The sequence below is a fragment of the Petaurus breviceps genome, unplaced genomic scaffold (assembly GCF_028583685.1).
Source record: "Petaurus breviceps papuanus isolate PSGF00001 unplaced genomic scaffold, PetGlider_PUasm1.0 37, whole genome shotgun sequence".
NCBI lineage: Eukaryota > Metazoa > Chordata > Mammalia > Diprotodontia > Petauridae > Petaurus > Petaurus breviceps.
The window spans coordinates 12489210-12632890 of record NW_027186296.1 but is presented as its reverse complement, the minus strand read 5'-3'; the positions used below and the strand labels follow the sequence as shown (position 1 = coordinate 12632890).

At 42.4% G+C, this 143681-nt stretch overlaps 5 protein-coding genes and 1 long non-coding RNA gene across 10 annotated transcripts; 3 read left to right on the top strand and 3 right to left on the bottom strand.

Moving 5' to 3' along the window:
* The first annotated feature begins 12005 nt into the window (after positions 1-12005).
* On the top strand, positions 12006-16174 carry LOC138168481 (chymase-like). Its single transcript, XM_069097498.1, has 5 exons — positions 12006-12149; positions 12824-12971; positions 13735-13870; positions 15121-15375; positions 15810-16174. Exons 1-5 carry the CDS (start codon positions 12092-12094, stop codon positions 15951-15953), a joined length of 741 nt encoding a protein of 246 aa, XP_068953599.1. The 5' UTR covers positions 12006-12091; the 3' UTR covers positions 15954-16174.
* A 54702-nt stretch (positions 16175-70876) lies between these two features.
* SDR39U1 (short chain dehydrogenase/reductase family 39U member 1) lies at positions 70877-74427 on the top strand. The gene is made up of 6 exons (XM_069097964.1): positions 70877-71018; positions 71483-71589; positions 71903-71985; positions 72327-72448; positions 72967-73110; positions 73509-74427. The coding sequence occupies exons 1-6, from the start codon at positions 71003-71005 to the stop codon at positions 73919-73921; spliced, it is 885 nt and encodes a 294-aa protein (XP_068954065.1). The 5' UTR covers positions 70877-71002; the 3' UTR covers positions 73922-74427.
* LOC138168951 (uncharacterized) lies at positions 71690-72969 on the bottom strand. The gene is made up of 2 exons (XR_011170238.1): positions 72718-72969; positions 71690-72240 (listed from the first exon to the last, which is right to left on the bottom strand). It is a non-coding gene; the product is annotated as an uncharacterized lncRNA (long non-coding RNA).
* Positions 74428-75016: 589 nt separating the features above from the next.
* Positions 75017-89990, bottom strand: KHNYN (KH and NYN domain containing). Of its 2 annotated transcripts, none has more exons than XM_069097963.1 (8): positions 89400-89990; positions 88952-89168; positions 86924-88392; positions 85419-85549; positions 85211-85307; positions 78356-78463; positions 77987-78088; positions 75017-77472 (listed from the first exon to the last, which is right to left on the bottom strand). In XM_069097963.1, the coding sequence occupies exons 2-8, from the start codon at positions 89150-89152 to the stop codon at positions 77091-77093; spliced, it is 2490 nt and encodes an 829-aa protein (XP_068954064.1). In that variant the 5' UTR covers positions 89153-89168; positions 89400-89990; the 3' UTR covers positions 75017-77090. The 2 variants fall into 2 exon arrangements, with proteins under 2 accessions (XP_068954064.1, XP_068954063.1); XM_069097962.1 differs by having other exon boundaries at positions 89603-89979.
* Positions 89991-91557: 1567 nt separating this feature from the next.
* Positions 91558-95972, top strand: CBLN3 (cerebellin 3 precursor). The gene is made up of 3 exons (XM_069097965.1): positions 91558-91912; positions 92258-92377; positions 93167-95972. Exons 1-3 carry the CDS (start codon positions 91661-91663, stop codon positions 93362-93364), a joined length of 570 nt encoding a protein of 189 aa, XP_068954066.1. The 5' UTR covers positions 91558-91660; the 3' UTR covers positions 93365-95972.
* Positions 95973-96747: 775 nt separating this feature from the next.
* NYNRIN (NYN domain and retroviral integrase containing) lies at positions 96748-131651 on the bottom strand. Of its 4 annotated transcripts, none has more exons than XM_069097958.1 (8): positions 130641-131651; positions 130001-130205; positions 113427-115375; positions 111014-111144; positions 110701-110797; positions 104642-104749; positions 104122-104223; positions 96748-103256 (listed from the first exon to the last, which is right to left on the bottom strand). In XM_069097958.1, exons 2-8 carry the CDS (start codon positions 130187-130189, stop codon positions 100403-100405), a joined length of 5430 nt encoding a protein of 1809 aa, XP_068954059.1. In that variant the 5' UTR covers positions 130190-130205; positions 130641-131651; the 3' UTR covers positions 96748-100402. The 4 variants fall into 4 exon arrangements, with proteins under 4 accessions (XP_068954059.1, XP_068954060.1, XP_068954061.1 ...); XM_069097959.1 differs by having other exon boundaries at positions 130650-131651; XM_069097960.1 differs by having other exon boundaries at positions 130534-130647.
* Between the last annotated feature and the right edge of the window lie 12030 nt (positions 131652-143681).

The window sequence follows — 143681 nt, the reverse complement described above, 5'->3', positions numbered from 1 at the left end:
AGACATTGGAGGCCTCGTGCTAGGAACTGCAAGAGAGAAGCCAGTACTATTGGATTGTAGAATACATGAGGGCACTGCCCTATATCATGAGAACTCAGAAACCAAAAATGAAACAGTCCACACCGTGAGAGACCTTACTTATTGGGGTACAAAGCATGTACATGAATGAGTGTAAAACAAGGTAATCTAAGGAGGGAGAGAGAGCACAAACAATTGGGTAGTTCAGGGAAGGATTCAAGGAGGAGACAGCAAATGGGATGCTGGAATAGAAGGTATAGAGGAAGCCAAATGTTCCAAGTCCATATAACAGTAACATCAGGCAGCACTTGTGGCTTATCTTAAGGGTATGTGGTTTGAGCCCTAAACTCCATCCCAGTGAAGAAGCTGTGTACTTGAACCATCTGTACAGGCTGCACAGTAGGAGGAGAAAAAAAAAGGTTATACATAAGAAAAAGGGAAGAAGACTTGGTTCCAAAGACATGGTCTTTAGAGGGGAAATTTCCTGCTCTCTCTCCCCTCCTCCACTTTTACCCTTGGATGGTGGAAATACAAAATTAACCAATGACAAGTGATAGTAAGAACACAAGTGGGAGAGTCTTAAATCAGGCAGTGATCCTTGGGTGGGTGCTCCACTTATATCAGGCCTTTGAGCTCTTACGCCTCAATGACGGAGACTCATTCTCTCAGATGGATGTAGTGTAGTGGGTTTCTCCTCGAATGGGGCTCTTAAAGCAGAGTCAGAACAAGAGATATCATAGGAAGGATTCTCAGTGAAGTCTAGGCTGGTCTAAATGGCTTCTGAAAACGCCTAAAATCTCTGACTCTATGACTGGTCCAACGTGCATGTGGATGGGTTCATGTACATGGTCATACTTTGCCTCTCTGGAGTTCACACTGACGTCCAGAAGAGATGACCTGAAAAACATCCTTCCACAAATCCCAGGCCTAGGACCTTCCCAGGATCAGAACCTTCAATTCTATGCTGGTCTAACATTGATTTAACTTATGAAGGGAATTGAAAGATGGGAGGAAATAAGAGGCCTCTTAATGGGAAGGCACCAAGCCCTGCCCCTGGCCACCTGACCTGTTTGGGATGGGGGTACAGGTCTAAACACTGACAGTAAAAAGAAGAGCAAACAGGGCTTCTAGATACGGAGAAAAGCCAAGTGGCATTATTTTTAATCATTTCCTCCAACCCAGATCCTCATAGCCCAAGTCAAACACTAAAAGTGAATGGGAAGAGGAAGAAAAGAACAAAAGCAGGAAGAAGGAGAAGCAAGATAGGGAGGATCAGGAGCATTTGGACCCTCCACTTTCCTAATCCCCGGGGAAACCCCAACTATAAAATTTTATCAGTTCTACTGTTGGCTTTGTGACCCCATTTTCTAGTTGAACAAGTGAGCTCAGGCAGCATCATAGGAAGGTCTTGAACCATAGAGGCCTCGAACAACACTCTTATCTCCAGGATCTTTCTTGTTTCCTTTGTAAAAACGTCTTATTTCCCTTTATCAGCTCTAAGCAGCAGCAGTTTGGGGAGGTCGTGGGAAATAGGGGAAACGGTGCAATCATCTCTAAATCAGAATCAACTGTAACTCTCTTCTGGCTTGATGGAGATTTTGATGAGGAAGACATCAAATCTAAACTGCCAAAATCTCATTCACCCCTGTCCCCAAGTCATGCAGAATGTCATAGCCTCTTCTGAGGTAAATACAAGACTTCTGAACCTAGCCTGGAAAACAAAATCACCACTTACAGCAAATGTTCCAAAGAATAACTTTACTATTGATGGGAACAAGGGAGCAGATTTTGCTTCAGAAAATGTTATCATTTTTGTCCTACTTGTTAGCACAGACTTGAGACTAAATCTCTCCCTGATTCTCTAACACTGCCACCACATTAGTGCAGACCTTTGTTACCTCATGCTTAGACTATTGTAATAACCTGCTGCTTGGCCTTCCTGCCTCAAGTTTTTCCCCACTCTAGTCTACTCCCTACTCAGCTACCGAAAAGGTCTTCCTAAAGCATAGGTCTCGATAGGTCTGACTATGTCACACACACACACACACACACACACACACACACACACACACACACAAACTCCAATGACCCAACCAGATAAAAATTTAGTTCTTATCCAATTTTAATGTGTTGATGTATTAATCAAAAAAGAAATCTATAAAATATTGGTCTTTTTAGGTCAAAATATGGTCCACAAGGATCCTTATAGTATGGTTTATTGGTCCTGTTTCCTTTTAAGTTTGATACCATTGGTCTAAAATAACACTCAACAAAACAATAAATCAAGCTCTAATTTTGTGGATTTCCAAGGTTTAAATGCTCACACTGAAAATTTAACAATCTGCACAACTTGGGATCCAATGTTTTCATTTCCAGAATTTCTGCCCTGGGATACAGTTGTCCTGATTGGTCACTACCTCTCCTGGACAACTATTTCAGGCAAGCTCCAATCATGCTTCACCTCCCTTCTCTCCATCTGTCTCCTCCATAGTCCAACCATCTTTCTATTTTGTAGGTACCTTTCTTACACTGGCTCCCTGCCCACAACCTTTTATCTCCAGTTCTGGAACCATGATTAAATCAGCACCATTGTTCCTAGATAGAGTATATCAATCTGCTCCTCCATGGCCCTCACCATCCCTGGAACTTTAAGGACCAAAATGACTTCCCTTGATCACCACTTAACATACATGTTGTCTCTCCCTTTAGAATCTAAGTTCTTTGTTTACATATATGTGTATGCATATACACATATATACATATATAATGTGTGTCTGTGTGTGTGTGTGTGTCCCCAAAGCCTATCATGGTGGTTGGTACATTCCAAGGGCTTAAGAAATATTTTATCTTACAATCATTCAAGTCCCTAAGGATGCCAGAGCAAGAAATTCCCAATTATTACCCAAATTGTCTCCTCTGAGACAAATTGTTAAATCTAGGATTAGGGGCTCCTTCTTAGATTTACCCAATCTATCTCACCCTAAAATCTTCTCTTCTGTTTTCTGTTGTTAATTCCCTCAGCCACCAAGGTGATTTTCGTAAAGCATAGTTTTATGTCAGGCCCCATGCTCAACAAACTCCAATGGCTCCTTATCACCTTCAGGGTCACATGCAAAATCCTCTGTTTGGTGTTCAAAGCCCTTCATAACATAACCACACACCCATACACCCCCTTCCAGTCTCATATCTTCCATACACCCCACCACATCACCCCCATGCTTTTCAGTCCAGGGACACTGGCCTCCTGGCTGTTCCATGAACAAGGTACTCCACCTCTCATCTCTAGACATTTTTTTCTGGCTGTCCCCATGCCTATAATGCTTTCTCTCCTTACTTCTGCCTCCAGCCTCCCTGCCTTTCTTCACTCCCATTTAAAATCCCACCTTGTACAGAAAATCGTTCTGAATCCCTGTTTATGTTTGTGATTTGCCTCTTGTTTATTTCCTTTTTTTTTCCTGGCTATAGCTTATTGGTACATATTTGTTAACTTGATTTCTCTCTCATTAGAATGTGAACTCCCCAAAGGCAAGAATTATTTTTTGCCTTTCTTATTTCTAGCATTTTAGTATAGTGTCTATCACAAAGAAGGCACTTAATAAATGCTTATTGACTGACTGGCTTACCTTTCCTGCCTTAGTGAGTGGATGGAGTGCCAGGCCTAGAGTCAGGAAGACTCATCTTTTGGCTTTAGACATTTCCCTAGCTGTGTGACCCTAAACAAATCACTTAACTCAGTTTCCTCATTGGTAAGATGAGCTGGAGAAGGAAATGGCAAACAGCTGCAGTATCTTTGCCAAGAAAACCCCAAATGGCATGTCAAACAATCAAACACCACTGTAACAACTGAACAACAGAGAAAGATGGAGGAGAAGGGAATGGAAGGTCATGGAATTAGAGTCCCCGATGGGGTTACCTGTCTTCATCTGTATGTGAATGGCCCAGACACAACTCTTAGAGTCAACAAGACTTGTGTATCCAAGATTAGCCAAAGCTCCTTAGCCTCCTTCTTTCCTGTATCTTGCCTTTAATTTAATACTTGTTATCAATTGTATTACTCTTCTGAAGATTCCACTCTGGTTCCTACATGACTGGTCCACCCCAACTCCCACGATAGGCCAAAGGGAAAGCCTGGTGGCTGTTCCAGTAGTCACATAGGAGATATATCATCAAATTAGTCCCTGAACTGCAGGAGAGCATGAAAGAGAAGGAGTAGCTACTATTGTAACATACTTTAAAAGGAACCACAGGGACCTCTCTGAAACCTAGAACTCAAACTAGAGAGGAAAAGAGATGATGGGAGGGGGGAGACATACAAGGAGGTGAAAAGAAAACAGTTAATAGTTCTATCCTAAGTGCATACATAGCTCCATGCTTTGGAACAACCTTTGCAAGGCACACAAGGAACCAAAAAGCATAGGAGACAATTTCTCTGAACAGGATGTGAAAGATAACAGAAGTCAGCCAAGGCTGTGCCAAGGAATAAAACTCCAAGTAGGGAAATGTTTGAGGAGAGAAAGCATAGTGCTTGGGGGAAAAGAGTGCTGGCCTTGAAGTCAAGAGACCTGCTTTATAAGTAGTGCAAATATGGGTAAGTCACTGAGCCACCCTAAATCTCAGTTTCTTTATATCTTAAATGGAGATATCACAATTTTTTTTGAGACTGAATCTCCCTATTTCACCTATAGACAGTGGCCATTCATGGATTCAACCCTAATACCAGTTGGCATAGAAGCTTTAACCTGCTCCATTTTTCCATTATGGTCCGGGTTCACCTCTTCTTAGCAATTTGGTAGCCCTCCACTTTTGGGGTCTCACCATTCAGCATTAGCCCTGCTACAGCTCAGAACTTTGGAACACAATCTATCCACCAGCTTTAAGTTTCCTATAGCAAAGACAACAGCATTTCCACCCAAAGGAAAACATTTTGTGACCTTGAAAGGTGATAGAGGTAAAAGTTATTATTATAAGAGGGCTTGTCAGCTGGGCCCTGGTGAGTAGAACCAGACTGGAGGGAAACATACAGCCACGAAGAAATGAGGACAAAGCTTCAGGCTGGGGGTCACTGAGACAGTCACTGACACAGCACCAGCTGTACATCAGATCATCTTCATGTGTGGACACAGTAAAGAAAAGGACCTTCACTAACACACCCAGATCCCTATATAGAAGATTGATGATCTGTCTTACAGCTGCAAGATTTGATCAGAGATGGTGATGCTATCTCCCCCATCATGTTCCCCAGCCTGGCCCATACTGAAATTTGATAAGGGTATGACAACATGACAAGGTCCTCTTGAAAAACAGTCTAAAGATAATAAGCCTTGTACAATCCATCAGGAAATGAGAAAGACAAAAGGGATTGGTGGCCAAACTAACTGATTTGCTTCTAGGAGGGAAGGGATCATGGCAGTAATGAAACTTAAATGAGCTATCTTCTCTGGAAGGTCTCTATAACAGGGGAGTTGGGAAAATACAGCATAAAGGTCTTCCCTCTCCCTATTGAGGTATAGGAGACTATCTGCTCTCCACCCACCATTCATTCACCTGACTTCATTGTCAGATCATGCAGTCTTGTTCAAAGACTGCAGAGATAGGCCTTGCCTTCTTCAAACACCAGGGCCTACCTAACCTAGTTCAAGCAGTGGAACTTAACAGAGAAGGCAGACTTCCATGTTAGGCAGGACAAAACTAGACTATTTATATCATATGCCTATAACTTGTCAACCCATATAGCATCAAGAGACCCTTCCTTGTAGGAAAATCATTCTTGTACACTAGATGGTTGGCTGAGTTTATGATGACTGGAAAGATTCACTACAGAGACAATGTGTCAGCAAAAGAACAAGCTGGAATCCTATGATCTAAGTCTAAAGAGAAGAATAATACTTTATGCCTAGGGTGTTTGTAATGGTGGCTTCAGGGAGCTTTCAGTTTGGTGATGCTTTGGACATTTCAATCACATCTTATACATCCTCATGTTTATTACAATATAGTTTTTTTGTACTAGGCAAAACTGGTCTCAGAGTATGTGTCTGTAAATGAGTAATTAGTGAGGTGGGGGTATGGGAGATGAGAGAAGGGTTACCTCTTCCTGATGCTGTGGAATCAAAAAGGCCTAGCCTTTTGGTCTTAAGAGTCACCAGTGAAAAATATGAGTGCCTCTGGGGTTGTTAAACTTTATCAGCTGATATGATAGCCACAGGAAGGAAACTGAGGCACAGAAATGACTTGTCTTGGATCAAAGTGTTGCTATGAGGAAAATATAAGCCAGCAGTTGCCAGAACTAAGGATAGTGTTCAGACTCTTAAGACCAGTGTTATTTCCATTGGACCGTGATTGCCTTATTTGTGAACCCAAGCCTAGAAGTTGCAAGTATTTCAAAATTTACTTTAAGGGATGTCAAAGAAAGGTAATCAATAAGCAGTAATGACACTGATCCTTCTGTAGAACTTTGGACCCCTATTAGTGGGTGTCCATAATAAAGTAAGCATTGTCCAGGGCCACTTGAAGGAAATGTGAATGTTTAGCCTGAGGAAGAAAAGATTTAAGGACATGATAGCTATTTTCAAGATTTTGGTTCCATATAAGGAAGGCTTCCTAACAATTTAGGCAAATTTAGGCTAAATGTCAGGAATAGCTTCCTAATAATTAGAGCTATCCAAAAGTAGGAAGGGTTGCCTCAAGGACTTGTAGGTCCCGTTCCTTGGAGGTCTTCAAACAGAGGTTAGATGACCACTTGTCGGCTATGCTATACTATGGAGATTCCTTTTGTTGGTCCAGGTTGGACTAGATGGCCACTGAGTTATCTTCTGTGATTTTCTGAGTTAGAACTATCTAAAAGTGGAATCCACTGCCTCAGGAAGTAATAATCTTAATGACAATTTCATTCTGGTTCACTGATCAATCTCTTGTTAATTTCTTTAATGCAAGCTAGTTTCTCAGAACTTATTACTTCTGGGTAAACTAATAAAAATCAAGTTTCTAATTAGAAAAAGCCAAGATCAGACTAGGGACCCTGTGGTATCCCCTCCAAAGTGTAGAAATCTTTTGAGACCTTGCCAGGCCACAAATGACAAGGCTTAAAAATTCCTATACTGATAATGGCAAATTACAACTGTCCTTATCTCTATCAAAATCTGGTTTCTTCAATAGTGATAGCAGCACTTTTTGTTGTAGCAAAGAACTGGTAACAAAGTGAATGCCTATCAACTGGGAATGGCTGAATAAATTATGACATATGAATGTGATGGTATATTATTCTTCCATAAAAAAATTATGAATGGGTCCAATTTAGAGAAACCTAGGAAAACTAATATTAATTGATGTAGATTGAAGAGAGCAGAAATAAGGGAAAAGTATATACAGTGACTTCAATGATGTGAAGGAAAACAACTTGGAAAGACTGAAAAACTCTCATAAATGTAATAAATAGTCATATCACTTCAGAAGACTGATGGTGAACATGCTTCCCACCACTTGGCAGTGATGAAGGACTAGAGGTACACAATGAAACATGAATTTTCAGAGATGGGAGGTCAGGGGGAGGAGAACTATAACCTCTTGCTTACCTGGTACCAAACCTCTCTTTCCTGAGTCCCTAATCTTCCTGGCCTTGATTGCCCTATTGGTTTTGACCCACCCTTCAATCCTGGTCAAGGTTTGAGTCTCATGTCCACTACTTGAGTCCCACTGCTATTACCTTGACCCATTTAACTCCTTAATCAGTAATCCTAGCTAATAAACTTGGTTTCTGCTTAAGACACACTGCAATTGCCTGACCTTTTCTTTTTTTTTTTAATGCTTTATTAACTTCTGATTTACAGCATTCGTTTCCGCCAGATTTTGAGTTACAAATTTTCTCCCCGTTTTTCCCCCAACCATCCCCCCAAAACAGCAGTCCCACAGGATATCCCCACCTCCAATCTGCTCTCTCCCATATTTTCTCCCATCCCTGTTTCAACTTTTCCAGTGGATCTCTATGCCTTAGTGCCTGTATATCTTTTTTCTTAATTATATGTAAGATGGTATTAATAATAGTATATATATATATATATATATATATATATACACACACACACACATATATATATATTTGAATATTTGATTTTAAAACTTTCAATTCCAGATTCATTCCCTTCCCCCCCCTGCCACCCACCCCCACTGGGGGGACAAGCAGTTCAGTATAGGTTGTACATGTGTAGCTAAAGCAAAACAATAACATAGTGGATATATTGTAAAAGACTGACTATATTTCCCTCCCTCCTATCCCACCTCCCACTTGTTCTATTCTCTACTTTGATCCTGTCCCTTTTCAAAAGTGGGTGCTTCCAACTTCCCTCCCCCCCAGCCTGCCCTCCCTTCCATCATCCCCCCTCACATCCCCTTCCCCCCCTATTCTCCTGGAGGGTGAGATCCCCTATTTAGTGTGTATTTCCCTCCCTCCTCAAGCCAGATTCAATAGGAATAAGGTTGACCTATTCCCTTTTGCCTTCCTATTCTTCCCCTCCATTGTAACCATTTTCCCTTGCCTCTTCTGTATGAGATAGTTTGCCCCACTCTGTCTCTCCCCATCTCCTCTCATTATATTCCTCTCACCTCTTAATTTCACCTTTTAAGTATCATCCCTTCCTGTTAAATTGGTCCCATGCCCTCTATCTATGTATACCTGTAAACGTATATACACACATTCACATATGTATTCATATGCCTGCATAACCTCATATAAAGACATATATATTTATATTTATATTTCTAATCCCTTCAACTACTGAGAGAAGTTTCATAAGTTACAATTATTGTTTTTCCATGTAGGAATGTTAATAGTTCAAGTTTGGCCAGGTGGCTCAGAGAGCAAGAGCACCGGCTCCAGTGCCGGGATGACCCAGATCAAATCCGGGCCCAGACACTCAGCACCACACCCAGAAACAACAACCAGCCGTGTAACCCCAAACAAGCCACTCAACCCTGATTGCCTCAAAAAAAAAATAGTTCAACTTTGATAAGTTCCTTATGATTTCTTTTCCCTGTTTACCTTCTCATGCTTCTCTTGCTTCTTGTATCTGAATGTCAAATTTTCTATTCAACTCTGGTTTTTTCAGCAAGAATGCTTGAAAGTCCTGTATTCCACTGAATGACCATATTTTCCCCTGAAACATGATACTCAGTTTTGCTGGGTAGGTGACTCTTGGTTTTAATTCCACCTCTCTTGACCTCCGGAATATCACATTCCAGGCCCTTTGATCCCTCAGTGTAGAAGCTGCCAGATCCTCGGTTATCCTGATTGTGTTTCCACAATATTCAAATTGTTTCTTCCTGGCTGCTTGTAATATTCTCTCCTTAATCTGGGAATTCTGGAACCTGGCTATAATATTCCTAGGAGCTTTCTTTTTGGGGTCTTTTTCAGGAGGTGATTGGTGGATTCTTTCAACTTCTATTTTGCCCTCTTGTTCTAAAACATCAGGGCAGTTTTCTTTAAGAACTTCCTGGAGGATGCTTTCCAGGCTCTTACTTTGGTCATGGCTCTCAGGCAGTCCAATAATTTTTAAATTATCTCTCTTGGATCTATTTTCCAGGTCAGTGGTTTTTCCCATGAGATATTTCACATTGCCTTCTATTCTTTCATTTGTTTGGATCTGTTTAACAGCATCTTGATTTCTCATAAAGTCATTAGCTTCCATTTGCTCCAATCTAATTCTGAAGCAATGATTCTCCTCAGTGAGCTTTTGAGATTCTTTTTCCATCTGGCAAATTCGACTTTTTAAGGCATTCTTCTCCTCATTGCCTTTTTGAGCCTCCTTTGCCATTTGAGTCAGTCTGTTTTTTAAGGTATTATTTTCTTCAGTCAGGCTGTTGACTCTCATTTCATAATTTTCTTGCATTGTTCTCATTTCTCTTCCCAATTTTTCCTCCACTTCTCTTATCTGCTTCTTAAGGTCCTCTATGGCCTGTAACCAGCTTGTATTTTCCTTTGAAGCTTTTGGTGCAGGAGTTCTGACTTCACTGTTTTCCTCCTGTTCTATGCCTTGCTCCTTCTTATCCCCAAAATAGGAGTGTAATGTTGGAATCTTCTGTCAGCTTTGTTTCCTTTGCCTGCTCATTTTGCCACTCAATGATTTGACTTTTGGGCTTTTTGCCACAGTAGGACTCTGCCACAAGACAGGGGAGTTTTCGTCCCAAACGCTGAGATTTTCTCAGCTGTCGGAGGTATTAGATGGGTGCCCTCTCTGAGGTCTCCACACGCTCTGGCAAGCTGGACACACACCCCAGGACCTCCACCCTAGACTGCAATCCAGATCCAAGCAGGTTAAAGCAAGAGCGATTACCCCTCAGACTGGTGCTTGGTCCCCCTACACTCTGCAGGCCAGGAGCTGAAGCCGCCACGTGGGGCTGGCAGGCTGTGCTGGAGTCTCAGCGGTTTCTCGCCCCGGGGGGTAAAAGCCACGCACTCCCACTTACTGGGTCCCAAAGTCCAGACTGCACTGGCCTCTCACCTTGTCCTTCGCATCTATGTATTGATAAATCTGGAAGTGGACACAGCTGCTGCTGATCTGGAGTCCTTTTGGCTGGCGGCTGGTCAGGCTGGCCCTGGGGCTAAAGCTTTGGCGTGGTGCTGGGCTCGGCTCCCAGAGCGCTGTGCTGGATTCCTGCTGGCCTGCCGGGGTGTCCTCAGCGGGAGGTTAGCTTCTCTGTGTCATTTTGTGGGTTTTGCTGCTCCAAAGTTTGTTTAGAGTCCCCTTTTTACATGGATTGGGGAGGGTGGAAGCTGGAGCCGCGGGAAGGTCGTGCTTCTACTCCGCCATCTTGGCTCTCTCAGTTACCTTTCTAAATGGTATAATTGTAACTCAGCTTGAGGCATTGGGGTGAACCAGATCATCTCTGCCTGACCTTTTCAATTAAAAGACATGTATTTCCCCTCCCACCTCACACCTCAAATAATCTGTGCTTGCATGTGCTAAAATTTTCCTTTTTCCCCATATTCTTCCTCTGGAATGTCCCCATTGAAATGCAAGGAGGTCTCCAATGCAGGAAGGCTTCAGTGAAGATCATATGGAACACTCAGAGCTAAAGAGGCTACAGTATCCAAGTTCAGACCAAGAGTATGTGGATGTGAGGTGGGGACAAGGACAATAATTGGGTGGGGGAATTAATGGAAGATATTTCCTCCCTATGTTTCCCCATCACTGTTTCTAGACCCAACGAAACCAAAAGATACCTTCACTTAGGATCTCAGTCCATTTGCTCATTGTCTGGATTATCTTGGGTTCTCAGTGGACTTGAGTAGTATTCCTGTAGGTGGGCAAGCCCTTAGTCAGGTCTCAGTAAAGTCAAGTAAGATACAGAATAGAAAAGGGGTTAACCTAACTTCCCCCTCACCATATAAAGATTCTTAACTTCACCCTATTACCCTCTTTCCCACAATTCCAAACCATCCTTCTGTCGTGTCAGGTTTTTTCCATTCCCTTCTTCTGCCCTTTCACAGTACTCCCTCATTCCCATATGCTTCACCTTTATTCATCTCCCTTATCACTACAACTCTACTATCCTATCCTTTCTTCAACTAATCTTTTTAAATGGCAAAAAAAAGGGCCCAGTTCTTAGTGTCTACAGCAGTCTGGAAGGAGCCTCAGCCTCATCTTTAGTGAGACAGAATCCCTCACTATGATAGAATGTAAACATTATTGAGAATGTAAAAAACCTTGAAAGCAAGGATTGGTTTGTTTTGGGGGGTTTTTGGTTTAGTTATTTTTGTCAGTTTTTTGGTATAAGTAGCCCCAGCACCTGACACATAGTAGGTTCTTTAAAAATGTTTATGGATTGATTGGTCTACTCTTAGCTTGGGGACCCAGGACTCATGGGTTCCATCTGTCAATGCAGAGGAGGATTGAGAGCAAGGTTAGGAGAAACTATGACTAATCAGATAACTGGCTCAACCACAATGGAAGAAAACATGACCAGGAAGTTCCTGTGGTCAGTAAGCCCCTCCCTCTTCTTCCCCACCTCAGCTACAAATCCCAGAAGAGGGGACACGGGTAGAGCAGAAGCAGCATCTGCTCTGGGTATCCTCTCTGGGAAGATGAAGCTCTTCCTCCTGCTCCTAATGACTTTTCTTCTGTCTCATGAGACTGGAGCTGGTGAGTCTCCTGAGAAATAGGGTTGGGTCAGAGTTCCACATATAGTCCCAGCAGTGCATGTGGCAATGCCTCAGGACAGGTCCTCCTGCCTGGCAGACACTTCTGATTGGGTCCAGTCTCTTTCCAGAGAAGCCCTGGGAGATTCTCCTCATTCAAGTCTCTTCCAAGCATTAGTTTCTCCCACTCAAGAGGGTGACTTATGTGACCTGACCCTAGTCCTTGGATGGGTTCAAGCTTGGAAATCTTGTACTACACTGAAATAGAGAAGGATGTTGTAGGGGATATAAGCAATTGTGATGACGATATTTCAGAGGCACAGGCCAGGAGTTATTTCCAAAAGAGAAAAACTAAGGGTTGAGAAACAATAATGGTTGAGGGAAGGCCTAAGGAGCTTGGGCTGTCTAGGAGATGGTATTTTTTTGTTTTTGCTTTTGTGTTGTTTTATTTTTTTTTTAGTTTACCACATAAAGTTCCACAAACTTTTGAGTTTTAAATTTTCTTCCCCTCCCACCCTCCCCCTTCCCCAAGACAGTCTGATATAGGTTCTAAATATACATTAATATTAAACAGCTGATAGTTTTAATCCTGTCTCTGTGGACCTGATGTTTTGTGTCAATTGTGTGGATCTGTATATTTGGGAGTATGAGCATTTGGGGGCGGGGATTCTATTTCAGATGAGATCATTGGAGGTGAAGAATCAAAACCACATTCCCGCCCTTACATGGCATTTCTGAAAATCAAAACGAATCATTCCCAATACTACTGTGGTGGGTTCCTGATTCGGAGGGACTTTGTGATGACAGCAGCCCATTGTGCAGGAGAGTAAGTGTCTTCACCCCCTTCCCCCTCCCTGATACTCACCAGGTGAGGGATTTATTAAATCAAGGTCTGATAGTGGCCTTTCTGTCTCCTTGGGGTTGCTCACCTTGAAAGAGAAGATCCATAGTCTGAGAAAGAGCAAGAGTGAGCAAGAGTGTTCATGTTCCAAATTGAGATCTGCCCTCTCCCTTCAAGGTCCATCCACCGTTAGTAACTGTCTTGCCCTAAGTGATGAAGTTTGTACTTCAGATCTTACCACTCAAGAGTCTATCTCTCTTGCCCAGTTTCTCCTTCCCCCCTGTTTTTAGTTGCTCCCAGGGGCCTCAGCAACTGTACTTCTACGGAAAACTAGGTTTTGTCACAGGATTCCTGGGGAGCACACATTGGTGCAATGAAATTCCTCTTCATTTCATCCTTGACCCCTTTACTCTGGACTTTCTGTCCCATAAAGGTTAGATCAAGGGCAGCATGAGGCAGGACAAAACAAGCCCACTTGTCACCCTATCCTCATCTGGGTAGGCTCCAACCCTTCCAAAGGAAATTAGAGAGTTGTCTCTGCCCCTTGTAAGCACTTCAGGTCTATGTCTGGTCTAGGCCTGAGTCTAACATCCATCCCTGAGTACCCCACCCCCTCCAGCTGCCATGGAGATAAAGAGGAGAGGGTGGTGCCCTAGGAGAGTCCTTGAGTCCCATTCCTTAACATGTTTCCTTCTCAAAGGATCTTGAGCCTCTAACACCTCCCTCTCTTCCCTTGTTCCTTCAACAGTTCCATAAAAGTCATCCTTGGAGCCCATAATGTCACAAAGACAGAGAAGACTTGGCAGACCTTTAAAGTTAAGCATCAATTTCTTCACCCAGAATATAATCCCTACAGGTATATCAATGACATCATGCTACTCAAGGTAAGGATTAACAGGAAACAAAGGACTAGGAATCATTAGGTTCTGGGCCCTAGTCCCATCTTTGCCACTACCTTAGCCATGTCATCTTGGGCAAGTAACTTGAATTTTCATGCCTTCAATTCTCTTACCCATAACATGAAAAGTTGAACAAAAAGATGTCTGACGTCCAATCTTGCTTCAATATATTCCTTGTTCATGTGTTCAGAGATGGGGGAGGGCAGATGAGCCCAGTCAGTTTGCCCCAAAGAGCAGAACCATTAAAAATAGGTGGAAATTTCAGGGAGGTGGGGTGCGGATTTCAGCTGGATGTAAAAAACTTCTAACAATTGGATCTGTCTGAACATGGAAAAGTCTCCTTTGAAGGATCATAAGTTTAGACCTAGAAGACATCTCAGAGGCCATATAGGTCAACCCCTTCATTTTACCGATGAGGAGAGCATGGCTCAGAGACATTTGAGCAGCTTACCCAGGATCAGAAAGCTACTAAGAGTTAAGAGGCAAGATTTGAATCCAGGTATCCCTGGATCCAAACCCAACACTCTATCCATTAAACCATGCTTCCTCTCAAGATCAGAGCCTCCCAGAGTTCAAACCCAGGACCTCTTTCATGAAGTACTCCCAGACCAATAAATCAACAACTCAGCAAGTAATGAGTTCCCCATCACTGAAGGTCTTCAAGCAAAGGTTGGATGTCAAAGAGGATATTTCTATTTGGGGACAGGTGCACTATGATCACTGGAGTCCCTTCTAACTCTGAGACACTGTAATAACTATGTTTTGGAGTCTACATTCTATGAGAATTGTGTGGTCTAATGAGAAGCACTGAATTCACAATCAGAAAACCTAGCATCAAGTTCTAACTCCAACCACTTACTAGCTGGGTGACGATTAGCAAGTTACTTAACCTCTGTGAGCCTGTTTTCTCATATGTAAAATGGGAATAATAATATATTACCTGTCTCACAAAAATGTTATGAGAAAGGCTGAGCATGCTGCCTGGGAAATAAAAAGTGCCTAATAAATGCTTTTTACATTCATTCATTCATTCATTCATATCGCTTTGCTATATACTATAAAAATGTGAGAAATTATGAACTTTTCCTTTCCCCATTCTATGATCCTAAATCGACCTCCTTTTCTATTCCTTTCCTTTTCTCAAGAATCTGAAGCCCCTACATCTCATTGAGCCTTTGCCCTACCCCCTGTAACCTGTCCTTGGCACCAACAATCCCTTTCCTTCCTTCTTACAGCTGGAAGAGAAAGCCAAACTGACTATGGCAGTGGGGACTCTCCCCCTGCCCTCAACATTCAATTCTGTCTCACCTGGGAAAGTATGTCGAGCAACTGGCTGGGGAATGACAGGAGTAACAGCCCCCAGATCAGACACCTTACAGGAGGTGAAACTGAGACTAATGGATCCCATTAACTGCAAAGTGTATCAAGTTTTTGATGAGAAACTCCAGTTGTGTGTGGGGAACCCCAAGTCAACTAAATCAGCTTACAAGGTGAGTCCACATTTCATATTTCTCTTCTTTGGTAATCATTCACTGTCTAGGAGTCAGAATCCTCCTAAGAAAGGATGAGGTCAACACTTTCTAGGACTTGGGGTGGGTCAGGTAATTAGGTCTGTGAGAATAGAAAATATCCCCAAACCCAAGCACCATTTCCCTATTACTTGAGGGTGGAAGTTGAAGCGTGCAACCTCAGATTCAACCCCACCCCCTCCCCAGACTCAGAATTTCAAAGGGATGCTGACAAGAGGGAGGGAATGAAACCTGGGTGAGAAGATGAAGCTGGATGTGAGGCAAGGAAAGAATCAGTGATGGAGCTTATGATACTAGGAAAATTCAGGATTTCTGGACCCAACTCAGAAAGAGCGCAGTGCTGAGTGGGTTAAGGTAGGATCAACCTTTCTTGCTTATTCCCCTTTGTCTAATAGGGAGATTCTGGAGGACCCCTCATGTGTTCTGGTGTGGCCCAAGGCATTATCTCCTATGGACAATCAAATGCGACACCTCCTTCGGTCTTCACTCGAATTACCCATTACCGCCCCTGGATCAATCAAATCCTAAAATCAAATTAGCCCTGTGGCTTTGTCTCAGCCAAAGGAGTTTCCATCCTAGGGTCAAATCATCCATATTTTCTACACCCCTCACACTAGGACTCCCCCAGTATCTGCCCAGTCTCATCCCAGAGCCTAAGGTTGGGGGGGGGAAGGGGGGATCAGGGTAGGGAAGTGGAAAAGTGTTAAACTGGACATCGAACTGAAGGCTGACTATGACTTCAATAAATCTAAGCTTCCAAGCTTGTGTGTATGATTCCTCTCTAACACTCTCTTCTCCTACTATAATCCCCTGCTCCTCTCCTCTAGGTAGTCAGCATAGTAGCAAGGGGCTTCATAGCAAAGAGAGTCAGTATTCACAGTTTCTGAGGGCAAGTAAACAGTCCTCGTTGGTCTTATCTGGCTTTTCCTAATGACTGTTCATTGTATTCGATTTTAATTGGACACCACTAAGAATGTTGTCCTTATTTGGGAGGGGCGGGGAGAGAAAGAGGGTAAGATCTTCACTATGATAGGCCAGTGAGCTTCACTACAATTTCTAGCAAAATTATGGCATATATTATTTTAAAATTCATTTGTGAACATTTTGAAAGGGATGCAGGGCTTCTATTTATTTTTATTTTTTTTATAAGGAATGGTCTTCTGGGTTGAAGGAGGGGGAAGGATGTTTTTGGAAATAAAAATTAGTTTTAAAAAACCAAAAGACATAAAATGAAAAATTTTTAAGAAAAAAAATGAAAGGGAAAGTAGTCTTCCATAAGAATCAATAGTGGTTCATCAAGAATAGCTCATGCTAAACTATCATTGGTTCCCTTTTCTGAATGGGGTACTAGACTGATAGATAAGAGGAAAACCATAGACTCAGATTGCATCAAGACAGTTGACAGTGATAGGATCATAGAATTTAAAGATCATCTAGTACAACTCCCTCATTCTCTACAGAGGGGGGAAATGAGACATAGATTAAGGTTAAATAATTTGCTCAATTTAACACAGGTACTAAATGGCAAACCCAGGGTATCTGACTCTAAACTCATACTACCATAGTATCTCTTCTGATAGTCTTATGGACGAGATGACATTAATCAGTCAAATTATAATATAGTTAAATTTTATGTTAATATGTTTAGAGTTAGTTGAGTGGCTAAATCCAAAGAGTAGTTATTAATATCAACCATCAGTCTATATTGGTCTATAGTGTAGTGTCCTAGGGATCTGTTCTTTGTGTTCTCGTGTTCAACACTTTCATCAATGACTTGGATATAGGTATAAATGGCATTTCTACAAAATATGCGGATTGGAATAAAGTTGAGGATAAATACATCAAATGAAAGAATCAGGATCCAAAAGAACTCAATTGAAGAGTCTCTTACCTTTATAAGCTTGAATGATGGGCTAAATCTAATAAGATTTTTTTAAGTAAAGGTTTAGGGGAACCAGACCTGTAATTTAATCCATTTAGTGAATTTATGGTATAGAAATTCCCACCTGTCAGATTTGTGGAGAGGACCTGTTAGATTTGTGGAGAGGGAAAGACTTTATGACTAAACAAGAATTAGAGAGCATTACAGAATGCAAAATGGATAATTTTGATTACATTAAATTGAAAAGCTTCTGTACAAAGCCAATGTAACCAAGATTAAGAGGGAAGTGGGAAATTGGGAAAGAATTTTTACAACCTATATCTCTGATAAAGGACTCATTTCTAAAATATGCAGAGAATTGAGTCAAATCTATAAGAATACAAGTTATTCCCCAATTGATAAATGGTCAAAGGATATGAACAGGCAGTTTTCAGAGAAATAAACTAAAGATATCTATAAGCACATGAAGAAATGCTCTAAATCACTATTAATTAGAGAAATGCAAATCAAAACAACTCTGAGGTACCATATCTCACCAGTCAGATTGGCTAAGATGACAAAACAGGAAAATGACATGCTGGAGAGGATGTGGGCAAATTGAAACACTAATGCACTGCTGGTGAACTGATCCAGCCTTTCTGGAGAGCAATCTGGAATTGTGCCCAAAGGGCTATAAATAATTTCATACCCTTTGACCCAGCAATACCAATTCTAGGGTTATATCCCAAAGAGATCATAGAAGTTGGAGGAAGACCCATATGTACAAAAATATTTATAGCAGCTCTTTTTGTGGTAGCAAAGAATTGGAAATTAAGGGGGTGTCCATCAATTGGGGAATGGCTGAACAAGTTGTGGTATATGCATGTTATGGAATAATATTGTGCTATAAGAAACGAGGAGCAGATGGACTTCATATTTACCTGGAGAAGCTTTACGAACTGATGCTGAGTGAGAAGAGTAGAACCAGGAGAAATTTGTACACAATTACAGACACAACATATGTGTGATGACCAACTTTGATAGACTGGACTCTTCTCAGCAATGCAGTGATATAAGTCAATCCCAGAAGACTCATGATGGAGAGAGATGTCTACATCCAGAGAAAGAACTAGAAAGAACTGAGTTTGTATCCAGATTGAAGCAAGCTACCTTTTGGTAATGGGATCCATTGTGGGAGGGGGGGGGAAGGAGAGGGGGACAGAATGTGAAACTCAAGGAATTGTGGAATTCAATCTTGTAAACTAAAAGTAAACAAATTAGTTTAAAAAAAAAGAAATTCCCTATACCATTGCCAACTGGCAATTTCTCTATAACTTATAGTTTTAGATATTTTTTCTAGGGCACTGATTGTTATTTGCCCATGATCACACAGCTAATCAGAAGTAGGATTTGCACCCAAGTCTTTCTGACTCTAAAGTTGGTCTTTTATCCACTAAGTCATGCTGCCCCTCATGATTAATATATTAATATATTTACATAATATTAGTAATAGGGAAAAATCAAAAGTTTTATAATTATGTTCAAAAAATCAACTAACTGCACAGGTATAAGCTATGGGAGATAGTCTAAACAATAATTTCCATGAAAAAGATTTGGGGAGGGCAGAGTCAAAATGGTGGAGTAGAAAGAATAAAAAAAAATTCCCCTAAACATATCTACAAAATTCATCAGACTGCATCTTGATGGGGAAATGCAAGGCAATGTTACAGTGAGTCATTTATACAACCCAAGTAGCCATAGGGAGAGAAACAGAAAGGTCTGTGGACACTGGGGACAGGATCTTCCCAGGAGAACAGGGAGAGACTATTTACCAGAATAAGCAGAGGTACCAGACCCTTACCATGATACCTTGTGATAGTAATGGAATTTAAAGATCCCCATGTATTGGCTTGGTTTTTGGTTTGATTGTGTTAAAACAAAGAGCTTGTTAATCCCACTTGTGGGATGGACTTGTTGACATGAAAAGAGAGGGCTGAACTGGGAGGAGCTAGTGACGTAGATTTGGAGAGACACAGGAGAGAAGCAGAAGAACTTTTTGGAAGCAGCACCTTTGGAGGCAGAGAGAGACTGAGAGGATTGCTGAGGGCCACGTTGAATTGCCCAGGACTTTTGAGAACTGCCCCCGGAGCTGCCAAGGACTGAGGAGACATGGCTGTTATGATGGTACTTTGTCTGTTTTGATGTTTTGCCAGATTTGTCCACTGGTGAAAGACAGTCCTGTTGTTGCAGAAGTGTTAGAACCTTGCTGTTGGTTCAGAGCTACTGAGACTGTTCTGCAGACAGAGAGTGAATTCTGTCCACTAGTGAAGGACAGTGCTGCTGTTGCAGAATTCTTGGAAACTTGCTGTTGGTTCAGAAGCCCTGAAGAAGGATTTGCTTGTTATATGTTTACAGAAATCCTGGAAGAGGGTTTTGCTAATGTTTTCAGGAGTCCTAGGACTGTTCTGCAGACAGAGAATGAATTAATGAAGAGACTGGCAATGTATCTTGTGGCCTTGCTAAGCTTTGTCTCCCCAGGAACAAAGATTGCTGAGAACTTCCCTCCTGTCAAGATAAAGAAAAGACTTCCATTTGGGTATTAAGTGCTGTGCTTAAGCTTATTGTAACTCCAGGGTAGATTCAATTGTGATCCAAGGATGGGGAACTTTTGACCTTTTTGTGCTCTGTGATTGAACAAATGAGTGTACTTTACTTATGATTGGAAACTAATCTCCATTTGAGAAGAAGGGCTTTGTGATGGACTAAATGAATGTACAGCCTAGGGGTGGAGTAGTATTTAGAAGAGGGACTTTGTAATTGATTAAATGAATGTAATGTCCTGGGGTAGGGTAGTACTTGATTAAATCACACCTGAGGGTAGTACTTGGAGATTATTGAATCACACTTAGTAAATGCTGTATTTTGAATGATGTCATATTTTGATCTTCTCCGTTCTTAACTTTTGACTGAATAAAATGGAGAGCACCTATGCTGGTATTTTGAACCTTTGGAAGTTGCCTTTGCTTGGCATTACATTATGGTTCCACCCCCCAGGATCCTTGGCCTTACAATCTCATCTAAAGGCCATGCATGGATCCTGGAACAAATAGAGGCACTATGCTTTGTACTCCTTGCTGACTACGCCAGCTCCTCCCAGTTCAGCCCTCCCTTTTCACGTCAACAAGTCCATCCCACAAGTGGGATTAACAAGCTCTGGGTTTTAACACAATCAAACCAAAAACCAAGCCAATACAGGGGGATCTTTAAATTCCATTACTATTACATACCTTGATAAGGACAAGTGACAACTGGCAGTTTCAATACCCATTACCCAGTGTAGACAGACTAAGGGACCTGTTGGGGGAGGGGGTAGCATTCTCACATAGAGAGGATCTGGTTGACATACAAAGAAAAGAGAAAGTTCAGAAGCAAGAAGCAGAGGCATGTCTCTGAAACCTACAGAAAAATAAACAGGGCAAGAATTTCAGACAAAAGGGAAACCCACATTTCTGAGTCTCTGAAACTAATAGAGATTCCCAGCTGGTTGATAGTAGCTGAGCCCAGTCATGGTGTACTCAGATCCAAACCTAGGTCAGGAACTTGCAAAGCTTAGACCAAAGGGGAAGCAATCAGACTTTATTCCAGATCAGACTACTCTAGGAGCTCTGAAAACTTACAGGTCCCCAGCTCAAGCTGTCCCTGAAAACCTGGAATAACATGACATTTAATACCCCAAGAAACCAGCAACAGGACCATCCTAGACTTTCCCTGCAGAACTTCACAGAACCTGGCCCTAACCCCAAAACCAAAGTCAGAAAGTAGGTTGGTGGAATCAGAGGAAAAATAAAAAGAATCCCCACTATAAAAAACTGTAATGGATGGCAGCTAGGTAGCACAGTGAACAGAGCACCAGCCCTGCAGTCAGGAGAACCTGGGTGGCGATCCAGTCTCAGATACTTAACATGCAAAAAAAATAACCCTAGACATGTAACCTTGAGCAAACCACTTAACCCCAATTGCCCTCCAAAAAAAAAAAAGAAAAAAAAATAAGGGAGGCTAGGTGGCGAAGTGAATAGAGCACCAGCCCTGGAGTCAGGAGGACCTAAGTTTAAATTGGTCTCAGACACTTAACACAAAACTAGCTGTGTGACCTTAGGCAAGTCACTTCTGGACAAAAACATTTTTTAACTTTTTTTTTCTTTTTAAGATTTTTGTTTAACCTATTCCAGGAATTTTAGTTGAATTTTTGTTTATGTTGTGTTCTTCTTTCAGGCTTTATTTGTACATGTTTTGGAGAAATTTTCTTCTTCTGGGTTTGTGTCTTGAGTATCACTGTCACCATTATAGGGTTTTTTTTTTGCCCTCCAAAAAGCAAATGTTTTTGTCCATGAAATGACATTGCTAGAGGATATCCAAACATTTCTGATGAAAAAAAAACCAGAGATGTGTAGAAAATTTGACATTCAAAACATGGGAATTAAGAAAAAGTAAAACATTAATGAATAATGATGAAGAACTAAACAAAAACAAACCATTTACATTTCTAATATGGGGAAATGAACTGAACCCTATCATCATCAAGTGTCACAGAGAGAGTCAGACAAATCAAAGGAGTTAAAAAAAGAGGCAGACCTATGGAAATTGAAACCGAGAAACAACAGTTGCAAAACATTACACATTTGTGTTTTTCTTTTTTTTTTTTTGTTTTTCTTGCCTTCTTAGTGGGTGGGTGAGAGGATGGGGAAAGAGAGAGAATTTGGAACTTAAATAAAAAGAATTAAAAAGTCTATGTGCTTTAAAAAAAAATAAAATAAAATGTGGGAAAAAAATACCGACTTAAGTGTGGCCACCTGATCAGCTTAGACTGTGACTCAAGAGTTAGGAGGCACAGGCCAGTGTTGCTATGACTGCTGTTTCTCTGTTTCTATTTCCATGGGTTTACCCTTCATAACTCCTTTGATTTGTCTGTGTGATCTTGGGTGTGTATCTTAAACTCTCTCTGACTCAGTTGCCTCATCTATAAAATGCCGTGGCCAAAGATTTCCACTTACTTAAACACTAGCTCAGTGCTATACATCATGCCATTTGATGGCTGATTAAAGAATATTAGCACATTTTATAATAACAATTTATAAAGTTTTAGAGTCAAAAAGGGGATATCTAGGGGCAGCTAGGTAGTACAGTGAATAGAGCACCGGCCCTGGAGTCAGGAGGACCTGAGTTCAAATTCAGCCTCAGACACTTAACGCTTACTAACCATGTGACCTTGGGCAAGTCACTTAACCCCAATTGCCCTGCCCTCCCCCCTACAAAAAGCAAAATTTTAAAAAATAGGGGGACATCTAGGTGTCATGGATTCTATCATGGATAGAATGATGGGTCTGTAGTCAGGAAGACCTGAGTTTAAATCTGGTCTCAGATACTTTCTAGCTTGGGCAAGTCATTTAACCCTGTTTGCCTTAGTTTCCTCATCTCTAAAATGAGCTGGAGAAGGAAATGGAAAACCATTCCTTTATCTTTGCCAAGAAAACCCCAAATGGGGTCATCCTGAAGAGCTGGACACAACAACAAAAGAATCAAAAGAGACAAAGGAAGATAGAACCCTATACAAACACATGAATTTAGGATAAATGGACCACTGGCATCACTGAAGTCAGCACTCATGAATAAGCTATATAGATAGAGATGCACACAGTTTTTAGTAAAATTCCTTTATTCCTCAGTGTTCCTCATTCTGTACACTTGTTGGCTGTTCAGTCCTTTTCGGTCATGTCCAACTCTTTATGACCCCATTTGGGATTTTCTTGGCAAAGTTATTGGGGTAGTTTTCCATTTCTTTCCCCAGCTCATTTTACAGATGAGGAAACTGAGGCAAACAGGGTTAAGTGACTTCCCCAGGGTCACACAGCAAGTAAGTGTCTGAGGTTAGATTTGAACTCAGGAAGATAAGTCTTCCTGACTCCAGGCCCAATACTCTATCCACAGTGCCACCTAGCTGCCCCCCTATGCACTGTGCAAACACATGAAAGGGAGAGATGGAATAAAAAGTTTGGGGAGCAGAAAGTAGTCCTGTTTGATTGGAGTATAGAGTATACCAGCTGAAATAACATGGAATATCTGGAATGATGAGGTAAGAGAAACATGCAGCTCTCCACACAGGTATATTAAAAACAAGTTTGTTACTAGATAGCATTGCATACTAAAGATAACAATATAGCCAGGTTTTGGGGGGGAAGGGGGAACAATGACCATGTCCCCTGGGCTTGGCTCATATTCATTTTGAGTCCCCTAAGAAACAATAAATAAAATCCACACAGTTATGCAGGGCCTAATGTGACCAAATCTTTGAAATGGGTGTGGGATCACAAGATCTTCATGACAACATTAAACAGAGAGTTACATAGATTTTCTGACCCTAAGACAACTATGACTCCCCCTTGTAGAAATCATATTGCTTATCTCTACTAGGTTATTTTTGTGTTGAGAGTATAGTGATTGTGACTTCCACTGAAGTCCTACTCAAATACGTCCTCAGAACACAGAGATGACCTTGTGTTCTTGAAGGCTGGGCAGCAGAATGTAAGCTCTACCAAGGGGGGAAAGCCTTGAATATGGAGATAGAAATGATGCATTTCTTTTGCCGAAGAACCAAATTAGAGAGAGGTTCACTGCTACGTTGACCGCAGGTTGATGAAATTTTCATTCCCAGCAACCCTTGCAATCCACCAACCAAGTCATAAAAAAGTTCTATTCTGCAAATCATCAATCCTTTGAGTATTGAAGTAAATTCAGTGATTCCTATCTTTATTTTAAACTTCTCCTGTTGCCTTTTTGTAGTGTTTTTATTGTAGAGTCATTTCTATTCCCATTCAATTTTCTCCAAAGATCTGTCATATCTAACTTTTCTAAGATTAATTAATAATTATTATTAATTAATAATAATATAAACTTTTCTAAGATTATATTATTATTATAGTTTCTTTCCTGTTTATTTTTCAGTTGAATTTATCAAGTTCTGAGAGAGGACGGTTGAGATCCCCCCACTAGTACAGTTTTACTGTCTACTTATTCCTGTGACTCACTTAGCTTCTCCTTTAAGAATTTGAATGCTTTACCACTTGGTGCATATATGTTTAGTACTGACATACTTCATTGTCTATGACATCTTTTAGCAAGATGTAGTTTCTTTTCCTCGTCTCTAATTAGATCTATTTTGCTTTTGCTTTGTCTGAGATAAGGATTGCTACCCGTTTTTTTTTTACATCAGCTGATGCACGATATTCTGCTCTAGCCCCTTACCTTTACTCTGTGTGTGTCCTTTGCTTCAAGTGTGTTTCTTGTAAACAACATATTGTATGATTCTGGTTTTTAATCCACTCTGCTAGCCACTTACATTTTATGGGAGAGTTCATCCCATTCAAATTCACAGTTATGATTACTAACTATATATTTCCCTCTCTCCTGTTTTTCATTGCTTGTCCTTTTTCTCCTTTCACTCTTTCCCTCCTCAATAGTATTTTACTTCTGCCTACTGTCTCTCCTGATCTGCCTTCCTTGTCTGTTCCCTGCCCCCCCCCTTATTTAATCTCCTTCCTTCCTACTTCCCTGTCAGGTAAGATAGGTGTCTATATTCAACTGACTGCATATATAATTCCCTCTTTGAGTCAATTCTGATGACAGTAAGATTCAAGTGATGCCCACTACCTACCCTCCCATCTTCCTCTCCAATGTAATAGGTCTTTCATGCTTCTTCATATGAAATAATTTACCCCCATTTTACCTCTACCTTCCTTCTGTATCCATTGTACTCCTCTTTCTCATCGCTTAATTTTTTATGTCATTTCCTCAGATTCACCTTATACCTCTGTCAATGTATATATATATATATATATATATATATATATTCCTTCTAGGTACACTATTTATTAGTGACACAGTTCTTAAGAATGACAAGTATCATCTTCCCATGTAGGGATGTAAACAGTTTAGCCCTACTGAATCCCTCATGTTTCCTTTTTACCTTTTTAAACTTCTCTTGAGTCTTGATATTGGAAATCAAATTTTTTGTTCAGCTCTGGTCTTCTTATGAAAGCTTGAAATCCTTCTATTTCATTGAATGAGCTTTTTTTTTTCCCTTGAAGCATTATGCTCAATTTCAACAGATAGGTGATTCTTGGTTATAATCCTAGCTCTTTTGCCTTCCAAAATATCATGCTCCATGGCCTCCAATCCTTTAATGTTACAGCTGCTAAGTCCTATGTAATCCTGATTATAGCTTTCCAATATTTGAATTGTTTCTTTTTTTTTTTTAAAGCAATTGGGGTTAAGTAACTTGCCCAAGGTTACACAGCCAGTTATTTTGTGTAGGTGTTTAGTATCTTAGGCCAGAACCGATCCCGTGTCCTCCCAACTCTGGGGCCGGCACTCTTACTCACTGCACCAGCTAGCTGCCCCTTGAATTGTTTCTTTCTGGCCACTTACAATATTTTTCCTTGACCTGATAGTTATGAAATTTGGTTATAATGTTCTTCAGTTTTCATTTGGGGATCTCTTTCTGGAGGTGATTGGTGAATTCTTTCTATGTCTATTGCCCTCTATTGAGGCAGTTTTCCTTAATAATTTCTTGCAAGATGTCTGAGTCCTCCTTTTGATTAGGACTTTCAGGCAGTCCAATGATTCTTACATTATCTCTCCTGGAACTATTTTCCAGGTCAGTTGCTTTTCCAATGAGGTGTTTTACATTTTCTTCTATTTTTTTCATTCTTTTGATTTTGTTTGATTGATTCTTGATGTCTCAAAGAGTCATTAACTTCCACCTGCCCAATTCAAATGTTTAATGGATTATTTCGCTCAGTTAGCTTTTGTACCTCCTTTTCCATTTGGCCAATTCAACTTTTTAAGAAGTTGTTTGCTTTTTCCAAGCTTTTTCTCTTTTCATAATTCTCTTGCATCACTCTCATTTCTTTTCCTAATTTTTTTTCTACCTCTTATTTGATTTTTAAGCTCCTTTTTGAGTTCTTCCATGAATTCTTTCTGGGTTTGAGAACAATTCCCATTTTTCACTGGGGCTTTGCCCAAAGATGTTTTGACATTCTTATCCTCTTCTGAGTCTGTGTCTTGATCTTCCCTGTCACCATAATAACTTACTATGGTCAGATTCTTTTTGTTGTTGTTGTTTACTCATTTTTTCCAGCCTTTTTTGAGTTCTACTCCTGGGGTGGAAGGCTCTGATTGTTTACTTGGTGCTGCACTAGTGTTTCCTTATGGCCCACAGGGGTGTCTGATGCTGCACTGAGATGGTTGGTGAAGGTTGCCTGGTGCTACTGGAGGCTGTAGCACTCTGGCACCTTACCTGGTGCTGAGTTGGGGTCCCAGTGCTGGTGTCTGCAGTATGCTGAGATTGGTGTCTGTTTGCCCAGGGTTACACTGAAGCACATGGTAGATTCTGGATTGATATCTGCCTGGCTATGCTGGGTCACTTGGTGGGGGAAGGGGTACTGGAGATCATGTCTGCCTGTTTGCTTAGGTACTTGTGGGGCCTAGAATTGGTGTCTACCTATTTGCCCAGGGCTACAATGAAGGATGGGCTGGGACGCTGGCATCTTGCCTGTTTCCCTGGACATGCTGGGTAATCCTGGTGTTAGCATTTGCCTGCTCCACGACACTGAGGGTCAGGACCTCCTCTTGGTTTGCTGAGGTGAGATTGGCTGCTAGCTTCCTGAGATGCTTCCTGTCCTGGACTGGGTTCCCCTCTTACCAGATTGAGATAGCCCTTTCCTGCTGATCTCCCAAGTTTCTTGGGCTAGAAGATTGTTCCTTTTTGCTGATTCTGCTGTTCTGCAGGATTCATTTTGGGGTGCTATTTTATGGTTGTTTGAAGGTGAATATGGGCAAATTCCTGCTTATTCTACTATCTTGGCTCTCAGAAGTCCAATCACATGTTGCCTTTTTCTGAAAATGGTTTGAATAGCTCCTTCCTAAAAAGTGTTTAGGGGACTAAGGAGTGGAATTATTTGGTGGAAGTACTTTGATTTTATTAAGCCTTTTTAATTTTTTTATTCCAAACTTAAAGACTCCCCCTCCAGAAAGAGCATTTCCATATACAGAACACACTCACACAGAAATTATATATGATATTGTAAATCTCCATTTCACACTTGCTTGCTTTTTTCTTAAAGTATATAACAAAATTCAACGTGTTACTTTCAAAACTGCCCCCATTTGCTGTGCTTCCTTCTGAATTTCCTTCTATTCTCTTCTGTGCCCTTTAAAAAATGTTTTAATCACCCTCAGGTTTTGTCATCACTATAGCTAACTTCCATTCTCCCTCCAACTTCCCCTTCAAGGGGAGAAACGCTGTAACAAATAAGAAGAGTATATAGCAAGCCAATCCACACAGTGACCATGTCCAAAAAGTATGTCTCTTTCATCATCTCTCTGTCAGGTGGTAGACAATATGCTTTATCATAGGTCCTCTGGAGCCAGAGTTCTTAAGTCTTTCAAAGTAGTTTTATCTTCACATTGCTGCTGTTCTTGTATAAATTGTTCTCTGGGTTCCATTCACTTCACTCTGCAGTAGTTCATACTGCCTTGGACTCTCTGTAATCATCTCTTTCATCATTTCTTATGGCACAATAATACCACATTACATTCAAATATCAGAATTTGTTCAGCCATGGGTTGTATAAGAGACAACCTAAGGTTCCCCTTAGTTTGAGTTCTTTTCCTTTTTCTCCCCTTTTATTCCCATTCGGGATCAAGAAGCCTGCTTTGCTTATGAATAGTCCCTCTCCAGTTTGGGGTTTTCTTTTTACTCCTTAAGCTCCTCCCATCACTGCTTATTTCCCTCATTGTGTTCTATGTATTTTTTTTATTTTAATGACCAAAGAAATTTTTAATCACAAAGTAACAAACATCTATGCAGAAAAATTGCCTTGTCTACTGTGACATCTATGCTAACCCAGATGCTAAAGTAGAGACTACTGAAGTAGGATTTGTTTTTGTTTGGTTTGTTTTTTAAATTTAGTATTTTATTTTCCCCAATTACATGTAAAGACAATTTTTAACATTCATTTCTAAAAATTTTTGAGTTCCAAATTCTCTCTTTTCCTTCCCCCCTGCTTTGAGAAGGCAAGCAATTTGAAAAAGATTATTTTATATATATATATAATATGTTCAGTCATATTGTGAAAGAAAACAGACTGGGGTGGCCAGGTGGCTCAGTGAGTAAGAGCACCGGCCCCAGTGTCGGGATGACCTGGGAATCGAATCCGGGCTCAGATACTTAGCACCACACCCAGAAATAACTGGCCGTGTAACCTTGAGCAAGTTACTTAACCCCAATTGCTTACAAAAAAAAAAAGAAAGAAAACAGACCAAATAAAAAGAAAAAGTATGCTTTGATTTACATTCAGATTCTACCAGTTCTTTCTCTGGAGATGGATAGCATTTTTCATCATAAGTCCTTCAGAACAGTCTTGGATCACTCTACTGCTAAAATAGATAAATTATTCACAGTTGATCATAATATAATATTGCTGCTACTGTATACAACGTCCTCTTGCTAATTTCACTTTACATCAGTTCATGTAAGTCTTTCCAGGTTTTTCTAAGAGCAACCAGTTCATCATTTCTTTTTTTTTTTTTAAAGCAAGTGGGGTTAAGTAACTTGCTCAAGGTTACACAGCCAGTTATTTCTGGATGTGGTGCTAAGTATCTGAGCCCAGATTCAATCCCCAGGTCATCCCGACACTGGGGCCAGTGCTCTTACTCGCTGTGCTACCTGGCCACCCCTCATCATTTCTTAAAACACAATAGTATTTGAAGTTTGATGTATTTCTACACTTGTGTGTGTGTGTGTGTGTGTGCACATATTCAACTCTCCTCTGTCCACTTCAAATAAAATTAAAGTTCAATTTGTGCCTTCTCCCCCACTACTTCCTATGTATTTGTATTCTGTTCTCAAGCATCCCAATTATGAAAAATAACAAATTCCACTCTCTTCTTCCTCCTTTCTACATTAATGTATACCTCTCCTTTTACCCTTCTTTTGCCCTCTTAAAATCCTCAGAACATGATCAATAAATCCTAGGACCTCTTTTTTTCACCTATTTTAACTCCCTTATTACCTTTGGTTTTGAAGAGACACTTGTTTCCTCTTCCTCTATTAGAAAGTGAGCAATATATCATTATACAAATCCATCTAATCACTCAAATAAATTAACCTGTCTAGGTTTCTCTGTATTCTTGTGTTTACATTTTAAAGTCCCTACCCAGCTTTGATCTTTTCATCAGAAATGCTTTGAGGCTCTTCTAGTCCAGCAAAGATTCATTTTCCCCTGTAGGATAATACTCAGTCTTACAAGGTTATTTTTGGTTGTAAACCTCTATCTTCTTACTTTTAGGAAAGTGTCTTCCAGGATTTCCTCTCATTTAAGGTAGAAGCTGCCAGATAAGTGTGATCCTGATTGATTCCTTAGTACTTGAATTCTTCCTTCTGGGAGCTTGCAGTGTTTCCTCTTTGATATGTAAGCTTTGGATTTGGACTATGAAATTCTTGGAATTTTTCTTTGGGGAGTTTCTTTGGGGTAGTGATCTGTGGTTTCTTTATATCTTCACTTTGCCCTCTGGTTCTAATAGAGTTAGACAGTTTTCATGAATGATTTCTTGAAATACAATATGTAGGGTTTTTTGTTTTGTTTTGTCATGGTTTTCAGGAAGTCCAATAACCCTTAAAATGTCTGTCCTTGAAATGTTTTCCAGGTCAGTTGTTTTTAATATCAGCTATCTTATTTTTTTACTTTCTTCTTATATTTCTCACTATTTCATGGTGTCATTGACTGTTTTGCCAAGTCCAGTTTTTATTGAGTCTGTTACTTGGACTCAAAATTTACCACTCTTGCTTCTATTTATTCTTCCTCCAATTCTCTCCCCCAAAGCATTTAATTCATTTTTATTTTCCTTCATTTCTTATAGGAATTCAGGTAGTCCTTGTGAAAAATCTTTTTTTGAGTCTTTGTTCGCAGTTATTATGGAGTTACCCTCTCCTCCTAGGTCAAATTATTGGGTCTTTTCAGCTCTATCATGCTTTATAAATATTGATTGGCATCTTCATTAGTTACCCCTCTCTCCAACTTTAGTTCCTGAACTAGGGCTTTGTGTCAGGACCAGACTCTGTCCCCTTCTTGTTCTTTTGGGTAAGTGGGTGGAGGGCCATCACTGCTTGGTCTAGCCCTGGGTAACCTGGGTTACCTGGACTCCATCTCCTTGGGTTATGGACCCCTAGATCTTTTAAAGTGGTAGATCTCCAGGACCCAACTCTGGCGTTTCATGACATAGTCCTAGGGACTTCTGAACTCCTGAGAACCTAGGCTGCCCTGGTTGGAATGCTACCACACTGCACTACACTACTACTGCTCCCCAGGATTTCCAAGGTTTAATTTCTGTCTCTTCTTTAGAATTTTCTCCTGGGAAACCTCAACTCTCTTATTTCCAGATATAGAGCCTTACACGTTGCACATGTTGCTGGCCTATCTTTAGCATCCCTGGAATGTTACCAGCTTGTTTGTCTACACTGGTGGGCCCCTTTCACATTACCTGTGGCTTCTGTCTTTTTGTGTAGCTCTGAAGTGAAAGTCATTTACCATAGTTTCTTTGAGTTTCTTGATCATTAGTCAATCTGGTGTGAATTTCAGATTTTTGCCAGGGTAGGTATATGGGAGCTGGGCAGCCTGCCTCTCTATTGATGGTTATAGAGCCAGAAATTGTTCATTTGATTTTTAATGATGTCAGGAGGTATAATTGTCTTTTTCAGAAATTCACTTGGAAGAAATGAGATCCTTTAGCTGAGTTGGTAATAATATTGAATCCCTGGATAAAGGTCATGGGAAGACTTCAACATACCCCAATAGAAGAAGGAGGTATCCCCAAAGTAGAGGCCTCTTAAGGGGGTGAACCATGACATCATCCCTCTGATAAGGCTCCAAGGGTGGAGAGGTTTCGATTGGTGGGTTGGGGAATATTGAGTGGATTGAGTGGAAATATGGGTTAAGCACCAGTATCAATTCAGGCCATGGAACCAGTTGTATGCAAGATCTCTAGGATCTCTTACCCACCTTGATACAAATGTCCTAGACCTGTGATGGGGACCAATAACTACACTCAAGGTCTCACCATTTGTGCTGTGGATCTCCTAGATGCCATGGTTGTTTTATATGAGGAAATCTATGATGAATTAGACTTGATATTACAGCCACTGTATAAATTGCACTTTTAAAGAAATTTTAGGGTTTATTTTTTTTTATCTTGTTATCTTAGTGAGCTCCTCTTCCACTGCTTTTTATAATAGTGTTGTTTTAAGATTATTTTAGTGATGGAAGGTACCTTAGAGAATTTAAGGGAACTTTTCACCAAGAGGTGGGATATGGTAAGAGTAACCTTTTTTAACTATGCTGGACTGGTTTCTCTGTAAGGGGGAAGGAAGGCTATTCTTGTGATCATCAGTGGTTTGGCTTCCTTGCCATATGAAGCAGAAAAGTCCCATCCTATAGGGAGCTGGTGTTGGAAGTGGTAGCAAAATTCCCATTGCCTGGCAGGAACACCTTTGTGACCAAGGTAGGCCAATAACAGTGGAAAGGAGTAGTTTTGGGTATGCTGGAGTCAGATTGATCCTGCTAGCAAGAACCACTTTTTAAATTATCAGTGTGAAGATTTGCACCTCAGAAATCAGCAAATGTACAAATTGGAGCTTTATTATATTTTTGATTATCCAGATTCAAGTGGAGAAAATGTTAACAATGCAGATTAAACTTTAAAATGTGTCATGTGTACATTTTGGAAAGTTGATTGTTAAACATTTATATGTAGACAACTGGTGTAGCTGTATCATCTGAATTACTATCTTTTTTAAACATAGAAATTGCATCCTTTTTATTAGTAAAGAATTTTAATTTTACCTTATTAGTAAAGCATTTATTTCTATAAGTGTCTTATCATATTCTAACCCAGGCCTGCACAATGTATGGCCCGCAGGCCATATGCGAATGGTATGTTGTGCAGGCCTGTATTTACATCCTCTACATTTTTCTTGGGCCACCTGAAATCCTTTCACAAGTCACAGGTTGTATAGGCTTGTTCTAGCCCCTCCATTCTTGTTCAGTTGTTTTCAGTTCTGTCCAACATTTTATGACCCCATTTGGGGTTTCCTTGGCAAAGATACTGGTGTGGTTTTGACATTTCCTCTCCCCTTCATTTTGTAGATGAGGAAACTGAAGCAAACAGGGTTAAGTGACTTGCCCAGGGTCACACAACTAGTAATTTTCTGAGGCCTAACCCTTAGCCTGAATTATTGGACTGACCTGAGTTAGGCCTGGCCCAGAATAAAAGTGAGACTACTTGATCTATAATTTCCCAACAGAGTTGTATAGAGACCTATGTGGATGCACAGAAAAGCCTATAAACCTAGATTTTGTTGTTGTTGTTTTTTGGAGGGGGGAAGGTAGGGCAATTGGGGTTAAATGACTTGCCCAAGGTCACATGGCTAGTTTTTGTGTTGTGTCTGAGGTCAAATTTGAACTCAGGTCCTCCTGACTCCAGGGCCAGTGCTCTATTCACTGCGCCATCTAGCAGCCCCTCAACCTAGATTTTTAAAAGACATGTACGGAAGATGAAAGCAAAGGCAAATAGCTGAGGATTAATACAAAAGCATGGCATTGTCCTGTAATAATAGCATCTGAAACAGAATGAGCTAAGGCTGGTGAAGTATGCAAAGCAAAACAAAATGAGGTTTTAAGCTATGTTAGGGAAAATAGGATCAAAGAAGCAATTGGACTGTTGTTCATAACGTTCAAAGCAATAACAGAGAGGAAGAAAAAACAGAGCTACTCACCCAGAGGTACTGTGGTATAGTAAACAGAATGCTGAACATGGAGTCACCAAAACAATTCAGGTTCTAATCCTTCCTCAGACACTTGCTGTCTAAGCCATAGGTAAGATTGGGAGATTGGACTAATACCCTCTAAGGTCCTTTAGAGCTCTAAACATATGAACAATTGTTTTTGCTTCTCTTTTCTATACCAATGTGATGTCCCAAAACCTCCAATATACAATTAAAAAACCGAGCCAATTATACCATTTATTAAAGAGACCTGGCTCCCTTTAATGAATAGGACCTCAGATCTTCCTTACAATCTGGGATGCCTCCTGTCTCCAGGACCTTAGTTTCATAGTGTTTGATATTGTAGAAGATGCAGAGTAAAATGAAGGGTCTCATTGGTTGATAGACCTTGACCCTGACCCTTTAAGAAAATCTTCATTTCATGCTTATGGTAAATGATGGGTAGAGGATGTCCAAATTTGGGTAGAGTTGATGGTCATTCACTAGCCCATGTTGGGCAATAAAGAGCATGGTGGGCAACTCTGGTAGGCCAGAAAATGGTCATGTTTATGCAAAGCAAGGGACATCCACTAAACAAATATGAGCTCATATGCCCACTGGTCAAATGCCCATTGGCCATTTTCCTACATTGGGCTACAGAGGGAGATAAAAGTAAGCTGGGGGAATTTCCATATCACTGAATCATATCTGCCATGCTGAGCTTGGTCACTTACTTTAAAAGGGTGGAACTCCTCTAGTTAACCTCCTATGGTTAAGTGAACTTTATAACAAGCAAGGGTACTTGTAACTTGTACTTTGAAGTTCTGTGGCCTAGAATCTCTCTAGCCTTATCAAATTATACTCACATATAATCTACATAAAATATGAATTAATGAATAGACTGACTATAATCTAAATGTATATTAATAGATAAGTAAAAATAATCATTATCCCTGTGAAATCACACTCAACTGAATAATACTGATTGGAATAAAATAGGGGTGTAATAAACCATTTCTCACAGCAAGGAGAATGATCTTTGTACTTGAAAAGACAGGATAAAAATTATTAATAAAGGAGTTGATACCTAAAATAAGTAGATAGTGAGAGCATCCAGCTGCCCTTGATGAGTTCAAGTTAACAGAACGCAATGAACTGCATCCTCAGAAACTGAAAGAACAGATGAGATTGCTGAGCTGCTGTCAATGATCTTAAGAAAGGTACCATTATAAATGTCTCAATTTTCAAAAAAGGGAAGATAGTGGATTCTAAAAACTACAGTCCAGGGGCAGCTAGGTGGCGTAGTGAATACAGCACCAGCCCTGGAATCAGGAGGACCTGAGTTCAAATCCAGCCTCAGACACTTGACACACTAGCCATGTGACTTTGGGCAAGTCACTTAACCCCAATTGCCCTCAAAAAAAAAAAAAGCGAAAAAACAAAAACAAAACAAAAAACTATAGTCCAATGAGCTGAATTTTCCTGATTCCTAACAAAACTTTACAACCTATCATTAAAGAGACATTTAGTGAATATCTAAAAAAAAGAAATGGGGTGATCACATTATCCAAAGAGCCAGGATGCTTTCATCAAGAAGATCCTGTGTTGGGGCGGCCAGGTGGCACAGTGAGTAAGAGTGTCGGCCCTGGAGACCTGGGATCAGTTCCGGCCTCAAATACTTAACACCCACACAAAATAACTGGTGTGTAACCTTGAGCAAGTTACTTAACCCCAATTGCTAATAAAAAAAAAAAAAGAAGAGACTGTGTCAGATTAACTTCATTTCCATTTTTTTGACAAGGTTACTAGGCTAGTAGATCAGGGTAATTCTATAAATATTACTCACCTAGATTTTATCAAGTCTTTCATTACATTCTCATTTTACTAATAAGTTGAATGAGACTCAGAGAGCCTCAGATTGCATTCTGTTGCAACAGTGTAAATCGTGAAAATCAAGGACCCACTACTTGAACAACCCTAAGGCCAAGACTGAGACCTTCCTTGCTGAGCTCTCTTTTCTCTGGGACTTGTATCCAACGTCCTCTGGTGTATTTTGAAGTACAACTCTAATCCTGAACTAGATCAGGAGCCCAAGACTGGCTTTCATCATAATAAACCTTAAGCTCCAAACCCTCTAAACAAGGACACCCCATAAATAAGTTAAATGAGGCTCATTTGTCTGAGGTCATACAGATAGTGAATTGGTAGCCCCAGAACTCCAACCCAGGTCTTTTGACTCTCAGGTCCAATGCACAGTTCACTAAATGTTAAGAAATTGAGAAAATCTAATTGATTCTATTGATTCTGTTTTGTAATTTATTTCATTCTGTATCTCCCCAACATTTTGTATAACTGCCTAAGTCATGTTTCTTTATCTTTGAATTAAGTTCAGAAGCCCATGGGGTTTAGAAATTTAGTCTTCCTCTCTGAGTTAAGTTTAAAAGTTCTGTTTCCCTATAAATCTCTTTAATTAAAAGAAACCTGTTATCTCCACACCACTAGCTGTCCTTGTACAAGTAGAAGAAATCTGTTATCTCTACACTATTATTCTTGCAGGTGGACTAAATCAGTCAGAATTGTCTAGCTACAAGATGGAAGAAGATGTTGTTGCTTGCTCTGCATTCCCCAGTTTCAGCCAAACACCTTGTCCTCCATGCCTGTGATGTTTTCTGACTTTGTAACCAACTGTATTGTCTTCCCCATCTATGATGCTGTCTTCTATATTTTTTTTTGGATGCTCCTCCTTTTGTCTATTAAAAATTATCAGCTCTCTAGGGGAGGCCAGGTGGCTCAGCAAGTAAGAGTACTGGTTCCAGTGTCAGGATGACCTGGGGATCAAATCCGGGCTCAGATATTTAGCACCACACCCAGAAATAACTGGCCATGTAACCTTGAGCAAGTTAATTAACCCCGATTGCTTTAAAAAAAAAATTATCAGCTCTCATCGGGGGTCTGAGCCTGTTGAGGGAAGCTTAGACCCTATTTATTAGCAAATTTGCACTTTGTTAATAAATTGTGCTCAGAACTTTGCCTCAGTTTACCTTAATGTCTACTGCAACAGTGTAAATCATGAAAAATCAAGTACTCACTACCTGAACAAACCTAAGGTCAAGACCTTTCTTTGGGACTTGTATCCAATGTCCTCTGGTGTCTTTTGAAGTACAACTCTAATCCTGAACTAGACCAGGAGCCCAAGACTGACTTTTATCATAATAAACCCTGAGTTCCAAACTCTGTAAACAAGGACACCCCATAAAGCATACTCAGAGTTGTCCTTCCTTGTTCTGTCCACATGTGGCTTTGGGACCTGCTTCCAGGTACATGGTTACCCAGTACTTAAAGTACTTGGCATTTTGCTATAACACAGCAAACTCAGAGTAGTATCTTGATCCCTCTGGACCCCGTACAACAGCAAGAAGGCAGTATGCTGTATTGATTAAAAGAAAAGCCAACTCAGTCTTTTTTGTAGGCATTTTCCCATATAGCAAGTAGAGCACTTTGTTTCTAGAATCCCCAAGAGGGGAAAAGAGGTGATCGGCTATGCTCTTTCCTCAACTCCTGCCATCTCTCCCCATGAAGAATGAACTAAACTAGGAAAGTTTGTGCCTGGGTCCATGACAGCCTTTCCCATTCTGTGTTTCATTTACTGAGTTAATAACCAAGCATCAGCTTCAAGGTAGGTATATCTAGGATTAAAATGACTTTGAAGGTTCAAGGGATCCAGTGAGAGCAGTGATTGGTTGTAGCAGTAGCAGGAGCAAGCTAGAAACAGGTGAAGTTTCTGCATTGAAGAGGTCAGGCTCAGTCAAGATCATTAACTAAGCCTGGCAGTTTTACCAGCAAGTATGCAACAAGAACTGTTTGAACAATGCAGTGAGAAGATAAAACATAATATGCCCCCATTAGAATTACTGCTTTCTGTACTTATGAGGTCCAAATATTCCCCTCCCAGCAGATTGTAACAGTAATTACTGGATCTTATTTTAAGTTTGATTTGGTCAAATGAGAGCTTGTGAGGTTCGTTTTGTTTTGTTTTGTTTTTGTTGCTGTCGATTTTTCTTTTTATGTTTAGCATTTCTTTTGTGTGTCAGAAGAAATTACCTGTCCCATCTCCTTCATATTGCACATTATATACCTTTATGACCCTCACTTTTGGGGGAAACCCTAGCCACAAGTAAAATCATCCTGGAGACATCATGGTAGGAGATTTAATAAAGAGTATGAGGACAGGGAGCCTTAGCCCTACCTCATTAGAAACCAAACTCCTGAGGACTGAACCCAGTTCAGACCATATGCCTGGGTCCAGAAAAGGGAATAGGAATAGCAGTCCAGCCCTTTAAAGTCCTAATGAGTATCAAAGTCTCTCTCTGGCAATCTTCTCCCCAGACTTAACATTATTGCAAAGTTCCTCAGGTCCCTCAAAAGGACATCCAACAGTTGGCTGCTCCTGGGAAGTATGTTCACCTGAAGATCTGCATCCTATGAGTTCTTGAATTCTAGGGTATGGGGGCAGGAGATAGGCAGCTCACACACACAGATCTTCAGATGAACATACTTCCCAGGAGCAGCCAACCGTTGGGTGTCTCAGGGACCAGCCTTGGGGCATAGGAGGATGGACTGGGGTATAGTTAGCTAGGCAGGGTGGCAGCCATGAGACTCATGAGAAGGAAATGAGGGAAAAGGGCTGTTGCTAGAGAAGGACTGGGTGTCCAGAGAGGAGCAGGGAAAGAGAATGTTAAAGACTCTAACTTCTAGACCTGCTACTTTTATTGTCACAGACCCAGGGAGAGGGGGCAAAGACAGCAGTGGGAATAGTTTTTATAAATGGAATTGTATGTGCAATGGAAGGGAGGCAGGAGAAGCCCAAAACAGTCCTATTAATAATGTAGTTGAATCAGGAGAGGGGACTGTCAGACCCTAACTACCTCGGAGATTGTGGCACCCATACAGCAAGAGGGGAGGAAAGGGAAGAAAGGAGGGGAGTGATGGCAAGAGGCAGTCAAGACATGCGGCAATTGGACAGGCAGAGGGTTACATGGCAAGCTGTAAGGACTGGGTCACCTTGAAGAGAAAGTAGCACCCCATTCCATGTCTATATGCTGTAGCAAAGCCCCATTTGCCCTTAGCTAGTTATATCTGTTAGGCACTTCTGAGCTCAGATCATACAGTCTCTGTTAGTCATGTCTGAGTTCAGACCATAAAGGAATTCAACAACTATTAAGGGCATACTCTGTGCAAGGTTCTGAAGAATTAAAAACAAAAGTGAAAGTCCCCTACCATAAGGAGTTTATATTCAACTAGGGTACGTGTTGTATCCTACATGTAGTTGAGGTAACTAACTACTCAGTGCTAGACTTGCAGTCAGAAAGCCTGATTTCCTATCCTACTGCACATAACCCTGTATGACCCTGGTTTAGTCACTTAACCTCTCAGCCTCAGTTTCCTCTTCTGTAAAATGGGAATAATGTTGGTACCTACATCACAGAGTTGTTGTGAGGATCAAATTAAATTATCTTGTAAAGCACATTGTGAACCTTAAAGCACTATGTTAATTCTAGCTAATAAATGTATGCTAATCAACAAATACAAGGTCATATGAAGGAAAGAACACTTATAGGGTTTCCCTTCCCCCATTAACAATGAATGATTCCTTGTCTATCCCAGATTAACAGTAACTAGGGGGTCCCCTAGAGTTATTCTCAGCAGAATACACAGCCTCTGGAATCCTCTGTCAAGGAACTGATGCCATTTTCATAAGTAAATATGATTCCATATGCAACAAAATATTCACATCAACACCTTTTATGGCAGCAAATAACTGGAAACAAAGATGGTGGATGGTCCATTGGCTGGGGAATGGATAAACAGATTGTGGGATGTGAATGTATTTAATAGAATATGACTACACTGTAAAAAAAATTACAATATTATGAATACAGAGAAGCATAAACTGACGTATATGAACTAATTCTAAATGCAGTAAAAAAAAAAAAAGCCAAGAAAATTATATATACAATGACTATCATAATGTAAATGGAAAGAATCACTAAAAAACAATCAAAAATAAATGTTACAAAATTACAAAGAACAAGTTTGACCCCAAAGAAGAGATATGAGAAAACAACCCTGGATCCTCTCCTTTGCAGAGCGGTTGGGGGTGGGAGGGTGGGGTGGATGTTCGTCATGAAGGAGGGATTGGGTATAGAACATTGCATATATTGTCAGATTATTTTTTTCAGTGTATTCATTAGTTTTGCTTATTTGTTTTTGTCTTCCATTTAAAAAAATCTTTGTTATAAAGGATGGTTATCCAGAAAGGGACACTTGGGCAATACAAGGAGATACTTAGACAATGTAAAAACAAAAGAAAGCAATAAAAAATTTTTTTCAGAAAATAAAGATGTAGGAAACATAGGGATCTTTCCCAGCCTTAAAGGGCTATATCCCTCACCCACCCCTACATTCAAATAATGAACTTTTTTTTAAAAACTTTCACAATGTGTGATATCATAAATTTAGAGTTAGACCCCTTAAAAGCCATCTAGTTCAACAATCCCCTCATTTTACAGGAAAAACTGGGGTTGGAGAGCTTATAAATGACTTTGGTAAGTGTCACACAGGTTGAAAATGAAGGGATGGTATTTGAAAAGAAGTCCTTTGACTACAAATACACTTTCCATAGTACCATGTCACCTTTCTTTCTGTAAGTCATTTTTGTACGACGGGACTAGGAGTTAGACATCCAAGATTGTAAACATCTCTGCTTGTTAAAGCCAAGGCAGAAGTGGGGGTGAGGGACAGAGAGGAGGTTAATCTTTGGGCTCCCATTAATCCTCAAAAGAAGAAAAAAAAAACATTCTGCGGCAGTTGCTTGTCAGAAAGGAGGGAATCCTCAGAATGCTGAAAAGCTATTTCCTCTATAGCATTCTATGGCAGTTGGTAATGTGAGAGGAGGAGCCCAGATACCCAGAGAGTTTAATACCTCACACCTCCCGTGCTAGGAGAGGGGCACACCATGTTCATCCATAGCTGTCTGGGTTCTGCCTCTTTCAACCGAATGAATTCATTTACTGTCTTTGCCAAAAAAAACATAAATTCCTTTCAGGCAGAGATTATGTCATTATAGTCACATATACAGAGAGTGCCAGGCTGTCCAAAGGATAGAGTCTCCTGTTTTGGGACCTACACCCAAGTTTCAATGGACTTCTCTCTATACCTCTTTATCCTCTCCTTCCTAGGCTCCCCCTCCCCCCATACACACACAGAAGAAGAGATCTTCACTGACATGGAGGATGTGCATGAAGACCCATCAACAATATCTCTCTGTTGCCAGTCGATTCCTGAGAATTTCACAGACATAATCTTCAACTACATAGCCTGTTCCCTACATCTCTCACCACACCACATCCCAAACTGGAAAGGCCAAGAGCTTGTCTAGGGTACTGAACATTGCCAGAAAATACCCCCTCTTCTTCTTTCCCTACCCATACACTTCCTGGAGAAGAAGCAACCTAAACCTAGAATTAATGATATTGCCCATTCATATCTCCCTCCATCCTCCCTGCCAAGCCTGAATCCACATTCATGGTGGTATTGTCCATTCAAAGACAGGGAAATTGCATGGGATCTCAAGAGGAAAGGACAAATAACTGTGATGGAAAAGGAAGGGTTATTATAAGAAGGAAAATTTCTAAGAAGGGTCACAGTCCCTTGCCCTTGGGGAGGAGGAAGGTGTAAGAAGTAAAGGACTTGGACCTACTTCAGTGAGTGACCTAAGAACAGAGACAACCATGAGCAAAGAATAACATGGGGAGCAAGGAGATGGAGAAGCAATTAGGAAGAATAAATCACAGACCTCCCTAGGTGGGAGCTCAGCATTTATTTGAATCACAACTAACCCCAGACTATGTCAAACTCTACCAGGACCAGGATCCTATGAATACTATGTGGCAAATGGATATGACTGCCAGAGAGAAGATAGCATAGAATAGGAACAGAAATGTATTTTCAGGTCTCTGCCACTAAGCCACCATGTATATTTGACTTTTTCATTCTGGAGCCAAACTTGTCCTTCATAATTTTCGAGCTCCATTTTCTCTTCCCCTTTCTTTACCTTCTCTTCCAACCAGTCTACACTACCTTTCTCTGATTTTTCTCCTTATACCAAAGCTAGGCTTTTCTCCTTGACCACTGCCAAAAGACACCCAGTGCCATTGTTCTTCAATATAGTGGCCTGGAGGCTAATGATTTCTCCTTCTGCTCCAGCCAATATACAGTCTTTCTCCCAGAACCATGAAAAACATTTCTGGCCCTACACCTTCAGAACTATAAATAGCCAGTGACTTGCATTTGGGTTGTTTTTTTTTAAGAGAATATCCATTTTTCAAAAAGCCATAATAGATTTAGTCTTGTTCAGCCTGACTAGAGCCTAAAAAAGTTGAATTATAAATGTTATTGGACTATTTGAAAGACTCTTTCAACAAGTTAATTGTTCCTGAGTGAATTTAACAAAGATCTGGCCACTTGGGTGGGGTGGGGTAGAGAAACTAATGCTTTCCAGTGAATCAGTTAAGAACCCCTCATATTGGCCTAGGTAGGCTAATGATAGGTTGAGCGGGATTTGGGAAGACCTAGCATTGCCTTTAGTTGGAGACATTATGGTTTGGGAGAATAATTTAAGAGAGAATCCAAGATGTGCCAGTGGAAATAGGATACTCTACTAAAGGACATTTAGTAAGATACTACCCCTAGTCTGTGAAGAGGAGAAAGTTTGTCAAAAGGTTTCCTGAAGACACACTCAGCAAGGACCCCACTGGCTGAGATGGTATCAGTCCACAGCTTCAACCTGAAGTCAAAGGAGTGATTCTAGCGCCCAAAAAGGAAAAGACTTTTGTCAGGAACCTAAAGGATGGAAAAGATTATTTATCTAGACCTAGAGGAAGAGAAGTAAGAAAGGGGGTATTAGCAATTAATGACAGTAAGTCCAGGGGTCAGGACTAGTAATAGAGACAGCTGATTGAAAAGGGAAAGGCCCACAGGAGACTAAAGATTGCCCAATTGGGTGCCTTAGATTAGGCTGAGTATTTTGAATTTAGCATCGCTATAGTGATAATCTCTAATACTGATTAGACATGCACTTGCATGGGAGTGGGCCATGGGACATTGAGCCTAAGAGGAGTACACAATAGGACCCCGACAAGCACCACATCCTCAGCGGTGTGGAGAAAGTAGGCGTGTGGGGAAGGTGCTTCCAACTTGAGCTCAGTGTAAAGAGAATGGAAAGCCACCGAATTCAAGGAGCAGCAAGAAGAAAGCTGGGGGAGCCTTCCATTTGGGAGCTGCCCTAAGTGGAGGGTTTCTATTTTCCCAAGTGTAGAAATTGCTAGTTACTGCTCTGGCCATCCTAATTCCTTTTGACAGTTAATTCTGTGACTGAACCATCCTCCTTTCTTAGTTCAGCTTTCACAAACTATTTCCTTAATTCTTTTAATCCAAAAATGCTTCTTGGACCCTCTCCCCAACACAATTTTATGCATGTAAAAATTAAATTTTATTCCACATACTTATTCTTAGAGCATTGAGAATGTAAGAGGTCAATCCATATGAATAAATGAATGTATTTTTTTCAATTCAACAAATGTTTTTTGAGCATTTGCTATGGGCCCCAAACAGTGATACAGAGCTGTATGTCCCTTAGCAGGACCTGCCTTGGGCAAAACTGAAGGGAGGCAAGATGTATTTCTCCTTAGCTCTTCTTTGAGTGTCCTCCTCCCACCCAAGGCTTCAAGTGCCCTCATACTAACTCCTCTTCTCATAGCTAAGCTCTCCATATATAGGCCATTTCTCCACTTGAGATTCCTTATGGCACCAAACCACATCCCTTTTATTCCACTCCTGTGCTCCCCCTCCTTGAAAGCAAGCTAGGGCATTTCCCCTTATTTCCCCTGGGCAGTAGCAGTTTTTTTTTTTGTTCTTTAACATGAGAGGAATATCCCAGATACCAACCAGTCTTTTGCTCTTGATTTCTGACTAGAGACTGTCTTCAAGAAGACCCCAGATACTGACCAGTCTTCCATGGTTGATTTTCTTGATTTTTCACTAAAGTTGGATTCAAATCTCCTCAGTTCAAAAGAATGGGGTCCTCAGAGGGCCCAATCTTTTGGGAGGTGGATGGTTGTTGGGGAGCTCAGGATCTAGTCTAGAGTGGAAGTCACAAAACATGGACAAAAGATGATTTGCAGAGGGGTTCTAGACCCCAGAAGAGATCTGGTCTCCACTGATGCTCAATGTGGGAATCTCTTTAGGTGGCTGAATAGCTACTACCCATTTCCCCAGGCAATGATAGTTCAACAACTTTAAGGGAGCTCAAGTGACAGGGTCAGGATCAATCTTCCAAAGATCCTAACTCATAGACCAGCCTTCACTTCTAGTTTACCATTCACTGAAACACCAAACTTTGAAGAACTTTGAGGAATTGAACTGATTTTTTATTAAATCAATGAAGAAATAAATATAAGTCATATCCTTCCAAATACCAGTTTCTTTGCCTAAGATATGCTTGTCAGGCCTTTGGGAGTGCTGTGATAGATGAAGCTGTGACAAGATTGCTAACTTAAACCCCTCAAACTGTCAGAGTATGGGGTAGGCAGATGACAGTGGTTTAACATCATTCATGTTAAGCTGGGGACTCAGACTTCAAGGAGATAGCAGGTATGGGCCCAAACCTGATAGTTGGTTGAGACAAGGGACACAAAACAGGAAAGGGCTAGGGAAAAAAGCAACAACTCCTGAAGATGTTTGCTTCCTTTAGATGGTAAAAGAAAGGACACCTTGGGCAGCCAGAGGAAGAACTATGGAAAAGACTGGGACAGGGCACTGCCACAGTTTTTAAATATCACAACCTAGACCCAGGACCTAGGGAGAAGTGTATTCATCACTGTTCCCCTGCATATCCTCCTTCCCAGAAGACAAGGGCTTGGGAATAAATCTAGTGGCTGGTCAAAAAGAAAGATATTATAGGAAAGCAAACCTGTAGCCATCTCTGGAATTTCTGACCTGGAGCATGAAATTATAGTCAGTGGCTTCACCTGCTTTGAAGAAATTTCCCTAACTCCTACTCTGGTTCTCTTCTCGTGGGGACAGCCGTAGGCAAAGTTCTGAATCGGTGATGTTTGTTCTCAGCTCCCTACTTACATGTACTTTCAGTGACCTCCTCATTCTTCTCACTCACTCATGATGCCCACATTCCATGCACCGAGTTTGGTGTTCTTTCTATCCTCCCTGCCCTTCCAAAGGACCGAATATGCACATCTATCTGTTGAAAAGGCCTTGATAACTCATTGTCTTCAGCTCAAGATTTATTCTCATTAGAGAGACAATCTACAAGTGAAGCGTATGAACAGCTCGGTAGCCTTTACTTACTACAGCTCAGTGGGGAAGGTGGCAGAGTGGTCCACACAAAATTGAAAGCAGATGTGGGGAGCCTGGAATAGAGGCTTACCCTTCAGAGATACAGAGGAGGTTGTGGAGAGGGGAGGATTTTCTGGAATACTGGGATTCTCTCAAAAGAGTCTCCCAGGAGAAGTGCCCCCAAGGTATGTTAGGAGCCTTCCTTTATGCTAGGCAGATGCAAAGGCTGAGGGAGGGGAAGCTTGGGACCAACCACTCACTTAAGGGGTTTAAAAACTTCAATCTTTGTCTTAAGGAATTCATTCACACTCTGGTGAAAACGACTGGTTGTAGCTTAGACTATTGTTTTTCCTGAGAATATCTACATTTTAATGAGGAATAATTCTTCATCCCAAAGGAATGAAGCTCCAGACATCAGAGATAGACAATTTAGAAAGATACTCTGGAGTCAAGGAGCCCTTTTCTGCCTTGAAATTATGCCATGTAAGCAGCTGCCCACTCCACCCATGCGGAAGGTCCACTTAGGCCATAGCCTTGCAATCCTGTGGGAGAATTCAGCAAATATTCTTTTTGTTTTCCATATTGTTCCTCTCTGAATTACCACATCTGTACTCCCTATGCACCCTCACCTAATCAGCCTATCCCTGAATTATGTTAAGGATCTTCTGTCTCCAGCTTCCCTCCCCCTTCACTCTGATTTGAGTGCCTGGCTCAGAGGTACAAATAAGGCTGGGGAGAAAAGCTGCCAAAACTGGGAACTAGGGAAAGTAGATATGACTATCATAGAGTCACAGTCTCTCAAGGCACTGTCAGCAGCTGAGTCTAGAAAAGGAAAGAGGCCCCATTGGCACCCTTGTCCCTTAGGAGATTAATGGCCTCATGAGACAGCTTTGTGCCTCAAAAAGAGCCACAAGGTTTGAAGTAGGCTCCAGAAGGGAGAGGAAGAACTGATCCCCAGTGAACTCCCATTTAAGTACCCATTAGGAGAAGTGAGTAAAGGGGTACTATCATTAGACCAAACAAGCCCTGAGTGATCAGAATGATCATCTTTTGGGGGAAATTAGGAGCCTCTCAGATGCCAACTCCTTGGCTTATCATCTGATAGTGTAGTAACTCCCCATTTTGTAAACATCCCCCATCTCTCCCCATCATAGAAGAGCTGCCTAGGAAACCTGCCAACAAAGCCCAGGCAGCAAACCTGCCAAGTAATAACCTGCCCAAGCCTGCTACCTGAAGCCCATAGACCACCCCCACCCCCCGCCCCGAAATAGATTTGGGAACTTCTAGTTGGTCAATAAATTGATTCCTTCACAACAATCATTAAGCAATGCTATCCTTTGGCTTCTTCATTTTCCCTGCTTGCTCCCTTTGGTGACATTTATGTTGTGGCTTTTGTCTATGTAAACCCTGAGATAAATATGTTCAGGGCTGCCTGATTTGGGCATATGACCCCTGGCAGTCCTGGGGTTAATTATGCTCCACAATAAATTCTATTTAAAATGATTAATGGTCTCCACTCGTAATTCTCGTTGCAACAATAGTCATCAACTAAGACATCACCATGGAGGTAAGAAAGTACCTTTCCACTATTGCCATGACATGTAACGCACTAAAGTAGGAGTTTCTAGGAGAATATCCTTTCTCTGAATCCTGCAATCCTCAGCTATTAATGAGGAAAAGACAGAAATTAGTGCTACAAAAGAGAGGAACCTTACCAACCAGCCATTCCAAAGTCTCATTCTAGAATGAACTCTGGGGAAAATTCAGTAGGTTATTTCAGTGGCAATTTTTTCCTTCCTGCCCTAAGACAGGAAGGATCCAAGAATGGGTATGGGGGGAAGGGGAAGTTTATCTGGAAAGGGTTATTAGGAATCCAGAAAGACATTGAAGGGTTGGGAGGATGAGGAAAGGCCAGGAATTGGTGGCTGAACCCTCCTCATAGTGTACAAGAGGAACACCAGAGACAGATGAGGAAACCCTCTCACCCTTCCTACTGAACGTGGAATTGAGGCTGAAAGCTAACTGGTTGAGACTTGGCTGGACCCAGAGTTGGGCTTCTACTTCCCAACTCCCCCTCTCAAGATGCTAGTGTCTCAAAGGACCAGAGTTAGAAGGAAATCTAGATATATGCCCTTTCCACAGAACCATCATCGTTTCCACACTTAAAACCAGTGACAGTAAATATAACTGGGAGACAAAGGGTCAGGCAAAAAAGAGCCTCACTTTTCAGAAGACAAAATGAATTTGTACTTGGTCTACACTGTAGGCTGGGAAAACTACTTAAAAGAAAGAATGGAATCCCTTGGGGAGAGTTCTAAACCTTTTAGGAATCCAGCTCATAAACACATGGCTCCATATACTTAGGAAGGTCCTGTACTTGAAAGGGTTAAAGCCCATTCTTCCCTTCCTCCAGGGAGGCCCAAAACCTGGAAGTCTCATGATGGAGTTTACTCTGGCTATATAAACTGGCCAGTTAACTTTTTTTTTCAAATACTTCATAAAGTTTATCTCTCTATGGATCTCAGTTTTGCACAATTATCTCAGGAAAAACTCCTAGAAAAAGAATCCCAATCTCCATCCCTGTCTCTTTTCTTCCAAGTCATTTATTTAACCAGAGGCTACTTTATCTCTGGAGCTAGATCACAGCTTTCTCACCATATCTGTCTCATTTGCTTCATCTGCTCCTCAAATGAGATTATTCATAAATCCAATCACCAAGACAAAGTTAGGAACTATTCCCTGAACTTCTGGTTTCTTTCCTCCTTCCAAACCCATACTCTTGTCTACCAGTTCTTTTCTCAATTCTTATTTAACACTTAATCCTCAGCTCCAGAAAGCAATCTTGGACTGTGTTAAAATGGCTTCGTTTCTTCCATCTAAAAACAAATACACAACTCTCTGGGTCATCGTGGACCTGTCACAGACATACCTAGAGACCAAAAGAAACTGAGGAACCTGATCCCAGTCAATCCCCACCACTGATGTCTCATTCATCTCAGGACCTCCTGACCCTGACCAGACTATTTTCCCTTCCTTCTGTTTCTAGGAAGCCTAGTACAGTGGAGAAAGACTTGGTTACTTTGTGATTGGTGCTAAAGAAAGGACAAAATTGAATTGAAACACTTCTCAAAAGTCAGAAGCTGAAGTCCCAGGTACCAAGGAAGGCCAGGGTCTGGAAGCTTCCTGTGTCACATGGAATCGTCTAGCTGTCCCAACTTCTGCCTAAGACTCTGCTGTCCTAATTGGTGACACTCCACTATTTGAGGCGGGCTCCAGCCAAGCTTCACTTGTTTGTTTCCCTACTCCTCAACCATCTTCTCAACAATTACCATGCACATATACCCACTTACTCTCCTCCCTCATCTGCTTTCCATTTCCAGAACCATAATGAAATCATCTCTACCATGGCTTTAAGAAGGGTGTGTCTGCTCCGCTTTTTCCCCAGTCCCAGAAGCTTTCAGGATCAAAGAGGCCCAGCCACCCCTCCACTCTCTTTTTGTTAGGATGTAAATTCCTTGAGGTCAGGAACTAAGTATTTGCATCCCCAGGGCTTATAAGAGTATTTGTCAAAGAATGAGCACTTGGTGTTTTTTCACTCATTCATTCAAAAACCAAATTCAGCAGCTTTTGGTGAAAAATGAAGCTTTAAAATTATGTGCCTTTTAAAATAGCACTCTTGTTGATATTCTCAATTTACATATAGCCTTCTATTTTTTTAGTATATAAAAATGTCATCTCCTTGTGTGTGCATAGCTGATAAAATTAAAAAACAAAAAACAAAAAAGCTGCAGCTTAACCCTCTTCCCATCATTTGCCCATCTCTCTTCATTTAGGGATCTCAACCTCCTTCCACAGAACAGGAAATGGGTCCCTCAAGATCTAGATAAAAAATTACCCTTCCTATTCCTACCCTTTTTCTATCCTCCCCCATGGATTTCCAACTGAACCCACAGGGGAAAATCACCTACTCGTTACAAAAGAAAAAGGCACTCAGGTCCCTTCTGCCATTCCTACAAAGTAGTTTCAGTAAAGTAAGGATATGTCTTATTTACAAGGGGCTGATAAGGAATTAGAGACAGTCAAAGTATACCATATAGGAGTTGCAGTCCACTAGTTCTTCCAACCTAACTAAGTCTTTTCCCCACTCCAGCCTATCACTCAACAAAGCTACCAAAGTGATCTTCCTGAAGCCTGCAGATCTGACCATATCACCCCACCCCTACTCAATAAACAGTGGCTCCATATTGCCTCCAGTATCAAATATAAAATCTTCTGTTTGGCTTTTAAAGCCCTTTACAGCCTGGGTCCTTCCTATTCCAGCCTTTTGATACCTCGATCCTCTCTACAATTCATTTACACTCGTTTTCTTTCTGTCCCTCAAACAAGTCTCTCCTATTTTCAATCTGTGCATTTTCCCCTGGCTGTTCCCCCGTGCCTGGAATGCTCTCACTCCTCACCTCCACCTACTGGTTTCCTTAACTTCAAGTCTCAGCTAAAATCCCACCATTTGCAAAGCACCTTTCCTAGTGCCCCTTCCCGCTCCTGCCTTCCCTCTGAGATTACCTCCCAGCTAGCGGGTACCTTTCTCTGTATATGTAATCTGGCATGTCCATAGTTGTTTGCATGTTAGTTGCCCCATTAGAATTCAAACCCCTTGAGGGCAGGGACTGTTTCTGCCTTTCTTTGTACCCCTTAGTGCACTTTGTGCCTGGCACAAAGTAAGCATATAATGTGTGTTTGTTGAGTGACTGACCAATCATACAAACATTTAATTTAGCTGAGTTCAGCTATATCCCCATCAGAGGGATTTGGGGTGGAGTGGGAGTTGGGAGGAGGGAATAAATTACAAGGAGGGAATATTAAACAGAAGATACAAATCTGTTTATCTTTCCGTCTTCCCAGCTTCAGCCTATCTTCCGTAATCTGAGCATCTCACCATGCTAGTGTGATACTGATGAGGGAGGGATAGCTAAGGACAGAGATTTTGAGGTACGAAGGAAGTTGAGGGGATTCATGTCAGATAGTCATAAAATAAAAGTTAAGGCCCTTTAAAAGAAGGAATGAGGGGAACAGAGACGAAAGTGCAGATTAAGGTTTTGAAGCCAGAAGAAAAAAGCTTAGGACAGCTATTTGTGGGGATGAAAGAAGGAGTCAATAACAGAATGTAAAAGGATTATAGAGGAGTGCTGGGGTTACACAGAACTCTGTAGGGTAGAGTCAACTGGTGTAATTTCCTTACCATCTTTTCTCCAGGGACCCAGATAAAGAAACAGTAAAATTAGATTTTATGGGCTATGCAGGTTAGGAGAATGGGCAAAGACAATGGGAGGTCAAGGGGGCATTCTAGGATGCTGAAGAATGAATACTATTTAAGTGGATGACTGATAGATATAGGCTCAGACTGAGGAAGGCTGGGAGGGAGAAATTAAGTCTTGATGAGAGTGGATTGCAGCTTCAGGAGGAGGAGCATAAAAGCAATTCAAGAGGAACCAATGACCTGGCTCCTCTACAACATAAATCCTACACATTGTCTTGAAATGGAGATAGTTCCTCAACTTTAAGCATCCGACTCAGGTTCTGATCTGACTCCCCTAAACTACCAACTCCTCTTATCTTGGAATTTTCCACATAAAGTTGTCCTGGGGCTATGTGGTTACATTTGCTAGGAGAATTCTGGAGAGTGATATCTATAGACCAAACTGAAAGAGACTGCCCTCTTCCCCACTTACCGAGGAGGTAGGAACCAGGTGTTTCCAGCTTTCACTTCCCTAACACCCAGCGTCCCCAAATACCAATTCTCAAGTCTCCTAGAAAAGGGTCCATTCTCAGCTTTCAGTAAATTATTCTTTCATAAGAAACGCCTATGGGTAATTTCTTCTTTTCAGTTCCCTACACACACTTCTGCTTAGAGGTCAAGGCTTCTACCCAGTGACATTGGAATATCCTCATATCCTCAACCCTCAGGATCCTAGGTCCTGCTGGGACCTGGGTTCTTCCTTTTCTTCTCCAAATCACACTACACATGTTTTCTTTTACTACTAGTCCTATTTCCCTCACTCTAGAGGGTAGTCAGAGGTCTTCTTTTTGTTGGTTTTGCTTTTTTTCTTATGCTATTGGGGAAGGAATTGGATATACACATTTATTCTGAGGAGGGTGACGGGAGCAAGAGGGGCCCCTTCATAGGCCCCAGAGCTGAAAAGAAAATTTCTATCCCTATCCCAAGAAAAATACAAGGTCCTGCAGTTACCACAATGACAGATCCCTGCCTGGTGGAGCTCCATAGCCAGGAGTGGTTTCACAAGAGCGAAGTAAATATGTGTCTTTAACTTGTATTTTTTCATTTTACTTTTAATGTATGGACTAAAACAAAAGCATTTCCATAACATAGTACAATATGTGTCTTGAGGAAGACTGTATCTGTCCAAAAATATGCCCACTACCTCTGTAACAGCACCAGTAGATATTCATTACTTTGGTCTAAAACTAGTTATCTTTTCTATCTAGATCAGAAGGTGCAGACAAAAGACATTTTACCATCACCTCAGGACAACCCCATATGTCTTTTACTATGTGCTTTGCTGCTGTATCCTAGGGACCACTGTGCCTTTCCATCTGACTTGCAGCTGAAAGCTACTATACATGTCTCCCCCATTAGAATGTGAGCTCCTTGGGAGCAAGGATTGTCTTGCTATTGGTGCTTGGCATAGTGCTTCTTGCACTCAAGAAATTACTTTTTATTGACTCATTCATTGGTTAAAAAGCAAATAGTCCTAGGAGAGTATTTAGGGGAAAGCATTGGCAACAAGTTGAAAAAGTGAAGCCTTGCAAAGGAAGGAAACAAAATAGGTACCTAAGGATGGGAATGGGGGGTTCACTAAAAGAGGAAATGGAAGAGGGGTGAAATCAATCCCTACTTAGCAATTTTGCCTATTCCCTGCTTGTGGGGAGCCAAAGAGGCCTGGTTCAGGACTCAGATATTAAATCCTAATAGTGGACTTTAAAACAAGAATCTCTTTGAGATGCAACTTTTTGTTAAATTAGCTCCTGAATTCTTCATTATAGATTACACTTATAAGGATGTTACTTGAGTTCTGAGATCAAAAGGCTATACCCCAAGATTTTAGTTATTAAGAGCTAAAATATTTGATTCAGCACTCAGGTATCTTTGGGTGGTCAGCTCTAAACGTGATGAATTTTGAGGATTGCAGCTTTGGCTTTGAAGTTTGCTCTCAATTATATACGTTTCTGACTATGACTGCATTAGCAGGTACCTGAGGCCTAGATCAAAGGTCTTACCCTAAGACTTTAGTCTCCTAGATAACAAATCCTTATCAAATTATCTATTCTGTGCTACTTCCAGGATATGACAGACTAAGGTAATGATAAGAATACTTGAGTCCCCTTCCTTTGTCTCATTGTTCCATAAAAACCTTGTCCTGAGAATCAATAAATGGAGTTCATCTTTCTTCCTTGAACTGCCCACATGGCCTGGCCATTTCTTATTCATGATTCTCCAAATCATGCTAAGTGCTGGACACTGAGCAGCCCATGGCACCTGCTCTTATCTATATGCCACAGAAAAAGGAAAATGGTCAAAGGAAAGTTAGAGCCTATATTTTGGCTTTGGAAAGAGTTAGGAGAGGGGTAAATGAAGAAGAGGAAGAGGAAGGTATATTTCGGGTTTTATGGGGGGGTTTTGTGGAGGGGTGTTCCGGTTGGCAAAAAAGACACCACAAGAGCATTATCTCCCAGGTCAGTACCATCTTGTAAAATTATGGTATATCATCCCAAGGAAGCTTAGCCTGAAAACAGGACTTCAAGGTCAGAATAAGAAATGATAGAGAAGAATACACAGAAATTCACCCTCAGAGGATGTCAGTGGCCCCATCCCCCATAGTTAACACAGTGACAAGCACACAGGAGACAATAAATACTTTATTATAGCAAATAGAATCCCTACAAGAAAAAAAAAAGTCAGGTTTTTAGTTAGTTAAAAGGATTTACTTAGAAGAATTACAATATTGTCTCACCCTTGCCCTCACTCTCACTGAATCCTTTGGTGACATAAAAAGACATAACCTCTCTCTGTACCCTTGCCTGCTTCGATTTGATTCCCCCTAATTCCTGACCCATCCTAGCCTTAAGTTGGCATTCAGACCTCCAATCACTGTTGCTGACATGGAATAGCTGCTAGATGCCACCCAAATCCCCCCATATGGGTGGGTCTAGAAGATTAACATTCATTTATTCATTCAACATTTTTGAACACCAATCTGTAAGACACTATTAGGCACCATGGAGGAATTTTTTTAAGCACCAGGATTTGGTCTTCACAGCTAAGTTACTTAGAACATAGTGGAGAAGTTGAGACATTAACGGAGCATAGGAACCAAAGCCTCGCCAGCCCCAGTGGTCTGCAGGACAGCCTGCAATTTTGCCACATTAAAAGGATGATGAGAGCAAAGGAACAATAACCTGCTGCCTGTTTCCTCAGTCAAAGCAGAATCCAAAGATTCTGAAGGCCAGAGCTCCAGGAGGAACTGAACTGAGTATAGTAAGGAAAACTCCCAAAGAGGGTCTGCCCTGAAGAGATCCTGCCTTTCACTGATGCAGAGATACCCTGCTGTCCCTCCTCAAAAACCTCTTACCCCAGGTTACATTAATGCCTTAAAGGTCTCCACTACCCAAAGTTACAGAACGCCCTGCCTAAAGAGGAGAAGAGAGTACAGAACGAAGGGGAACAAAGGATCCCTGTTGGTTACACAGAGCAGCTATCAGCATAAAGCTGTTTCAAGCCAAGATCCCACCAGGACAATCAGAAGCATCTTTCTTGCTTATCTTTAGATTTGTGAGGTGGCTGCATTTCATGTCCTCCAGTGATCTTCCCTGAAAAGGAAGAAACCCAGACTGTAAGACATTTTGTTTCCAGGATACTGAATTCTGCCGTCTTTACTAAGCCTGTCCTAGAAATACTTCATACCCCTAAATTAGAACAATTGAGTTTGACTAGAGACAGCATATTGAAGGGCAAGAAGAATGCCATAATTTCTTTGCCTTCCAAAGGCATTATCTCTAGTCACCACAATAACACTTTGCTCCATGCATTTCTCTGCATCCTCAACTCAGATTCACTTGAGGCCTGTGAGGAAGAGGAGCAAAGCTTCTGGACTGTGGTGGGGAAGGACTCACCAGTCCCTCCCTGGTCACATCGAAGAAAACAGGGACAAAGTGTTCATTTTATTCACTTGGAAAGGTGAGATCCAGCATCTGAACACATGTTATCTTGTAATTCTAGTGTTCCATTGCCTCGATACCTCCCAGCTCTAGGAGGAGGAGGCGAAAAGAACAGAGACCTTAGCTAAAGGCTCTCAAACTATGAACCTAATGGAGGTTGTTTTCTTCTTCCCCATTCAGCTCCATTATTTCCTGTAAGTTATTTCTAACTTTAAAACCTTCTAGGCATAGAGGGAGAAAGGCTGCTCCTATCAGCCCTACCTTCTTACCTCCAGATAGAATAAACATCTGCAAACTTGCTAGCTGGATACACTCATACACTCAAGCTGCTCTATACCTGGGGTAAATTGTTGAGTGATGGACTGTCTGAACAGAAAGGGGGTAGAGGGACCTAACAGGACAATTGTTCCCCTTGAGATAAGGTACCACATGGAGCAAGTCAATGTGGAGCAGGGAACATGCCAGGGCAGAAAGAAGCCCCTGCCATGTTAATACCCTGGAACATTTACTAGCCATGAGTTCCTTTTGACTGATACTAATGCCCAAGGTCAGTTTGTAGTCTCATAACTTTTCCTGAAGCACACATAGCAAGAACAGCCATGTAAAGGGTGGCTCTACTTTGCCCCACCTTACACTATGCCTGGTAGACAGGAGTATCTGGGCATTAGCACTGTACCTCCTGTCCTGTCCTCCTGTACACTGGACAATATAAGGCCACATAGTCTTGGGGTATGGGGAGCAATTCTACCCAGATCAGATGGTGGAGACTAAAGGCATTTTCACATGACCTTATGTAGTAACCCCCCATTTTGTGAACATTCCCCATCTCTCCCCATCATAGAAGAGCTGCCTAGGAAATCTGCCAACAAAGCTCAGGCAGCAAACCTGCCAAGTAATAGCCTGCCCAAGCCTGCTACCTGAAGCCCATAGCACCCCAACCCTCCTGTTCTCGAAATAGATTTGGGAAATTTCCAGTTGGGCAACAAATTGATTCCTTGACGATAATCGTTAAGCAATGCTATCCTTTGGCTTCTGTATTTTCCCTGCTTGCTCCCCTTGGTGATATTTATGCTGTGGCTTTGTCTATATAAACCCTGAGATGTATATGCTTGGGGCTGCCTGATTTGGGTATATGACCCCTGGCAGTCCCCAGGTTAATTAATATTGTGCTCCACAAATAGATTCCATTTAAACTGATTAATGGTCTCCACTTGCAATTCTCATTACAACACTTATAACAACACTTTCTGTCCAAGGGAAAAAATCAGATTCACTATATCTGACATGCTTAGAGGGTTGTAAAACCCAGTGGAAGAAGACTCCCTCATCTACCTAAAGTATCTCCCCAAGGCCTGGCAAGATTTCCCTTTCCTAGTTCTTACAATCTCCTTTCTCCCTCTGCTCCTCTTCCCATGGCCCAGGAAGAAAAACCAGGAGGGATGGAGAGCTCCCACCATCCCGCCTTGGATTGCTGCCTAGAAGCTTGGGAGAATCACTTGTACCTTTTTTTATTTTCTAAGAGATTTGGAGAACAACACGAAAACCTGGAAGTTTTGCTTAGTGACCTCAGCAAGGAAATAAGTCTAACCTTTTTTGGGTAGGTCCTCTTGCACTGCTACTCATCCCATGCCTTTTCATACCATTCTCAACCCTTGATTGCAACCTGAGAGCTCTGGGAAGGCCAATGGGAACATGAAGGAAGATGAAGGCATGGAGATGACAGAGTGCGCTCTACTAGAAGATGCGGGTGAGAAATCAGAGAGAGACAGAGACAGAGAGATGGTGGAGAAGAGGAGGAGCTACAATAATTGGGTTTAATTAGGGATCTTCCTAGCCTTAATCTCTGAATTCAGTGAAGGGCATGTTCCTGAGGATAATTGCGATCTGAGTCCCAGTGAGGTTCAACTCAAGAGAAAGGGTGCAATCCTGCTCTATAACAAGCATACCATATAAAAGTTCCTTAAAGTAATATAGAGGTACACTCCAATAAAAATTCAGATTTTGGTGGAGTCCCATAGGACACAGTCTAAGAATCTCCCAAAATTTCTCTAAAGGGAAAAACAGGGGAGTTAAAATGACAAACACAAGCCTAACATAAGGAGAGATGGCATTTATTCAGGCATTTACAGAGGTCCCTGAAATTCCTTGTCCTCTCCAGCCTTACAGGCCCCAACTTTGACATCCTCCAAATCAGAATCCTATCCTCTAAATCCTCACGTAAAGAACTGGGCTAGGACTTCTGGGAAGAATGTCCACTTACTAACTGGAGGTATCAAATGAGATATTTGTAAATCCCTTAGCACAGTGCCTGGTACACAGCAGGCACTTAATAAATGCCTATTTCATTTCCTTACCCCAACCCACACACAACCACCATTCTATCCCCAGAGACAGAAGGGGAAGAAAGGGAAAAGAGGAATGGGAAGGAGGGTGGTTTTCAGCTGCTACTACCCTTGCAAACTGCAGTACCCTACTCCAAAACCCCAGATACTGATACCATATCAATTCCGTCAACCCCCAAAGAAATCAGTGACCAGAACACTAAAAGAAGTAAAAACTCAAACTTATCAGGCTTCTACCTTGCAGACTGACCTTTTATAAAAGCCTTGAGATTCAAACACATAGCTGGCCTGAGAAGCCAGATGTATTGACTCCCGACTTTGGCATTAAGCACCTTTAACTCTTCTTCCTATAATCTAATCCACACTAATTCCCTCCTTGCTCACTAAATATGGACCACTTTACCTCTAGACAGATCTGTCAGGGCAATGGATGGATTTCATTATGTTTTTTAACTTGGTTCTTCATTCTATCTGTGACAAAAGTAAAGTAAAGGAATCAGAGTCCCAAACAAGATTCCCAGAGTTAGTATCTATCTGAGAGAGAAAATTCCCTAATTCTTACTCTACTTAAGAGTGAAAAAAGTGGTTTCCTCCTGTTACCCTCAACAACCCTACATCATCCTTCTTTAGTTATGTTCCAAGCTTTTTTAGCTTTATCTATTCTCCTGTACTTTGTGTTTGGACCCCACCATGCTTGCTTACCCTGAAACCTCTTTCTGATTCCCAGTCAACCACCCTGTTATGGTGTTACTATTACTGCTACATATATTACTCTTACTTTGGATTCTTACAAAACTTTCTCATAGTTTTCTTTTTTTGTTTGTTAGGGCAATTTGGGGTAAGTGACTTGCCCAAAGTCACACAGCTAGTAAGTGTGTCAAATGTGTGAGGTCGGATTTGAACTCAGGTCCTCCTGACTCCAGGGCCGGTGCTCTATTCTCTGAGCCACCTAGCCACCCCTAGGAATAATTTTCATTAACCCTTCCAATCCATGACCAAGGCATAGGCAGGGAGTATAGAGCTGACTCTTCCTTTACATTCAGAAGTGACCTCCCTTTAAACCCCTGGACTGCCAAAGGCACTTCAATTCCTAAAACCTACAACCTGGATCAGAGGAAGGAACAGAGGGAGAGTGTCATGGCATTTTATATATTTACTTAATTATAGTAAAATTACGGTGTAAAGGAATTGTCTGCTTCTTCCTTTTCCTTTTCCTTTTCTTCCTCTTCCTGCCCCCATAAAGCTAGTAGGTCCTTAGGGTAATGTTGATCTTTATTTCAGAAATATAGGTACTGAGAGCCATATAGAACATGAGTTTCTCTGAGGAGACCATAAAAAGTGGGGAAATGAGAGGAACCTAATACTGAGAAATAGGATCTCTCATTGACTGGGCACACAGTCCTCTCTGAGAATCTCCCTCCTCTGTGCTCAAGATCTTCCAGAGACCTAATTAATGTCTTCTACCACATCAGCCTTTTTACCCTGAAACAAATGTCAGTATTACACCATGCCTTTTGGAAGTCTGGGTCAGTAATCCAATTAGAGAGGAAGAAAAAAAATGGCTTAGATAACATATAAAGGAAGCTATGCTACCTTCCATAGAGACTCTGTGGTCCAGAGCGTGGTCCAAAGCTCCCAACAGGGAGCTTTCAGTGTCCCTTAAATTTTAGGATACTCAGTCATAGAGCCACAATGTAAGAGGAACAGAGACAAATCTTCACATAGCCTACCAGGTATGAAGAGTCCTGAAATCTAAAAAGCAGAAAATCATTGTTCTTTAGCCCCTGCCCTTCCCCTTGGAATGGACCCCAAAGACACACCTCTCCCCTGGAGCCTTGTGCCCAAGATACAGGAGAGAGCCCCACATCTTCTTCCATAGGGACTCTTCACTGGCACAGGCTTTTCAGAACAAGAATTCACGGAAATAGTGTTTATGCTACCATCACAGAATGGTAGAAGATGGAAAAGATATTAGAGATCATCTAGTCTAATTCCCTCATTTTATAGGTGGAAGAAATGGAAGCCCAAAGAGGCCAAGATCACACAGTTGGTAGCAGAATTAAAATATGAGCCCAGGCCTTTTAACGACCCAAAGGGCCAGAGATTTCCTTCTACAGGATGGTAGCCAGACAGGCTAAATATGTCCACACAAGCTTCTCTTTGCTTCCGCTGATTCCATCTAAAAGGGGATCTACTGGAAATCCTAGCAGGAGAATCAAGGATTAAAGATGGAGAAGGTGAGAAAAGGTATTGAGAGGAAATCCAGTGGAGCGTTACAAGTGCTAGTCCTTCTGTCAATGACAGCAGGCCTTCAGAACAGCTGCTACTGCTGAGATGTAGGAAAGTAAAGTGAGAGAAGAGGATCTGATCCTTCCCCCAGAATGTCCAGATTAGTTCTTTTTCACCCATGTTCAACACAGACTCCTCCAGACCAAGAGCAGCCTAGTGCAAGATGTGAGCAGAAAAGCACAGAGCCCAGTCTTTTAGAGTCTCACCAACATGGGCAGCCCTTCCATAGGTAGAGATCACAACTTTACCTTCTCATTGGATGCAGTTTTAGTCCATTTATTTCCATGATTCCTTTCTGCAGGGATCTTCCCAACAATGTGGAAGCCTTTTTCTGATTCTTTTAGTATTTCAGGCTGTCCAACTGTTAACACTCACTCTCGATTTGTGACCCATATAATGCATACAGAAAGCCCATGTGTAGCTGTGGTCTGTACCAAGAATTTGAGAAGCCAGGAGCATAGCTAGTGGAACAGTTGAGTCATTTGTGGGTGGGGGAAGGGGGGAGTGGTAACTATATGCTTAACTTGGAAACCAGGGAGTTACTGGGAAATTTCTCCCTTTAAGATATAAAGGAGAAAAATCAAGTTTTGCCTTCCTAAGGGGCTGGTGACTAATATTATAGTTGAGATTATCTTTGGAAGCATGTTATAGAAATACAAAGAAGTTTATCTTGCATAACAATACTGGTGGCACTGAGAGGCAGAAGACTGGGGAGAGGGGACTGGATTCAGGAGAAATGAAACAGAGAGGGACCCAAATACTGAGGATAAAGCAGAATCAAAAGGAAGGTTAGAATATAGTTAAACAAGAAATTGTGGCATGAGATCTGCCCATTCACAAGTCCAGAAGGGTCTCAATCCTTGAAAGGGAAAGGAGGATGAAACTATTTGGACAGAAGCAGTTGATCTCAAGGTCCTGAAGGAATCTGAGGGTGTTATTCTTTGGGTGGGTTGGAGAGAGCCAATCTGACCATTCTTGGGGGATGCTCTCCCAACTCCAATGCCAGCTTTCCCTGATCCTCCAAAACAGAAGCAAACTCTCCCTCTTCTAATTTAACATAGCACCCTGTATCTGCCTTACTGCACTTCTACAATATACCTCCTTTTATAATTATTCAAATATATGCCATCTCTCCTCCTAGATGGAAAATTTCATCCGGAAAGGCAGGGACTGGGTCTTACTGATCTTTGTATCCTCTATACTTCCTAGTACAAAGTCTTGCTCATAGCAAGTGCTCAATAAATATTTGTTGAATGAATGAATTAGTGAATGAGGAGAAGGGCTCTCCTCCTGATTTACTAGCCCCAGCTTGAGGGCAGTGAATTTGGGCAGTCTAAATGCAAAAAGGAGTCTACTCCATCTTTTCAGAGATGACACCCATCTCCACACGTATGTTGTCTACCTCCACTTCCCAAGCATCGTAACTCTTGGGGGAAAAATGGGGGGAAAGGAAAGGAAAGTGAGAAAAATCCTGGAATTGGAGTCAAAAGAACCTGGGGTGAAATCCTGGTTCAGATATGTATTAACTACATAGCCTTGGATATATCATTTCATTCTCTGGGCTTAAGTTTTTCCATCTATATAGAGCAGGAATTCTATCTAACCCCTCACCTCATAGGCCAAGGTTGAGCCTGGGCACCCTAAACTGGATCCTAGAATTCTCGTGTATAAGCTGAAATAGACAGGCTTTAGACCATTTAGGTCTAAAAGCATCTGTAGGTATATGGCCCATGTGGAAGTTTTTGCAATATTGCATGGGATTAAAATTCTTCATTGACAGAGCAGAATCTCAGAGCTATTCTTATTGGTTAAATCTACACTATACAAACCTCTTAGTCTAAAGAAGTCACTCAGAGATTTGGGGAAGAGAAAATCACTATCTACTGTTGAAATTGAGTGAACCACACTGACTTCATCTTGTGACTCAATTCTGGGTCTAGCTCAGTTCCCTTTCTATTCAATTATGGATCTGTGTTGCAGAAAACTTTACTCAATTATGAGAATTGTGAGAAAATTTTATTGCATTGTTTGAATCTAGCCCTGCATAGCTAGGAAGCCGGACCACCTCTGCCTCCTACTTAGGAGACCCTTGACTAAGAACCTAGGTTATGCTGACCAGAAACCCAGTCAGATCTGAAGATTGATGCAAGGAGTTTTCTCACATTTATATATCTCAAGCAATCCACAATTCCTATCTGAAAACCAGCCCCATAGTAGTCAATTAGTTACTATTTCCTTGTTCCTTGATTGAATATAGATACTTGGGGGGTTGGGGAGTGGGACACCTCTTTTTCTGATTTCAAGGTATTGCACCTGTTCACTCTCCCCCTCCCAACTCTGGAAGTTCCTAATCTTTTCTCCAGTTAGAAATCAGATTACCTAATTATGTATCCTGGCCTATATCCTGATGTTTTTCTTTTAATGCATGAAAATATGTCTTCCCCTGTATTGAAGGTCCAGTGCAAAGCTAAGGAGGGGCCTGGGCCCAATTTGTTATGCAAATGCGATGCATTGCTTAACAAATCAATATGTTTGGAAGCCTGAACCTTTGTTTCCTCAGTTATTTCATATTTTGCCCATCACAGTACAAACTGTAAAAAATTTGGCACTTCCCCAGAAGTCTGGTGTTAGGTAAAACACACAATCGTCAAGATGAACAGGAGCCTTCTAGAATCTGGTTCTTATTAGGAATAGGATGCAGTTAGCAGTTAGCAGTGCCACTTACTGATTAAATATAAAATGAGTGTCAGATTAAATAATCTCTAAGGTCCCTCCAACTCTAAATCTATGACCCTATATAACAGAAACCAAAGAATTCTTCTGTCTATCTACATCAGATATACTCCTACACATATCTAGTTTCTCATTCCTCAGCTCAGCTGCTTCCAAAAAATCAAACCTCCAGGACCATAAGAAACATCAGATACTGGCCCTGGAGTCAGGAGGACCTGGGTTCAAATCCAGCCTCAGACACTTGACACTTAACTAGCTGTGTGACCTTGGGCAAGTCACTTAACCCCAACTGCCTTGCCTTGCCTCCCCCCTCCAAAACAATACATCAGAATTCAGAGGTTTCCTTTAAGCATAAATGCCTTGACCACAATCTCTAATGATGAGGAAAAAAAACAACTTTAGTCAGCTGGACTATTCAACCATGAAATGTTAAGTTATTACCCCTGAGAAGACAGACCCTCCTAAGAATCCCAGATTCCCTACTGTAGAAGACTATTTAAATGTCCAGTCTTCCAAGGCCACTAGTCACTGTTTCTTGGTAGTTGGTTCCCCAGAAAACTTCTAGACCCAAGAATGGACAAAAACCCTTTTTCCTCACATTCAACTAAGACATAAAGTTAAAAAAAAAAGGCTATTAGAGAATTAAATGGAAAGGCAAAATAAAACTCTATATATGATAATATGCATATATATGAATATAAATACATATGTGTATATTTCTATATATGCATACATACATACATGCATGCACATATATGTTTGGGATCACACAATTTAAAAAAGTATTGTGCTAGATAAATATCACTCAATGAATGGTCCCTATCCTTGTCTTGGGTCAGTAAAAAGAAAGTACTGTATAGGACTCAAGATGTCTAGACAGATACCAAATAGTTAGGCCTCCAGATGTTCAAAGTCATCTTAATTCATTTGAACAGATTCTATTCTCATCCCTGAGCCATATTTATAACCAGATTAGTGATATGGAAAATTAAAAAAAAGAAACTCACTAGCTCTAAATAAGGCTCTATATTCAGAAAAACTCATTTGAGTAAATGGGCTCAGCAAAATGTATCTACCCCCAAGGAACATGCATTGTTGATGGGTATGGTTAGTCACTAAGGGAAAGTAAAGATAGAGGGGGAAAAGGATCAACCAGGAGAGAGTAGTCACAACCGGAAGAGAAGGGAAAGTCTGGGAAGGTTATGGTTTTTGTATCTTTTGCCCAGTCTGAACTGAAGAGGTGATCTCTAAAGACTGGTAGACTTTATAGAAATTCATTGAAAAAGAAAGACTGGCTGCTGGTGTTAGAGAGTCATGAGGAATAAAAGAAAGAAGAGGAACTGTGTGTGTGTGTGTGTGTGTGTGTGTGTGTGCGCGCGTGCATGCGCGCACATTCAGAATTAGACAATGAGACATGGGAAAAGGGAGACAAAGAGACGCATGGAGAGAGAAAATGAGAGGAATGAGGGAGAAGGAAAGTAAAAGAAGAGGGAGAGAGAACTATGTTAGTCCATCCATCCCCCTCCAGAAGGAAGGAGCCACCAGCTAAGCCAGATCCCAGACAACCCCAACAACAGTTTTCACAAGTGAGTTTGTGACACCAGAATTTACATAAATCTTTGGGATTAAGAGGGACAATAGCTGACATTTCTATAACCCTGTTTGGATTAAAAAGCACTTTTTTTGGAGGGGGGAAGGCAAGGCAATTGGGGTTAAATGACTTGTCCAAGGTCACACAGCTAGTGTGTTAGGTGTGTAGGTCTGATTTGAACTCAGGTCCTCCTGACTCCAGGGTCACTGTGCCACCTAGCTGCCCCTAGAGAGCTCGTTATAGAGATGATTTCATTTAATCCTCACTACAACCTATCCAGGCAAGTATAACAGGCATTCTTTTGAAAGTGAAGAAACTCAAACTTTAAATAAGTGAAATGACTTGCCCGGGGGTCATGTGGCTAATAAATGTCCAAGGGTGTGTAACAGCAAAGCAAAAAAGTATTTAGCACCTTGCTTGAGTTCATGTGTCTTTGAGCCTTGCCCTGATTATATCAAGTCTTTGTTAAGAAACAGAACTTGTGAAACCCTGTTGCTGATGCAACAAGAAGGGGCAGAACAGGAAGGAGCTTAATGACTATATATAAGGAGAAGCCCAGGCTGGGAGAGAGCAGAACTGAGAGGGTACCTGTGGTGGCGGATTTTGAGAAGGGAACATTTGTGGTGGTGGCACTCTGTTTGTCTCTTCTATCTGTGTTGATTTTTGTTTGTGATGTGTGTTGAGTTCTCAGACCTTGTTGGTTGGTCTGTGTTGACTTCACAGGCAGATAGTGAATTGATGATGGTGCCAGCAATGTGTATGTGCAGAAGCCACTTGATACCATCAAGTGTAATCAGAGACATGAGATAAACCCGGCCACGAAGGCAGTTCAGGATAGAACTCCTTTTATTGATACAATGTGCAAGGTTTTTAATAGAGCAATGAGACAAAGAAGGTAACTATCAGTCATTATGTTTTCCATTACTGCTTTGTTTAGTTCCATGAGATCTGGAAGATCTTGAAGGCTATCATGTCCGTTCTTTATCTAGTGGTCTCGTTTCACACGGGATGGTGTTAGGGCCTCGAGTGTGAGAGACACTGCGGCAGTCACAAGATGTCAGAGGGAGTGCACGTGACCTCTGAGGGGCAGGGGCTTGGAAATATGGAGGCCGACTCTGCCGGGTCCTAAAGGCAGACATGGTGTTGAGCGCAGGGTCGCGGGGGCCGACTCTGCTGGGTTGGGAAAGGCCGACATGGCACCGAGCGTGCCCCATAAACATGGACTCCTCTTAACACATACTCCTTTGCCCTGCACTCGAGAGAGTGCACAATTGGCTCCCACATGACAGGTGACAAGGGGGCAGCCGGAGGGGGTGCACATGGCTTTCTGAGGGACAGCTTTGCCTGGGGGTTAACCAACCAGAGACAAGGGAGTTTTGGGCGCAGTGACGCGAGAGTGATACTCTGCGTGGCAGTGCGTAAAGGACTTCCAGGAAGGACGTTGCTCCTTGGTCTCTTACAACGTACTCGGGAAAGAACATGATTGGCCCTGCAAGGCGTGTCCCCACAAGGCTTATAAATTGGGGATATAGAGGAAGTGAGTTAGTTCCTGCTTAGTTCTAGTTCCTGCTTAGTTCTAGTTCCTGCTTAGTTCTAGTTCACTTAGTTCCAGTTCCGCCTGGAAGTGAGTTAGTTCCTGTGCCTGTTCCTGTGCTTGCTTGTGGTGCTGTTAAGATGTAACGGAATAAACAGCTTCGCATCATACTTTCCGTGTCCTGGGTGTTCTGTGGGGGTAAGTTCTTCTTGGAGACAAGAAGCCAGAGATGTCTGAAGACCGGGTATAAGGTAAGATAAGGCTAGAGTTGGGACCGGGACTCCAACAGGACGGGCTGTACACTCCCTTGTACTTAGTTCCCTTTGTGTCACTACTATCAGGGTAAGTAAGGATTCAGTGCATTCTGTTCCTTGCAAGTCATAGAGAGTGGTGAGCCAGCATCCAGTGACCTTTAAATCTTGTGTTGTGTTTGCCAGTCTGAGTTCCTTGAGAGCCCAGGGAGAATCTGCATCATATCTGCAAGACTGGAGGCCAAAAAGTGAGTAGCTAGACTGGAAAGAAAAGAAGTTTGTGCTCTAAGGAAGGCTGCTCCCTGGTAGCAGCTACAGTTTCTCAGGGTACCAATCGAGTTTTGGTAACCTTTTAGGCTCATTTAGAGTACACAGACAATCAGCAGCAACCTTTTCTGGGGCAGAAATGTGGGAAGTATATAAGTCAGGGGGTCACAGGAATTTCTTAAGGTCATATTTGTTCCTGTGGGAAATGTGATTCTCTGTGGTTGTCTTATCAGAATTCCCTATATTATCAGGAAATCTCTAAGATGGTGGAGGCCCCTTTAAAAATAGAATCATTTATTCTTGTTCATCCTATTATTGTCAATTAAAGAAAAAAGTCAAAAACAAACCCTATAGCTCTGTTTCCTTGGTCACAGAGCTTACTTTATTTAAGAAGAATATTTTTCCAAAACTCAACAGTACTCATGTTCATTTACTTCCATCACACCAGAAAAAGGATATGCTATATACATAACTAAAGTCAGAAGTCCTGGGTTCAAATTCCACCTATGAACCATGATGCTCATATGACCTTAGGCAAGTCACTAATTTGTCTGGGCCTCAGTTTCCCCAACTGGAAAATGAGGTTGGACTGAATGGCCTTTCCAGCTCTAGATCTATGATTCTTTGAACTATTATTCAAAACAATACAGTATAAGTACAGTAAAGAAACACAAACAAACTCCTATGTGAGAAGGAAGGAGGAATAGGTCATCAAATGGAGGGATGATAAAGGCAACAGAGATGATGTCATTTATAAGTTGGATTTTTAAGGGATGAGTAGGAATTCAATAAAACAGAGAATATATTCCAGGGATAGGGAACAGTGGGAGGAAGCAGCATAAGCAAAGTACAGGATGAGGTTAGGGACAGACAGCAAGCAGTTCAGGTTTACTGGAGCACAGAGCATAAAAAGGAAGTATTCTATATTCAACATAGTTTAATTTATACCAGAAAAAAGTAGACACCAATTTGAGGAAGGCCTTAAATGCTAGGCAAAGGAGTGTGAACTTTATTTGGTTGTCAGCAGAGAATTGCTGAGGATTGTTTAACCCAGGTGTGACATGACCAGGCCTAAATTCAGAAAAGATTAATACGGCAATGGTGTTAAAAAGAAATGATGGATTGGGGGGGGGGGGGAGTAGAATCAGGAAAACTTATTGCAATAGTCCAAGCAATTGGTAATAAAAGCCTATATACTAGGGAGGTAGCAGTGGGAATCAAGAGTAAAGGAGAGTTGTGGGACATATTGCAGAGGTAAAATCAACAAGACTTGGTAACTGATGCCATATGAGGTGTAAAAAGAAGGAAGAGGAAGGCCAGGTGGCTCAGTGAGTAAGAGCACCAGCCCCAGAGTTGGGATGACCTGGGATCGAATACAGGCTCAGACACTCAGCACCACACCCAGAAAAAACTGGCCGTGTAACCTTGAGCAAGTTACTTAACCCCAATTGCTTTAAAAAAACAAAAAAAAAAGAAATCCTTTTCGGGGGGCGGCTAGGTGGCCCAGTGAGTAAAGCGCTGGCCCAGAGTCAGGAGGTCCCGAGTTTGGTTCCGGCCTCAGACACATAACACCCACACACACACACACACACAAAAACCTAGCCATGTAACCTTGGGCAAGTTACTTAATCCCAATTGCCCTCCAAAAAGGCAAAAAAAAAAAGAGTCCAACATCAGGATTTTTAAACCATGTGAATAATGGTGCAATTGACAGAGTATTTAAGACAGACCACTGATAATCATAACATTTATATGACACTTTACATATGTTGACTCATTCTTCATACCTACAACAACCCTATAATTTTACAGGGTGCTATTATCTCTATTTTATGGATGGCAAAACTGAGGCCCTGAGTGGTTAAGTGACGTGCCCAAGGTCACACATCTGAGGCAGGATTCAAACTCAGGTCTATCTTTCACTCTATCCTCTGCACTACCTAGTTGTCACCAAAGATACTCTTCTCCAAATGGTGGGTGAGCGGTTTCTGACCAAGGATCTAAGAATTCTCAGACCTTCGTACCCTCCAATCCCAGCTTTTTCTTTGAACCAGAAAAGTCAGATTTTTGAGTCCTGAAGCTTAAGGTGGTTATTAAGGTTAAGACAAAGTTATTTGGAACCCTCAGATTTTCAGAATAAATTCGAAACACCTTGTGTTAAATCCACTGCAAATCTTTTGTCAGTAATGCTGTGACACTTGGTGAAGTAGCTCATGTTATCACCAGTCCTTTTCTAGTTATGTCTGAGTAAGTCACTCTCCAACTTATATAACCATCACCAGTGTGCTGGAATCAGCCCCATATAACCATCACTAGTGTACTGAAACCAATCCCAGAGCTGCTAAATTGTCATTGTGTTCACACCTAAGAAATCAACAAAGTTCCAGATTAGCACTTGATTTATTGTTTTGGTTTAGACTCTAGACTTAAGAAAGTGATGAGGAAAATATTATAATGCTGATTAAACTTAAAACTGTAAATTTTTTTTTGATAGCTATACATTTACCAGTTTACACCCTTTAACTCTGTTCCTGTCCTTACACTAGACAAGAGAATCTAGGCTGCTTAGGCTCTGCTACCCCCCAAGCCTAAGTAAGAAGAGGACCCCTGGCAGAGGGTTACACTGGTACTGCTACCAGATGGAGTCAAGAGCCCAGCCCAGGGCTGGAGAGTAGAATTTGCATAATGCAAATTTATGTAAAGCAAGAACCATCTGTATATAGATATACCCAATACAGATAAACTCTTATCTATCATCTCTTGTGACTGTATTCTAGCAATAAATCAATTCTGTTTTTAAAATTTGGTTTATGCTTTGTAATTGTAGGCAGTAATCTTTAAGAAGCTTAAGTCTTAAATGTTATAAATGTGTTGGTCTATAGTATGAGATAGGGGATCTTTAAAAAAAACAGGCAGCAGCAAGAGGTCTCCAACATAAACTAGAGACATTCAATCAATAAACATTTATTAGTCACGGTGTGCAAGGCATTGTGATAAACAACCTCAGCAACTAAGAGAAGCCAGTGTATTTAAATTTCAGGTAAGCCTTTCAGCTAGGGGAGTTGTGAGAGGAGGTAAGCTGCAGAAATACATAGGATTTAGAGAATTGATGGAAAATGTTGGGAGATGGAAAGTGTTGATATTTACACAGGTGTCCCAAGTTTACAACTGCAATAGGACTTTTGGGACACCCTGTTAATCAACACTTTAAAATCTGCAGAAGCTTTCACATATATTTAGTTCAGTTACTAAAGGTATTATTTCCATTTTGCACTTGGGGAAGTCAAACTCAGTGACATCCAGGGTCACACAAGAAGTGGTTGAGGCATCATTTAAACCTAGAACTCTTTGGAGTCCAAAGCTTGCTTTCCACTCTACTACACTGCCTCCCATCATAGGCACACAGGCCTTATCCTGCACTGACAGAAAGCAATCAGAGGTTAAACTCAAAACTGGGAAGCTGGCTTCCCAGGAGGACCACTCAGGAAAATTATTTGGGAAAACAAATCAAGCATTAAGGCCTAATATGTGCCAGACACTGTTCTAAGGGCTGAGGCTACAAAGAAAGGCAAAACCATGCCTTCTACCTTCAAGGAGGACACCACTCTAACAGCGAAGGTGAAGTATAACTGTACAAACAAGACATACACAGAGTAAATTGGATGTAATCTCATAGTGATGAGGTACAGGCTCTGGGAACCCCCTTGGGAACCCACTTGATGAGGCATTTGCCTGAGGCCTTTTCCTTATAGCTCAGCTCAAATATCTGCTACTAACCTTGCCTTCCTTTGCCCAGCTACTTCCCACCCTTGATCCTCCCAAAATATCTATGCCCAAATCTGTTACCCTTAAACTAGCCTAGACCTCGTTTGTCATCTCCAGGTAGCCTCCAGCTATTTCCCACCCTTAATCTCTCATTACTGGAGTCTGACCTCATTTGACTTCTCCTGAAGACCCTCCCCAAACTCCTCCTCTAGACCACCCCTAGATTCCTCCCACAACCTTTCTGTATGTAAGACCCATCTTGCCTCCATGAAGGAGGCAGGAGAACTATCTAGCTCAGACTCCCTCTATGTCAGATTATTCTGGCCCGCTTGTCCAATGCAAGCGTCATAGATACTGAGGCTCCTTAAGAGTTTACCCATTACGGCAAACCTTTAATAAACTTTGCTTTTCTTTGGCTTAGAGAAGACTTGAGTCGAATTCATTCAGTAGAACCCGGCATGTTGGTATTTTGGGGTCTCGTGCACCCCGAAACCTTAGACTTTTATGGTTCCCTGACCTCTACAATAGTTTGGAAAGCATAATTAAGAAAGATCACGAAAGACAGGGTTTTAGTTGAAACTTGAAAGAAATGGTATAAAGAACATCATTAAGGAAGGTGTGTGTGTGTATACATATATATATATATATATATATATATATATATATAATAGAAGGTATATATAAGGAAGGTATAACAAACAGTCCAGAAAGAGGAAGAGGACCTGAACTATGGTGGCAGAAGTGGGAATAAAGAGGAGGTGCCAGAGGAGGGAGATGTTCAAGAGGTAGAAACTAAGAGACTTAATTGATTAGAGATTAAGAGCAAGTGAGAATACAACAGAGATGACCACAAGGTAATGCATCTGGGTGGCTGCTGCCCTTCATGAGGAGAGAAAATAGGGAGAGGTAGAGGTGGGGGAAGGTCCTGTGTCTGAGACCTGTTGATTTTTCTGAGTAAGAACATTCAGATAAGATCTCCAGAATCCTAGAAGAAAAACGCAAGTTGACACAGATTTGAGGGTTTTCTGCACAGAGGTGATAAAATGAAGTCACAGGAGCAGAGAAGACCACCAAGGGAAGAGCATGGATAAAGAGAATGTTTCAGAGAGAACACTGGGGAAACACCATGCTTAAAGGGCAAGAGGATGGAGAAAAGGCCACTGAAAAAGAAAACTTAAAACATTAACTGGAGGGCCAAAAAAGTAACACAGCATTTCTGGGATGATATAAACTGAGATGTTGAGAAGAGCCTAGGGAGAATTCTATTCTGAGTAAACCACACCAAATTTCCTTCCTAGAGGCAGATGGCCTGACTCTTCCAGACTATACAGGTAACTTTTAGAAAGAGGGTCCCTCCTTTTGCAAATCTGATTAATATAGCCACTTGGAGAAGCACCTTCATACCGGCCAGACTGTGGAAGAGAATTGTGGACACTGGTTATCTCAAGTTTAGGAAGTAGCAAAAGTCTCATTGAGTGTTTCTTTAGACTGTGTCATACTTCAGTTGGTGATCTCAGCTCCCAAGGATTTAATTACTTAATTAATTAATTTTAATTATAAAAAATACGGTGACAATTCTCAGATCTATCCTGCCGAAACCTCTCCTTGGCCCTCCAATTTCCAATCTCTAACTGCTTTTCAGACATCTCAAACTGGATGTCCACTTGACATCTTAAACCCAACATGTGAAAAAGGGAAGGTATCATTTTGCCTTCTGAGTATTTGATGTCTAAATACTAAAGTTAAGAAAACCTACTATCCCTGCCTTAAGAATTACATACTTCAGTATCTTTGCTATTTAGCTTAAGGGCTGATTTCTAGAAGGGAAGGATCCTTAAACACTTGGTCTGAACCCCTCATTTTAGGCGATCTCGGGCCACCTAGTCCAACCCTCTCCCAGCACACCTCTCAGCCCATCAACCCAGAGCCAGGTGAGGGGGTCGATCCCACTGAAAGCCCCTCTGGCAGCACACCAGCCCACCAGGGCAGCCCCTTTTCTCCCCAGGTCCTCCCTCTCAAATTTCTAGGTCACCACCATACGCCAGAAGGCTTCTCTTCATAACAATCACGGAGATTTTACATTTTACAGAGTTGAAAACTGAGGCACAGCGCGGTCACACAGCTAGGAAGCTCTGGATGCGGGATCTGAACCCCCATCCTAGATGGGGCAGCTTCGTTTCTTTCCCAGACTCTCCCGGAGGCTTTCCTGCCCGAGAACCCCCTACTGCCTTTGGTCACACTCTCACCATCCGGTCCCTTTAAAAGACGTCGGTGCACCTGAGCCGGGTTGCGTAACCCCTGCCCCCCCCCCGGCCACACCAAGCCCCGCGGGGCTTGTAGGCGCATGAGCAGAACCAGGCGCGGAGGGGACGGGGCACTTTCGCTGTGGGGACGGCGACCTGCTGCCTGCGCAGGCGCACGGAGCGCCGGCTGCCAAAATGAGGGTGCTTATAGGTGAGTAGTGCCGCGGAGGGGGCGGGAATCCGGGGAGAAGAGTTAGGCAGAGGTTAGAAGAATTGTAAACTTTGACCCGCCGCTCTCCCACCGTGTACCCTGGCATCCTCGCGCTCGCGTCAGCCGGAGGCTGATCTTCCTTTGCCCCTGGCAGTGTCCGAGGCTGCAGAGGGGAGCAGGGGATGGGGAGGAATGGGGGGAGGGGCCCTAGCGAGGGACAGGGAAGGGGGAGGAGCTCCTGGGGGATGATGAGGGGAGGGGCCTTGGGGAAGATACGGGAGTTAGAGGGGGGACGGGCTCAGGGAAGGGGGGAGGATACTGGGGCTGGAGGTGGGGGAGGGCCCAGGGCTCGCGGGGCCTGGGAGACCGAGCGCGGGGGAGGGGAGGAGAGGGCTGGGGGCGGGAGGGGAGGGGAGGGGTGGGTTAGCTTGCCCTAGGTGAGGGCCAGGCTGTTTTCTGGGCAGGCGGCGGGACGGGCTTCATCGGGAGGGCCCTGACTCAGCTGCTGCTCTCTCGAGGACACGAGGTGACCGTGGTCTCCCGCCAGCCTGGTGCCAAGCGCATCACTTGGGTACGTGATGGAAAGCAGAACCCCCCCCCCCGAACTTTCCAGTACTCTATCCTCCTGCTCCTTCTTTGCCCCTCATCAAAAAATACAATTGTCAAAACAATCTCAGAATGAAATTTATTTTTTTTGCCTTGGTAAAGACGCCCACATTTAAAGAAATATTCCAAGGTACAATTCTGTATTTTTCTCACTTACAGTGCTGCTCTAATAGCAAGAATAAGAAGCATCCTTTACTTAAAGAATGTTGTGTCCCAAAGGACAAAACTGGTTGGGAAAAAAAAAAAACATTGGAACATATTTTGCTTTCTTTCCACAGAGTGAGCTTACCCGCTCTGGGTTGCCCCCCTTCGAAGCTGTGGTCAACTTGGCTGGGGAGAACATCCTCAATCCCTTCAGAAGGTCACTCTGAGAGCTTGGGAATGTATACTCAGTGGTGGAGGGAAGGGATTTAAGGGAGTCCTCAAAAAGCCATTTTGACTACTGTGAACTGTAGAATGGTAGTTGGGGGATTTTCAAATGAGCAGACACCCCTAACCACCTCCCACCAGGCCTCTCTCAGGCATATATCCATAAGGTTTATTGAAGGAGCTATGGGTGAAAAGGGTCAGATGGGATTCAGTCTTCAGCAAAGAAGTCTCCTGAAAACCTTTGGCCCTAGGAATGGGAAAAAAAAAAGGTCAGAACACAGAATGTAAGGAAACTTGAGATTCTTGAGATACACCTCTTTGCACTGCCTACAGGTGGACCGAGGCCTACCGGAAGGATCTACTCAGCAGCCGTCTAGACACTACCCACATATTGGCTACAGCTATTGCCAAGGCCACACAGCCCCCCCAGGCCTGGGTCTTGGTCACAGGCACAGGTATATCACAGATTTTATCTCCCTGAGGAGAAATGGGGAGGACTGCAGCTTGAGCTCAGCCCCCACCAGGAAAAATAATACCTTGGCCCCTGAAAGTGGTATAGCTTCTCTTGCCTTACTGCCATCACTGTAGGACTTTAATAACAGGAAAGTAGAAAAGGATGACATTAATTTCAGCTTCAGAAAGCCAAGACCCCTTTCCTGCCTTATTCTTCCCATCACCAAACACATGTAAAATAGGCCCAACAAAAATAACTTTTATACTTTACCTGTGGTGGTCCAAAGCAGAAGGAAAACTCCTTGGATTCCCTCCTCAGAACAAAGGGAGGTGATATACAAAGAGACTGGCTAGATCTCTGGTATCCCTTAAAGGAAGTGCCAGGAGAGATCCTAGGGGCTCAGGGAAGTGTTACAGAGCCTGTGGGTGTCAATGCAGCTATAGCCATTGAGAGTGAAAAAAGCAAATGCTAAAGTCATTTGTGAAGGTAGAAGACACAGGGGCATTCTTTCTCTGACAGCTTATTACCAACCCAGTCTGACTGCAGAGTATGATGAGGACAGCCCTGGTGGTGATTTTGACTTCTTCTCAAACCTGGTGTCAAAATGGGAAGCAGCAGCAAAGCTCCCTGGGGATGCCACACGCCAGGTGGTGGTTCGCTCCGGTGAGGGGGCTAGGGTGGTTTTGGATCTCTTTCTTGGGACTAAAGAGAATTGAGTGGGGAAAGCAAGTTAGGAAATGTAGGAATGTGCATTTAAGAAGAAAAATATATGTAAATATATAACAACTCTAGAGAATTGGACTTTGGACCAGTCTTTCAGGGCAACAGAGGTGGGAGGGCTGGTGGACCTTGAGGCCCCAGAGAGTAAGGGAGAACACCCAAATTTCCCAACCACTGGTTCTGACAAAAGCCTAAGGCTGAATGAAATGAAAGACCAAATGGGAGGTACCTAGAAAAAAAGGAGGCAGAAAGTTATCAGTCTAAGAGTCAGAATAAGAAAGCAATAGGACTACCCAGGAGGCTGTTAGGCTTGCCCTGTATAATGTTCTAATGTGTACCAGGTGCTGTGCTGGGCCGTGGGGGTGGTGCTATCAACCACATGCTGCTGCCCTTTCGTCTAGGCCTTGGTGGGCCTATTGGTTCAGGCCGACAGTTCTTTCCCTGGATTCATATTGAGGACATGTCAAGGATCCTGGTCCATGCTATGGAGAATAACCATGTTAATGGGATCCTGAATGGGGTTTCTCCAGCTTCCTCCACCACCAATGCTGAGTTTGCCAAAGCCTTGGGTGCTGCCCTGGGTCGCCCTGCTTTCCTACCTCTGCCCAGCCCTGTTGTCCAAGCAGTCTTTGGAGAGGAACGTGCTGTTATGCTGCTGGAGGGCCAGAAGGTGATACCTCGAAGGACTCTGGCCAGTGGCTATCAATATGTCTTTCCAGAGCTGGGGGCTGCCCTGAAACAGGCTGTGTCTTGAAGGGCCTTACAGGCCTTTTTTCCAATAGGGGCCATCCTGTTCAGATCTTAATCCTGTGTATATAACTAATACTTTAAACATTTTACTTAGGCTCTCAGATTCTATGTGTGTGTGTATGTACACACACATGTATTTACAAGATATTTATGATAAAATACCATTAGTGACTTCATTTTGCCCCCTATTCACCATTTTATAAAGTTAAATTTCAACTTCTTGAAAGTCATCTGATGTAGAGGTCACAAGATTTCCCCTCCCAGCTATCACACAAATTAAGGAATGTCACAAAATACCCTTCTCCCTTCAGTGTCTCCCAATCCTTTCTACCAATAAGAAACCAGGTGTTTCAATCCCTATAATCCTGGTCTTAATATTTCTACTCCCTCCAAATTGTTTATTAATTGTATAAAAGCCAATGGTCATTGTTCTTAGCTACCCAGAGTCTTGGACCCGATTTGTTTTTGCAGCTCTATATGCTGCTAAATAAATCATTTGTCTGAATGAAACCTGGTTTTTTTTATTCCACCATAACAGTTATAATAGAGTGTGTGTGTGTAAATGTACTTTTATTGGATCCTTCACTTTGCTAAACAGCTTGTCACAAATCACTACTCAGGTTATCTTGGGCCACCCCTCCATCCCCACCCCCAGCCTTTTCCCATAGAACTGCACAGCCTGAATTCATCTCATCACCTCATTTCTCCCTTAAGCTGTATATAGTGCTATACTATACAGACAATAAAGTCAACTATTTTAACCAACTTGTATTTTCTCTTTGGACTTGCCACAAGATTCCTTAAATGAGCTGCCAGCAGGCCCATTCTTTTGGCTGCACTGCCCTGCTTCAAGCTCTCCTTATTTAGATTGCTCTCAGAGAATAGAGGCCCTTCCACATAGGGTTCCAGGAGTTACACCACATAATACTTTTTTTGCCCCTTAAATTTCTTGTTTCCTTTTCCAAACACTAATGAAAACCCCCTCTTTTCCAGGGATCTTTTGGTTTGTCCTAGAAACAATGATGTCACTAGTGGGACTACCTCTCCCAGGCAAAACTCTAAGCCTCCTGGACAATTAAAAGAAAATCCATAAATGTGACAAAGTTTATAAAGTTCATTTGTATGCTTGGAAGTATACAATATATACTTCTATACATGGAAGTATACTTGCATGAGACAATCAATATCCTAATTTTATAGATGACACACCTGAAGCTTAGGTTAAGTGATGTGTCTACAGTCACAATGAGCTGGCACAGAAATCCAACATATCACAATGCCTGAACTAAAATGAGGCTAGAAAAGAAAGAACTGAAATTTACATACTGTTTATAACAAGATCCTCTCTGTAGACTGTCATTGAAAGCGCCATTATAGCCCAGCCCTTAGGGTAGTGGTAAAGACAGTTTATTTTGTAAGAGTTACAAGAACAATAAAACTTTCTTTTTTAATGTATAAAGAAAGCACTGAAGCTGCCAAGGTATCTAGACCTTAATTGGGAATGTTAGTTTGTAAGGAGCTCAAGATTTCCCAAACAGGGACACAGAAACCAAGAGCTGACCCAGGTACCTGGTGAAGCACTATGATCAATCCAGTTTCCCAGGGTCCTTAGCACCTGAGGTAGAGCCAGTCTGCCATACATGGGTCCCAAATAAGAGGGAGTTACATTCACAGGCTAAGCCTCAACAAAACACATTTAGACATTTTGCAATTTAAGGAAACATCAACCCAACTATCTGGTTCAGAAACAGCCTTAATGACCTTACAAAAAAACAAGCATGACCTGGAATTTTATTTTATGGTCCTTATCCTGCTACCAACCACACTCCAAGTATCAGCTTCCCTCCCCAAATACTAACCAAAATCTCTTTCTCCCCAGGGGACCTTTTGATAGGCATATATGATGTCACTAATGGGAGTGCCCATCCCAAGCAGAGTCCCCTTCACAGGGCTGATTCCTTAGAACCCAATAACCCTATTTTTAGTTACAGCTCCCCAAATGGAGCTGAAGCACCCATGCTAACATGGGTGAGGACTTGAGGGAACTAGAAAGGACTTGGGGGAGTCCCTAAGAAGAAAATGTGAGATAAAGAAGCCAGGAAAGGATCTCCAGGTAGGGATGGGAATAAAACATAAACCTGATTCCCAGTCTGTGTTTCTATCCTTTCTAGCCCTCCATTCCCCACAGGCATTAGTCATTTGATAACCATCTCCTCTACTCTTTTTCAGGTAAATGGATTACAATCAGGTGACCATCCTTATTGTTTATGCACATATACCACCATTACACACACAACTCACACATAATACAGGTGTGTTCCTACATGTGGATTTTAGTTGTCAAATGATAATCTGTGATCATTTCAGAGATTTTTTATTATCATTCAACTGATTGTGGCTCCCCAATACTTCCACAAATTTAGCCACAGCCACACTGTCAAGTTGTAGTTAATGGTCAATAAGGAAACAAACACCCTAGACAGAAGCTGCCTTTTTTTAATGAACCCTGAAAATATTTTTGTAAACTTAATTATCACATATAAGCCCAAATGTAACTGTAGGATACATTTGGATTGGGGGTTGTGTAAAAGGGAAAACAGTCTGGGACTTCTAACACTAAGATACCCATCTAAGATCTGCTTGGGACCCACTTAGATACCAAAGAGTTTCACCTAAAATGAAATGAACCCTGTGAAATGGCAGATAACCATACCTGGTAACTGGTAGAGCTCCTGGCCCTTACTCCTTAGCAAGTAGTTTTATTTCCATCTTACAGATTAAGAAATAAAAGTTTAGGTTTAGCCTAAAGGTAGTTGAGTACCTCTTTGTCAAGGGAACTAGACCCAGGCCTAGAACCCAAATATCCTGATCCTAGATGAGTGCAATTTTCACTACCTCCCTGCTGTGTCCACATGTAATCTCACGTAACATGAAGACTTCAGGGTTTGGAAGAACCCAGTACTCCTCCAGTGTCCCTGGGAACCAAGTTAGTGCTTCTGGCCTCCCAACCATCTGGGGCCAGGCAGGCCTGCCAAGGGGAAAAGTGGCCCCTGCTTTCTGCCGCTCCACTTTGCCCATAGTTCCCCTAGATCTCACTCTTAAGTTAGAAGCAGGACCCAACTGTCCAGATCACCAGGATGCACCTCAGCAGAAACCCCCATTCACTGAAGGGCTCAGAAGTTCAGACTAAGCATGGCTTCTGACAGCTGGTTGAGGTCCCTATTAGAGGGGTTCCGCTGTAGGATGAAGTCCACCTTGTGGTCCTGTCCCCAAAACACCTCTAACAGCTTATGCCGAAGCTGCTCAGTTTCTCTTGCCCTTCGTAAACCACTAATTCCCTCATCTTCTTCCTTTTGCTCCCGCTTCTTTGGCTGAATTTCAGATTCTGTCAGGCCCCTAGTGTGGGGTCGAGGCTGAGATCGAGGTCGAGGTCGAGGTAGAGGTCGAGGGTGGGCTCCAGATCGAACCTGAGACCGGGCCCTGGAGCTGGGTCGGGAAGGTTGGTTATGGGGAGGCCCTCGGCGACCAGCTGAGCGACCTCTCGAAGCCTGCAGCCTGGGGAAAGAGGACCAAGACACTAAAGGGTCCATAGAGAGCTGAGACCATTGCCCAAGTGCCCTTGAAGGGGGAGGAAAAGAAGGATCATCACCATGGAAGTTCTCAGAGCTGAACACTAGAGAAAAATCAGCTCAGTTATGTAGCAGAGCCTGTAAAGATAAAAACTCCTTCTGAAAAGAAGGTCCAGTGCAGAAAAGGCTCACTCGACGTCTAAGTCCTGCCATGCCCAAATACCCTGATCAAAACGCCATATTGTTTGTGGGGGCCCTGGGATATTGTCTGGCCCAGAAAACTTTGTCTCATCATTTTCTTTTTTTTCATCATTTTCTAGAAGGGTAGTTTGAATGCAAATCCCTGGCAATTCATCCAAATACCCAGACAACTGGCCCAGAAAGAGATTACAATGCCACCCAAGCAAGGTGGACTATAGCTTTCTGCAGAGACTGTGTAGGAGGAGACCACAGAGTGGCAAGAGAAAAGGAGCAAAGGAGGGGGAGGTTTAATTGGTTACCCATTTGGTTTCTTGAGGAATTCATCCAGGGTGGGGCCCTCACGCCCCAATGGATCATCTGGGACCATGAAGATGTTCCCCACAAAAGTGAAAGGCAGCAGACTAGACCAGAGATAGAAGAGATACCATCACTAAAATCATCAAGAACAGCCCCCCAAACTTGACAGCCTGCCCCAACGGATGCTTCACCAGACACTGAGGATGGGCCTAAGACCCAACAACTCATCCCACTAGAACTATTAGGAACCATTTTTGGCCCCAGCAGTCCCAACACTTTCTTATAGCCCCTACCCACCGTGGACAAACCAGACCTGCTTTTGAGGAAAGTGAGAATCCCTGTGCCCCATTCTCCAAGAAAGGCTTCCTCACCGCTCTCTGATGATTTCTGCCCATTTCACAGATTCATCTGACAAGTCTCGGAACTGGTCATTGGAAACTATGATGCCATCAGTTTCTTCTGCCAGCCTCACCACAAACCTGCCCACGTGAGGTAAAGAGTAATAGATTTGTTCATTCCTAGAACTTTTAAAAACCCCTCCCCTTCCCTCCAATTCAAATCCTGGGGAGTCCCCATAAACATCATGACCTACTCTCACTGATCAAGATTTCTGGATTGAAATGGGATTCCTCTCCTTTTGCCCCCTTCACCTCACATTAACTTATCCATCATCATTTTGATGGAATCCTAATAAAGTTGCCCCCCATGCCCAATATTCTCACTTCCTTATGGACCTCACTGAACAGCAGGTATGTCCTGATTTAACCACCTAATCTGGCTTTAACCACACCACTGCCCCCAGACCCCCCTCCCAACTCAATATCCTAACTTTCTTATATATATCTCATTCCCCCACTAGAACAGGAGGCATGCCCATGAATTCATGCCCCACTGGAACAGCAGGTATGTCCATGTGATGGGATTCCAGCCACTGCCCCCAGACCCATGAACTTATATTTCTCACAGAAACAGCAAGTGTAATCATGCACTCAACCACAACCACATGCATCTAATCTCAGACAGGACCACAATAGTCAGCCAATCAGAAAGCAGCACCACCAGGATGCCCAAGCAGGGTATGGACCCAAAAACAATCAAAAGGACTTTCCCTAAGTAGGTACCTGCACAGTAATAGCACAAGCTGTCCTTTAGGTGAACTTATGATGTAAATATTATATCATTATCATACATACATACCCCACCCCAAAATGATTTTTCTGTATGCATTGTAAATAATAGCATATGCAGCTTCACTAAGGTTAGGGCCCCTCTTCTATTATCTAATCCCTTGACAAACCCCTCCTGCCCTTTCAATATCCATATATTCTGTTATGTAATTGCATCTTTTGCCCAATAAAAATCCCTGACTTCCTCTGATAAGTTACTAGTCCCTCTTGGAACCCATCCCACTTCTGAGAGGCATCACTCCCAATAAATGTCTTTGCTTGGATTGGAGATGGTCTGAGTCTGAATTCTTTCAAGATGACTACCACAACACAAAACCACAATAAGTCTGACTATCTAAAGCTTGTGAGGTAGGAACCTGGGGACTAGGAAACACCAAAGAGTCAGTATAGAAGACAGACCCAAAGGAATATCCTCTCACAACTTTGAGGAGTTATCTTGGGTTCTCCAGACTCAAACTCCTGAGAGACCTAATATGACAAACTTAAGTCCCAGGCCTTATCTGCAATTTTCCTTTCACTCTCTTTTCCTCACCCAGCTCTTGCTTCTTCTCTCTCACTTACCAGTTATTTATTGATTCTCTTGTACCCTACTCCATGCTAGGTAGACACTGCAGAAGACAGCATTATCCTGCCCCTGACCTCATGAAGCTCCTAGCACAGCTAGGAGCCACATCATACTTACACAAGGCAGAATGGAATAATGAGAAAAAGAGGAGAATCACAAGACCTGGATTCAAATTACTCTGACATTTACTAACTGTGTGACAGCAGACATGTTACATGGCTTCTCAGAAACCAATTTACTCTTTTATAAAACAGGAATACTTAACACTATTGACTTACAGGATTGTTGTCACATTTATTTACTAATAAAGAACTACTGAAAAATAATGGGGAAATAGTGGAAAGGGCACTAGAAAAAAACAATCCAGGTGAGATCTGGGTTTGAATCTCACTTACTTAGTTATGTGTTCTTGAAGGAGTCAATGAACTCTTCCAAGCCTGTTTCCTCATCCACAAAATGGAAAGCAAAGGATCATAGATTTAGAGCCAGAAAGAACCTTAGGGCTCATCTTATCCACTTCCTTCATTTTACTGAAGAAATTGAGGCCTAGAAGGTTAAGTAACTTGCTCAAGGTCACACAGGTAATAAGTTTCAAAGGTGGGATTCAGACCTTGATCCTCTGGCTCTCAAATCCAGTGCTCCTCCCATTGATAATACTTGGCTCACAGATGTTGCAAGATCAAATGAGAGGTTCGTAAAACATTTTATAGACCATAAAGCACTATGTAATTGTCAACTACATTAGGTGTTATAGCTTATTTTACATATAATGTATATATAATATATATTATAATAAGCTCCAAGAAAGGAGGTATAATTATACCTTGTGGTGTTCAGGGAAAGTTTCATGTTTAATAGGACTGAACTGGGCTTTGAAGGATAGGTAGAATGTGGAGAGCAAAGAGGGAATGGCAAAAGTTTGGAGGCTGGAATATCCAGTGTCTAAGATATATTCTGGAGACAATCTGTAAACCAGTATAGCCAAAGCTAAAGGATTTGTGTATGAGAGTAGTAGAAGTTAAGACTGAAAATGAAAGTTTTATTCAGAAAGTGGAAGGTCTTCAATTCTAGGCTAAGGATTTGACAAACAAGTATCAAAGGGATATCAATGGCCACAAGGAAGGAAATGGAATGGGGAAGACCAATTAGGAGGTGATGGCAAAGAGGCTTGAGGTCATGAAGATTTAAATGAGAGGACAGTTAAGAATCTCCTTAGGCAATCCTGGAGATCTTCCAATATCAGCTTCTAGGCAGACTCACTGTGGATACTGGATTGGCTTAGCTCAGAACTGCCTGAACTCAAATGACCTGCCAGATTTACCTCATGTGGCCTTTAAAAAAATTCCTATAGCATTTTGTTTGTACTTCTCTTATGGAACTGATCACATCCTGCCTGGTATTGTAGTTAAATACATTTCTGTTGTTCCCTAATCATTATAAATTCTGTGAGGGCAGGGACTGTGTCTTAGGAATCAATGTCTGCCTCTACCACATCTAGCATCCATGCCCCTTTTCTCCACTCACACTGATACCACCCTAATGCAAACACTCCTCACCTCTCCCCTGGATCTCCAAAATGATCGCCCTGTCTGAGTCTTTCCCATCTCCAATTCGTCCTCAGTCACCCTCCATAATCTACTTTTTCAGGATTATTATATGTTATTCCCCTTCATGCATTCTTCACTCCAGCCAAACTAGTCTTCTCACTATTCTTCACATTCCACAATTTCCTCTCTCCATGCCTTTGCATAGGCTGTCTGTCCCTTGCCTGGCATGCACTCCCTCCCTCACCTCCATCTCTTCAAATTCAAAGCTTAACTCTACAGGTACCCCTTACAAATGGCTTCCCCCTGTTCTACCCAGCCACTAGTGTTTCTGCTTCAAAATCAGTTCGCATTTTTTTTGCATATATTTTATATAAAGGCAGCATATAAAGGTACAGTAGATAGAAAGCTGGCCTCAGATTTGGGAAACGGAGTCCAATACCTGCTTCTGTCACCCTCTGGCTCTAGGACCCTGAGCAAGTAACATAACCTCTCAGTACCCCCAGACAACTCTCTAAAATGAATAGCTTAGAAGGTAACAGGAGATCCCTACACAAATGAAATTAGAGACCTTCCCAGCCTCAGACACTTACTAGCAGAGTGACTCCTAGCAAGTCACTAAACCCTGTTTGCCTCAATTCCCTCATCTCTAAAATGGGCTGAAGAAGAAAGTGACAAACCACTCCAGTATCTTGGCCAAGAAAACCCTAAATGGGGTCACGAAGATGACAAAACAATAACAATTTACCATCATAAAAATGTCAATCTGGGAGAGTAACACCCTCAGAGTTTTGGCAAGTTAAGAAAACAATTGCTATTTACATTCATTCTAAAACATCAAAACTTAAACAAGGAGTCAAAGATGCTTGAGCTGGAGGCTATTTTGGCCACACAAAGAAAACCAGAATGACTGGAATTTAAAGGCTTAGTCAAGCAACTTCATCTGAAATACAATGTTTTGTTTTTTCTGTTTTTCTAGACTACATTTCAAGAAATCTTAAATGAAAATTGCTCAGGACAAAAAGTAAATTGCCTAAGTTCTTTCAAAATAAACAAAATTTTAAAAATTAAAAAAAAATCTAGCCCCCAAACCTTGCAGAGTTACCCACAGAAGATGATTAGGATGACCAGAAACCTTAAGACTACTGCACTGTGTTGGAGGAACTAGGAACATTTAGACTACAGAAGATTAGGAAGATCCAAGATACAGAAGGAGAGGTGAAATCTGTTCTGCTTGAAGCCCTTGAAGGGCAGAGATAGAACCAAAGGATGTAAGAAGGAGAGAAGGCCCTTTTAGGTTCAATATGAGGAAAGATTTCTATGCAAATCTGGACAGCTACCAAAAAGCATAAATACTGATTGGGTGCTTGGGATCTATGTTTGTAACATCAGTCTGTAACATCAGTTTGTAATTTGTAATATCAGTTTGTAAAATCAATTTGTAAAACCAGTGTGCAAAATCACACTCCCCCCCCCCCCCCCAGAGCATTAACTCTGCCCAGCAACAACCCATGAATTGTTTATCTCTGCTTGGAACAATAACAAGCTACACCTATGAATCCTTCACTAAACCATCTATAAACATTTTAGCTTAGGCAAATGTTATCTCCCCTTAGTAAAGTGTCCAGCTGGCCCCATGAATCCTTTAATGCCCTATCTAAAGGTTAACTCCTTAGCCAATTATACACATACTGAGGCTCCCTTAGCCTTGGTTCCCAACATCTGTCTTGTCAAACATGACACTGATGGGTGGCAGACTAGGCACTTCTCAGTCAGCCCTGGACTGCTAGCTGACTTAGTGACATTTCAGCCCAAAAGCCACACCTCCAGGTAGCCCCTCCTTGGGCTATTTCCCAGTGAATTATGGGCAATACGCCTGCCTTCGAAGTTGACATTAAAAGTGCTTGTCCCTTTAAACACTGACCACTCCTTAACTCCTCCCTAATCCCACCCTTAATCACCTAGTTAGCATAATTGACATCTGATTAATTTTCTCAACTCCTTAAAAACTATGCCTATGTCATCTTTAAGTTTGCAGGTTCCCTAAGAACTCTTGCCCGATGTACAGCCTAACAATAAACTTGCAAGTCCCATAAGGACCCTTGCCCGCTGTAAAGCGTACAATAAACTTTTACACTCCTGACTCCAAATTGGCTTGGGCTGAATTCTTTCCAGACTGAATCAAAGGCTTTCTGGTCTTAGATAAAGATCAGAGTTCCTGCAGAACCTATTGCCTTCACCCCATCAATATCACCTTGTTGACAAAGGTCCATATGGTCAAAGCTATGGTTTTTCCAGTAGCAATGTATGGTTGTAAGAACTGAATTATAAAGAAAGCTGAGTGCCCCTGAAGTTAATCTCTAAAAGTGATGCCGAAGCTTTTCAAGGGGATAACATTTGCATGATGGAGAAGACTTTTGAGAGTCTCTTCCATAGCAAGGAGATCAAATTAGTCAATACCTAAAGAAATTAATTCAGGCTATTCACTGGAAGGTCAAATGCTGAAGCTGAAATACTTTGATCACATAATGAGAAGACAGAACTCACTGGAAAGGATCCTGGCATTGGGAAAGATTGAAGGCAAAAGGAAAAGGATTTGGCAGAGGATGAGTCGGATAGTGTCATGGAAGCAATGAATATACTGGGGCAGGCTTTGAGAGATGGTAGAGGATAGAAGGGCCTGGCATGCTCTGGTTTAATGGGATCTTGGAGATCATGGGATCTCAGCCTGCTGGCAGAAACTAAACAATGAACAATAACAACAACAATTATCCTAACAATTAGTGCTATTTAAAAATGAAATGAGTTCTGGGAGATAGTGGGTTCCCCCTCAATAGGCAATCTTCTCTACTCCTTCCTTCCCCAAGCTTTGGTTGGAAGACTATTTTTCACTCAGGTATGAGTAGGAGTGGGACTACAAAGGTGATACTGAGTGGTTTGTCATTTCCTTCTCAGCTAATGTTATAGATGAGGAACTGAGACAAACAGGGTTAAGTGACTTGCCCAAAGTCACACAGCTAGTATCTGAGATCACATTTGAACTCAGAAGAGTATTTAGGGCTCCAGCTCTAGCACTTCAACCACAGCGCTATCTAGCTACCACTAAGCTTCCTTACCACTAAGAAATTCAGTGCTTCTCTCCAACTGGCAGAACATTTCTATTCACCTCACCTTTCATATGTGGACTGAACACAGAGCATATTTCTGGCCTAAGAAGGGGATCATCAGAGACCTGAAATGGGATCAGAGATGCTTGTGCTCAAGGGGCCTCAAGGAACAGAAGCCAGTCCCTACATTCCTGACAGGAACTAGATTCATCACTTATTGAATAAGAAGGACCTTAGGGGTCAGGTCATTTAGTCCAAGCCCTTAATTTTCCAAATGAGGAAACTGAGCCTTAGAGACCTAATGGTGGACCACTGATTTGATTCCTACTCCTGTCTTCTTTTTGCTATTCCTCCTGAGTTCCTAAAGCATTCCACCTAAAAAAAAAAGTACCCTCCCCAAGAAAAATTGATGGTTCTCCCCTACCCTCCAAAGACCATAGTGAAAAATATACTTTCCTGGTATTTTTGCTGAATTTCTAGAGACAGGACAGAAGCAACTCCCCTCCCCACCACCACACATACACACACACACACAGAGAAGGGAGGGGTTTGGGGGGAGAACTGGGACTGGCACAATTATAACTAAGCTCTGTGTTTTTCCCTTTCTTTGTAGCCCCCACACTTAGACCAGTCCCTGGCACATACCTTTTAATAAATTAGCTGTTGACTGTCTTCACTGCCATGGCAGAAGGGACTCTGCTACCAACTTTCCCCAACTTGGGCTGAGAATAGGTTCTTCTAACCTCCCCTCCTCCATGGTTCCCTTTGCCCTCCCTTGGTTCCCCTGTCTCCAAGGCTAAGGCTGGGGGGGGGGGGGGAGTACCTGTCATCATAGGAGGTAATCTTCTTCCCTTCCACAATTCGAGAGGGGGTGACAGAGAGCAGGCTGAGGGACTGTAGTTTAGTCAGGAAATGACGTTCTGTGGGGGAGGGATCCGGATGAGGGTGGGAAGGGATTGAATGGCCTGGTTAGTCCCTGGGTAGGGAAGGCAGGTAGTGGGTAAATAGTCTTGGGGTGAAACTCTGCTCACCTTTTACCTTGGCATCCTTCCTAAGACGGCACCGAGGCACAAAGACAGTGATCTCTCGGTGTCCCCGATCCCAGAAATACTGCACAGCTAAGGCTATGCCCCGGCAGGAGAAGAAATGCTGGAGGCCATGACTGAGAAAGCAAACAGTTGGGATTAGACTATTGTTCAACCTGAGAACAAGATTCTTCCTCTGTACCCCTACTAAAGCATCCTCCAAGAGGCTCAAAGGGGGCAATCAGAACTGTCTTTGGATATAAAGACAAGCAACCAGTGAAGTAGAAAAAAAAAACACTGGCCATAGTCAGAAGCATAGGATCTGGTCCAACCTCCTCCCCATTTTACAGATGAGGAAACTAAGGCTGAGGTTAAGTGACTTGCTCAAGGTCCCACAGGTAGAAAGTAGAAGAGCTGGCATTTGAAAGCAGGTCTTAGTGCCAAAATCAGGACTCTCTACATGCTGTCTCTTAGCCTCCTAGATCTGTGGCCAAGACATAACGCCAATGCTACCCTCCTCTACCCCCTCCTCGGTGTCTTTAGCAAGCTATTATCTTTAGAGATGATCAGAGATCAGTTTATCTGGTAACTGAGACACAGAAAGGGCAGCTTTCCCAATATCACACAGCAAATTAGTCACACTGCTGGGACTAGAACCAAAGACCTGAGTTCAAATCTCAGTCCCTTTCCTAACTACCCGAATGACTGAAAACAAGTAGCATCATGTCTCTGAGGACCGGTGCCATTTTTTCACCTACAAAATAACAATAATTGGGGTATGTTGACAAATGTTTAACAATGGGCTCTCTGGAAAAAAGACATATACCCATAACACATTTACATTTAATCTGCATTATTAGCATTTTCTGGCTTATTTTCTTAAGTCTAGACAATGAACAGCAGTCAGTGGGACAATAAGCTCTAACCTTTCAAGCTGGCTACCAGGACAGCACTGAATAATACTTTCACTACCTAATTCACCATGTTGCTTCAGGTGCTTTGCTGAAACACAAAAGAGCCAAGAACCTGGAATCAGGAAGACCTGAGTTCCAAATTTCACCTCAGATTCTTCCTAACTGGATGAACCTAGACAAGTCACTTAACCTGCCTGCCTCAGTTTCCTCCACTGTGAAATCAGGATAACTGAATAATGTATATATATATATCATAGTGGTGTTGTAAGGATCAGTAAGATAGTATATGTAGGGGCGGCTAGGTTGCATGTGAGTGAAGCAATGGCCCTGGAGTCGGGAGGACCCTTTTCAGTTCCAGCTTCAGACACTTAACACCCACACACAAAAAAAAAACCTAGCCGTGTAACCTTGGGCAAGTTACTTAACCCCAATTGCCCTCCAAAAAAGGCAAAAAAAAAAAAAAGATGGTATACCTAAAGCCCTTCACAAACCTCAAAGGACTATATAAATATTATGATCATTATTATTTTCTTTAAGCCTCCAAGCCTCAGGGAGCTTCCTAAGCAGTGCCTTCAGGCTGGAAGTCAGAGTACTTACATCATAGCTACATTGCTGCCATCGATGATAACATGTCGAAGACCTGTTGCACCAGGCACATTAGTGAGGTTCAAGGAAAATGGGGTCTTCAGGGCCTCCAGAAAGCGCTGGGTTTTGGTCACCTCACAGCTGCCCCCAATGATGCCACCTGAGCTTCCTTTTGGAGGCTCCTGCCCATTGAGTCCCACTGACTGCCCATCCCCAGGCTTTGGAGAAACAAGCCGGGTGGGCTGAGCCCCAGGTAGAAGGTTGGACCTCATTGGTGGGGAGGATTCTTCGCCGCTAAGCTGAAGGAGGGGCATTACGGGGCTCCTTCGCTGGCCGTCACACACCACTGCCTGAGGAGAATGGCCATAGGAATCTGCTGCAGCCTGCTTCACCCCCTGGAGGAAGTCAGCCTTGACAGTGTGTGGGCTTGGGAACTGATCTTGGCTCTGGGGCCCTTCTCCTTGAGACATATCATCAGGTAGCTGCTCTCTTTTTAAGCCCTTTCCTTCCAGATGCTGTACTCTGTCCTGGTCCTCCTCCCTATTATGTCCCCTTTCCCCACAATCCCTCTGCCCAAAAGGCCCATTTCTGTTCCAGTCTCTCTCCATAGTCAAGCCATCCCCATTCCAATCTTTCTCCCCAAAGAATCCATCCTTCCCCCAGTTTCTTTCTCTAGATGGACAATTTCTCTCCTCAGGGATGCCTTCCCTCCCCCAGCTCCTCTGCCCAGGTAATCCCTCCCTGGGGCTCCCTAGTCTCTCCAAGTTTCTTTGCCCAGAGAGATTCTGTGTATGCAAATCCTGTTCCCTGACCAGCTTTCCAATCCTCCTGGAATCCTCCTCTCCCATTGGCTGCAGTCTTTCCCAGTCTCTCTGTCCAGGATCAGAAGGCAGACATCTTTCCCTAGCATAATCCCCTTCCCTAATCCCTTCCTGGTCAACAGACCTGGTGCCCAATGAGACAAAGTCATCCTCCCTGATTACTCTAACCTCACTAGGAGTCGTCCTGACAGGGTCCTCCCATCCACCATTCCCAGAGAGAACTGGGCTCCTCTCTTGCCCCAGAGGAGGTTCTGGCAGCCCTTGCTCCCTACGAGCCTCTCCTACCAAGTTTAACAGCCACTCCTGGACAGACACAGGCAAACTCAGAAGAGCCCTGGATTGTTCATCCCCATAGCTCCTAACCAGGGCCTTGAAGGCCTGAGTAACGTTTTCCCTGGAACTCTCGGACATCGGCCACTGGAGACCACCTTGACTCAGTCGCCCTGACAGATCTTCCATCCTGCTCTGGGCCATAACAAAGGCTTCAATGAGGCCCCCTAGTAACAAAGAGCCTGGGGCTTGGGGCACCATGTGAGCTGAGGTACCCCAACACAGGCAGTCCAGGAAGAGACCCCCAGCTCCAAAGAAGACACAGTGCAAGGCTGCAGGATAGCTGACTTCCTCCCACACCTCTGGATTGCAAAGGCCTTTCAGGTACTCCTGGAGGAATGGAGAAGAGAGAAACAATTCTTCTAGCTGATTTCTGTTCTTCTAGTTTCTCAGCCCTCTTCTCTCTACCCACTCGTCACCCCTCCCCCACCAGTGCTTCTAGTATTGGGGCTACACACGGAGAGACAAGGAGAACAGGGAAACAAACCAAGAAATGAAACTAAAAGGAAAGGGGGAGAGGGGCGGTGAGGTTTAGGAAGGATAAGGAACCTCAGCTCTCACTCCCTACCCCAACCTCCTTTCCCAGGCTCTGTATAGAAAAGTTGAAACCTGGCAGCCTGGAAGAAATGAAACCAAAATGAAAAGACAGTAAGAGAGCCGGGAAATCCCCTGAGTGATAGGCCAGATAGAGAGAGGGAAAGGGAGAGGGAGAGGGAGAGGCCAAGGAAGTAGACAAGGAAGAGCAGCAAACAGTCCGGCAAAGAGGCTTCCTGGAAGCTTGAGGAAGGGGAGGTTCTCCAAGAGCAGGAAAGCGGGCCCTCCTATGGACCTTCTCCCTCCCCCACCCCGCCACTCCAAGTAGCCCGAGGAAAGGGAGAGGAAGTGTTACCTTGGCTCTGCCTACATTCTCTAGGGGCCCCTCCAGCTGCAACCAGATGTGGGGGCTCCCCAGGCAGGTCTTCTCAAGGACATTCAGCTGCACTCTGAAGATGCGTTCCACTTGAGGCCGCTGTTTAAGCACCACGTCCTCCGCATCCGCCAGCACTGTGAAACGGTCCGTGGTCCCCGGAGCGGCCCCCGAGGGGAGCATGGTTGCGAAGCCAGCCCTGATAGGGTGGGAAGAAGAGAGACTCAGACATGGTAGCCCCTCAGTCTAAATCCTCTCCGCTACCAGGATCGGATCCAGCTCCCCGCCACAACCTTGACCAGCTCCAACGTCATAACCCAGAACCTGAAGTCCCAAAGGGTTAGCGAACTATGCTCCCACCCATTACTCCGCCCCCTCGGTTCAGCTTTAAGCCCACCCCCAGCCTGCTCCACCACCATCCCCAGCTAACCCGAGGGACAAGACTCCCAGTTCTCGTCCTTACTGCCCCGTCGTGGGGCTCCCCCATCCAGGTGCAAAAACCTCTGCTCCTCTGTCTCTGGTTCTCTGAGTCCTCCTCTCCTCGATCTCCCCTATTACCTCCATCCCTCCCCTGGGGAGAAATGGGAATGTTGAAAGGCACTTATCCGTCTTGGCAGTGGGCTCCTGTAGTACCTAGATCTTATTCCCAAGGATCTCGGTGTCCTACAGCTCTCGAACCCGAAGGTCCCGCCCTGGAGGTAATATAGAGGGAAGAGTGATCAGGTCGCTAGTTCAATTGGACCCTTCCAGACCACAGGTTCCAGACTCTCTCTCACGTACACAACTGGTTTCCTCCTCACTTCCTGGTCAGGGGAGGAGTTTACCCAGCTCCACCCTGGGGCTGACCTAGCCCTGGGGACTTTGGGTCTCCACCCAGGCTTTTGGGGGGAGGGAGGAAGTGCGGAAGAGGCTCGCTCTATCCAGTCTATATCCCTGCCTAAGCTCTCTATCCCCCATGCACCTTCCCTCCTTCCACCTTTTACTTCTGACTTCTTCCTGACCTTGCCTTTCTCTTTATTATCTCTCTTCTTCCTTCCTACCTCAGTTTTCCATAAGTCTCCTCTCTGCCAGCCTCCCCTTGTACGTTGCTTACTCTATAAATTGGAAGTGGCATCCTAGAATTGTAATATCTGTTGATCTGAATTTTAGAGCTAACAGGGTCTTTAAAGATTATCCATACAACCCTCTTAATTTTGGAGGAGACAAAACTGAGCCCCAGAGGTTGTTACTTGGCCCAAAGTCAAGTTCTCAAAGTATGGTCCAGGGACTGTGGTGACATCGTAGGGTGATAAGGGTGGGGACCACAAGGCCAAACTATTTTTCATAATAACAGTGACATTTTAATTTCTAATACAGTAAATATCCATAGATACAGCCCACAGAAACAAAAGCTTGAAATGCCCATGGCCTCATATACTAAGCCCCTGTATGTAACAAGTTTGGAAAATTACTGAATTCTTCCTGAACTCATATGTGCTTAGCCAGGAGCCCCTCTCTTGTGAGAAACAGACTTGGCCATACTTCCTGATAAGATGTCAGAATGATCCTGAATATCTGGGTCTCACGATAAATCAGGGTAAGGACTATACAACTGTCCAGACCAAGGCCTGGCTACAACGGATGTACTTATCTACCATTGTCAGACTAACTTTACTTCCCACAAGACAACCTTATTTCCCACACCTATTTTTGCGGTTTTTGACTTTAAATATTCCCCCTTTCTCGATGGTTGGGGCAGCTCTCCCACGGTTCCTTGGGAGACTGTCGCTGGCCAGCTCAATAAACTGATGCTCAGAATTATTGGCTTGGCTTAGGTCATTTCTGTCGATCCATCTATTTCAAGCTCTTTGGGGGTCCTTAATAATTTTTAAGAGTTTAAAGGGGTCCTGAGACCAAAACATTTGAGAATCCTTGCCATGGCCCTCATTAATGGCAGAACCTGGCCTAGAACCTAGAACTTTCAAGAGAAAGATAATGGGGGGGGGGGAGCAACACAGGAAGGAGGGAGGAGGAATAGGGAATAGGGCTTATTAAAGGAGCAAGAGAATAAACAATTATACTACTAATAATATCTATATACTTAGAGTTTACATGATCCTTTGCCATGTTGTCTCATTTGTTAAGGATGAAGAGGAGAGAAAAGCAGCATTATACCAACATTAACAACTGTGTGTGTAAGAAGTTGGGGACAGAGGGAGAAGCAGCCCCATACGCACTGCTATCTCTCATCAGTTCTAGCTCCTGCCTCACTAGCTCTGACTGACTCTCCCTGGGGTCCTGGCTATGGTCCCTCCTGTCCCTCCTCCTTGTCCCTCTGTTCCTTCCTGGGGCACATTGGCTATCTGTTGTGCATTCTGCCAAAGGGGAGGGATCCATAGCAGAAGAGGCAGTGGCAGGGCACAGAGACACACAGATTGTATGGGTCCCAGGTAGAGATGAAACAAGAGATAGAAAGGTCAGATAGAAAGGAGACTGAGGCAAAGAAACAAGAGGGGCAGTTAGTATAAGACCAAAGGAGACCTTAGGGCAAAGAGGCAGAAGAAGGCAGGAAAGAAAAAGAGGATAGGAGGGAGAGGAATTGAAGGAGGGAGAAAAAGAACTACAGAAAGCAGAGAAGTACAGTGGGCTTCATCCCTACACTGCAGGGGATAAAAGTGGTCCTGAATACTGGGAAAACCAGCTAAACCTGTAATGTCTTTCCTGACACTTGTACTCCTGGCCTTCGGATCTGGGCAAGCACAGGAGGGGACAGAGCCTGTCCTATTGGAAGGAGAGTGCCTTGTGGTATGTGAACCTGGCCGGGCAACCGCAGGAGGTCCAGGTGGGGCAGCCCTGGGAGAGGCTCCTCCAGGGCGGGTGGCCTTTGCTGCTGTCCGGAGCCACCATCATGAACCAGCTGGAGAAACAGGCAATGGCACCAGTGGGGCCATCTACTTTGACCAGGTAACATTCTTCCCCCACCACATCCACCTCACTTGCTGACTCCTGAGTGGAAAGTAAAACTGGCTTCTATTCTGAGTCCCACTCAGTCTTCTACACTCCTAGAGTTCATCTCTTCTCTCTTTAAGAAAACCAGCCCCATAGTTCTTCTCCCACTTTTGTAATTTCCTACACCTTTCTCCCCTTCCCCTAAACACCCTTATTCAAGAGTCCTCCTTACCCTTCCTTACCCCATTTATCCATTCGTTCCCTCTACTCCCCACCCCTTCCTTTCCCTACTCACCACCAACTCCTCCTTCTCACGTATCCCACGCTATTTTTTTCCTACCCCAATCTCCCTTTGCCTAGGTCCTGGTGAATGAAGGCAATGGCTTTGACAGGGCCTCAGGCTCCTTTATTGCCCCTGTCCGGGGTGTCTACAGTTTCCGGTTCCATGTGGTGAAGGTATACAACCGACAGACAGTTCAGGTGAGCCTGGAGCCCTCCTTCTCCCAAAGCTCAAGGAGAGGAAGAGAGAAAGATAGTCAGAATACACCCAGCCCCATCCTGACTCATGCTGTGTTTCTCACTTTCAGTTCTGACCTCCTGTTTAGTCTCCTACACCCACTTTAAGATGGTGTCTACAGGATTCCATAGTAGTTTGAATCACCTCTATTCAGTAAGTAGCTAGCCTCTGGCCAATGAGTGGCTAGAAATCCTGCAAAGTCCAAAGGTCCACTTCTAAATGTCACATGGTGGTGGGTCAGGTCAAGGGAGATGGAATATACTTAGCCCTCCTGGCCTGGGAAATTTGGAACCCTGGCACAGGGAGCCTTAGGATCATAGAATCCTAAGATCATAGACATAGAACCTCGTCATATCTTGTTCTCAGAAAGGCTAAGATTTAGAAGGAAGGAAACAAGCATTTATTAAGGGCCTACTATGTGCCAGGCACTGTACTAAGTTTACAACAAACTCTAAAAAGTCAGTACTATTATCTCATTTTACAGTTGAGAAAACTGAGTTAGAAAGAAGTTAAGTGTCTTACCCAGAGTCATATAGCTAGTAAGTATCTGAGACTGGGTTTGAACTCAGGTCTTCCTGAGTCTAGACCCAGTGTTCTATCTACTGGATCACCTAACTGCCTCAGAAATGATGAATGACCTCATTAAAAGAGTGGCTATACCATGATCCAAAGATTTCTGAGACTATAGGGGAAGATGGGGGGGGGGTGTCCCAGGGCAAAGGGCCTAATACCCCAAATTTACCCATCCCCAGGTAAGCCTGATGCTGAATACATGGCCTGTAATCTCAGCTTTTGCCAATGACCCTGATGTGACCCGAGAGGCAGCCACTAGTGCTGTGCTCTTACCCCTGGACCCTGGGGACAGAGTGTCCCTGCGTCTACGCCGAGGGAACCTGCTTGGTGGCTGGAAGTTCTCCAGTTTCTCTGGCTTCTTGATTTTTCCTCTCTGAGGGAAAGTACCACCCTCTCCTCTTGCTACCCTCCTTACTACCCACTTCCACCTGTCCCCCCCCTCCCCCAAACACACCCTGACTTCCCTCACTTCTGTTCACCTTCCTCTTGGAACGAAGGAATGTCAAGGGGACTTTCTTCAGGGGGAGGGACTTAATCAGCCCTGGATCTCTAATATTCTTTCATTTCAACACCAGCAGTACTGTCCCTGAAGCTTGGGAGTATGACCATGTATTCTATACCCCCAAATAATAATGCAAATATAGCTAATCTTTTAGATAAGTGCTGTTAAAAGGACACTTTCTTTTTCCAAAAATTGTCATTGTACTAAAAATCCAGGACATATAGCTGACATATTCACATCCTATTCTTCTGCATGGGCACAACTTGCCAAACCCTCCATAATAAATAGTTGACTGCATGTGTAAAGTCAGTTTTGTCCTCAGCATATGCCTCCGATTTCAACCTAACTTACCCCTCTGTCCCACCCATAATGCCCCATTTTGTTCTGTATTTCCTTCTCTTCCAATTTCCATAAGCCAGGGAAAGCTAATAGCATTGTAAAGAAACTGCTACTAATTCCCTGTCTCTACTGCCCTCCCCAAAACACAAATCTCCCAGCTATATTTTGGGACAGGTGGCACAAACTGGGCTGACAGGAACCCCACAGAAACGCAGATGGTACCAACCCCAGAGTGCATGGAAACTGCTTCCTGTAGAGAGAGCCAGCTCCTTGGTGTTGCCCAACTGCTACTTGGTATTTGGTATGGCCATGGGGTTAGTCATGGTGGGGGGAGGGAGAACAAGCTGAAGCTAGAGGAGGACCCCAGGTGGGAATTCAGGCCCAGGGTATCAGAATGGAGCAGCCCCACACCAAGGACCCCAGTGACCTTCCTCAATAATCATAGCCAGCACTGATATGGCATTTCGAGGTTTGCAAAGCACTGTACATATATTATCTCACTGGATCCTTACAACTAGGCTGTGGAGTAGGTGCTATTGTCCTCATTTTAAAACCAATGAAAAAAATAAGAATAAGAGAGATTTAAGCCAGGGGTAGAGAACATGCTGCCTTGAGTCCACATGTGGCCTTCTAGGTCCTCAAGTTCTGTCCTTTGAATTCGTAAGTTTGGATTCTGCCAAATTTGAGGGCCTAGAGGGCCACATGTGACCTCAAGGCCCAGGTTCCCCACCCTGGCATTAAACGATTTGCCCAGTGGTTGCTTAGCTAGTGTCTGAGGCAATATCTGAATCTGACTTCCAATCTAGTGTGCTCTCTCTCTCTCTCTCTCTCTCTCTCTCTCTCTCTCTCTCTCTCTCCCTCTCCCTCCCCCCCCAACATCCTCATGGCTGAATAGCACCCTACTTGGTTGACTACAAGATCTATTGATCCCATTTGGGTTGACCTAAAAAGAATGGGAGAGTGGGGTGGAGGAATACAGTTCATAAGCCTTTGACTCTCTGAGAGAAGCTAGAAAACCAGGAAACAATTCTGGCAGATAAGAAGGGAGGAATTAAGGGTAATCAGATGGAAAGGATGACTCAAAAAGTCTTCTCTCTCTCCCTCCCATTTAACTCCTAACTCCTCAGGAAGGAGCTAAGAATCTTGAAATGAGACATATTAGGGAAGGAGGAGATAACCAGACACCACAGAAATCCAACCAAATGAGATAGCTTCTAAACTGAGGCCGCTCACTGCAGTAATCTGAACGAGGGCTTTATTTCTTGGGGTTCTCAGAGATTTTTAAAATGAGATTTTGTCAGTTTCTCCTACCCATTACAATTCCTACATTTGTTGGCAAAGGCCTTTCCAAATGAGTAATTGTGTGTAAATCATCTTCCCTGCTAGAGGCTTCCTGTCTGGGAGGAGGAAAAGGAGAAGATCCATGCCTAAGATTTACATGTCCCAAAGAGATTTATTGGTTAGTTTTTATAGCTGACTCAGACACTAGGTGTGTGATCCTGGGGAAGCCACGTTACCCAGTTTGCCTTGGTTTCCTCATCTGTAAAATGAGTTAGAGAAGGAAATGGCAAACCACTCCAGTATCTTTGCCAAGAAAACCCCAAATGGAGTCATGAAGAGTCCAACATGGTTGAAGAGACTCAAGGCGATGGAATCCTAATAAAACTGCCCCCAGTCCCAATATTCTAACTTCCTTATGGGCCCTACTGAACATCAGGCATGTCCTGATTTAACCACATAATCTGGCTTTGACCACATCACAGGCTCCCACACTCAATATAGTCACTACCCCTAGCTGGCCACTGCCCCCAGGTCTAATTCATATATTTGAACAGGTGTGTCCTTGTACTCAACCACAGTCACATCATCATTTACCCAAGACAGGAGCACAACACCAGTTATCCATCTTGACCAGACAGGACCATAATAGCTAGGCAATCAGAAAGCAGCATGACCAGGATATTTGACCATTGGACCATCAAAGGCACTCCTCCCCTATTACCTAATCCCTTGACAAACCTTTCCTGCCTTTTTAATATTCATAATTTCTGTTATGTAATTGCATCTTTACCCTATAAAAATCCATCTTGCTTTTACTGAAGTTGGTTCTGAGGGGCATCAGTCCTCAATAAAGGCATGTACTTGGATTAGAGGTGGTCTGACTGAATTCTTTGAAATGGTGCCTCCATGACACACCATGAAAGTGAAACAAAGGGATGTCCCAGTCTTCCAGGTCTTCTGTGTCCTGATTGGAGTGAAAAGCTCTAATTGGATTAGAGCTCCAAAGATGGCCTCCCAGGTGATATGTTAGGGGGTGTTCCCCTCATTAATTGGAGTCAACAGTTTTCCAAGGTGGCAATTGACAGGAAAGCAAGGTATTACCTCTACTTTCAGATCTATACTTTGGGATCTTTGAGCACTGTAATTGCTTGAGAAGGATGGGAAAGTATCATCCTAGATGCTACGGGACCATCCGGCAAGCAAAAGACAGTGAGAAGCAATTAAAAATGATGCAGGTAGGGAAGTAGCTAGGTGGCACAGTGAATAGAGCATCGGCCTTGGAATCTGGAGGACCTGGGTTCAAATCTGACCTCAGACACTTAACACTCATTAACCGTGTGACCTTGGGCAAGTCACTTAACCTCAATTGCCCCTCCAAAAAAAAAAGGCAAAAAAAATTATGTAGGTAAATGAATAATAAAAGTAGGAGCAATTTTGTAGATAAATGATTAATAAAAGCAGGAATAATTATGTAGGTAAATGAGTAGTAATTATTAATAAAACCTGGTGTATTCCAAGGAAGTTCTAGCTCTTAACTACTTGACCATTGCCAGGATGAAGACCTTGTATTGTTTTCTCAAATGAGAACTTAAAATCCTTCTAACAGCTTTGTTCCTTGAGTCAAATAAAACCAATCAATTAACCAAAGAGCATTTATTAAGAGGTAGGCACTGTGGTAAGCATTGGAGATAAAAAGGAAAAATACCTGCCCTCAAGGAGCTTATACTCTAATGAGGGAGAGACAACATGGATATAAATAGGTACACACATGATACATACAGAGTAGATGGAAAATTGAGATTCTACGTATGAATACTAACAAACCCTACAAGGGAAGGGGAGGCAAGGTAAACTCCTAACACAAAAGAATCCCCTAGAATGGGGGGGGGAGGCCTCAATTAGTAATTTAGCTACATTTAATTATGTATGCATGTATAACAAAATCTTTAGCAAGCAGTATCAATCGATTTACATTCCCAGAGGAAGGATAGCACTTGCAGTTACAAAAATTTTAAGAATCCATCTTTAGAAGGGTCACAGCAAATATGAACCACACATTATGCAATGAATTACACTGTAATTTAACAGACCCTGTAACATCTCAGAAGACAGTCTCAGATCTAGCCCCATCTCAGAAGACAGTCTCAGATCTAGCCCTGGCTCCAAAATCTCATGAATTATATGACTTTACTTAGGCCAGTCATTTCACATCTCAATTTTCTTCAGTTGCAAAATAAGGAGTTTAGGTCCCTTCTAATCCTAACATTCTAGGCAGAGCACTTTAATGTATTATGGACACATGAGTCATGAACAATGATTGGAAAAGTTGGAAAAGACCTTAGAGGTCATCCTGATTATACAGGTAAGGAAACTGAGGCACCCCCCACCCCTCCTCCATGAGTAAATGTGCCCAAGGGTACCCAGACAGTATGTATAGGAGCCAGGAATTATATATACCCAATCCCTCTCTGACTCAAAACCATGAGTTCTAGTCTCTAGCAAGATACTGTTTCTTCTTTCCTCCCCCATCTGCAGAGGTGAAATGGTCTTTCTCATTTTATCCCCTTAAGCTGAAGCAATTCAATTATAAACTTGCCTTTTCTCCTCCTTCACTTCTTCCCTCAACTCCAAGGGTGATATCACAAGGGGAGGGAAGAGGAGGGGCAAACTTCAGTCTGATCTTGCAAATTCGTTTGGCTGAAAACCAAAGTGGTAGGTATTCTCCAGAGAGAACCTGGTGGGACAAAGGGAGATCCTTAAAAGCCCAAGCAGGAAAGGAAATTATTGCCTCTCTTATTGTCCTGCTTTCCCTCCTACATGTTCTACAAACCGTGCATTTGATATTTTCATGCTGAATTACATGAAGGATGACGTGATATACAGATTCAGATAAAGTCACTTGAAAAGTTGAGGTGTTATTCATACCAGTTGTTTGCTGAACTCTGACCCTTGCTTCTCTGACCTAGAGACAGGGGTGTGTGTATGTATGTTTACTGACTAACTAGTTTGCTCTGAGGGCAGGTGTAATGTTGGGCACCTTGGTGGGATTGTGGATAGAATGCCAAGCCTGAAGTCAGGAAGACTCATCTTCCTGAGTTCAAATCTGGCCTCAGACACTTACTGTGTGACCCTAGGCAAGTCACTTAACCCTGTTTGCCTCAGTTTCCTCATCTCTAAAATGAGCTGGAGAAGGAAATGGCAAACTACTCCAGTGCCTTTGCTAAGAAAACCCCAAGTGGGGTCAAGAAGAGTCATTCATGACTGAATAACAAAAGATATAACAAGTGGTAGTTACCATGGGTCACTTTGGGAGGGTTGGGGTAAGATACCTGTGTGGTTTTGTGAGATTGTTCAACGGCCTGAACACACACACAGAGGAATCTCTCCAAACAGTTCCCTCCTATTTCAGATCTCAACTGATGGAAGAAGGGTAGGGCCACTGGGTCATCAAGAGAAAGGGCAAGGAACAGCAAAGATGGGAGAAGACAATGACAGTGAGAATTGAGCCTGATCTAAGGAAATAATTTTCTCCAACAGGTACAGTAAGAGGAGGTAAAAAGTTTAAACCATTGCTAAAAAGTGTGTAGCTGCCTTTGTTTCTACCCTAAATCATTCATCCCTCAACCCACAGGAACAGGGGAGAAATCAAACTCAAAATCAAGTGATTCTGCCACATCCAGTTATGTAACTTTGGATGTATTAATAAATTTCAATTTCCTTTCTATAAAAATGAGGGGTGGGTGCATGAATATCTTTCACCTCTAAAGTCAGTAAGTCTGGTCCACAATCCCATTTGAGTCTTTCCCCCTGCCTCAATACCAGCCTGATTTCTATCCAAAAGACCACATAAACTCACTTCCAATTTGAGCTATTTATTTGCAAATTAAATTAAAATTCACTCCCACCCCCAATTACTATAAGGAGAAATAAGGAAATGATTGGCTCATAGATGGGGTCCAAGTACAAAAGGAATGAATTTCACTTCCCAAGACATATAAAGTTCCTTTCAGGGCACAATGTGGGTCAAAGTAGGGTAATGTGGTAAGGAGGAAGGGGGGCCCTAAGAGTGGGCCCAATTTTCCCATTACATGGAAGACATACATAAGATCCCATCTACGATATGATTTAGGGCAAAGCTGGGTTACTTGGGTGGAAAAGTGTAAGGGTTTGATGAATGAGACCAATTTTCATATTACATAAAAAGCACATGCATAAGGTTCCATCCACAGATGTATAATGAAAAGCTATTTCATAAACAGTGTGTGAGAGAGAGCGTGTGTATGTGTGTGTGTGTGTGTGTAGGGGCTGGTGCAGGGTGCCAGTGTTCTTGTTATCAGAGCAACACAGGACTCAACTTTACAACCCCTTTGGAACAAAGAATTGAGTTTCCTGGGCAAGTCAAGACAACTTCTTCTGGCTCAGTGATCCCATCAAGGTTTCTAGAGTGCAGAAACTGTCATAGGATGGGGTTTGGGGAGTTGGAGTAAAATGAGGTGGCCAGAGTCCCTTAGAACTCCTACCTATTCTTCTATGCCTCAGGACTCCACCCAGAGATTTCCATTAACGGCCCTTGAGCAGTCAGAATACTTTTTTTGGGGGGAGGAGGGAGGAGGGAGGAGGGAATACATTCTGTCCCAAAAGCCATCAGTGACTGGGTGAAAATCTAGACCCAGCTCAAATGATTTCTAAGGAGGATCCCTTTGGATCCAGCACCATCAAAAACCTCAACATTAACATGCTGAGTAAAACAGGAGACAGTCTTGACTGGGTCACTGATTGAGCCTAAGTGTGGCCTGAGAGAGGTGAGCATGTGGCTTATCAAACAAGCCTACACCCTGTCTGGGTTCACTGCTCTCTCTCAGCCCATTAGGTTTTAAGACCTCCTGGAAAAGCCAGTGCTAGATGATACCACAATGAAATAGCTAAAGGAAGGAACCCCTGCTGAGACTTCTCTCCCTGGGAGAAGATTGGCTTGGTCAGCTTCCCATTCAGATGTCCTGGGACAAGTTAAGACTAGTTAGGGATGAGATTCTGGGCTGATTCCTGAAAGGGAAGAATAGGCTGACTGAGCCAAACCTAGAAACAGATACTGTATAAACAAACTACCCTGGGCAAAGTTGTGAGGGGAACTGATGGAGAAAGTCCTTTGCAGCATCTCTGAACACTCTCAAGTCGGGAAGATTTCCCCAGGAGATTAGTTCTTAGCTGAAGCTCGGGAGAAGCTGTGTATGAGCAGTGAAGGGGAGAGATAAGGTTCCTTCTCCGTACCCCAAAACAGGGGGGTCATAGTGGCTTACTCCAATTGTTCTAATATCACCGAGGGCAAGGGAGCGCCACCCTGAGGATACAACTTCATCAAGTTAGTGGGGTATGTGACTCCCAGCTTCCCTGGAGTTGGATAACCCCAGACCCTGTACAGAGACAGACTCAGCCTGTCTACAATATAATAGGGTCCAACCCAGCGAACTGAGCCAGGTTTGGGGAAGTTCAATAGCAGGACTTGGTCTCCCACATTCCACTCCTTCCCCTGAACTTCCTGCTGGAAGTAGCTTCTCTGAGCTAGGATGGACTGGTCCCCAGAGGCCAGAGCTACCCGAACTTGACTTTCTAGAATGTTACTTTTCAGCTGCTGTAAGAACACATCCATCTTCAGCCCTTCAACATGGGCCCCGCTGAGCTCCCACCACAAAGATTCAGCCAGTCTCATCTCACCCCCTGTCACAACTGCAAAAGGTGTGGGTCCAGACTCCAGGGCTCTAAAGGCCATATGCAGAAGGGGCAGGCAACTGGCCCAGTTCTTCCCGTGAAGGATGATAAACTCCTTCAACAAATTCTTAAAGGCCTGGTTTGAGTTTCTATCCCTCAGTTCAGCAGGCTGGATATCCCCAGAGATACTACCCAGCTTGGCTCCCAGCACCAAGCCACAGCTCATCAGGACATGCCTGGCAAACTGAGATCCCTGGGCTGCCTCCAGCCTCACCGGTAACCCCCAGCGGGAAAACACCTGCTGTAGCAGCACCTGGGCCACCGCCATCTGCGTGAAGGACTTGAGGGGGAAAGCTTCTGTCCAGGAGGAGTAGGAGTCGGCCACAATGAGCACGTGCCTGTGGCCCTCCTCACTGGCAGGCACGGGCCCAATCACATCAATCTGGAGATTAGACCAGGGCACTGCTGATGTGGAGCTCCACTGGGTGCGCATACACTTGGATTCCTTGCTCAGGTTGTTTATTGAGGCACAGAACAAGCAACATTTGCAGTAGGCCCTCACCTGCCCATGCATCTTAGGCCACCAGCCTAACATCCTCACCCTCCTGAGGGTTTCCTCTGGGTCAGCGTGGGCACCAGGAGGGACATCATGCACAGAGTAAATCAGATCCTTCCGGATTTGCTCTGGGACAATCCAGACCTTGGGTCTCTTCATCTCTCCATACATGAGCAGGTTGCACTCCTTAACAAAACTGATTCCAGGTTCAAAAGGCTTGAGGGGTGAATGTCCGGGCAGCTTGTGCCCAGCCTGCAGCTGGCAAATGGCTTCTAACAAAACAGCATCATTCTCCTGCAGCACCTGAAGATTCGGCCCATTGCCCAAGGGACTGGCTGCCACTCCAACAGAAGGCATGATATGCCTTGGCAACTTCCACAGTGGTCCTGACCCTTGGGCACCCTGCTTGGCTAAGGCTTCCACTGTCACACTAAACAGGGCGCCCTTGTAGGAGGCTTTGAAGAGGAAGGGCAAGGTGGGGAGGCTAGAGGCCAGGGAAGTGATATAGGACAGCAGGGCTGGATGAGGCAATGGGGCCCCATCAGAGGACAGAAAACCACGGGAGTGCCAGAGAGGAAGAAGATCTATAAGGATGTTAAAGAGCCAGCTACAATTAACCAGAAATACCAGAGGGATGCAGGAATGAACAAATCGCTCTAGGCCACAAGCCACAGCCGCCAGGTGGGCATAGGTTGGTGTATGAGGTGAACAAGAGAAAGAGAGGGACAGGGGGGGACTGTCAGGGGACAGGACATACAACCCAAAGCCTGCACACCACTCAGTATCCTGGTAAAAACAATACCCCGATGTATAAATACATACAAAGGAGGACAAGTCAGAAAAAGGTGGCAGTATTTGGAAAAACTGAGGCAATGAATCAGGTGTGGGTATTGGGAGGCCACTGTCACCCAGAGGCCCTGGGAGGAAAGATGTGCCCAAGGTTCTCCTGTCTTTATCCTGTACCAGGAGGGACCATCGGGCCAGCCATGTGTCAGAAGTCTCTAGACTCTCCCTCTGCTCAGGGTCTGGGCTGTCCCCCAAGGTATAGGAGGCTTCCAGAACAACTGGAACAGATCCAAGGGAGGGAGCAAAACGCCTCACAGCCCAGGCCAGGGCACAGAGGCCACCACCTCTGCTCAGGGCAGCCTTGCCCTCCTGGGGGAGGAGGGGTTTAGAGGTGTAAGCGATGGGACGCCTCAGCCCTGCCCGCTCCTGCGTCAGGACGGCAGCCAAGGTCTTCTCACTCACTGCTACCTCCAGGCGGTAGGGCAACTGAGGATCAGGGGGCACCAAGGAGAGGGCTGACACCAGAGCCTGCTTCAGGGCCAGGAATGCCTGAGAGTGCTCGGGCGTCCACTGCCACTGTGTCTTCTTCTTGAGGAGGCCGTGAAGCGGAGCAACAAGTGAGGAATAGCGGGGGATCACATCTTTGTGGCATCCCATAAACCCCACAAAGAAGGAGAGAGCAGAGAAGCTGGTTGGTACAGTCAGTTGAGCCAAGTGGTCAAGGACCCTTTGGCACGTGGGTTGCCCTGCCCCACCCCAAGGGATATCAAGTTGGGAGGAGCCTTTCCAGGGAGTGAGAGAGGTCTCTGAGGTGTTGTCCTGGAGGCTAAAATATCGGAGGATATCATCTGAAAGGAAGGGGCACTCTTCTCGGAAAACCGTGGAGAGGCAAGTGTCTAGAGGGTCTTCCTCCTCGGCCATCAGTTTCTCTACACCCTCTGTCAGCTTCTTCACCTTTCCCTTCTGCTGAGGTCCAGAGCAGCCCCTCTTTAGATGCTTCTTACCTTGAAGCCCCTTGGCCTTTATTGGGAGAAAGGAGGCTCTGGCAGGAGGCTTTGTCTCCCAGACCTTCAGAAAATTGCTGACGGCCAACTCCAACCTGCAGAGAGAGAGAGGAGTGGGAGAGGCAGGATGAGGGGAACGGGAAAGAGAAAGAAGAAGAATAATCACCACCCAGAAGAGTCATCCTTAGGAAAATGATAAAAAAAAAAAACCACACAGCAATACTTTTATTTCGTCCTCAAGTATGACCAAGACCTAATAGAGTAAGTAGCTGCCTGCGTCATATAATCTGAGAATCACCAAGCTCCTGCCCCTAAAATACTCTGATATCTCTCATAATGACTGAAATCTCACCTTCAGAAATATATTCCTTTGGGTGCTGTAGACTTTAAATGATAATGCTCTAGGGGCATCTAGGTGGCGCAGTGAATAGAGCACCAGCCCTGAAGCCAGGACCTGAGTTCAAATGCAGCCTCAGATGCTTAACACAAAAAAATTAGTCAGGCAACCTTGGGCAAATCACTTAACCCCAATTGCCCTACCTTCCCCCCTCCAAAAAGCAAAAAAATAAAAATAAAATAAAAGAATAAATTATAACACTCTGGGAAGGATTATACCTTAACTTCACTATCAATTGGTTTGGTTAATTATTATTAACTGTTACATAATATGTAATATTATAATTAACTATTAGTTAATAATTTGGCAGGTATTAATTGACAACCAGCTGGGAACAGAGTTTTTCAGGAATAAGACAATAATTCAGGGAGTGGTATGGAGAAGATAAGAAGAGGTTACAAGAGAATATACTTGGCACTTTAAGGTTTAGATAAATGGATAGTCATTCCCTTATTCTGACACACGGGGGCAGAATCTACTTGATTTATTCATTAAAGGAGTTTGAAAGACTCAGTGGCAGAAAGAGGAAGAGAAGAGTTGTCCAGGGGAGAGGAATCAGTTACCCATCTGTTCTCCTCAGGAATGTGTCCAGGGTGGGGCCATCCCGCCCCAGTGGGTCGTCCGGAACCATGAAGATGTTCCCCACAAAAGTGAAAGGCAGCAGACTAGGCCAGAGAAAGAGGGAGGACAAGTCACATGAGTATCCCTTTCCATACTCCCTAAAAGGGAGGAGAGGAAGGGAATAAGCTTTTACTAAGTGCCTATTATAAGCCGAACTCTTTTACAAAGATTATCTCACTTGATTCTAGGGGAACAAGGAGTCAGCCCAAACCTTACCCAGGATCCCCAGCCCTGCCTAAGTTTGTCTTAAGTGTTTTGCCAGATCCTCCTCTCACCAGGGTTGATAAGATACAGGTCCTCCACTCCCTAGAGGGTCTTTTTCCCCTTCTCCCCTAACTCCCCCTTTCTCCTTCCCTCTCCCAAATCTTCACAGACACTAAAACAGAGCCTGTGTGTCTGGCAGGAAGGAAAAGCCCCCAAATCTGACCACAGAGTCAAGTCTCCCTGGGGCACCACTCTTACCGTTCTCTAATGATCCCTAGCCATTTCTTTGATTCGTCCACCAAATCCCGGAACTGATCGTTGGTGACAATGACCCCATCTGTCTCCTCTGATAGCTTCACCATAAACCTGCCCAGGGTTGGGGTGGAGAGAAACCAAGTTATTAATTGGAATCAGGCCACTTCCTCAATATCAGGCTGCTAGAGTTCACTGTAAAGGACCTACAAAGATCCCAATGAGGACGTACTAAGGTCCTGTTGGGGACATACTAAGGAGATGCTCCAACAATCTCACACTGAGGCATGCTGGAGAAAAAATAACTGCCATTTCTATTACACTTAAAAACCCACCAAGTGCTTTTCTTATGCTATAGGGACTGTTAAACAAAGAACGCCTAGATTCATTTCAACGTCTAGTTTGTGGTTTTTATGACCTTTCTTATAACGTGTATAAGGCTATGTTTGCTACTTAGAATTTTGTAACTACACACTAATACTTTGTTGGTGGAGCCTGTGATAGATGAAATATGAAATAATTGAGAGAACAAAAGTTTGGTCTTCTAAGCATATAAATTTATTGAGCAATGCACGCTAACAAATTGGGACCTGGTATCCTCAGCTTGGCACCAGACCCCAAATACAGGGAAAGACAGATTTTTATACATTAAAAGAAAACAATTAATAGGATATAAACCAGGATACAAAAAGAGGTAACCTCATTTCTAATTGGAGAAAAGATAAGGAACTTCCCAAGTTGGGATGAGGAGAATGAACAGGTGCAATTCCCTGAAATCAGAAAAAGAAGTGTCCCGTTCCCCTTTCCTTTCCCCTCACAAGTGTCTGTATTCAGAGGAACAAGGAAATAGTAACTGACTGACCCCTGCAGGGCCAGTTTTCAGATAAAACATATGGGTTGCTTAATATGTATAATTGTTAGAAAACTCCTTGCGTCAATCTTTGGACCCGACTGGGTTTCTGGTCAGCATAACCTAGGTCTTTAGTTAAGGGTCTCTAAGCAACAGGTAGAGATGGTTCAGCTTGCCAGCCATGCAGGGCTAAGTTCAAACAATGCAATCAGGTTTTTTCCACAAGACAGAAATTGAATGGAATTCAATAATTAAATAGAAAGGGAACTGAGCTAGATCCAGAATTAAGTCACAAGATGGAGTCAGTGTGGTTCATTCAACTCCCACAATTCCCACAAGCTGTGACTTGCTCCAATTATTCTTGGAAATAGTTTGGAATGAGACTAAGAAAGTGACTTCCATGTCTATAACACTGACCCGGAGATCTCCCTGCTAGGCAGACACTCCAAGGAGGTGAATGATAAAAAGAAAAGTCCTATACATACCAATATTTATAGCAGTGCCTTCAGTAGAAACAAAGTAAAAATAATTTGCATAGCATACATAATGTTTTACATAAGGATGCCCATGGACAGAGAAATAGCTAAATATTCATATCCCAAGGGAAAGAAGCTAGACGCGTCATCAGAGAGCCCTAGTTCTTCCTTTGAGAGAAGGACCCAAGCCTACCATCTTGGAAAAGGCCATGCAAATTAGAGGCAGAACTCCTAAAAGACTCATTCCCATATTAACTGGTTACTAGCCCATATACCTATGAAGTTTTAGTGACATTACTTTCTTTTGCTTTCATCCCTAAAACCAGTAGAAAAGATCTCCCCCTCCCAATTTTCTAAGTCAAGCCCATAGTGCCTGAGATCATAGACAAGACCCTCCACATCCCTACTGATCACCAACATGTACTGCCCTACTAACTGGCATCTTGGAAGTTCCAAAAAGGAGGAAATACTTCTAACATAATTCAGAGATAGGATTTTGCCTGAACAAAAGGGGAAAGCTGAGAAACCATCTTAGTAGCTGCCATACAATCTACAAAAGAGATTGGGAGGACTAAACAGTGCCCCCATCTACAACTGGCTATGATGGATGGATGGATGGATAGATAGATAGATAGATAGATAGATAGATAGATAGATAGATAGATAGAGAGAGAGAGAGAGAGAGAGAGAGAGAGAGAGAGATAGATAGATAGATAGATAGATAGATAGATAGAGAGATAGAGAGATAGAGATAGACATAGACAGAAAGACAGCCATCTTGGGAGGGAGGGGGGAAAATTAGAACTCAAAATCTTATAAAAGTGAAGGTTGAAAACTAAAAACAAATAAATAAATTTAAAAAAAATAATGCTCAAATATTAATTAAAGAGGCCAGTGGCATTCTTGAATGCCAAAGATCCTCATAATGGTGGGCTCACAACTCATATATACCTTTGGAAAAGTGGGTGTTCATGAGGGTAGCAATCAACTCCAATTAGTTAACAATTATTGAGAAAATGAATATTATAATGAGATGTGGGTTCATTCTAATGAGGACCTTGGATAACTCAAGTCTTGATCAAAGAGATTTGTCAATATGCATATCAAAGTGGTAATCCATTTCTACCCCAGACCTGTCTGACCAAACATAATGAACAAGAATTCACCAATTCTCTCAGCCTGGTTAGGTAAATTTTTCCCAAGATTTCCTAAAATGGTTCTGGATTCTGGATAAGGAAGAGGAAAATGGAAAAAACCTTGGTTCTGGTTCAATATTTTTCATTAAATACAAGAGAGAAATAATCTGTTTTGATCCTAATCCTTCCTATCTCTTTCAAGACTATTCTCCATCCCTTTCTCTGACTTAAATATATTCATTATATCATTTTAATGATTTTTTCCCCACAAATAAACTCATCTTTCCTATCCTGTTAAGAAAAAAAATCAACCTCTCCCTCAACCATCCCTCACAATAGTTAATGCTATCATGCTACTTCATGCTTTGCTTCCACTGCTAAATTTTTTTATTTTTATTCTGAACTTAACACCAAATAAAATGAGTATTTCCAGTACAGAGTAGAAAATAAAAAGAGACTTGTCCAAGAAACTGCAGGTCTCTATTAAATATAGTTGATTTTTCTTTTAAAATAATATACTAATTATATGTACTTTAATGATATAACAAATTCAAACTGTAGCGTTCAAAGTCGTCCTGACAGTTTGATTCTTTCTGGCCGTTCTTCTGTCTCTTTTGTGCATTTTCCTTTAAGATATCTCAATGACTCTTTCTTTTTGTTTCCCTATACTTAGCCTCTCCACTTCTACACTACCTCCCCCCCACATCCTTGTTATAAGATTAGGCCTAGTAGTCTTAAGATCACCATGACAATCTATTCACGAAAAAATGCAGGCAGGCAATTATATTTTTTAAGGTTAGTGCGGCTATGTATCCACAAATAATATATTTCCAACCATTGCTTGCTTTTCTCCCTGCATCTATGTACCCCAAAAATCCCCTATGTATCCCAAACCCTGACATTCAAAATGGTCAGCTTCAAGTGGCCACCAAAATCAGAGTATAAGGATCCCACTCTCAGAGGGACACTTGGGAGCATGCTTTTCAAAATGATCTGTGTGTTTCCCAATGCAGTACCGCCCTAATGTGAGTTATAGTCTCTGTTCATGTATATGAGTTGTATATTGGGTTCCCTTTCTCCCTCTCCCTCTCCCCCATTTCCCCATTACTTGCCAATGAAGCTTGGCATTGAACTGACTTCCATTGTTTAACATGTAATTCTCAGCCTTCAAACACATTAAGTGGTTGTTTTCCTCAAAGTCTCTGGATGACCCATGGACCTCCCTCTAGACATAAACTGGGTACCCAGACAAGGACTGAATCTTTTGATAGCTGTACCTAAGCTGGGGGAGCATGACACTATGATCCCAGCTATACAAAGCAAGGACCAAGAGAAGAACTGTACGTCTTCTTCAGGAGGGACTCCCTAATCCAGTGGACTGATACAAAACACTCCTCCATTGGGAAAATAAGAAAAAAAAAGTCCTTGTATAACAAACATCACTGCCAAATTCTTTGACAAAGCCATCTACACTGATTGCCTCCATTTCCCTCATCAACTGCCCACTGCTCAAACTCTTATAACCTAGCTTCTGTTCCCATCATTCTACTAGAACTATTCCCTTAAAAGTTACTAGCAACCTCCTACTCAATAAATTCAATGTTCTTTTCTAAGCTCTCATCTTCCTTCAATTCTTTGAGAGTGATGACTTTCTGGAAATATTCTGCTCCTCTAGTTTCTGACATTCATGCTTCTGTATCTCCTCCCACCTCTCTGACCACTTCTTCTCTGGCTCCTTTTCCTCTTGCTTGCTCCCCTCTCATGGACAATGCTCTATCACTGGTCATCTCTTCCTCCTCCCTCCGCCTCCACCCCAGGCCCTTGGTTATCTAACCCACTTTTACAGTTTTAACCATTGCTTCTCTTTGAAGATAATTCCCAGATCTAGTATCTTCCTTGATGTATCCATCCCTGACTTCTCTCCCCAGCTTTACATCTCATTTCCAGCTGCCTACAAGATATTCCACTGACATCTCAAGTGTAGCAACCATCTTTTCTCATAAGTATACTCCTCTTTGGAGAAGGAATGGCAAACCACTCTACCTGTGCCAAGAAAACCACAAATGAGGTCATGAAGAGTCAGACATGACTGAAACAACTGAACAACAACCAAAGTGTTCCTCTTCCTCTTTTCAATGGCATCGCCATTCTCCCAATCAACCATACTTACATTCTTGGAGTTATTTTTCACCCTGTCTTAGTCTTTCTCTCATCTAAGGAATATCTCATCAGTTACCAAGTGCTATTAATTTCATCTCTTTGCATTGCCAGAGCCTGGTACTACGACTAGCATGTAAAAGGCCTCTAACCAATACTTATTGATTGATTGATCTTTGCTGTATATTTCAAATCCATTTCTTTCTTACTATCCCTATTGCTACAACCCTAGCAAAGGGCCTCTTTCCTTTTACCTGAGCTATTATAATAACCTCCATATACATTTCTCCACTGCTCATCTTTCCTCCTCTAATCTATCTACATAACTACTTACTGCCAGATTAATATTCCTAGTATGCCACCCTAATTACATCATTTGTTTGTGTGGAAACTTTCAGTGATTCTTTGTTGCCTATAGAATAAAACCCAAACCTTTAGGCCAGCTTTTAAGTTGACTGCAATCTACCTTTCCAGATTTATCCTTCTTACTTCATCCTCACTCTTCCCACCCACCCCTGTCCCCATCACATACTCCATTCCTCAGACAACCATGGACTACTCTGCTGTCCCATATATACTTCCCATCCTACTTTTGTCCACTTTGGCTAATCGTACCTGGACTCTCCCTCCCCACTTCCAACCATTCTCCAAGATTTGTTACAGATACTACTTCTTTTATGAAGTCTTCCCTAATCAGTATCTCCTCTTCCCCCCAACAAAATTTTTTTCATTTAATCTCACAGCACTTTTTCCTCTTATTAAGCATTTACTGTGCTCTAACTTTCATTAGACTTGTCAGATTTTAAACTCCTTGAAGGTAGGCATCCTGAATCTCCTCCCTGATTCTTAGCACTGGGGCTCTGCACAGAAGAGGACCTTAATGAATATTTTCTGAATAAATGAACAAATGGAAAAGATCTACTCTGCCTCTAAAGATTCTACAGTCAGTCTTTGGTTTCAGACACATAATGAAATTCCCTTTGCAAACCCTCTCCCACCTCCCTTTCCCTTCACTAGTTTTCCCTCAGAGAAGACTACCCTCAAATTCTATCTTCCAGAGACACTATACTATCCTCAGGTTCTCTTTTCTTTTTCTCAGAGTTGTCTGGGTACCAAATGCAAACTCAGACCCTACCCCCAACCCAACTGCCCTTAGATCCTTCTCCAAAGAGGCTCAAGAACTGAAAATGGTCCCTCTTTCAATAATACTAAAGCAGTATAGAAATGTGAGTAACTAAAACTTACAAAGTATTTTTCTCACAAAGATCTTGGGAGGTAGGTGGCTCAATATTTGTCATCCCCCTTTTACAGATGAGAAAACTGAGCCCCCATGGAGTGATTCACTGAAAGTTCTCACAGGGATTAAGTTTCTGAGCTAGAATTCAAACTCTTAAGTCTAAAACTTTATTATGTACCACATTGCCTTGTGTGGAAAGAATGTGTTACCTGTCATCATAGGAGGTGACCCTCTTGCCATCCACGAATCGGGAAGGGGTGATGGAGAGCAGGCTGAGAGAATGCAGCTTCGTCAAGTAGTGACCCTCTGGGGGAAGGGAGAGGGGGTGGTGGGGTCAATGCCAGATGAAAGAGGCAAGGGGGGAATGGGGGTGAGAAGGTAAAAGCTGGGGTAAGGAAAGTAGAAGACGAGGCAAACGAATGAGGAGGTGGATGCAGTTTAAGGTCAGGCAAGGGAGAGAGGCCACAAGAAAGGAAAAGGATGAGAACTAACAGAAATACAAAGTCTGCGCTTGCCCCTCACCTCTCACCCTACTGTTCTTCCTCAGCCTCCAATTGGGTACAAAAACGGTGATCTCTCGATGCCCTCTGTCCCAGAAATATTGTACAGCTAGAGCAATACCCCTGCAGGAAAAGAAGTGCTGGAGGCCATGGCTAGGGGAAGAAGAAAGAAAGAGCGGTCAGGGAAGGAAAGAAGGAAAAAGGGCCATCATATCCTTAGAGCATAAGTCACAGGGGACAAGACAAAGCAGACACCTATGCTGGCCCTTGGGGATGTCCCCATAACACCCACCCACACCTCCCCCCAGAGCCACCCCAAGGTTATAGCAAATCAGGGCAATTTCGATCTGGAACACCACCTGCCAGACCACCAATTCATCACCCTCATGTTAAGGAGTCCTTAGAAATCACTAAAAAGGAACTTATCTCCAAAGGTCTGGACCTGGTTTCCTAACACCCATGTCCGCTTCCTTCCATCATGATAATAATAATAATGGCACACTTACAAAGCACTAAATTAGGTCTGCAAAGTCTTTTTCTCATTATCCTATAGAGCAAGTATTGTTTTCCTCATTTTACAGAGGGGGAAACACAGTCAGAAATGTTCTGTGATATCTAAATAAATGTTAGCCTCAGGATTTGAACCCAGGCCCGGTCTGACTCCAAGTCCAGTAGTCTCTACCACATGCTTATCTTATTTATTGAGCATCTATTGGATGTAAGGCATTATGCTGGATTATGTGGAATACACACACACACAAATATACATATAGATATACATTCACATACAGATATTATATATGTATATTTTGGGGGGAGGTAATCAGAGTTAAGTGACTTGCCCAGAGTCACATAGCTAGTAAGTGTCTGAGCTCACATTTGAATTCAGCTGCCTGTGTTCCTATACATATAGGATATATAATATATGTGTATATACATATATTACTCTGCTCGCAAGGGGCTCACAGTCTAGTGAAGAAGATCAAATTAATTACATGAAGAGCTACGACACAAGGCAATCATGACAAGTGAGTAGAACAGACAAAAATTACTATGGATTCAAAGGAGGGTATCACTTTCTGAGAGCTGGGGTGGTCAGGGAAGGCTTCACAATAAAGATGAAAATGGAACTATGTCTTAAAGTATCAGGACCTAGCCTGGCATTTGAGGCCCCCCACAATCTAGTCACAGCCTCCCTCTCCAGACATCTTACTCAATCCCCTTTGTGCTACACTCCAGTCAAATTTTGTCTCGCTCTTTCCCACCTCAGTAAGTACTTTTGCTCACCCTATTCCCTACACCTAGAATGCCCTCCCTCCAGCTCCATCCATTGAAATCGTACTTTTCATTCAAAGTCCAAAACCATACTGTCTAATGAAAAAATGTGGACTTTGGAATCAAAGGATCTGGATTCAAATTTTACCTCTGACTGTGTAGGCAAGTCAACTGAATTTTTTGGACCTGAGTTTCATCATCTATAAAATGAACAGACTGGATTAGTGGATCTATAAGGTCCCTTCCAGGTGGCCTAGGTGGCACAGTGGATAGAGCACTGGGCTCAGAATCAGGAAGAGCCATCTTAAAGAGTTCAACTTGGGCCCCAGATACTTATTAGCTGTGTGACTCTGGACAAGTCACTTACCCTCAATTTCCTCAACTATAAAGTAGAGATAATCATAGTGCCTGCTTTTTTTGTTAGGATTCAATGAGATAATATTTGTAAAGCACTTAGCACAATGCCCAACTCATAGTAAGTGCTTAATAAATGCTTATTTTCTTCCTTCCTACTCATGATATCTATTAGACAGCTAGGTAGACCAGTGGAATAGAGTGCTGGGCCTAGGGCCAGGCAGACCTGAGTACAAATCCATCCTCACACTTCCTAGCTGTGTGACCCAGGCTAGTCACTTAACCTCTGTTTGTTTTAATCCACTGGAAAAAAGAAATGGCAAACTACTCTAGTATCTTTGCCAAGAAATCTCTATGGTCAGTATGGTCCATGGGGTCATGAAGAATCAGACACAACTGAACAATTTACAATAATCACACACTATTTTGTACCTTACTTATGTGTGCACTTCTTATCACGTCTACTAAATTGTAAGTTCTATGAGGGTAAGAAAGATGCATTATTTATTTCTGTATCCCTAATGCTGAGCATAGTACCTTACTCATAGCAAACATTGTGCCCTATGTTTAACAGATATTTGTTGAAGGGATGAATGAAAAGCACTTGGTTCAGTTGGGAAGAAAGGATATTTCAGACAAGGGGAAGTCGCTCCCTTGCTTTCCATACTTGGCAGCTTCTTTCCCCTTACAAGGTCACCTTTGATATTACAACTAAATCCCATCTTGTTAAACATATTGAGAAGGGGTCCTACACCTTGATACCTGGCTCTCATAAATGCTTGCCCTGGGGCCCCCTTGTTACTCACACCATCGCCACGTTGCTGCCATCAATGATGATATGACGAAGCCCTGGCTTCCCAGGGATGTTTTCAAGGCTCAAGGTGAAAGGCATACTCAGGGCCTCATGAAAACGTTGGAAGCTGGTCACCAAGTTATTCACTTGTGGATGGACAAATGGCACATGCTGGTCACTGCTCACAGTCTTGGGGCATTTGCTCTTCTTCCGTTTCTCCCTGAAAACTGGGCCACTGGCAAAGCAGTGTATTGGCTGGCAGTTTGCCTGTCTCTGCCTCTCAGGTTCCCCGAAGTACTTCAGCAGTGAGACAGGGACAGGGCCAAAGGGCTGGCCACAAGACACGTCCCGAAGGATATCGGTTAAGATCTCTGCCCTGGCAAGGGACATCTCTGGGAAAGGGGTCACCAGCTCTTGTACTGGTCCTTGCTCCCCCAAGGTAGTGACCAGCCTTGGTTCATGAAGCCAAGTAGGAAGTAACCCTGGTTCCCAATCACCAATGAGAGTTCCTCTCTGCAGGCTCCCTGAACAGACATCATAGCCTCCAGGTGTCAGGGTCACTGGTCTCTGGCACATTTGGGGGGTTGATTTCAGCACCTGCCACCATCCTGGGTTACAGGATGGGGACACCAAGATGGGGTCCCTAAGGAGAGGTCTATTCTTCCAATCTAGTCTCACAGGGATAGGACTTTGTGCTTGCACCTTGTATTTGAAGGGAGTTGCTTGCCTCAGTGGATTGTGGGGTAAGTTGCGCCCCCAGTCTAGGCCCCAGGGCAAAGGGGATGAGTGCCCATCCTGTACCCTCCAGAAGGTTGAATGCCCTACAGCACAATGCTGAGGTCCTAGCCACAGAGGTCTGCAAGGACTACCTTGCCCCCAGGTTCCAGGGAAACTCACATTCTTCCAGGAAGCAAATGGGATTGTGGCCTGGGACTTAAAGGCAGCCTTTGCCTCAAGATTATGGAACTGTTTCTGTGCTAACCCTACCTCCCTGATTTGGGCAGAGCGCAGTTTTGTATAACTCTCAGAAGAGAAACTTACCCTGGGTTGTTCTTGCCCTTCATCTGAGTTCCTCCCATGAGGGTCTTCCTTCCTCTTGGAAGTACTATCCCCCCAGCGAATACGGGACTCTGAGGAAGGTTTATGGGAACCTTGTGCCTTCGAAGCACTAGCACCATTCGGAGGCCCCGTAAGGGTAAGTGGGCTCAATCCGTCTCCCAAGACCTGCCTTATCAAGCCAAGCATCTCTTCCCTAAAGGAAGGGGAATTGACTGGCCGTTTATTCCCCCTGCAATTAGGAATCAGATTAGGGATCTCCCTATAGACACGTCTGCCCCGGTTCCGTCCTTCTAGTTCTAGGACCGTCATGCCCTCTCTAATTACATGACTCTTTCTATCTTCTGTCCGGCTGACCTTTCCAGGTTCTCCGCGTGACCCACAGTATTGGCCACGCTGGAGTGCCCTGAGCTCCAGAAGGGGCTTGGCTGATATCTTCCCAGGCCGAGGCCTGGAAGAGCCATCCGGAAGAGGTTCAAGAGGGCCCATCCATTCTGCATTTCCCCCATCCTTTACAGCTTCCTGCACCAGCCTCAAGAGCTCCTCCTGGACAGCAAGAGGCAGACGAAGCAGGGCCCCAGAGTGCTCATCCTCCCGACCCACCAGTAGGGCCCGGAAAGCCCTATTCACTTCAGCCTCTGGGACTCCTCGGGACTTAGGGGGTGGGATGGGGTCACGCCCCAGCCACTTTGCCAGTCCCTCTACCCGGTTCTGGGCCATGAAGAAGGCTTCAGCCAGGCCCCCCAACAACACGGAGCCTGGGGCTTGGGGCACCATGTGGGCTGAGGTACCCCAGCATAGACAATCCAGGAAAAGGCTGCAGGCTCCAAGGAAGACACAATGCAAGGCTGGTGGGTAGTTGACTTCTTCCCATAGCTCTGGGCTACATAAGCCTTTCACATATTCCTGGTGAAAGAAACATAGTAAAATTAAGACTTCTCTTTCTCAAGGGAAAAACATTAACTGATAACCACCCACCAATCAGACTTTGCCCATTGTACCACAGTCAAAATACAGGTAGAAAAAGAAGGTTCATCTAAAGTAAGGGTTTGTAACTCAAGATCTGTAAACGTTTTTCTTAATATTTGGATAACCATCTTGATATAACTGATTTTCTTTGTAATCCTGTTTAATTTCTTTTTATGCATTTAAAAACATTACTCTGAGAAGCTTCATCAGACTGCCAAAGGGGTTCACATGCAAAATAAGGTTAGGAAGCCCTGATTTAGAGGTACCCAAGACCCTAGAAGGTCTGAGCTGGAAAAGGACCTCAGAAGTCAGCTAGGCCAAGCCAGACCAGGACACTGGCATCTCTCCCCACTCAGTTAAAAGGTTGGTGAGAAAGTGACTTGGCATTAAGAAATCCCAGAGGAGCGGCTAGGTGGCACAGTGAGTAGAGCACCAGCCCTGGAGTAAGGAGGACCTGAGTTCAAATCCAGTCTCAGACACTTAACACAAAAACTAGCCATGTGACCTTGGGCAAGTCACTTAACCCCAACTGCCCTCCAAAAAGCAAAAAAAGAAAGGAATCCCAGAGAGGAAATTCCCTCTCCCAATTTAAATCAGCACATATCTGCCTATTTATAGCTTCAGAAAGTTCCTTGGAGAACTGAGAGATTAAGTGATTTGCCCAAGATTACAAAGTCAGTACATATCAGATTTAGGACTTGAACACAGGTCTCTAAGACTGAGATGGTGGCACAGTGGAGAGAGCATTGGGCCTGAAGTCAGGAAGACCTGAATTCAAGTCTGGCTTCAGACACTAACTAGCTGTGTGATCCTGGGCAAGTCATTTAACTTCTGTTTGCCTCAGCTTACTCAACTAAGATAGTAACAGTGTCTATCTCACAAAGTTACTGTGAGGATCAGATGAGATAATATCTATAAAAGTGCTTGGTACATAGCAGGAACTATATAAATAATATTCCCTTCCCCCTTTCCTTCTCTAACCATTAAGAAATTCTGCTTCCCAGGACTCATAATAAAACTGAAAATAACTGACTTTATATAGTATGTTAAAGTCTGCAAGGCATTTCCATACATCATCTTGGATGTATGCTGTTCAACTGTTTCAGTCACGTCTGACTCTTTATGGCCCCATTTGGGGGTTTCTTGGCAAGGATACTGGAGTGCTTTGCCATTTCCTTCTCCAGCTCATTTTACAGATAAGGAACTAGGGCAAACAGAGTTAAGTGATTTGCCCAGTGTCACACAGCTAGTAAGTGTCTGAGGGCTAGATTTGAACTCAGGAAGATGAGTCTTCCTAATGCCAGAGCCGGCACTCTATCCATTGTACCACATACCACATAGCTGCCCCTGTTGGATGTATAGGAGCTTCCCAACAGCCCATAAGGTGAGGTGCTTCAGGTATCATCCCCAACTTTACAGATGACAAAACTTTAGCTCAGAAGTTAAGTATTGTCTAAGGGTACAAAAGTATTGTGTACCGAAGACAGGATTAGAATCCATATCTTTCCCAACTCGAACTCCAGAACATCCAGTTTGGGTGAGTTTGGGGGAAAGAGTGGGGGAAGCGGAAGAAGTGTGGAATCTTGACCCAAGAATTAGGGAACTCCTAGTGAGGAAACTCCCTCTACCAATGCAGATTGCCCCCTGCTCCACAATTTATATTCTTTTTTTTTTTTAAAGCAATTGGGATTAAGTAACTTGCTCAAGGTTACACGGCCAGTTATTTTTGTGTGGGTGCCAAGTATCTGAGGCCGGAACCGATCCCGGGTCTCCCGATGCCGGGGCTGACACTCTTACTCACTGCACCACCTGGCCGCCCCTCACAATTTATATTCTTACAGTTGCCTTAAGTCACTGAGTGCTTAAGGGACCTAAGCGACCTAGATTCACAAAGCCAGGATGTATCAAAACTTGTACTCTGGGCTTCTTGACTTGGAAATAAGTCTTCTATCAACTACTATCCACTTCTCATACTGGTAACATGGATGATGACGGTGATGGTGATGGTGATGATGACAACAGCTCTAATTTATGTAGCACTTTTTTTTTTAACCGATCCTGTGATTTCACTTACATAAGGAATTCCTAATGAAGAAACCCCAAGAACCACCCTACAAAGTCTAGTCTTAGTGTCTGAGGGCACTGAAAGATTAAATGTCTTCCCAAAGACACCCAGCCAGTATGTGTCAGAGGTGGATTATGAACTCAGGTCTTCCTAACTCCAAGGCCAGATCTCCATCTAATATGCCATGTTAAAAAGTCTGTCTTATTAGATCATCATAAAACTATTCACTTCATAGAAAATCCACAAATGCTGATACTCTTGTGTATTTACACTATAATGAATTCCTATAAGAATTCCTATAAGTCACTAGAAGAATTCCTTCTACCAAGAAAGACCAAAACCACACCAGGGCTTAGCCAGTAAAATTCTCATCCATGTTTTTCCATAAATCCTCCTACCCAGCACAGGAGACCTTTCCCTTGTGGTATGGTTATCTTAGGGTTGCTGGTGTCTTATTTGGGCTGTCCACCCATTACCTCTCATTTCTACTATACAAAAGGTCCACATCCTTGTTACTCTCTCCTGGTAGAAAGCTAAAGGACAGAGAGCACAAAGTTTTGAAACATCTATTCTTTTTGGATGTGGCAAATGCAGAAATTTGTTTTGCTTGGCTATATGTGTTTGCAACAAGGGTTTTGTTTTTTTCCTCAGTTCTCAGTGTTGGGGAGGAGAAAAAGGAGGATTTACAAGGGAAGGAGAGAAGGTAGATTTTTGCTGACTGAAAAAAATAGAATATAATTTTTTTTTAAGTCCATCTCCTTGTCTAGTCACACAGGTCCTCAATGACAAAGACAGTATAAAAATAATAATAACTATCATTTATATAGCACTTTAAGACTTACAAATTGCTTTGAAGTTATCTCATTTGGTCTTCACTACAACTGTAGGAAGTAGGACCTATTATTATCCCCATTTTATAGAATAGGAAATTAAGGCTAAAATGCATAAATGACTTGCAAAGGGTAACAGCTAGCAAGTTTCTGAGGCCAGATTTGGTTTTAAGACCTTCTCAACTCCAGGTCCAGTGTTCTATCCTCTGTACCATCCTCCTGCCTGCAGTATACTATAGTGGAAACACTCCTGTCTCTGCAGTCAGAAAAGTAGGATTCATATTCCATCTCTGACAATTACTAGCAATGTGACCTTGGGCTGAAGTCATATGAACACTCAAACTTCAGTTTCCTTAGGTATAAAATAATGGATTTGGAATGACCATAAACTAGGGTTACTCACCTCCTAACAGAGAGGCAATGGACTCAAGAGTGTAGAATGAGACCTATATAGGGTGTGCCAAAAGTCTTAGGGCAGCAACTTTAAGCAATTAAAGTAGCTCTAAGCTACTCTAAGACTTCTGGGACACCCCCTATTGTTTGGACGCAGTCAATATAGATATCTGTTCTATTTATGCCTGTTTGTTACAAGCACTTTATTTATTGTTTTGCTTTGAATTAAATGGTGAGAAGAATGGGAGGGAGAGAAAATTGTTTTAATTAAAAAATAAAGCAATTTTTTCAAAAGGGATTAAATTAGATGGCCTCTGATGCCCCTTCTAAGCTTCGTATCTATGAAACTACTATATGTCTTTTATATTACTCATTTCACACATACATGTCACAACATGGCACCACCTTCTTACACCCAAAAATACATATCTCCCATATCACGTAGATGAGTAAACTGGAGAAATCAAGTGATCCAAGATAAATGAAAAGACAGTTCAAGAGTACCTAGGTGCTCTCACAAAATACAAGTCATTTAGAAGAGATCTGACATGACCAGCCCTCCACCCCCACCTGCTTCCTTTGTATTAGTTCTTCCTTTCTTGCTCCATTTTTATAATACAGTTGCTCCCTTTTACCTTTTTCCTGCCCAATTTTGTTTTTAGGATCACCCCCATCATACATAACCCCTAGTCCCAAGCTTTCTTTCAAAGTACCTTAGTAATGATGACAGTCTTAAGAATACTAATAACATTCTCATATATATAAGTAAATAGTTTGACCTTAATGAGTGCCTTAAAATTAGTCTCTAATGTTTTCCTTCTGTTTCTTCTGGATCTTTATATCTAATTTTCCATTGAATTCTGGTCTTTTTGTTATAAATACCTGAAAATCTTTCAGTTTGTCAGATGTCCTTTTTTTTGTTCCATTCAGGATTATATGAGAAAGAAAATAGTGAGTAAAAATAAGACAGAGGGAAATTCACAAATAGTAATTATAACTTTGAAGTGAATGGGATGTTTATAGCAGCTCTCTTTGTGGTGGCAAAGAACTAGAAATTGCAGGGATCTCTATAGATTGGGGAATGGCTAAACAAGTTGTGGTGTATGGTTTTGATGGAATACTATGGGGCTATAAGAAATGATGAGCTCAATAACCTTAAAAAGGCATGGGAGGACTTACATGAAATAATGAAGAGCAAAATGAGCAGAACCAAGAAAACATTAAACACAGTAACAACAATATTGTTTTAAGAACAATTTTGAACAAATAAGTAATTTTGACTATTATAAATATACAAATTAAAAATAAAGGACATAAGAAGAAAGATGTTATTAGCATCCAGAGAAAGAACATAAATTGAAGTATAGAATTTGGCATACACACACACATCTATTTGTGTCTAATGGTAGCCATCTCTAGGGCAGGGTGGAGAGGGGGGAAAGAAGAAGAAATGCATATAATAATATTATTATATATTTAAAAGAAATATCAAGTTGTACATAATAGATTTTCAATTTCACATGCAATCATCTTTTCTATTATACTATGTAATGGAAATGATTGTTTTATTCCATAAATTTTTTAAAAATAGATTAAAGAAAAAGAAAAGATTTTGTCTCAGAGAGCAGTGTCAAACTCAAATAGAATCTGTACACGAGGATTCCTGGCTTCATATTGACTTAGAAAGCCACATATTAATATTACCTATGTTCCATTACAGTTTTATTTATTTTGTTAAATATTTTCTAATTACATTTTAATCTGGTTTGGGCTATGTTTGACACCTCTGGTCTAAGGTGCAGAAAGAATGGGGTTGCTAAACTGCTATCAGTGATCTTTAAACAACAATGGAAAATGGGAAAATTTCCACAGGACTGGAAACTGATTTCCAAAACAAGGAAAGAAAGTGGATTCTTCAAATTATCAGACAGTGAGATAGCCTTGGATTCCTGGCAAATGTCTGACCTGTGTTACTAGAAGAATGGCTCATGAACATTTAGAAAGGGAAGCTGCAATCACTTACAGTGGGCATGGGCTTCTTGATAACAGGCTGAACTAATGCTACTTCCTTTTTTTTTCTGCTTGATCAGAGGAATGATGGAGCTATAATATACCTGGATTTTATTGAAATGTGTGATAAGCTCTTTCATCAAAATCTCATGGACAAGAGGACAATAAGATAGAGAGGTAGATTTGAGAACTGTTTGAATGACTGGACCCAAAGATGATAATTAACAAATTAATGTCAACCTGAAGAGATATCTCCAGTGGAGCCAGAAGTCTCTTGTCTTTGGCTTTATTCTATTAAACAATCTTATCAGTGATTTGAAATAAAGACATGGATGATGTGCCTACCAAATGTACCAATGCTATAAAGTTAGATTGGTTAGCTAACACATTAGATGACAGAATCAGGTTCCAAAAAGACACCATAAAGTTAGAATAACTGACTAGATCAAATAAGATAAGACATAAAAAGGATAAACATAAAGTCTTAAACATGGGCGCAAAAAATCAATTGCCCAAGTACAGAGTGGGAGATATATCGTCAGAGAGGTATGAAAAAGACCCAACAGTTTTAGTAGACTTACAAAATCAATACAGCCCCAAAGTCTGGCAGTTTAAAAAGTGAATGTGACTTTAGGCTACATAGAGAGGTATAATGTTTAGAGGGAGGGCAATTATGGTCCCATTGTGTTTGACCCTTGTTAGACCTCACCTAGAGTATCATGTACAACTCTAAGTACTACATTTTAAGCAAAACTTAGATTTTTAAACTGATTGAATGATGGGTCCCAAGGAGTAGTGACTAAAGAATTAATGTCCATCTAGAAGGCAAGGTGGTCTCATGTAGAGTGCTCCAGATATCTGTCATTAGCCCTGAGCTACTCAACATTTTTATCAGTGACTTTGATAAAGAAATAAATAGCATACTCATCAAATTTGCAGATAAGGAATAACTAACAAATTGCTCTAGAGTTGGGATCCAACAACTTGATGGGTTAGAACAATGCATCAAATATAGAAAGAAAAATTTTAAAGGCCAAATGTAAAGTTCTATGCTTGAATTTTAGACATAATCAACTACACAAGTATAATGTGAGGCTAGAGAAGAATTCAGGTAATCAGGGCAACTAGGTGGTGAAATGGATAGAGCACTGATCTTGGAGTCAGGAGAATCTGAGTTCAAATTCAGCATCATACTAGCTGTATGATCCTGGGCAAGTCACTAAACATTGACTTCCTACCCCCCCCAAAAAACAAACAAACAAAAAAAGGAATCCAGGTAATCAAGAGATAGTGTTTTTTAGCACACTATAAGCTGAATAGGAGTCAACGATGTGATTCATCAGTCAAAAAAATTAATGAAGTTTGGGGCTATATTAATAGAGGGATAATATCAATAACAGAAGTAACCTTTATCTTCAAAACACTTCAGTAGACTTACTACCCTAATTTGAAATCTCCCTCTCACCTGGACTACTACAACAGCCTCGTAATTGGTCTCCCTGCTTCCAGTCACTCTCTCCTCCCATCTTACTGCCAAAGTAATCTTCCTAAAGTACACATCTTGTCATGTCACACCCTTGCTCAAGAACTTTCAATGACTTTATTACATCTAGGGTAAAATTAGATCATCAGAACTCATTTGACATTTAAAGCTTTTAACAGTCTATATTCATTATGCCTTTCTAGGCCTACCAGACTGGTACTCCAATTGCCTACAAAACATGTCAGCCTGAATGCCTAACCAGGACATCAAACTCAACCTATCTTAACATAGCTTATTATCTTTCTCCTTAAATATGTTCTCTTTTCTGCCTTCACTACTTTTTCACTGGAACCACTATAAACCTAGCCTCCCATGTTTGGGGTAGAGAAGGGGGAGTGTTATCAATGACTCTCATTTCTTTTCTTCTATCATATCCATTTACCAAGTTGTTTGAGTCTACTTTTGAAAAATTTATTCTATCAGGGCTCCCCCTCTTCTCTACTACTACCACTCCAGTAGAAAGCCTCACTTACCACCCATTGGACTATTCCAATAGCCTCCTAATGACCCTCCAAGTTCTCCATGCCACTAATCAATCTGATCTTTCTTATGCATAGATACGGTCCTATCACTCCTCTGCTCAAAACCCTTCAATTCAACATTGAATGCCTACTATTTGCAAGGCATTGGGCTACAAGAAGAGTCTATAAACACAAAAATGAAGCAGTAGTTGCCTTCACGTATCCATTGGGGAGATACAACAGGTACACTCATAAGTCAACACTAAGCATGTACAAAGTTATAAATAACAGCTATTTCAAGAGCAAGAAAACACTAACTGTAGAGAAAAGGAAAGACTTCAGGTAGGAGAGGGCACCTGAAAGAAGTTCAGAGATTCTAAGAATAGAGGGGATGAGGGAAGACATTCCAAGTGTGGGGAATCACTTGTGCACAGGGACAGTGACAGAAAATATAATGTCATATATATTTCATCAATCAGCAAGCCAGTTTGGCAAGAATGGAAAGTCCATAAAGGGGAATAATATGAAACAAGATTTGTAAGGTAAGTGGAAGTCAGATTATGGATGCTTTACAGGCCAGACTGAAAAGTCTGTATTTTAGACTAGAATTAATAAGTCACTGCTGAGAGGTAACTTTGGTGAAGTGAATAGAGCACTGAACTTGGAAGTAAGAAGTAAGCAGTAAAAAGATGAGTTCAAATCTTCCCTTAGACATGCACTTAGTAACCCCAGGCAAGTCACTTAATCTTTCTTGGATTCAGTTTTTTCATCTATAAAATGAGAGGGACATACTCAGTGATATCTAAAGTCTCTTCCAGCTCTAAAGCTACCATCCTGTGATTCTAAAATTTCAGGGGAGAAGGGGCTGACATGATAAGCCTGATATTTTAGGGAGAGGGGAATAAACATGTATTAAACATCTACTCATTGCCAGGCATTAGGCTAAGAGCTTTACAGTTATCATCTCCCTTGATCCTTACAACATGCCTATGAAGTAGATGCTATTATGATCCTAATTTTTATAGCTGATGAACTAAGGATGGATTTGAACTCAGATCTTCCTGACTCCAGGACCAGAAGCCTACATATTGTACCATCTAGCTAAACTTATCAGTTTGGTAGCTATGTGAAAGATGGATGGGAGGGGAAAGACTAGAAGCAGAGAAAATTAGGAGGTGATTTGAATAGTCCATGAGAGAAGTAATGAAAGTCTGAATGAACTAGGTAAAGACCGTAGAGAAGGGAAAGGATGCCAGAGTTACTGGGGAGGTAGAATTGACAAAACTTGGCAATTGTTTGGATATGGTTAAAGAGGGTGGGTGAGAAGGAAAGCATCAAAGATAACTTCAAGCTGAAGAATTTGGCGACTGAAAGGATGTTGATACCTTCAAAAGAAATGGGGAAGTTTAGAGGAGGGCTGTTAATTTTATTGAGTTTGATCTGCCTATTGGTAAGATATCAAAATGGTAGTGTCCAGTAAGAATTCAGGACTAGAATACAGGAGAGATTAGGCTTCAGTGGCTATTACATAGGTTTAAACTCCTCAGACTGACATTCAAGGCCCTCTCTAATTCAATCAACCTACCCTTTTCTATCCTCATATCATACAATCTCCCCTGCTGTGTGTTCCAGCCAAAATGGACTATTCACCCGCCACCAAGTAAGGCTCCAGATTTTCTCACCTCTTTGCCTTTACTCATCCTATTCCCTGTATTTACAAGTGTTGCCTTCCCTTGCCTAAGTGTGCTGAATTCCCAAGCCACACTTTAATGCCCAAACCAAAAGCAATCCCTCTCTCTCCATGAAGCAATCCAATTGATAATGCCCTGATTTCCTCCACACCTTTTGACTATATTATAGCACTATATTTGCACTTCTCTGATAAACTGACTACATATTACAGATATTAGTGTATGTCATATTCCCTTATTAGAATTCCATAAGGTGAGGACAATATTTGATCTAAGTTTTATTTCTCCCCTACAACCTAGCACAGTGCTCTATACATATCAGTTGTTTAATACATGTTTGCTGAATTAAATTATTAAATTCATTGATAGAGTCATAAATCATAAACCACATGCCTTAACCTAATGCTCATAAGAGTCTAATCCCAACTTCCCTCTGCTATCTGCTATCTCTGCACTAGTCAAGAGGCAATTCCCTCCCCCCAGACCAAGAAGATAGGAAAATTTATTTTTGTTGCCCTTCTACCTTCATCCCTCCACCGACCTATTCCCATGATTCCCCTTTGGCTGGAAAGGCAACTAGAGAGTTGAGTTGTATCTCTTCACAGTCTGTCTCTCCCTACTTTGAATATGTTAATCCAATTTAATTCAAGTAATTTTCAAGTATGTAAAATGTTCAAGTCACCATGCAACAGTCTAGGATAAAAAGATTAAAAACAACATAGCCACCCAAGGAAAATCTTTTCAAAAGCACTTATTTACAGTAAGTAGCAAAGAACTGGAAACAAAGTAGATGCCCACCAATGGGGCATGTCTAAATAAATTGGGGTGTGTGAATGTAATGGAATATTACTATGTTGTTTAAAAAAAAGGAATGTGATCAATTCAGAAAAGACTTACGAGAACTGAGACAAAGTAAAGTAAACAGAACCAGTGGGGAAAAGACTACTATTATTTTTTTTTTAAGTAATTGGGGTTAAGTAACTTGCTCAAGGTTACATGGCCAGTTACTTTGTGTGGGTGTTAAGTATCTGAGGCCAGAACCGATCCCAACTCTGGGGCCCAGCTTACTCACTGCGCCACACCTGGCCGCCCCAAAGAGTGCTATTATTGCAACAATGGAAAGGGACATTTAAAAAACTGAAACTGAACAATATAGAACTACAATTTAACCAAGTCACAAAAAGGAGATGAAAAAGTATGTCTCCCTCTCTTACTGACAAAGGTAGAAGCCTATGGATGTAAAATATTGCATATATTTCAAAACTCAGATGATGTATTGATTAGTTTTGTAGAGTTGCCTTTTTTCCTTCTTTCTTTTGAAATCTTTATTACAACAGATAACTACGACAAATGAATAATATATTAATTTTCAACATTTTTTAAAAGAAAAAAAATCCTATCCTCAAAAGATGTTACAATCTACTAGAAATATAAGAACACATAACTCATACTGCTAAAGCTCTCTGAAGTTTACAAAATACCTTCCTCACAATCATCCCCTCCAGAAAACTAGTTTCTGCTTTCAAGTCACCCACCAAAATAAGCAAAGCAAAAAGTAACAAAAACAAAACAGAAAGACCCAGAGACTTGGGAGAGGAAAAGGATGGGGAAATAATCTGTTTCCCAAGCTTTCCCCTGAAGGGGGAAGAAGTAATGAGTTCTTTTTGTTCATTAATTCATTACAGAAAGGCCAGGCCATCCTAGGGTTTTTTCCTGCTGCCCAAAAATAATATTCTCAGTAATGTATTCATTCTTTTAAGAATCTCAGTACAGCAAAACAATTTAGAGATCCCCTAGAGATTTAGAAAGAGATTTTCTTGTAAAAACCAGAAAACCTAACAAGAATATACACACATGAGTACATGATCCTTTAACTCATCTGACCTTTCATGGTCCTCTGAACTTGAAAGCCTCTAGAATCCACCTTCTCAGTCCCAAATATTCCCCAAAGTTTTCTATTTCTAGCCTTTTTTCCCCCATTCACTTTATTCCCAGTAACCTCTCTGACTGACTTTACCCACCCTTTCTCTAAGAACTCTATGTGTATACATATAGCTATAGCCACACACACACACACACACACACACACACACACACACTCACATAAACACAATACACACATCATGTTATAAACAGAGAATGTTCAATTCTGTCACTATTAAATGTTTAATTTTAAAATCAATTTTAAATTTTAATTTTCAAATAGATCAATAGCATCATCATTATTATACTTGGGAAATTTATTCACTTTAGTCCTTGAATGTTAGGTTATCTCTCTAGTCAATCCCTTCATTTTATAGATATAGAACTGGAGAAGCAAAGAGATATTTGACTTGCCTAAGGTCACAAACAGTTAGGTGATAATAGCAGTTAGAACTCTGGACTTGGAATAATGAAAACCTGAGTTCAAACCCAGCCTCAGATATTTACTCTTTGTGTGACCCTGGGCAATTTATTTAACCTCTTCCAGTCTCAATTTCCTTATCCATTAAATTGAAATAATAATAGCATGCATGTCACAAGGTTGTGAGCACCAAATGAGATAATATATGGAAGATGTTTTCTAAATCTATATATTCTAGGTAATAGCAGTAAATAATAAGTGTGAGAGGAGGAAGAGTAGCAGCAGCAGTGATACCAGCACTCTGCCACCACCCAAAAGCTGAGTCCAAGACCCAAGCCTGGTGACTTCCAGATCAGTGCTATTTCTGACACTGACCTACATCCACATCCCCCACGTTGCACCTAGCATAAATTCTCTTTGCATGGTCTTTTCACTAAGAGAGAATAGAAGATATTGTCAAAATCCTTTGTCTTTCCCATGTCTCTACTTTAAACCTCTTATAATCTCAGTCTTCCCAGTGGGTCATGGATATTCACAAACATGAAAATCTGTGTACATAAGTGTGTTTCATTCTTTTTACTGTGTCCCTAGAATTTATGAGAGTACCTGGCACATAGTAGGTGTTTTAGGAACACTTGTTGATTGAATGTGTGTGTGTGAGAAGGGCAGAATTGAAAGAATAAAAGGACTCTAGGGAGTTAACTCCTCAGGAATTGGTGATGCAGGCTCCAAGGAACTTCCAAGGAGAATGGGGAGGGAAGGTAGGTAGGATGTTAAGTTAGACATGGCCTCCAGGAGAGAGGCACTGTCCTATAGAAACAAAAGCAATAGAACTTTGTTTAGAAGGAAAGCTCTCAGGGCAGAGGAGAGAAGGGGAGAGGAGGGGAGGGGAGAGAGGGGGGAAGGGGGGAATGGAAAGGGTTGGGAGAAGGGGAGAGGAGGGGGGAGGGTTCAATAGTACCCAGGGAGTACCTTATAAATCTTTTTTAAAAATTTATGGACACTTAGTCCCCCTTTGCTGCCCAGGCTGGAACTGTATGGACACTCACAGACCCAGTCTTCCCATTCAAGTATCAGCTCTGAAAATTAGTAGCTTACAATGCTTTGTAGTATACAATGTGACGACATATTGTTGCATACTGAGAATCTATGAATATAAAGAATTTGGAAAGATTTGAGAAGACTCTCAGGAACCAATATGGAACAAAGTAAGCAGAACCAGGAGAACAGTTTGCACAATGACTGTGACAATGTTAAAGCAAAAAGCACTGAAAAACTACAGAACTCTGATCAATACAGTAAGTAATCATTACCTCTGAGGACTGGGGGAAAGCCTCCCACTTCTCAGCAGAAAGAGGCTAGACTCTAGGTATAGGATAAAGCATATATTTTCAGAATTGGCCAATGTTTTGCTTAACTGTACTTATTTATTACAAAATATGGTCCTACTGGGGTGGAGAGAGGGTCCCTGAAGGAGCAGAAAAGTGACAACAGTGTAATAAAAAAGAACATCAATAAAATACTGTTTCTTAAAAACTACTAATTAAATAAGCTTGTTCCCAGCATGTTTCTTCATCTGTAAAACTGCTGTAACATTTCTTTGTACTGGTTACCTCAAAGGTTTATTGTGAGAAGGTAGTACTCACAGCACTTTGTAAACCACAGAACATTCGTAAATGTGAACAATCACTTTGGGACATGGGAGGCACTCTCAGAAAAGGTCGTTAGTTCATTTCACATTCATGAAAATAAGAGGCCCCAAAGGGCCCACTCCTTAAAATAACCCTCCCCAACAGAATTTACCATCAGAGAAATTCTGTATAACCATCTCAGTCCCCTCAGCCAATAGGATGCTGCCATCTCCCCTTACATTATACGCAGTCATCTCTTAATGCCTAGAAAAACTTAGAAAACTGAGGTGGTTAAACAAGTCTAGTTGAAAATCCAAAGCCAGCTGCTGTGTAGCTAGGCCTCCTCCACCCCATGGCCTAGGGCCCATTTGGACAGTTTGGTAGAGACACAGCTGGGAAAGGGGGGAGGGGGGAGAAAGTTCGGGAGAGGGGAAGAAAGAGAAGCAACAAAGACTGAGTAGCATTTCTAACCCAGAAGATAATAGGAAGGAGACAGCAACCTTGAGGAAAGAGAAGCTTCAGTAATGATTGAGGGGGGTGGTTATAGGGTGGGGACCAAGAGGAATGGGCAGAGCTTGCAAGCCGAGTCCAAGGGGAGACTTGTGGGGAAAGCCAGCCAGAACCAAAAAAGAGGCTCACTGTGACCTGGTCTGTCAAACTTCCAGCCACAGACAGGAGGCTCTTTCATCCTGGCAGCCTACAGTTTCCTCCCCAATCCCTGCCCACCCCACAACTCTACAGGAGTCTTCTAGAGCTCCTTTCCTCCTCTCCCCCCTCCAATATATTCTTATTCCTTTAGCCCCCAAGGGACAGGAATAGCAGTGTGGTGTGGTAAGGTTTAAAAACAGATTGGGAATCAGGAGACCTGGGTTCTTAGCTATAACTGTGCTTCTTACTGTATTTCTTTGGCAAAAACACAAGAGCTCTGGACCTCAGTTTCCTCCTCATCCCTCAACCTAAGGTGCTGTTTGCTAAGTCATGTTCTCATGTTACACAAAACCAAGGGCTTGAATTAAATAATTTCTAAGGTCCCTTCTAGTTCAAATCCTGATTTTAAAACTTAGAATGCAGAATTTGGTTGAGCCCTGAGTCACATGGAAACAGACTTCCAGCTTGACTTTGAAAGCAGAGGCCAAGGCACAGAGATCACAGAAAAGTATGGCTCTTAGTATGGTGCCATTAAGGTGCCTCGGGGGACAGACACCCCCAAATTCTGCCTCAGAGGACAGGCCTACCCCCAAGTAACACACACAAAGCTCTAGCCTGTAGAGTTCTCACATTACAGGAGGGGAGGGGATGGACGTGTGAGGGCACACGCAAGTGAGGAGGGTGGGGCAGGAAAGAGGGAAGCTAAGGGGTCGGTCGGTCTTTGAGGGAACTAAGAAAGATACACTAGCTGGAGGGCCTCTGCAAGACTTAGAGGAGGCGCCATCTAAACGAGATTGGAGAATGAACTGGACAACTCGTTGGAGTCTCCCGCTAACTCAGGAGTCTGAGATCATCTCTCGCGCACAAAGAGGGGATCTGGGTTGGGAAGAGGATATTCAGCGAGAGGGGGGAATAGAAAGGCTGAGAGGAGGGGCGCGGCGTTTACCTTGGCTCTGCCCACGTTCTCCTGGGGGCCCTCCAACTGCAACCAAATGCTAGGGGCCCCCGGCTCCGGCTCCCCGAGGACACTCAGCTGCACCCTAAAGATGCGCTCCACATGGGGCCGAAGCTCCAGTACCGAGTCCTCCGCCTCCGCCGGCACAGTGAAGCGTCCCGGGGGCTCCCGGCCCCGCATGGCTGCACGGCCGACCCTAGGAGAGAGAGACAACCCGTCCCAGGGTCGGAGGCAGGCGGAGGAAGGTGACACGTTGCCCCTTCTGCCGCGCTCAACTCCCCAAACCCCTCAACTCCCTAATTGCGCCGCCTCACCAGAGCCCCTGCTCCTGTCCCAATCGCTGCCCAGCCCCAACCCCGCAAAGTGCTGTTCCTAGGCCCCTGCAGCCCCGCTTCCTCCAGGACCCACCAATTGTGAATATGGATCCCTCCTGCCCAGGGCTTCGGTACCAGTCCCTGTCCCTGACCCTGCCTTGCTCAGCGCTCTCCTGAAGCCCCAACAGCCCCTCTTCCTTCGGGACCCACCAATCGTGTATTCAGATACCGCCCTCCCAGCGCTCTGGTCTCAGTCCCTGCCTCTTGCTCTTGCCCCCCTCAGAGCTCTCCCAGGGCCCCAGCAACCCAGTTCCTACCCGACCCACCAGCCGCGGAGCCGGATCCCGCCCTCCCAGGGCCCCAGACCGGGATTAGCTAAACTCCCCCGCTCAAGCTGCACTTTCTTTCTGCCCTGGAGCTAGGGCTGGGGGTGGGACCCGCTCCAAACTCAACCCCGCCCCTACGCCCTCCCCTCCGCCGCCCACCCTCTACCGCTCCAGGTCCCCAGCCTTCGCTCTTCAGGCTCCTGAAGAGCAAAATAAACTTTTCTCCTTTCCCTAGCGTTTCAGGAGTCTGTGAATCAAGTGGAGGAGGGGAAAGGCTGAAGGAGGTGGAGAGGGAAGGAGGGTCCCTGGCTACTACCAAAAGAAGTTTTAAGCTTTGGACCAGGGTCCAGAATTCAGGGGTCAAAGTTAATTTCCTTCCAAAAGACTTCAGTAAAGGAGGATAGGGGCGGTGGTGAGGTGGAAGGTCCAGAGGTGGGAGTATTTTCGAGGCCCTTTCCTCTGAAATCTGGAAGAATCCCAATTCCACTTTCAGCCAACCCTGCCCCTCTTTACCTTCCGGCACCCCATGAGCTACAGGCTCCAGCGACTCTTTTCCTGAGAGAAAGGGGTTAATACTGATTTTAGGAGGAGGATGGCTTAGACTTTAGGGAACCTCTGGGTCAGGAGAACAAACAGGAAGTTAAAGGGTAACAGGACCTATACTATCCCACAAAATTCCTGAAGACACAAAAAGACTGGGACTGCTCAACAGCGGGCTAACATTCCCTACAGTCACAGAGATGGAGGGTCTGGGAAAGGAGGGAAGATTTTAAAAACTTAACTTTTTTTGTCTCCTTTTAGCCAGTAAATATGAGTTACAATTTGAAGGAAAAATTGTGTGGAAGGGAGAAATTGGTTACTAAATTCATCTCAGTCATCTCTTAAAGTCTGAATGAAGAAGCACATTCTTATATTCAGTCATTTTCAAATAGTCTGTACAACACTTTAATATAAGTTATCTTGTTTTCTTTTTGTCCTCCCTTGGATGAATCTGTTGTTTTTTTCAAATAACTTTATGAAGAGTAGAAGCAAGGTCTTGACTGGAAAGGTGGCCCAAGGATGGTAGCCCACACAGTGGGGAAGGGGTCTTTACAGGGTCTTTACAACGTTTTGTAGGTAGTAGGTGCTTAGTAAAGATTATCAATAAACCAGAATATGAAGAGCATTGTATTTGAAATAAGAAGACCTAGGTTAGTAACCTGACTCTTTTATTTGCAAAGTCTGTAACCATGGTCAACTAAAACTTTCTGGACCTTCATCTTTGAAAACAAGAATGTTGCAAATTAATGGTCTCTAAGAGCCCTTCTGCCTCTAAATCTATTAACCCATAATTCCAACTCCCTTCCACCTAACCAGAAGACCCTGCTCTTGGTCCCAAGCTGTCACCTTTCACCATTGTTGAAAAATTAGTGAATTGCTCCTTTTATTTTTATTGTTTTTAGTTAGCCAAAGCATTCTTTATCCTTGCAGCTAGCAAGGGGGAAAAAATAAAATCAGAGGCATGCCAACAGAGACAAATGAGGGTAGTACAGAGTTGGGTGAGGTTGGACAGTTCTGGGAACAAGTAACAAATTAACAGAATATAGTTGCACAGGTTGAACAGGTGCTTGCCTTTGTTCTGCCCAGGTATAACAAGATTTCCCATAGAAAAGGTAATTTCTTATAGTCCTTCAGGGTTGCAATTTCTAGCCTACTCACAGCCCTTTACTGTACTGTAAAACTCTAGGGAAACAGAAAAATGAGAAAACCTAGAATCCACACTGTTTTCTAAACCTTTGCTGATACTTACAATGAGCCAATGAGCTTCCTGATCTTGGTCCTTGAGGTGCTTGTCTCCCTGGTTTCAGGTAATTGTCCAACCAATGCCTAATTGTAACCTTTTCCTGGTGATACAGTGGCATTGCTGTAACTGCATGCCTAACTCTAGCATCGACCCCTGTTTCTTTGCTACTGTTGACAGAGGATTTGGGGGAGAATATAACTGACTCCATTTTGTTCTATATTTGCTGCTATTACCGTGTTTCCCCGATAATAAGACACTGTCTTATTATTTTTTTGGACAGAAAAACACCAGAGGGCTTATTTTCAGGGGAGGGCTTATTTTAATGAACATTGACAGCAATGACATGTGACTCCTCTACAATTGCTTTCTTATACTCAACAGTATAGCTCTTCCTTTTTGTACTCATGTCTGGGGGTCAAAACAGACAGAATAATAAAATTATGACCATCAGTCCTTCTTTTCACTCCATCATGTCCACTGAGTTCTTCTTTTTTCCTCCATCATGCCCTTTTTATCCTCCATCATGCCCCCTCACTCACACTTACATACCGGGTTTTTATGTTGTCCTGCCTCAGCTCTCCTCCGCGGCACTGCTCTCAATGGCACCAGCAAGCAAATCACTGGGGAAGAACAGGATGACGCGCTCACAGCTGCAGCTCTGATTGGATGCAGCTCAGAGCGCAGCGTGCGTTTCACAGAGGGGGGGGACGGTGCATACAGAGGGTACCGTAATGTAGTGTGTAGCGCAGGGGATCACCTTCACTACAGTAGCAATCTCAATAGGGCTTATTTTCGGGGGAGGGCTTATTTTAGAGGAATCTTACACAGTAAGGGGAGGGCTTATTTTCGGGATAGGTCTTATTATCAGGGAAACATGGGTACTTGTCTTGCCCTTTCTCATACCTCTGACATTATCTCCTATGACACCTCCTTTCCCCCCAATCACCTATCCAAGCTTAACAATTGTGAATTAACTGACTGATAACTGTTTTCTTTGTTCTGCCCTAAATGACTATCCTAAAGGACACATTCTTTCCTTTGCAACAATTTAAGCATCCTTATAAGTATCTTTTCCCACCCATACCTGTTAAAGACAATAGCTTAAAAGGGCCAAGATTGGGGTGGCTAGCTGGCACAGTGAATAGAGCACCAGCCCTGGAGTCAGAATGATCTGAGTTCAAATCTGCCTTCAGACACTTACCACAAAAAAACTAGCTGTGTGACTTTGTGCAAGTCATTAACCCTAATTGCCCTACCTTCCCCCTCCAAAAAAAGAAAAAAAATAGGGCCAAGGTCCCCCACTTCATCCTGGGCTATATCCGGTTGTACTAATTTATTATCTGACCACTGGACCCAGATAGTTCTGGAGGAGATGATGGTGACTTTGCACAGCCTTCCCTCACCTAAATCCAATTCACATTCATGTCATGGAATCACCTTCCTAATGTCATTGGTCCTCTTCAAGAAAAAAGGACAAACAGCAATCCTACATATAGCCCTACTGGATCTTTCTCAAAACTGCTTTGTAAGAAACATTATATCAGGTTGGCTAGGTGACGCAGTGAATAGAGCACCAGCCCTCCAGTCAGGAGGACCTGAATTCGAATTCGGCCTCAGACACAACACAAAACTAGCCCTGTGACCTTGGGCAAGTCACTTAACCCCAATTGCCCTCCTTCCCCTCTCCAAAAAGCAAAAGAAAAAAGCATATCTCTTCTATTTTGCTCCCTAGTGTTACACTCTCTCTGTCACATACCTCAGCAAGATTTATGTGTGTACAAGCATATGCATTAGATACACACATACATATGTATATATACATACCCACACATATATACACATACACATTTACACATCTATATAATTTTTCTCTCAATATAGATATCTACATACATCCATACATATATGTACACACACGACATGTAGCAGCCATCTGCAGAGTTATGAGACACATATCCATCACCTATTGATGGTGTATGTCACACTCTTGAGTGAATAAATGAACTGCAATTTACCAGTCTGTATCCTGTGCTGATTTATTTGAGTAGTAGTCTCAAGGGTCCTGAAATTCTAGAACCACTAGCTACATTCTACCACCCACTACACACCACAAAAGTACATTTTCTAGGGCTTCTTTATGAAGCAAAAGATTATGTAAAAATTCAGAAATAACATACCAGGGTCAGACAATTAGAAGCTTGGATAAAATACAATTACTAATCTCAGACTGGATGATACCTAAACTTTCTAAGTTGTTTTTTCCAGCTACAGATTGTAGAACCTCCAGGTTGGAGCTTCCATATCTAACCTGTTCTGCACAAGAACATCCTGTATAACCTCTCTAAGAAGTGACCATTCAGTCTTTGCTTAAAGAACTCTATAGAGGAGGAACCTAGTAGCTCCCAAGGCATCCCAGTCAATTTTTGTTTAGAGGAAGTCTTTCCTTACAGTAAGTTGTAAGTAAACATGCCTCTCTATAACTTCTACCTATAACCTCTAGTTCTGCCCTCTGGAACTAAGTTAAATCTCTTTTGCACATGACAGCTCTCTAAATATTTAAACAGCTACCATTTCCCTCCTAAGTCTTCTCTCCTCTGGGCTAAACATTCTCAATTTCTTAACCCAATCCTCATTTCATATTGCTTTTCACAAACTGGATCCTCCTAAATGCTCTTTGACTCTACTTCCCTAAATGACATGTTCAGAACTGGACATAATAGTCCAGATGTGTTCTGATCAAGGCCATGTACAGTATAACTATCCCCTCCTGTGTTTGGACATCTTTGCTTCTCTAATTATGCAGGTCTTGCATTATTAACTTGTATTAAGTTTGCAATCTACTAAAATTCCTTTATCTCATGAAACTGTGCATACCCTTTGACCCAGCTGTATTGCAAAAAAAAAAAAAAAAGGCCTATGCCTCCAAAGGCAATTAAAGAAAGGGTAAATAATCATAATAATGGTGAGTGTTTGTTTGTAGAATATGTTATCTTTATTTTTTTAGATCTTACAACTACTCTGAGGTAGGTGCTATTATTAGTCCCATTTTAGAGATGAGAAAACTGAGACTGAGAGAGGTTAAGTTCCTTGCCCATGGTCATACAGCTAGCTAATAAGTGCCTGAGGCAGCATTAGAACTATGATCTTCTTGACTCTATATCCAGAACTCTAAAGGATCCATATGTATAAAAAATATTTATAACAGCACTTTTTGTAGTAAAAAAAAGACCTGGAATCTAACAGGGTGCTCATCTTTTGTAGAATGGCTAGACAAATTATAGTATATATATGTAATAGAGATCAAGATGCAAAATAAAGCATACATTTTCAGATACAGCCAATGTGGGAATTTGTTTGTTTGACTATGCATATTTGTTTAAAAGGCTTTGCTTTTCTTCCCCATTGGGTAGAGAAAAGTTAGGAAGAAAAAGGAAAGAAAGAAAAAGGCGGGAGGAAGGAAGGAAGGAAGGAAGGAAAGAAAGAAGGAAGGAAGGAAGGAAGGATCATTGAGGCATTTTTTTTTAATGCAGAGAAGTAAACAGGAAGGTCAGAAAGTAGCCCAGACAAGCAAGACAGCATTGAAAACTGAAGTTATTATATGGTATTGTATATAAATCCAGCCTCAGAAACATAATAGCTGTGTGATGGTGGGCAAGTCACTTAACCTCATTTGCTTCAGTTTCCTCAACCAGAAAACAGGGACAATAACAACACTTACCTGACAGAGTTGTGTTAAGGATCAAATGACATAATGTTTGTAGAAGTGTTTAGTACAGTGCCTGTAAAATAGTAGGCTAGCTATTATTATTACTTAAAAGGAAAAGCAAGCTATAAATATGTAGCGGCAAGCACCCCAGCGTTCCCAGGGTGGCTGCTAGCACAGGTTCTTGGATCTGCTTTGATAAAGGAAAGCAACTCAAAATGGGTTAACAAGCTTACTTTAATCAGTGAAACATGTATCGTTTACCTTGTTCAGGGGAAAAGGTCAGCACCCCGAACTTCAAAGTATACAGGCAGAATTATCAAGACAGAAACAGATCAAGTAGACAGATTTCTGAATTGTCCAACCATTACATCCATACCCAGTAAACATCTGGGTTTTTCAAAGCCGGGGGGGCTCTGGACAACGGCTTCCAAGAATCCAGATCAAATCACAGAACACTTCTCAAAGTGAGCCCCCAAAACAAAGCTACACATCAGGGCTTATATAGCCTTCTCCTGGCTCAGCGAATGTAACAACCTTTTGGACCCACTGGCCAATCAAAAAGTATCTACTGAAAAACAAGCCTCCCACCCCAGGCTTCAGGTGCACTTTAGCCTAGGGGCAGGGAAGATCTTCCAAATTTGCATTTCCACTACAACATAATATAGATCTGTGATTTTACATATAGTAGTCTTTTTCTGTTCTATCATGTATATGGAAATGCATGTTTTATTTAGTGTGCTTTAAGTTCAAAATAAAAGTAAATAAATTGTCCTCATCTTTTTTTTTTTTTACATATTGGAGTCTAGTCACAATTCATCCCATTCTATTAAATGATTTTTTAAACTCAAGTCTAGACCTTTATATTTGTTTCTATTAAATTTCATCCTAGTAGACTGGTCCATATTTTGTTCTATTGAGATCTTTTTGGATCCTAATGTGTTACCTATTCCTCCCTGCTTTGTGTCATCTGAAAATCTAACAAGTATACTACATATTCCTTTACCTAAGTCATTGATAAAAATCATAAAAATAACAGAGCCTGCCAGAGAACAGATCACTGAGGCATTCATTCCCCATAGACATCTCTTTCCAAGGTAACATGAATTGTTAATGACTATTCTTTGGGTCTAGTCCAGGGCTGGGGAACCTGTGGTCTCAAGGCCACACAAAACCTTCTGGGTCCTTGGGTGAGCCTTTAGACAGAGTCAAAGTTTTACAGAACAAATCCTTTTATTAAGGGGATTTGTTCTGTGAAGTTTGGGTTCAAAGGGATGCACTTGAGGACCTAGAGAGCCACAGTGACTTCAAGGCCACAGGGACCCCACCCTGGTACTCATTTTCCCAGTCCTCAAATTCACCAAACTGAACTGTGATCTAGACCATGTCTTTCCAATTTGCATGAAAAATAATTTTGAAACCCCTACTCAATTTAATCAGCATTTAGTCAGTTCATTGTGATTTAATGGATATCAGTGATTCTATTACCGAATTAAGAAGAAAGAGCTTAAGTTTGATTTAGTTAATGCTGTAAGAATAAAAGTCATATAGGCTGCAATTAATTATTCCACCATGTATTGATGATCACATTACCTATATTTGATCTATAGGATAGAATTATACTGTATTAGTTAGACCTATCATAAAGATTTATATTAACTTGCATTGGGGATTTACTGTGTTAGCACTACTGCCTCCCCACTCCCACCCCTTCCCCATACTCCTATGAGTGCACTTTGAGCAAACCATGCTTGGAAAAACTATGACTTCCCTGCTCTAGTGTATATAAGCTCTCCTCCTAGAATATTTCTAACAAGTAGAAGGCCCAAGACCTTGACGAAAAAGTCTTAAGGCCTGTGAACAACCCCCAAAAACCTGCTGACAATGGATCAGTGGTTGATGGCCTGTGGGGGAAGCCTGACAACGAAGTAGTTGTGGTTGATGGACATTGGCCTTAGCCAATCATAGGAGTTCCCCCACTTTTGAACATTGGCCAATCATTCACAAGGAAAACATGAGAGACTTTGATAAATGCTTTACTGAAATCTAGGTAAAGTATTTGCAACATTTCTGTGACATGCTATTCTAAGAACCTTGTCCCCCCCCCCCAAAAAAAAAAAGATTTAAGTTAAAATAAGTTTAGGATAAGAGATAAAATCTGTCCTAGATGAAGGCAAACTGGTTTTAGTAATAGCATCCTATTAATAAAAGTAGATTTTTTCCAGAAATCAAATCCTAGGTTTGCTCATGATCCTCTCTAGAATGGGGGGAGGAGGGAAAGGCATTCATGGTGCCCCTATAATAATTCATATTGGATCCTTGAACACTTCCACAGATATTTGGGATTTGCCTACCTGGTTTCTCTCTATCAAGCTTTGTGGTACATTCTGCAATCCCAGTTTACTCTCAGCAGATCAGTTACTGGCTTCCAATGACATGGTATGGAAGGAAGGAAGGAAGGAAGGAAGGAAGGAAGGAAGGAAGGAAGGAAACATTAAATGCCTATATAACAAATATTATTTCATTTGATCCTCACAACAGTAGGTGCTATTATTATTGCTATTTTGAGTTGAGAAAACTGAGTCAGAGAGAAGTTAAGTGACTTGCCTAAGGTCATACAGCTAGGAAGTATTTGAGGCAGGACTCAAACTCAGGTCTTTCTGAGTCCAGGCACAGTGCTCTATCCATTGCACCATCTAACAGCTTAGCTGGTAGGGTGTTTGGAGAAGGAGGAGAAGAACCCAAGACTGAGTTCTGGAAAAGACAACACGGAATATATGTCCATTTTCACTCTTCCCAGTTTTTATTGTCCTCTTTTGGCCCTATCCCCAACTGTTTTGAAAAAGAGAAAAGCTGATGGTAAAACTGAGGTCTTAGGCTGTGTTCTTAGTTTTTCAATTTCCCTCAATCTTTCCAGTTCTTCCCCTTTCATCAAACAGTTTCATGTCACTCTATACCTCAATTCCCACCTCCACCTTTGAATGATGAATGGAAAATACTCCCCAACCCAACTCCTGTGTTCTCTTTCCTTATCTCATAGAAAATTCCCCCTTCTCATCCCCAATTTGCAGATTTTGGAGTATTTGCTTGGCAATTTCTACTATGTGTGGATTCTTGAATATCTCTGTCTCTTTCCATCTCAACTGCTGTTTCCTTAGTTCAAACACATATTATTGCAAATCTGAGTTGTTGCATTCCTAAAACCACAACCACAAGCACCCAGGAACATGCTAGAGTCATTCCATAAAAGCAGATTGTTAACTTTTTACACTTCAGCAAGTTAAATGAATTGTCCAGGGTCACATAGCTAGCAAGTATCTAAGGCAGGATTTGAACCCAGGTCTTCCCAATTCCAATTTACTATCACTCCTATTCAAAAATGTTCCTCAAGGTGACCCTGAATGAGCTCTGCAAAGCTCTAGTGTTCCAGCTTCTGATCAGTAGATCCTCTTCCTAGGTGATAAGAGTCTAAAGCAGCCTCACATAGTGGAAAGACTAATGAAGTCAGTCAAGCAGAGACTTGGGTTCTATATGCAGCCCTGTCACTACTTGGTTGTTTATCTTAGGTAAGTCACTTTCTGGACTTGTTTGCTCCTCTCTCAAGTAAAAGGATTGAACTGGATGATCTATAAAATCCCAGAAAGAAATTCTCTGATCTAGGTGACTCACTCGAAAACTATCAACCACTTCCCCTTGCCTATAGGTCGTTGTCCACAGTGCTTAGTCTGGCATTCAAGGCCCTGCACAAAAAATTGTTTCCAATCTACTTTTCCACTGCTCTTGTTCTAGATTGATGTCATAAAATATTTGACTTGAAGTTAGGAAGATTAGAATTCAAATCCCATTCCACATACTTTTTTAAAAAGCATCAATCACTTAAAGGCTTTGAACCTCCAGTTTTTTGCTTATAAAACTGAGATAAAGGGATCTCTAAATACCTACCTTACTCTCTACCTCAACTTCCTAAGTCTATAAGTTACAGAGCAGGTGCCAACCTGCATTGGTAGAGGGAACTACCTGAACTGGGATATCCCTCTACCAATTAGAGGTCTAGATTGTTTGCCAGAAAAGCATGAATAAATGTAATTGTTCATGGACCCCTTGGGGAGGTCCATGGATCAAAGTTTAAGAATCCCTAATCCCTTAAAGGTCATCTTGTCCAAACCCATTTATTATATAGAAAAGGATAGAAAGAACCATAGGGACTAAGACTTGCCCATAATAAGTGGTAGAGTCAGGATTCAAATCCAGGTCCTCTGAGTGTTCCTTCCATTTTACTGAGCTACCTCCTAAATAATAAAGTGTCTGGATCAGGATACTGTGCTCAAGGATCTGGGAGTAGTGAGGTGGAGTTAATTGATTATGAGAATTCCCCAGAGTTCTGCTGTGGGGACAGTGGGAAAGTAGTAGGGAGATGGAGATGGAGAAACTGGAGTGTGGACAAATCAAATCAAATCTAGTTCTTCTCTATAACCAGGTTCCCACAACCTCCTCAGACCTCTCCTTCTTTGCCTCAGATTAATTTGAGAAGGAAATTACTACAGGAGCATCCTTGTAAGAAACTGTATCTAAGTACAAAGTCCTCTTCCCTCCCCCACAGAGCTAGGCCAATAGAGAGGGAGCCCCAGGGTAAATGGAAATGTTAGAGACTCCAGGGCCCTCCATGAGAAGTAGGCAGCAGTTTGGAGAGAGAGAGGGCTTGAGAGTAGAAAGGAAGGCATTGTAGCCTGCCAGTACCTCTACCAGAAACCTCCTCCAACTCTTACCAAAGCCATAGTCCCAGAACTCATCCCTCTTTCTAAAGTAAAAGCAAATACAGTTATCCCTTCCACATCTCAGGGATTAGGGGCCTGGTGCCTTCTGATATGGAAAATCCACATAAAATTTTTTGACTTTCCCTTCATACCAGAGAAGAAGTCTGAATTATTATGGTATTAAAAGATAAAATATGTTGATATCATATAATACTACACATGTATCTTATGCATTTCTGAGTTTCTAAATTTTTTTCTCTGTCATCTGCAGTTTTCAAAAAACTCCCCCACAATTCCCATTTAATTTCTTTTGCCAACCCGCAATATATTGAAATCATGATGGGGAAAATCATGATATGGAAGGGATAACTGTACTCTCACTGACTCCAGCCTAATCCTAAACTTTAAAAAAGGGTTTCCTCCCCTCTTTCTAGCTAGGTCAAAAGCAAACTTATTCTTTAATTCAAGTAAGTCACAAGTTACTGAACTTAAGACAGTACCATTTACATTTAACCTTCCCTGGCTACCTCAGTTTTCTCATCTATAAACTGGGGATAATCATACCTCCCCTGCCTACTTTAAAAGTTTGTGAAAAAGATGGAGTGAGATAATATATATGAAAGCACTTTGTAAATTGTAAAGCACTTTGTAAATTGTAAAGCACTCTACAGATGTAAGGTGATATGTGTGTATGTATGTGTGTATATGTGTGTATCTATAGATCTATATCTGTACATACATATCTGACTACCTCTATATCTATATATAGTTCATTATACACATTGTACACATAATGGCAGTATAATGTGGTGAATGGGTAGAGAGCTAGTCCTGAAATCAAGAAGGCCTCAGTTCATGCCCTGTCTCTGACATATACTGCCTGTGTGTCAATTACTTCACCTGTCAGTACTCTGGGAAGCTCTCTAGGACTATGAGTTATAGAATGGGTGCCAACCTGCCTTGGTAGAAGGGGTTTCCTAAACTGGAAATTCCTTGCACCAATGAAATCAGAGGTTCAATTCCTATCAACTATGTTCATAATTATTGATTGTTATGGTTATAATTTTTTATCATAAATTATCATCTTGATAGAGATATGGAAAGAAAATGGGAAATCAGATCTTATTTATAAATAAGTCTAGATTCAACCCTCCTGGTGTTATGCAGAGAATAAGAGCAAACCCAGCAGAGAGTTCAGGGTAGATTTAGGTATGGATTTATTAAGCATGCAACTACCTGGAGCATAAACTCAGATCAGGCAGCCCCAAATTGGGGTATATACAGTGCTTATAAAGGCTAAAACCACAAAAACCACAATTGGGGAGGGGAGTCATAAGCAATGACGTACAGAACAAGAATTGTCATTGGTTAGATCTATAGCTCAGGGCTATTTGGGGAATATGACACAAGGGTGCAACTTCCCTGAAACAAGGAGGTCCCTCCCAGAACAGGGTGGAGGGTACTGGGTGGAGGGTTGTTGGGTAATGGGGACAGGCTAGGGTCATGTCCTGGGTAAAGGGTGTGGGGACCCTGCTTGGTCAGCAGAACAGAACAGGGTGGTCTCTTCTTTCTTAAGCTATTTCAAGCTATCACAGGGTATAGGACAGAGACAAAGACAAATATATAAAGGGGCTTAATGGTGGGCTCCAAATCAGGTGGTGCGTGATTTGGGTTTGGGTACAACACTGGGAGCAGATTTAAGTAAGCATGCATTTATTAAGAGCTTACTATGTGCCAGGCACTGTGCTAAGTGCTGGGAATACAGCTAGAAAGAAAAAGAAAGCCAGCTGCCTACCTTGAGAATCTTACATTCTAATATATTGTCTAATGGGCATTTCCTTAAAATAGAGATTCTGGGAGAAACCAATGGATCAGAGGAAGGAACAGCAGAATGAAGTGAACTTCCAGGGAGAGAAGGCTGCTGGGGTATGGTGGAAAAAGTCCAGAGAGTTGGGAATATAGCATGAAGATAGAATAAATTTGGTCTGTGAATGGGGCTATATGCAGGTATTTTATAGTAAGTGATTTCGATGACTATTTTAAAGCACCTATTACATGCAAGAATTGAACTAGTCTGGAGACAGACAAGAAAGATGAGGAGGAGGAGGAGGAGGAGGAGGAGGAGGAGGAGGAGGAGGAGGAGGAGAAGGAGGAGGAGAAGGAGGAGGGGAAGGAGAAGAAGAAGAAGAGAAGAAGAAGAAGAAGAAGAAGAAGAAGAAGAAGAAGAAGAAGAAGAAGAAGAAGAAGAAGAAGAAGAAGAAGAAGAAGAAAAGAAAAGAAAAAAGCTCCTTTCCTTAAGGAGCTTACATTCTACTAGGAAGATAGAATATGTACCCACATAAGTGAATACAAGATATATACATAGTTATTTAAAGAATGCCAACAGTAAGGGGTGGGGAGACATCCTCAGGTAGCACCTGAGCTCTGCTTTGAAAGAAGGTAGAGAGTTCATGGGACAGAAGGAGAAGTGCATTCCAGAAATGGAAGAGTGGGGTATAGTTCAATATAAAGGGAACTGGATTTGGAGTCAGACATTATAGTTTCAAATCCTAGCTCTGATACTATGTGACCTTAGTTGGGACACTTACCTTCTAAATTACTTCTAAGGTTCCTTCCAGCTCTAAAGATATGATCCTATAGCCATTGTTAAAAGGCACAGTGGTGAGAGATGGAAAACTGTATACACACAGTACTCAAAAGACCAGCTTGACTAAAACACAGAGCACACAGAATGGGAGTAATATCAAATAGGACTAGAAAAGTAGGTTGGATCCAGATTGTGCAGGGATTTA

Excerpts from the sequence above, each read along its gene's own strand:
- SDR39U1 (XM_069097964.1), top strand. Across the intron at positions 72,449-72,966 it reads GGTCTTGGTCACAGGCACAG|CTTATTACCAACCCAGTCTG; the intron begins GTATATCACAGA and ends TTTCTCTGACAG. Across the intron at positions 73,111-73,508 it reads CCAGGTGGTGGTTCGCTCCG|GTGCTGTGCTGGGCCGTGGG; the intron begins GTGAGGGGGCTA and ends AATGTGTACCAG.
- CBLN3 (XM_069097965.1), top strand. The coding sequence starts at position 91,661 with ATGTCTTTCCTGACACTTGTACTCCTGGCCTTCGGATCTGGGCAAGCA. Across the intron at positions 91,913-92,257 it reads GGGCCATCTACTTTGACCAG|GTCCTGGTGAATGAAGGCAA; the intron begins GTAACATTCTTC and ends CCCTTTGCCTAG. Across the intron at positions 92,378-93,166 it reads ACAACCGACAGACAGTTCAG|GTAAGCCTGATGCTGAATAC; the intron begins GTGAGCCTGGAG and ends ACCCATCCCCAG.
- LOC138168481 (XM_069097498.1), top strand. The coding sequence starts at position 12,092 with ATGAAGCTCTTCCTCCTGCTCCTAATGACTTTTCTTCTGTCTCATGAG. Across the intron at positions 12,150-12,823 it reads GTCTCATGAGACTGGAGCTG|ATGAGATCATTGGAGGTGAA; the intron begins GTGAGTCTCCTG and ends ATTCTATTTCAG. Across the intron at positions 12,972-13,734 it reads GCAGCCCATTGTGCAGGAGA|TTCCATAAAAGTCATCCTTG; the intron begins GTAAGTGTCTTC and ends TTCCTTCAACAG.
- NYNRIN (XM_069097958.1), bottom strand. The coding sequence starts at position 130,189 with ATGCGGGGCCGGGAGCCCCCGGGACGCTTCACTGTGCCGGCGGAGGCG. Across the intron at positions 110,798-111,013 it reads GAAGAACAGTAGGGTGAGAG|AGGGTCACTACTTGACGAAG; the intron begins GTGAGGGGCAAG and ends CCCTTCCCCCAG. Across the intron at positions 104,224-104,641 it reads CTAGGGATCATTAGAGAACG|TCTGCTGCCTTTCACTTTTG; the intron begins GTAAGAGTGGTG and ends TCTCTGGCCTAG.
- KHNYN (XM_069097963.1), bottom strand. The coding sequence starts at position 89,152 with ATGCTCCCCTCGGGGGCCGCTCCGGGGACCACGGACCGTTTCACAGTG. Across the intron at positions 88,393-88,951 it reads AGAATGTAGGCAGAGCCAAG|GAGTACCTGAAAGGCCTTTG; the intron begins GTAACACTTCCT and ends CCATTCCTCCAG. Across the intron at positions 78,089-78,355 it reads GCAGAAATCATCAGAGAGCG|TCTGCTGCCTTTCACTTTTG; the intron begins GTGAGGAAGCCT and ends TCTCTGGTCTAG.